This window comes from Humulus lupulus, chromosome 3 (assembly GCF_963169125.1).
Source record: "Humulus lupulus chromosome 3, drHumLupu1.1, whole genome shotgun sequence".
Lineage (NCBI taxonomy): Eukaryota > Viridiplantae > Streptophyta > Magnoliopsida > Rosales > Cannabaceae > Humulus > Humulus lupulus.
In genome coordinates this window covers 131,423,938-131,568,116 of record NC_084795.1, presented here as the reverse complement: position 1 = coordinate 131,568,116, position 144,179 = coordinate 131,423,938, and the positions used below count along the sequence as shown (strand labels likewise).

The 144,179-nt window shown below is 39.6% G+C and overlaps 1 protein-coding gene across 1 annotated transcript; it reads left to right on the top strand.

The window, feature by feature from the left end:
- The first annotated feature begins 131,906 nt into the window (after positions 1-131,906).
- On the top strand, positions 131,907-134,261 carry LOC133823154 (CLAVATA3/ESR (CLE)-related protein 25-like). Its single transcript, XM_062255758.1, has 2 exons — positions 131,907-132,619; positions 133,913-134,261. The coding sequence occupies exons 1-2, from the start codon at positions 132,294-132,296 to the stop codon at positions 133,950-133,952; spliced, it is 366 nt and encodes a 121-aa protein (XP_062111742.1). The 5' UTR covers positions 131,907-132,293; the 3' UTR covers positions 133,953-134,261.
- Positions 134,262-144,179: the final 9,918 nt, after the last annotated feature.

Sequence of the window (144,179 nt, the reverse complement as noted above, 5' to 3'; positions counted from 1 at the left end):
TTTTTGGATCTAATCTCTCTCAACCAAATTTTAATCCCTAAATCTAAGTTACCCAAACAATTTCTCTCAGCCTCCATTACCGCCTCTCTGCCTCTCTTTCTTGAATTCATTCTTACTCACACACATATCCTCTCTCACTCTCGTCTCAACTCATCTCTCTCTGCCTCACGAAGTCACACCGATTATCTCAAGCTTCCAGAGTTCTATCTCTGCCTCACAACTTCACGCCGACTATCACAAGCTTTTGGAGTTCTATCTCTGCCTCATGCCGACTATCTCAGGTGATATTCTCTCCTCTGCTTACATTTTTTTTAAGGTACGATATTATATGAAATATAACATTTCTGGGTGTCTCTGTCTTTACACTTTGGATGAAATCACAGTAGTTGAGATTTGGGTTATAAAAAAATATGGTGACTCGAATTCTTGGTTCAAGCATTTGTCGGTCAACTTGAGCAATCTTCTTTCAAGTGGGGTTGGTCAATGTTCTGACTATTTTGGAGTAGATTTTTTGAGCAATGGGATACTTGTAATTTGTTGGGCTGAAACTAATTATTGGTTTTGGTATGATACCAAGAGTAAGAGACTTGTAAATGCATGTCCAAGATCTGGTGGCCAGACTTCATTACATATATTGAGAGTACTTTTAATTTAAATGCCCAAGGGGTGAGAGTTTTGCATTGCCAGAGAAAAATCCATATGTATACTTAGTTCATGGATCGTGCATCTCTCCTTTGTGCGGTAGTATTGGCAGTATAAGAGTTGGGATGTCCATATGAATTTGTGATGTTGGCTCCTAAATTCTGCATTGAGCTACAAGTTTGTTTCTTTTGACTGGTTTTATAATTGATGACACTTGCTGGTCGCTAATGCTTATTTGGACATCTATTTCTGATCCTTTGGGTGTTTATGTTTTTGAATGGTTGATGAGTTTATGTTTTTTCAATAATATATCATGGTCTCACAGTTTATGTTTATGAGCATGTTGTTTTCTGAGTTTCCACCCCCATTTCCCTCTGAAGCTTCAATAATATATGGGAGAAAATACTTTAGTCTCAAATTTCAGTTGTTAATTGACATAATTTGCTGTGCTATTCGTGAGACTTATTTGGGTCAAGCCAGTTCATCTAGCGGACTAGTGAAATGGTGGAAGATGCTTTGGACACTAGACCTTCCTCGTAAAGTTATATTATTTGTTTGAAAAGCTGCTCATAATTGGCTTCCATGCATGGTTAATTTACAGCAGCAGGGGGTTCCGTCATCCAAGGATGTTTTATGGGGTTGTGATTTTTTTGATTGATTTTAGGTCCTAGTTGTTATTGGGGTTGGTATATTTTGCAATTCGACTTGATATATGCTTTGCTTGTTTGATCCTATAAGCTTTATTGTCTATGGTATGAGGTTTTAGTAGCACAAGAATGTTGATATTTTTTTAATCAATGATTATTTGAGCATGTAAATAATATCTATGTCTCTGTTCATGTAATTTTTATATTGATCTTATAAGCATGTTGTTCTTTCAATATGAGATAATTGTGACATGACTTTTTGATTTATTGGGTTCTCTACACAAGTTTCTAAATTTCTTTAACTCTTGCAGAAATTCAGAAAAGAAGACAAGCAACTATAGGGAACTGAGGCATTTATAAAGGGATCTCATATTTTCATCTCAGCTAGGTTTGGTTCATTTGGTTATTTTTTCACTTTCAAGGTATTCATTATTGTAGGGAATATGCTCAAGATAGAACAAACTTTCATGGATTTATCATTTCCCTTATTTGTATTGATAATAAATCTGATTTTTTTCATCCTTTTAAATTGGAATACAAACTGTTTTTGGTTTTTTGTTCTTTCTATGTGTGTTCTGTCTGCTTTTCTTTTTATTGTTGGTTTTATTTCAAACTGCTGCATTATTGATTACCTTTGCTATTAGTTTTTCTGCTACTTTTGCTGCCTCTTGTCGTTGTATTTAAGAGTTTTTTTGTTCTTTTTATTTTGTGAGCTCTAGTTTCCAAGGGCTCTATAGTGGGTTTGGATAGTTTCTTGGTTGTAAGAGTTTTAATTTTTTTTAATGATGACTTCTAATTAAAGGTCGAATGATGTTGATAGTTTATTAATTGGTATGTAATTTTTCTTTCATTTTAGTGGCATCATTGGATTTCAAATTGGAAGGAACTTTATTTGCAGCAGTTTGCAAGAGGTATGTTCTCTTTTATTTTTGTTAAAATATTTTGCAAATGTTAGAGGAGTTTGAATATCTTAGATATTCATCCATAGTGAATTAGGTCCTGAGATTATTATTATTGTGTGCTGCGGTGATAACGGAAGGTTGAGAACTTGTGTGTCTTAGTGAAGTAGGTTCTGAGAAATTTGTGTGGTGCGGCGAGATAAGGAAGAAAACTTGTGTCTTGTTTGAATATTTTGAATTGATAATGATAGATGGTTGGTAAATAAATATGGCTGGAAGTTTTATGATTTTCTGTTAGTTATTTATGAAATGTATAATGTCAATCAATGTTTGAAAAAGCGTTTTTGAGGCGCACCTCAATATGAGGCGTAGCAAAATTGCCTCATTCACAGTAATGGGCCTTTACTTAAATAACTAAAACAAGCCCAATAAAAATACATAATTGATTAAAAATAAAAAGCCCAATAAAAACACATAACTGATTAAAAATAAAAAGCCCAATAAACCCTAAAACAAATCATTTTAGAAAACCTAATCACACTTTCTGCACACTTAGCTATTGATGTCGTCACTCATTACTTTTCAATCATAGAAACAAAACAAACTAAAATAAAAAACGAAGATGTCTTGTTCCTTACATAAGAGGAGAATTAAGGTATATTAAGTTTAACTTATATTTTTTTTTCTATTATATATTTTTATTTCATAACTTTTGGTTATTTTTTTGTTAAGTGTAGATAGTAAATGATTAGAAACTAAAAAAAAGTTGTGATGGAGGAGGGTGATGGTGATGTTGATGATGAGTGGATTTTACAATATAACCATACTTCAAGCAATGATGAATTGGAAGTTGATTTCTCATCAAGTTTGCTCTAGGATAGTAGAATCTAAGATTCTAGTTCTAGATTTATCTTTATTTTAGAAATTTAGATAATTTGTGAGATATTTATAATTGAGTTTTGTGAAACATTTTATGTTATGTTTGAGTTTTAGAAGACATGTTATGCTTTATAACTTTGAATCATTCATCCTATATTTTAAAAATATATTTTTAATTAAATATTTGAGGCTTACGCCTCAATGCGCCTTGAGGCGAACGCCTCGCCTCACAAAGACAAAACGCCTCAAGGCTTAAATACGAAATTTTAAACATTGATCTCAATATGTTTCTCTCATGATTTTCTATTTCTATGGTTCAGTTGTTAGTGAAGGTCAATAATTTACCCCTTTTTTATTCTTGGTATTTGATTCTTTTGAACTTTAATTCTCTTGATATAATTGTGTTTATTTGAATATGATTGCATTCTCCCTTCTCTTCTTATCAAAATAAAGGTGTTGTTTTTGGTAGAATATTTGGTTTGCTTTCTTAGCCACTACATGAAAAATTATATTAATTTCTGAAAAGCTTGTACATTACAATCAATAATTAATTTTATAATTACTCTTTTGGATTCATAGTCACAATACTTCTTTAGCTTGATCTACTTGCTGACAATGTCTAAGAAAAATAGATTTCATTATAGAGACTTGAGATTCGTGTTTAGCTAGAAAATTGTGCATCTACCTAAAGTTAACCCCACCATATTTTAATTATATAAATATTATCCGTAATTATTATTGATATAATTAGATTTTTTTTCCCTTCAAACTATAGTTTGATAAACACCAGGTTTTTCCCCATATACATCAAATTGTGAGGGAATTCTTGTGTTTTCAATAATAATAAGAAAGACTTTTTGTATTTGATTTTACATATGTCGTATACTTGTGATTTTCAAGTGCCTATAAAATACTTGTTGTACGTGTAAAATTCTTGGTGTCGGGGTGTCTCAGGTCAATTTAGTGTTTTTGTGGCTGAAGTGTTGGCTCTTTGAGCTGGTTTTCATATCGCTTTGCACTTTGTCTTTCAAGTAAGTGTGGCCAATGTGATTCTACGATTGTTATTTCTTGATTATTCAAAGGGTGTTCTCTTCGTTCTTTTTTAGACCAATTGATTTGGTTTATTAGATGATTTTTTTTCACTTCATTGGGAATTTTCAAATTATTTATACTTCTTTAGTAAATCCAATAAAAGAATGTACTTGAAAGGCACCTTCCCTTTGTTTGTTATGTGTAGTTGATAGTTAGTAGCAATGGAACCAAATATCTGGCTTAAACTTGAAACCAAACAAATAGAAAATTAAAAAAAAAATTAAACTTAACAATTTGGAAGAACTATTCTACACAATCACTTCGTTTAATATAATATTTCCTTGAGATGAGGATTGCAAATGACAGAATTATCTCAAGTTTAGCAATAAGACTAAATAAACAGCTTAAATTCATTTCTGAACTCAAAATCACGTAATTTTAAAAATCAAATCATATAGTTTATTTTGGTTGATAGAATTTTGTATTTACCATTTCATAGTCTTATCAAAATTTTGTTTTTTGTTGGTTGGAACAGGACAACTTAGTTGGTGATCATGTTGGATAAAAATTAGCTACGCTTCAATAGGTGATAAGAATTAGGGATTTAATTAGTGATAGCTTAGTAAAATTAGTAACTTACTATATTTGTTACTAATATATTATAAATATGAACTTTTCTTTGAATTGTAGAGCCTCAGATGAGTATAGAGAAGGCGCTAAGAATTTTGTAGAAATGGCAGAAAAGCTGGCTAGTTATCCAAAAAAGTTATTGTGTCCATGCAAAGTTTGTCGAAACTTAAGTCACCAATGTATTAACATTTTGTATGAACACTTAGTCATTTATGGGATTGATCCAACATACAAAATATGGTTTCATCATGGGGAAGAATTATCAAGAGATGATGATGTAGAGACAATGGAAACCTTTGATTCTTACAACTTGTTTAGGGCTACAAATATTGATGGTTGTGATTTTGAAAGTCATCTAGAAGGTCATGATAACACTTTTATGGAAAAAATAGAAGAAGCAGACACTCCATTATATCCACAATGCACTAAATATACTAAGTTATCGTCAATTGTTGCATTGTATAAGCTTAAAACTACTAATGGATGGTCTGACAAAAGTTTTGATGAATTGTGAAGACTTTTGAATGATATGCTTCCTTTAGATAATATGATCCCCAAGTCTATGTACGAGGATCGAAAATTTCTTCGATTATTTGAATTAGTATATGAAAAGATTCATGCATGTGTTAATGATTGCTGTTTGTTTAGAAAAGATAAAGAAAACTTGCAAGAATGTCCAACATGTGGAACTTCACGTTGGATGTCAGATAAACTGACTAAAAAGGTTCGACATGGTGTCCCAGCAAAAGTTTAAAAGTACTTTCCTATAATCCCTAGGTTGAAACGGATGTTCATGTCTAAAATAATTTCAAAGGAATTAAGATGGCATCACAACAATAAAAGTTGCGATGGAAAAATGTGTCACCCAGTGGATTCAGCAGCATGGGAGCTAGTCAATGATAAATGGCCATCATTTTCAAATGAAGAGAGAAATATTAGACTTGGCCTTTCCACATATGGATTTAACCCATATAGTAATTTGAGTTCTAAGTATAGTGTTTGGCCTGTATTGTTGGTCATGTACAACTTACCCCCATGGTTGTGCATGAAACAGGAGAATATTTTATTATCAATGTTAATTCCAGGACCTAAACAACCTGGGAATGATATTGATATATACATAGAACCTCTCGTAGAGGACTTGAAATTATTATGGAATGAGGGATTTAATGCTCATGATGCATTGGACAATACAAATTTTTAAGTTGCGGGCTATTTTGATGTGGATAATCCAAGATTTTCCAGCATACGGGAACCTTGCTGGTTGTAAAGATAAGGGATGTTTCAGTTGTCCCTTATGTGGTTATTGTACTCATTTAGAGTGGCTAAAACATAGCGGAAAGTTTTCATATTTTGGTCATTGGAAATTTCTTCAAGAAGACCATCCATTTTGGAGTAAAAGAAGGTGGTTTGATGGAGAAGAAGAGCATGGAAATCCGCCAAGAATCATGAATGGGACTACAATTGCTGAACACCTTAAAGATTTTGTGAATGTTTGGGGAAAATCCACTTCAAAGAAAAGGAAACAAGATGATTCAAAAGAAGTGTGGAAAAAGCGATCCATATTTTTTCAGTTACCTTATTGGAAGGTTATCACATTCTTACTACTCCTATAAAATATATTTGTGTAAATTATTGTTTTTGGAGGAATTTCATTAGTTATTTATTTTGCAATTTTTTTAGGAATTGTATGTTCGTCACAATTTGGATGTGATGCACATAGAGAAAAATATTTGTGAAAGCATCTGTAATACATTGCTAGATGTTGCTGGAAAAAGTAAAGATGGACTAAAAGCTCGCTTGGATTTGCAACATATGGGTATTAGGAGTGCATTACACCGACAAGAGAAGGGGACTAGAACCTATCTTCCTGCAGCTTTACACACACTATCAAAGCTTGAGAAAGAATTATTTTGTAAAAGGTTGTTCTCATTGAAAGTACCTGATGGATATAGCTCAAATATTAGAAATTGTGTTTCAATGGAACAATGCAAGCTCATGGGCCTTAAGTCACACGATTGCCACATTTTGATGCAACAATTACTACCGGTGGCTATAAAAGGATTGATTCCATTGGGTCCAAGAGATGGTATAATAAGATTATGCACGTTCTTTAATCGAATATGTCAACGTGTTCTTGATAGAGAAGGCATAATGGCGTTAGAAAATGATGTTATTGAAACTTTATGATTACTAGAGAGATTCTTTCCACCATCATTTTTTGATGTCATGATTCACTTAGTGGTTCATATCGGACGAGAAGCACGACTATGTGGACCAGTCCAATTTCGATGGATGTATCCATTTGATAGGTGAATCACTAAAACTTAATTGTTTTGTTTATTCTTATTAGTTTATGTGGACATTCTATTAATGATGAGCAATTGTGTGATTAATAGACGCATGAAGATATTGAAAGATTATGTCAGAAATCGAGCAAGGCCTGAAGGCTGTATTGCAGAGTGTTATCTTGCAGATGAGTGTGTGAGCTTTTGTAATGAATTAACTGATCATTCAATTGAACTAAACACAAAAGAAGGTCGAAATGAAGAGTGGTCAAATGATGTGATACTTGAAGGTCGTCCAATTTCTAGGAGGAAAGAAATTATATTGACAGATGAGTTGTTAGAAATTGCACATCGATACATTCTGTTAAATACATCTGTTGTGGAGCCTTTTCTAGAGTAAGTGTGTGATATTAGAAATTATTATTTTTTATATTAAAAATGTAGTAATACTAACTCATTGGTCCTATAAATTAGGATTCAGCTAAAGGAGTTGAAAAAAACAAACAAAATATATGAGAGAAATAATGGATTACTTTGGAAGAAACATATACAACTTTTTCAACATGGATGAAGGAAAAGGTAAATTAATGCAAACTAACTGGTTCATATTAGTTGTTTTAAATATCATTCAGAAAATTAACAATGTCATACTATTATTTTTATAGGTTCCTATGCATTCCTCAACTTGTGATGAAACTGATTTGTTGAAATGGCTAGCATATGGACCCAGAAAACATGTTGCTTCTTATACTGGATATATTATCAATGGTCAAAGACTCCACATACATGACATTGAGAAGTCCACACAGAATAGTGGTGTGTCAATTGAAGCAACAACTATGTGTAGATCTAGTGTCAAAGATGTATCTCAAGTTCCTAATTTAGTTTCATACTATGGGGTTATAAGGGAGATAATCTTGTTAGATTACTATATAGTTCAGATTCCAATTTTCAAATGTGATTGGTAAATGTCCCTAACGGTGTTAGGGTGGAGGATAGTCTTACTTTAGTTAATCTACACCAAAGTCAATGGTCTGTTGGTAGAGACCCTTTTATTTTAGCCTCACAAGCTAAACATGTCTTCTACTCAAGAGAAAATGATTCTTCCAATTGGCATGTGGTGATTAGGGCACCCCCTAGAGCTTTTTATGACATGGAAAATTATGATGAGCAAGAATTCATGCCTATAAAGTCTGAAGTTACTAAATCTAGGTTATATAATGTAGTGGAAGATGAACAATATGTTAGAGATGATTGTGAGGGTATATTAGTTTGATTATTGTTGTGTTTTTTTGTAAATTGTAGAAGATGTTGCACTTGACATTTAAAGTTGTAATCAATGGAAATTTCAGTTTATACTTCAGCTCATTAATTGGTTGTTTCTTAGTTTTTTTTTTTTGTTGCCAAGAATGATAGTGTTTCTTTTTGTAATACACTTTGAATTTTTATTTCTTTGATGCCAAGAATGACTGTTTATTTCTTTCTTTCTGACTTTTATTATAAGTTTTTTTTTGTGATAATTGATAATATGTTATTATATATGATCTTTTGTGACTCATCAAAATTCATACTAATTATAGAAACGGTTGATCAGAAACTAGTCAAAGAGTATGCCAAGTACAAGATATGTCACCTCCATCTACAAAAGGAAAGAGACCAAAACACATACCTACAGGAAAATTAGTTAAACTCCTCAATGAAAAGAGGAAGAGCTTTAGACTAAATTTGGAAATGGATAAGGTTGTTGAAGAGAGATATACATAAGGATGTTTCTCCAAAGAAAAAGACACGTAGAATGATTGTAAGAAATGACTCTTCTGATGAAGAAGGAATACCCAATAGACTCTCCTGAAAAAATCTATTTGAGGTGGAACAACCAATAGACTCTCCTGAAAAAATAGTGAGACGACCTACTAATGACCTAATTTCTCCATTCCTAGCTTCAATGACAGCCACTAGGGGATCTCTTACAAGAGTGGTTGAAGTAGAAATTAGTCCTTCAAATGACCATGCCATCTCACCAACAGCCACAAGAAAATCACAGCGCCTACAAATCCCAAAAAACCCAAATGAAACAATTGTTGAAAACTTGCCAGACGAACAAGCATTACCTAAAGAAGTTGTTGCACCTATTACCCAAAAGAGAACTAGAGGCCCTAGTAAAATGAAGTCTATTGCAATAGACGGTGATGGTCGTTTGGAAGTTAAGTTTAACTCAAAGGGACAACCAATAGGTGCAACATCAATATCTTTGTCTTCATTTTTGGGTGCACTTTTAGAGAAATTGTACCAGTAACGATAAAAGATTGGAGGAAGATTCCTCTAGGAATGAAAGAGGTCTTATGGAAATCTATTCAGGTATATATATTCAGGTCTTATGCATTGAACATGAAATTTGTTGAAATTCATTTACATTAATACTAACCTATTATTATTTTTACTAGGCAAGATATAAGGTTGACAAAGATTGGCAAAAGAGCTATATATTCAAAAGTATGGAAGATCTTTGGAGAGCTTCAAAATCAAGGCTAGTTACTAAAATAACAAATGCACCAAATGAAGAAGCAAGATTGAAACTATAGCCTGATAATATTAAATCCATGAATGAGGGGAAAAGTTTTGTTAAGGAAAAAAATAGTGCTGAGTTTAAGGTATTTTATTCTTAACATCTTATAACCAAATATATTTATCATTGAAATTTATAGTTTAATGTCTCTATTAACTTTATATTCTTATGCTACAAGTGAGAAATACAGAAAAATACGGACAAAGCAACTACCCCACACTTGTAGTCGCAAAGGTTATGCAAGATTGATTGATGAATTGGTAAAGCCAAACATATTTATAGTTGTTTTATTATAGAATTTGGTTTAGATATTTTGTTAACTTATTTTCTTATTTTGATAGATGAACCATAGTGAAACTAAAACAGCACCTTCTAGAGTTGATGTTTGGACCAAAACACATAAGAAGAAAAATGGTGAACCAGTAAATTCAGAAGTGGCTGAAGTTTTTGTATACACCTTGCCCTTTCAAAATCATGTGACTTTAGTTTTAACTTACTCATTTGTTTGAATACATTTATTAATACTATTTATTTTTGAAGGATTTGGTTGAAGAATATAACAAAGATCCTGCTATGTCTTCAACTACAAGTGTTAATGAAGACATCCTCACAAAAGTCCTTGGTCCTGAAAAAAATACATACATGAAAGCTTTTGGAAGAGGAGTTACTCGGTCAAAGTTGCAAATTGTGTCAGAAAGAGATGACCATCTGATGATGATAGAAGGTCAATGCAAAGATTTGAAAGACAAAGTGCAACACATGGATAAACTCATTGTTTCTTTAATGAAAAATCAAGTAAGTATTTTGATGCTGAAACTATATTTTCATGTGGCTGAATTGCAATTATAACTAAGATTCATGTTTTATTTTTTGGTTAGTCTTTACTTTTGTATTTTTTTAATTTTGATGTTGAATTCATGTCTTTCTATCTTACTTGTAAATAGAATACATCTACTAAAAGTGAGGAGCAATCAAATGTCAATGTTCAATCAAATTCTCATGTTCATTTCACTCAGGTAATTATGATACTAATTATATGAAAATGATCAAATCTAAAACATATAATATTCAATATAAAATCATTTACTGCTGCTGAATTTGTTTTATTGATATATTGTTAGAGTGTCAAGAACCATACATTTGGCTCCAAATGAAAAATATTAGATTGGATTGGATCTGGAGAAATTATTGCATAAGGTTATTTTATCTCAAGTGACCCAAAGGATGAGGTTCACCATGTTCCTCTTGGGCCTAGTGCTATGAAAGTGGGGATAGATCTTGTGAAAAAGAATGATGCATTTCTGTGGAGGCCTTCAACAGTTATGTATACTATAGAAGATGCTATAGGTAGTATAATTGCATGGACAGCTGATAAAGTTATAATTAGGTAATTAACTTTTTTTATGTACTCTTTTAGTTTACTATAAATTTAAGTTGAAGCATTAATTATTTAAATTTTGTTGTAGCTAAGCAAATGGACTCACAACAAAGACAAGTGCACAAAGGATGATGAATTGAAGGATGGAGCAAGTTTCACGCATGGTTTACTTTTGTGTATCTTGTAATGTTTCTATTTTTCATTTTTGAAGTAAAAATTGTTCAAGATTATAAAACTTTATTATGTTATGCTTTCAAACTTAAGTTAGAACTAAGATCTCATGAAGTAGACACATTCATGGTTTGAATTAGTTATTATTTAATGTAATACTTATGGTTTATCAATCTATTGAGAATTACATTTTATGATTAATTTTGATTTTTTTTTATCAAAATACAATAATGAAAATCTTTTAATTAAAAAAAACCATATAAGTATACTAATCAAAATAAAATTTTAAATTTTATTACTATATGTTATGATTTAAAAACATATTATAAGCGTAACAAATCGTTATGATTTATATAATATAACAAACTAAAAATGTTATCAAAATAATCAAATGTAACAATTGAAAAGTGTTATGCAAAAAGTATAAGATTAAACTTCAAATTTATAACCAAATACTCTATCTAAATGTTATTATTTGAATATTATAGCAACTAAAAATGTGTTATTGAATAGTTTAAGATAACATCGAACATAACATTCGAATACTGTTATAGAAAAAAACAGGACTTTTAATAACAGGGGCTATGTTAGCATTTTCTGAAGCGTTATCAATACTCCCAGTTAGCAGTTTTTAAGTGTTATGAATACTGTTTTTTCTTGTAGTGAAAGTTAGGTCATTTATTAAATATCATTAATCCAATAATCATAATTTATTAATCTCATTATTATTCCATTAAAAATATGAGACTACACTCTGTAATTATAGACATTCATTTAATGAATACTTTATAGTAACCTTAAAGTGTCTATTAATATAATAATTACATTCAAATTAATCATCTATTAATGGTTCATAATTAAGCAGGAATAAAATTATAGTTTTGCCTTTTTAATTATGTCTTGTTCCTAGAGTACCATTGGCTTTACTAGTGAAGGTTAATTAATGATCTAATTATGAGTTTGAGCTCAATAACATTTTAGTTCCAAAAGACAACCCAATGGGGGACCATTATTCAATCTATAAGAATATATAGATTCCATTTCTGTATACTATGTCTCCAGCCATATATGTCATTGAATCCCCAAAATTATAGCTTTTAGCGTGATCACTTTGACAAACCCTAACTCATGAATCAAAGGATCAGATGACATATATTGGAGTTCATAGAGGATTAAGATCAAGTTGAATATGATCATCGATTGATGTGTTTAATTAACACTACGAAATGGTATTTAATCAAGTATCAATAAACACATCTGGTCTAATTCTATATATTCTCAATATATATAGTGCCTCCACTAAGGTGTCTTACTACACTAGTGACCCGAATCTAGGTGACAGATACTCATAATACTAGTGAACCGTACTAGCAACATTTAATCTAAAGATTCCATAACATTGTTTTACTGCGAACAGTTTTAAGTTCATTATCAAAATCTCGATCACCCCATACCAATATGAGATTGAGACCACATAGATGAACTTGGCATTTTTCTGAGATTTACTGAATATTATCAAGAATAATATAGGACATAAAATTCTATTCATTTATTTATTTCACTTAAACATTTATTTCACTACAATTGCTTTAAGGGAACTATTCCCAACAATCTCTCACTTTCCCTAAAACAAATGATGCATCATTCTCATTTCATGTTTCTTACATGATCCTGTAAAGCTTTGTCAGAAAAAACCTATGTTCTCAAATTTGTAAGATAACGCTTAAGAAGCTTTCTTCAAGTCAAATACATCTTCTATGTAAATGATGTCTCGAATTGAATGATAAATCTGTTTGATGTGATTTTCCCTTCAAGCAACTTCTAGGTTCCTTTGGACTAGCTACAACTCTAGTGTAGTCATGGTAAAGAACCAGTGGCTTATTCATGTTTCGTAGTGCTTCCACATCATTAAATAACATTACTAAGTCATATAGGCAACTTAGTTGTTTATGAAACTGCTACATATTTGACTTTTTGTCTTGGAGTTTGCAACTCTGGACTATACAATACTTCTCCAGAATATTGTGTTTCATCCATGTTAGATAACTGATCTAGATATCGACTTTAGATAATCTTTATTTGATTAAAAATCATAATCAGTAAATCTAATTTTGGGGTTCAGTTCCTGAATGCACAGACATATAATCTCTATTATATCTCAAGCTCTTGAGAATATAGTTTTTCAAATGATTCAACCTAGATTTGATTCACTAATAGCTGGCCTTTCCTTTTGTATGAAAGTTAATTCTAGTACATAACATTTCATACAATTAATCATCTACAACTGAGACGTAGGAATTATAGTCTCATGTCCTCCTCTGTGTAAGGTTTTTGTGGACATGAATATTTAGATAGGATGACTCCTGAGCGGCTAGGCATTGTGCCTATCTTGGAGTTATGCATACTAAAGTGTTCTATAATTTCCTTATAGAATCTGGCTATCATTTTTGCTTCGAAAGTCTCTTACTTTCTATTCGCACTTCTCCTTTTCCTGAATATTCAATTGTGACCAGTAGGTCCAACAATTCAGGTACATGTTCAAGAGATCGAATGGATTTAGAATATTGAAATCATATTTCCTAGATCCATGGATTTTAACCATCATCCTTTGTCAAAATCTTTCATTTCATCCAAGTATGAAAATGAATCAACTTTGTTTGCGTCAGACACAATCAACTAAACTTTATGTTCGTAGTGAATTGGCTACTTCCTAATTCTCCCACTACGATGAGGCTCTCTTATATTTTTACTAGAACTTGCGATATCCTTTGGTTGTATATCATCGTTGATTGATAACTTGCTTAAATGGCCTGAGATCATTTCCTCTAGTACAATTTACTTTCAGGTTGGTGGATTTTATAATAGTCATGCTAAAATAAAAGTAGTATTTTCAAATACAAACATTTTGTCATCTCTAGGACTATAAAACATTCGATCTTTTGTCTCTTTGGAATTTCTTACGAACATGCACAGTTAAGATCGTGATTCCAACTTCCAAGTATTTCCTTTAGAGCACGTGTGATTAAACATTATATTTGAAATACAATGTTTTTTGGATTGTCTTATATGGAACATCATTGAGTGTATGTAAAACATATGCATACTCTCGCAAAGATAACTATAACGATGAAACACTCATCATCAATTTAACCATATCTAGTAAGGTTCTTTTCTGCCCTTTTGAAGTGGTGTTCTAGATGTAGTGAGTTGGGATTTAATTCCATGCTCATGGTTATATTGCTTGAATTTTGAATTCAAGTATTCTCTACTTTGATTTGATTGAAGTATTTTTAGTGATTTGCCTAATAACTTCTAGGCTTGTGCTTGAGATTCTTGAAACTTTCAAGAAAACGTTCACTCCTCTTTCACATCGGCAATCATATCTTGAATAATGGTCAATCAAATTGACGAAGTATTTGTAACCTCTTCTCGTTTGAATATCAAAATTCTCATCCATCTATATGTATGAATAAAGTGGTTTTTGTGGTTTTTGAGCCTTTATTAGACAAAGGTCCTATTGGTTATATTTCCTTTTTTTACAAGGTCCATAAACAGCTTGTGAACCATTGAATAGTTCTTATAAAGGGTTGTCATTTGTTAGCCTGTTAATATTTTCTAGATAAATATAGCACAATCTCAAATTCCTTTGATATGTTTCACTATGTGAATTGTCTTTTTTATCTTATCAAGATATTAGAAATTTTAAATAATTCAAAAATTATAAACATGCTCCTTTTTTGGAATTTTGCATAACAAAATTAATAAATTCACATTTCAATAAATAACAATTAAATTACTATTATTAAAAGTAAAATATAAATTTTGTTCAATCAACATGAAAGGTCTAAAATATGTTTCTAACCATAATAATCATATTATCAATAAAAAATCTAATTTTCTCAAACATTATCTTTTCACTAAATAAATCTAAAATTTTTAAAATCAAATTGTTCAGACAACAATAAAATCTCTAAGACTAATCTTTTCTTGGATCAATAATCTTCATTCTTTCTCTTTGTTTTCTTCGACATTATTCTCTTCCTTTTAAGATTAATGCTTCTCTGAAATAAAACAACAAAAAATATATAGTCAGTGGCATTTGAATCAAATATTCAATTAAAAAGAGATGGTAAATCAGATTACCTTCATTTCTTTCCGATGATAAATGTGAGCTATAGCATCGTCTCTGATCATAGTCCAAATCTCATATGAAGTGTAAATGCTCTCATATCTCATTTTAATATCTTTAGGCATAGTTTGCAATATGCACTGACACTCAAGGTAGTTGGATTTCAACCATTCACCATATTTTTCATGTTCTTCAAAGTTTGAAGAAATAGATGAAACTTCTGGAGGTTTATCAAATATTATATCCCATAGTCCCATTTTACATATCACATTATTGATGCCGCTATACCATGTTCTTTTGTTGTGAAAACTAAATGGTATTGTGTCCAAGAATCCATCAGTAGGGTGTGTGTTGTTTGCCATGTTCTCAAGTACTTGATCAGGATTAGGAGTAATGAGATTTTGCATAATTAATGTAAACAAATAAATAAATAAAATAGATTGAATAAAACCATATAATAAATAATAGTAATATTCAGAATAGTAAACATGATGCATGAATGTAACACATAAAAAAATAAATACTAAGCCACGATAAATTAATTTGAAAATTAATGGACCAGTCTTAGTGTAGGTCGGACTTATTACAAATTAACTTCGATACAACATCTCAATTTCATAATTTAAAACTTAAAACTCTTTTTCTCTTTTGACTTTCAAACTACTATTAGTTTGACCAAGATGTACTAGTCGCACTCTAAAGCCTAGATACACCTTCGGAGTGTGACACATTATTTTTTATTAATGACTTAACTCAAGAGTGTGTCTTAGGGTCAATCGAACATGAAATACATCACCAATCTTATTTCCTTACGAGAAGTCAACCTTGACATAAAATAACATAGTTGGATGCCTTCCTTTGGGAGATGCAAGCAGAGGTGCCTCGAGGCCATTTCTATGCCTCTCGGTGTTCAACCAATAATGGAGACCACAAGACTTATTGTCATGACTTCCTCTCCCACTCACAATTTTGAAAGAAAAGGAATGTGTTTTTCTCAAAACATCTAGAATTTTTTTTCAATTAAGTTGTAAAAATAATTCAATTAATTTTACCAAATGATATTCTAATAATTTCTAATCAATTAAGCAAAATAATTTGTGCCCTTATCTTTGAAAAATTGATTTACTTTAATTAAAAGAAAATATAATTTTTATTTAATAAAACAATTTAAATAAATAAGAAATTAAACAATTTTAAAGTCATTATACCATCTTAAGTAATTAAGACTATGTTTATTAAATGAATTATCAAATAAAATCCATATAATAAAATAGGGCATTCTTAAAGCATATTTCTACACGAATGCAATGCATGCTTATAGTATATTGTGTGAGTAATATGTATGGCATGTCAATAATGATGCATGATAATGCATTAAACAATTTAATCACATTCAAGCATTTAAATAAATAAATGAATAAATGGGGGTTGGGTGTTTTGAGTTTTGTGTATTTCTAGAAAAATTAAAACACTTTCAAAATATTCACAAAAAATGTAATAACTAATAAAGACTAAAACTAAGAATCTCCATCTTGTCTCTTTGGCCTTTACTATAGTTTAAAACATCTTCATTTTTATCCACTTAATTTTTAATTAAAAAAATAACATTTAATTATTTTAAACACAATTTTTAAGAATAATTAAACTTAGGTTTTAATACCCAATTTGTTATTTTTAGTCCCAATTTATATAAGAACGCCCTAATCTATTTACTTTGTAAAAATATCACTCAGTTCATATTTATTTGAAAAATACCATTTTTGATAAATGTTTAGTGGGGCCTTGTCAAAACATGCAATTTGGGCCCAATAGTTTAAAATAAAAATAGTGTCTTTATGAAATATTGAAAATAAAATATAAAGTCCCACTACAGCGTAATAAAAACATAAACCATAACATAAAAGTTCATAAACATTCTTGGCATTTATCTGGATCGTTTTATTGCTTATGGACACCCTGCATCATACATGCCTAGACATTGGAACTCTCCACATCATAGTGTATGCCAAGAAGAAACCCTATTGCTTACCAGAAAGGGGGAAAGCAAGGGGGGTGAGCTAAAAGCCCAGTAAGGTAGTACAAATAAAATACAACAATTCACAAAGAAATACAAAGTAATCTACGTTCATATTGTAAGCTCATATCATATCATAACATAACCATAACATTAAACAAAACATAAGCATAATAATACATCATGTGATCATGTCACCCCTATTGTCCATGTCACACCATACAGATCTATGTGGTAACCTATATAGCATAAACTGGTAAATCCTCCTCTATGAGGTAAACAGGAACTCTTGTCCTCAAATAACCTTGGCGTATCCGCCCTATGAGTTACGTCATATCCTTAGTAACTTATTTGTTGTGTCGCGTTCAACATGCTACTGCTTTTCATACAAAATACAAGCATATATACAAACAACTCATTTCATAACATAATAGCCCTTACTTTTATTATCGTAATAGATTATAATAGCTCATACTTTTCATAACATAATAGCTCATACTTTTCATAACATATTAGTTCATTCAACATAATATCTCATACCTTTCATAACATGATTCATAGAAATTCTAGCTAACTTCCTTACCTCAAGCCCAAGAAAAATAAAGTGTGGTGTACTTCACAACGAGCCTAGAATCACAATCAAACACTCGTCTCAATATCAAGTAAGACTAAGAAAACTAAACAAGTCCCATGCACATGTGGCACAATTTGCACCACCATTTAAGCGTACAATACTCCCACATAAAATCATAAAGAATAACTTCAATTCTACTAGTGAATCCTTAATGTTTGCAAAACAAAAATCATGCATTCAATTAATAACACATATTTGAACATAATACTAATCTTGCATGTAACATTCATACGTGGGAGGGTTTTTTAAACTTGCTTTGAAGTTGGTAAACTTTACTTATTTATATTATCGCCACTTTCTTAAAAGTTCAGTAAACATAAAATATTTTATACGAACTTGGTTACTACTATTTTATTCCCTTAAATTATATGATTTACATTCATAAATTTCATTACAAAATTTAATTTACTAAATTAATTCTTTATCATTAATTGTATAAAATAAATATCCTATTTATTATTACTAACAATTAAAAATGTAACAAATTTATTTAGATACTTATAAAATAATTAATTTGGCATGATTAATTAATTTCACAAAAGTCATCTTTTATCATGGCCAATAAAATAAATAACAAAACGTGACATATTAATTTTTTTTTAAAATAACATTTCTAGATCACCAAATTTTACATCTAAGTCATAAATATAAAAAAGTTGGAGAAGTCCAACTATATTCTCATTTACTAAATAAATTCTTTGATGACCTTTTAGAAAATAATTCTTACTTAATTATTTTGTAAAAAAAATTGCATAAATATAAATGAGAAAAAACCTATTTAAAAGTATGGAAAAATCACATTTATCATATATAGAAATTAAGGCAAAAATTATTAAAACATATATTTGATATCTTTTAATTAGAAGAGATTTTTTTTATCATAGTAAAAATCAGCAAGAATGTCATCACATAATAAAAAATAATATACTCATAATTCTTTTAAAATTTTCCACAAGTTAACCTAACATGTTTCTATGCTTAAACCAAATTTAAAAATACATTTTTAAACATGTAAGACTAACACTTTTCACAACAAGCCTCACTTACAATGCATGATCATGATCAATCCTACACAACCTAACAATCATGGCATATCCCAAATAACAACATTCTCATAACTTAAAGTTCAAGAATAAAATAAAGAAACCAAAAACACAACTCACAACCTTTTAGAATACCCTAGGCTGACTATATGTGCATTTTTAACATCAAAATTTTGCATCTTAATTATCAAGGCATCAAGATTCATGGAAACAACAACAACCCAATATTAATCTATCAAAACAATACAAATCAAACCTCTTAGCCATTTTCATAAAACCCTTACATGCTCCTATTATAACAATATTTCCACAACTCTTTCATGCTCAAATTAAAATAAAGAAATCCTAAGCCTAAATCATGCCATAGCCAAATATACATAGAATAATATAGCAAGTTTTAACATTAAAAATCATCATGCTTTCAAATAAAAATATAACCATTCATTCAAACCATAGAAATGATTATCCAAATTAACCATAAATATTACAACCCTAAAGCATGTATTTAACATAGTCACTTTATAAAACAAAAACAAAATTCTAGAACTCCTACACATGCCTTGGCCGAATCCACCATCAACACAAGCCCATCAAGATCAACATATTACCATATATCAGAATCATGTCTTCACAACACAACATCAATACCCAAGATTACAAACAAATAATCTAACAAAACAAGACAATAATAGGGCTAGAGATTCCATTACCTCCTTTGATAGAAATCAAAGACAAAAAAAAAACTATAGACACCCTCTTGGACACACCTAGGGCTTTCAAAACCCACTACCAAGAAAAGAGTTAACAATTATTCTTAGCATCAATAAGATGAGGGAAAAGCTTAGAGGATTCAAATCACTTATGATCAAGAACACAAACCTAGATTTTGAAATCCCCCTTTCTCATCTTTTCCTTCTTCTTTCTCTCCTCTCCCACAAGCTCTTCTCCTTCTCTTTCTTTCTCTCTCTCCCACACCCTCTTTTTGTCTCTACTGTAGGTGGCCATCTCCAAAATGGGGCTCTCAAATTCCAGTCCATTCATTATAAAATCCTAGAGACCTATCTCAAAGCAAATGGGAAAGGAAAAGGTAACTTCTAGAATTTAATTTCCTAATCGTTTGCCTTGATAGCAAAACAGATAAGATTGACAACTGCGAGGATCACTTGCCAAACATTAATGGAAATCAATCCCTTGATCCTCTCTCCCTCCTTAGTTAGCCACTTCCCTTCACTCTCTCTCTCTCTCTCTACTCGGCCAAGTAAGGTCATTCACACTCATTTACCAAATTTTCCAACTTTCCAAAATGGGTACAAGTCTACAAATCACTACTACAATTATAGCCTTTCTCTGCGCTTTTTCTTCAACCTTAAAGAAAAAACACACAAAAAATGTTTGAATGAGTCAAGAATATCACATTTAATACCCGCGTACTATTTTATTGTGGTTTTAAAAAAAACACAGTCTAAAGTTTGAAGAATGGGGAAGCAGGGACTTTTCTCCATGGTTCTTTAGAAAAACTGCAGATAAAAGTACACTTTTCTTCGAGTTTTTTTTCTAAAGAACCACGGAGAAATGACCATTTTCCCTGCAAAACAGACTTGAAACCTATTTCCCTGCTCATTTTCCATTTGATATATGCAAAAGAGAATGGCTCCACCCTTCGTCCCCAGCCACGGTAAGGTCCATTTTCACCATTCTTCATTTTCTTGCATATTAATGCTTTAGATCATGTAAATATACCTAATATTGATTTATTTTGAAGTTTTAAGGTAAAAATGAAGAAATATTGAATGGGTTTCATTGTATGTTTATAGGGTAGTTCTTAAGCTTTTGTCTAAAGCATTTTAACATTTATAGAGGATTAGAAGGCATTTTCATTGTTCAAAATAGGTATTGATCACTAAAACTTGACTTTTTTTTAGTATATATTTTAGTTTTTGGGTATTGTTTATATTATTTAACTAATTTATTTGTATTTTTAATAATGTTAATAATAATTATGTTAAATCTTTTAAATGTATTGTATTTTACATAATTTTTATATTATAATATTATTTTTTACATAATTGTTTATATTATTTACATAATGAATTTTTTTAAAGTTTATTTTTGTTAATTATATTATTTTAGGATCAATTAAATTACCATATATTTACTAACCAATGTTCAAACTTTTATTGTAGGAAATATTTGTTTGAATATGAGGTGTGTTGAAATTGTTGAAGATTAATTCTGAAGGTGAGTAATAATAATTGCTTAATTTTTAATTTTATTTTTTATATTGAAAAACTATTGTTAGAGGAGTTTGAATATATTATATATTTATCCATAGTGAAATAGGTTTTGAGATAAAATTGTTTGTTGTGGAGATAACAGAAGGTTGAGAACATGTGTGTGTTAATGAAGTAGGTTTCGCGAATTCTGTGTGCTGCGTTGGCTTATGATTGAGAACTTGCATATTGTTTGTTGTATGTTTTGTTTGATTTGAATTTACAGGTATTCATAACTTGGAATGTGCTATAAAAACAGAGAAAACTCTGTCCAATTTTTTTTAAAGATTAATATATAAATTGAACATGTTTTATAGGTTAATATATGTAATAATTATGTTTGTTTATGTTGAAATTTTAAATATATATGAATTTTTTATATGTAATAGAAATAGAGGAAACTCTGCCCATTTCATTTTAGAATTTATGAATTGAACATATTTTTGTTCAATTGCAATATTAATTTTCTTTTCATTATTAGCATAGGAATTAGGTAGATATTATCATTATGGATAAATCATGGATTCTTGAGAATAGAGAAACACAACAATTTCACGAGGGATTCAACAAAATTTTAGCATTTTTCCAAACAAATTGTAGTTATCCGGAAAGAATTCATTGTCCATGTATAGATTGTGGTAATGAATCAAAAGGAAATATTAGCATGATAAAGAATCATGTATTTTTTTTGAGGATTTGATACAAGTTATCGAACATGGTATTGGCATAGGGAATCATTGAAAAATAATAATTGCTATCCATTCAAGAGGCAAGGGGTTGATGATTTGGGTTATAGTGATTTTGACAATCATCCTATAGAATTTCTCGATGAAGAACAAGAAGAGCTTGTTGATAATTCTTCAAAATTCGATAAATTTGTTAGAGATGCAAATAAACCATTATTCAATGGTTGTCTGAAACAAAGATTACCAACGATGGTGAAATTTTACAACATAAAAGTGGAAAATTTAGTTAGCGATAAATGTTTTAGTCAATTTTTAGCTGCTTTTATGGAGATTTTTTTCGTCAGAAAGTTGCTTCCCTGATTCTACGTATGAAGTGAAGAAAACTTTAAATTGCATAGGGTTGAAGTATGAGAAGACCCACGCATGTCTGAATGATTGTGTGTTATATCGTAATGAGTATGCAGACATGGACCATTGCCTAGAATGTGATTTACCTCGCTACAAATCTAACAAGAGTAAGGAGATTAGGAAACTTATTCCTCATAATGTTATGTGGCACTTGCCTTTGATTCCGCGGCTTAAGCAGTTATATCAAAGTGCAGAACACTCTGAAAACGTAATATGGAATGAGACTAGGCAAGTGAAAGATGGTAAACTCTGACATCCTACAGATTTGCAGCCCTAGAAAAAAAGTTAATAACTTAAATCCATAATTTAAAACTGAAGCAAGATATCTTCGTCTATGCCTAGCTGCCGATGGTGTAAATCCACATAAATCTCTATGTAGTAGGCATAGTTCGTTGCCTATCTTCCATGTTATGTATAATTTTCCTCCGTGGTTAGTGATGGGAAGAAAGTTTTTGATGCTCACCTTAATTATTTCAGGCCCAAAACAAGTGGGACACGATGTAGATGTTTATTTGGCACCATTAATTGATGATTTGAAATATTTGTATGAAAATGGTGTTGAGGCATATGACAGTTTTAAGAAAGAAGTCTTTAACTTAAACATTGTGTTGTTGTGGATTGTTAATGATTTCCTGACTTATGGTAATCTATCAGAGTTCAGCACAAAATGTTACAAGGGATTTTCAATATGTTGCACTAACACAAGGGCTCTTCGTCTATCAAATGGGCACAAAATGTGTTATATGGGTCATAGACGATAATTGCCCCTAAATCATCATTATAGGAAAAAATATATATTTTATGGTGATAAAGAAAAAGGTGTTGCTCCTTTATCACTTTTGGGGAAAAAAATTCTTAAAGAAGTAGAGAAAATTCTTAGAAAGGAAATCAATTATGTTTTTTTTCTATCTCCCTTACTGGAAATATTTACTTGTTCGATATTGTATTGATGTCATGCATATAGAATTTTTTTCGTGTAGAAGTATTATAGGTACATTACTTGATATTCCATGTAAAACTAAGGATGGTTTAACTATTCGTTTAGATCTTGTTGAAATGGGTACACAAACTGATTTAGCACCTAAAGAGAAAAATTTGTATGTAAATCATTTGTAGATATGAAAGTGTCTGGTGGCTATTCATCCAACATTCCAAACTTGGTATCCATGGGGAATTTGAAGTTGATCGGTATGAAATCACATGATTGCAATATGTTAATGCAACAATTACTTTCGATTGCCATCCGTTCAGTCTTGTCAAAAAAAATTCAAGATTGTTTGACAAATGTTTGCATCTTCTTCAATCATTTATGCGGAAAAGAATTAGAAATGAAAAAATTGGATGCATTGCATTGTAAGATAGTGGAAACTCTATGCAACCTTGAAAAGTTTTTTTCGCCATCCTTCTTTGTCACTATGATACATTGAATGGTTCATCTAGTAAGGGAAGCCAAGTTGTATGGACCAATTTTGGCGATATGGATGTATCCATTTGAAAGGAGTATGAAGGTGTTGAAAAGTTATGTGTGTAATCACTATCGTCCTGAAGCTAGTATGGTTGAATGTTATATATCAGAAGAGGCAGTAGAATTTTGATCAGAATACATGAGTGGGGTTGAGGCAATCAGAATCAGGAAATCACTCAATAACTCAAATGGGGTTGATAAATGACTACGAGGGAACAGAATAGTGATCACCGTATCTAGGACAGAATTTGATCAAGTTCAATTAGTTGTGATGCAAAATAACCACGAGATTCAATCATATATAATGCAAGTAGAGAATACATTTCAATCATATATATATATGAGAGTAGTGATTTTCTTTGTGTTGTTTAAACTTTTTTGTTCTCTTTTTTTCTTTTTTTGTGATCCATTAGAGGAATAGATGGGGTTGTACAAGTTCCAGTTGACCTGAAGTTTATAGGAGATCGCGAGGCTATCTTCATCACATCGGAAGATGTTTATCAAGCAGCCTCCATGGATAAGATTGGATCCTCAGCTATGTTGTTTGGTATGAGGTATGTATCTATTCAACATGAATTCAATCTGTTATGTGATAACAAACTGTTAGAGGGGTTTGAATATATTAGATATTCATCTGTAGTGAAGTAAGTTCTGAGATGAAATTGTGTACTGCAGAGATAATAGATGGTTGAGAACATGTGTGTCACAGTGAAGTAGGTTTTGTGAATTATGTGTGTTGCGGTGGTTTATGGACAGAATTATGCATGTTGTGTTGTTGTATGTTTTGTTTGAATTTAATTTATAGGTACTAATAATTTGGGATATGCTATAGAAACAGAGGAAACTCTGCCCAATTTTTTTTATTATATTAATTGAAAATGATATTAATTTATTAATTGAAAATATTTATTAATATGTAATATGTGTGATTGATTCTACAGATGCATTTGGAAAATCATGCACCCAAATTCACAACAGCTATACAAATTTTTTACACCGAACATCTTATAGCCAAATGGATGATGATTATGGATAGACGAAGCCAAATATAATGCATTCCTTGGATTGCTAAATAGGAACGGACTACTTAAATGTTATCACTACTATATTTGGCTTTTAATCTTATAATAATTATAACTTATTATTATTTTAGTTGACATTGGTTGTTGGTGCTCGTGATGATGCGAGGGATAACCATAATTTTGGACCCTTTGAAAAGTCATAAATCTCCACCAATAATGAAGGAGGTTATGGAAAAGTAAGTTTTTCAATTTTAATGTATGCATTGTTAATTTTTAAGAGTTGAGAGTATAATATGTAGTTAATTAATTTTAATTGTTGTAGAGCATACACACAATGTTCAAAAAATGAATATATTGACACATTTAAAAAATTGCTGAGAAGTTCTTGTCCAAAATAGCCTGAGAGTCATGAATGCGGTTTTTATGTACTAAGACACATTTATGAACTTGTAAATGCACCAAATGCGACAGAAGTTATAAAGAAGAAAGTATGTTATATATATATATATATTTGCTTAAGAAAAACTAGATAAAGTATTTAATCATATAGTCTATATTAACTTTTCAATTTTTTAGTGGTTTGATAAAAATGAATACAATGTCAAGGACGTTCTACTCACACTACAAAGCAATTGGTTAGCAAGATTAATGTCATTTATTTATGAAGTCTAATTTTTTTATATATGTAACTTGCTATCTTGACTTATATGTTAGATGATATTTGTATGTTCTTATGTATGTATATTCAAACTACCTATATATATATATGTAAAATGTTATCTTTTATTTAGAAATGATATATTTGAATGTATATAATAATATGTTATATGTTACATTTTAATTAGATAATAATTTATCAAATTAGGTATATTATATAATCAGAATTGAAAATATATAGAAACACCCTAAAAAATAATTATAAAAAAAATTGTTTTCTCCGCATTTTTTTTATACTTTTCTCTGCGGTCGAATACACTGCAGTTCTTAGTACTTCCAAAAATCGCAGTGTATTAAGGAAAAAAACTGTAGAGAAATTTTTTTGTAGTAGTAGTGAATAAACTTACCTCTTTATTTTTCTTGTTTTCTCTTTTAAATTTTTTAAAAAATAAATGATTAGCTAAAAATAAGAAAATACATGGTAGTCTATTGCATGCTCATCATGCATTCGATGCTCATGCACATACCCAAGTGCCCTTATCAATCACTACTAAGCATGCAACCCTTTGCACACAATAACATCTCACAAACAATTTCACAAAAAAATAAAACAATTAAATTTCAATTCACATAATTACTACCAAACAATTCAAATAATTAAAATAAAATTCTAACACTAAACAATTAATAATAAAATAATGCACAACAATTAATAAAATAAATAAATAATTGATGAGCTACAATATACCCTCCTTAAAGGAATTTCGTCCTGAAATTCCTTCTTACCAAATAACTCAAGTATCTTTCTCTCATGTCTTACTCCAGCTCCCATGTTACTTATCTTTCTGTACTATTATTCCATAGGACCTTAACTAATGGAATCCTTTTGGATCAGAGCTCCTTGATTCCCTCTTCGATGATACACTCTGGATGTTCATCGTAATTCAGGTCTTGCTTCAGCTATAACGACTTGTAACTTAAAACATGGGAGGGGTCTGACACGTACTTACCCAACATCGATATATGAAGGAAGTTATGTGTTTCAGCTAGTGTTGAGGCAGCGCTAAATGATATGCAACATGCCCAACTCTGTCCAAAATCTCAAATGGACCTATAAATCTCGGGGTCAATTTTGTTTTCTTCCCAAAACACATAACACCCTTCATTGGTGAGACTCTCGAAACACAAAATAGCCAATTGAAAACTCAATCTCCCTTCTCTTAAGGTCTGCGTAGCTCTTTTTCCTAATTTGAGCAGTAAGTATCCTTCGGTGAATTTTCTCAATCGCCTCACTCGCTTCCCTAACATCCTCTCTGTGCAAGGGAGATCTACATCTATGCCCATAACACATCTCATAGGGAGCCATCCCAATAGTGGACTCATAACTATTGTTATAGGATAACTCCATCAGGGGTAAGTATCGACTCCAAGACTCTGAAAATTCCAAATCACAACATCTCAACATATCTTCTAAAATCTGAATGGTCCTCTTAAACTTCCCATCGGTCTAGGGGTGAAAAGCGGGACTGAATTTCAACCTTATACCCACTGCCTTCTGCAATCCCTTCAAAATGTTTGATGTGAATACTGACCCTCTGTTAGAGATAATCGACTTTGGCACCGCATGAAGTCTCACTATCCCGCTAACATACAATTATGCGTATTGGTCTACTGAATAGGTGGTCTTAACTGGCAAGAAATGGGCGAATCTAGTGAGCTTGTCTACTATTACCCAAGCAGAATCATTATGTTTTGTGGTCCTAGGTAACCCTACCACAAAATCCATAGCTATGGCTTCCCACTTCCATTCTGGAACGTAAAGTGGTTGAAGTAGCCCTGCTGACCTTTGGTGTTGTGCTTTCACTTGCTGACATGTTAAACATCTGGAAACAAACTCACCAATGTCTTTTTTTCATTCCAGGCCACCAATACAATGCTTTATGGTCTTGGTACATCTTAGGCGACCCTGGATGTAACGAATATGGTGTTATATGCGCATCTTTCATAATACTTTCCTTAATCTCATCATTGTTAGGCACACAGATCCTATCCATATATCGCAACAATCCTCTGTTATAAATAGCGAAGTCGCCGCTACCACTCTCTTGTACCAAAGCATCTTACTTCATTAGGGCTTCATCTACCTTCTACCTTTCTCTAATCTGTTCCAATAGTGAGGATTGTAGAGTGAGGTTTGCTAGGCCTCTTGTTACTAGCTCAATACTAGTGTTAATAATTTCTTTCTGTAGAGGTGCCTCTATTGTACTCAGAGTTGAGACATTTCCATGTCCTCTCCTACTCAATGCATCGGCCACCATGTTGGCCTTGCCTAGGTGGTATAGAATTTCGTAATTGTAGTCCTTTACTAATTCTAACCACCTCCGTTGTCTCATATTCAACTCTTTCTGGGTGAGGAAGTACTTCAAACTTTTATGATCGGTGTATATCTCACACTTATATCCATAAAGGTGGTGCCTCCATATTTTCAGTGCGAACACTACTCTTGCTAATTGAAGATCATTGGTGGGATATCTCTGCTCAAAATCCTTGAGCTGTCTGGAGGAATAGGATACCACTTTCCCATTCTTCTTCAACACACACCCCCAATCTATTTTTAGATGCATCACAATACACCACAAACTTCCCTCCCTCTGTGGGAACACAAAGGATCCGTTCAGAGATCAACCTATCTATAACATCTCAATTTCCCTAATAAGGCTTAGTACCTTGATTAGGGGGCCAAGAGGGAAATAATTGATTTATTATGTGATTATATGCATGATTACATGAATTATGTGAGTTATATTATAATATGGCTCTATTTACATATTTAGGTGTATAAATCATGCATGTGGGCTCGTTTCTTATTAGAATGGCATTTTTGTAATTTTGGCTCGTTGAGGGAATATTTGAATATATATATATATATGTGCGTTATATGATTGAGAGCACATTATTATGTGGATATATTTGGGTTATTCGGCACGAGAAAATCCTAGGGAGCAAGTTAGTGGTTTATTCATAATGAGGTCAAAATACTCGGCTCGGGGTGAGCCTAGGGGTATTTTATTAATTTAGTACATTATTGGGATATATTGGGTAATGGGAAATTATTTAGTGATTATTTGAGGATATTGGAAGTAACGAGGAAATTATGAGGCGTTAATTGAGATTAGCAGGAAATGTGGCAAATGACAATATTGCCCTTGAGGGCATTAAAGAGTAAGCTAATGGGCAAAGGGTATTTTATTCATTTACTTGCCTAGAGGATTGATATACTCAGCCAACTCAAAACCTAGTCGAACCAAAGAGAAACAGAAACACTCACTATTTTCCTCTATCTCGTTCATCTCTCTCTCTCTCTCTCTCTCTCTCTCTCTCTCTCTCTCTATCTCTCTCTCTCTTGTTCTTATGCTTTGGCTCCATGTGGAGATTTGGAGTGGCTTGATGTTCTTCAGGCAAGGATAGGGCTAGCTACAGCTAGGTGGTGGAATTCCAGTTGAGGTAATGGTTTTCTTCCTCTAGCTCACTGAATTTTTCACTGGTTTTGGGTGTTCTTGATCTTTGAGGCTCAAGGTGATGATTTTGAGTTTTAAGAGGGATTTGGTTGACGTTGTAGTGTTATTGTGTTGTTTCATGTATGCTAAACTAGTTTGGGAGTCAATTTTTGGCCTTGGTTCACGTTTGGAATGGATGTTGTGAGTTTTGGTTCGGAGAAAATGGTGGAAAAACCCAAATTTTCTTGGTTCGCGCAGGGGCGCCGCGATGCTGTTTTTCTAAGTCATGGTCCTAGGGTGGTCCAGGGCAAGGTGGCTCTAGCTGGGTGCTGTAGTGCCTACTAGGTTGTGCCGCAGTGCTAGGCCTTTTCAAGGGCCTAGGTTTTGTAGCTAGGCCCTGGGACTCGAGGGACGGTTTCACCACCCCATGTGGTTGAATTAGAGGTCATGAGAGCGCGAGATTAGTCTCGAGTTTCATTTATCTAATTAAATGGTAATGATAACATTATTTATGGGTTGTGACTAGGTTACTGCTAGGGCTCAGAAGAGGATCGTTCTTGAGAGTCGTGCTTGCTTGCTTGCCTGCTTTCTTGCGATTGGATCAAACATAAGACAATTATAACCCATGCATGGTGTATGTGATTAGGGCTTGGCCCAGTTGTTAGATATAGCTATGATTAGGGCTCAGGCCCCTGTGAATGAGCATGATTATGATTATGATTATGATTATGTTTGTGATTGTTTGGTTAAGCATGCTTGAATGCTCTGTATCGGAATAATCGTTAAATGATGTATGCTTGTTTTTATTATCTGATTGAAAAGCATTGACTTATAAGTCACAGGCAGCAATAGCGCGCTGAGCTCTGGTCGAAAGCATTGATTTATAATTCAAGGGCAGCAATAGTGCATTGAGCGCTGGTCGATATGGTTAGGCCTAATCAAGAGCGTGATATACGCTTGACCGACACTATAGTCGTTGGAAAATTAGAGAGGGGTACACTGGGCCAGCACTAGGGCTTGTAATACAGAGGATAGGATAGTGGGCCCCAGGGTGACTCTATGGTCACGTATTTAGGGAAACGGGCCCCAGTGTGACATTGTAGTCACTTATCTAAATAGAATGCATGCATGAGTAGGGTTTTACCGCTAGGCATGCTTATTATGATTATCTAATATGTTATTAACTACTTATGAGCATGTTTAAGTTTTCTTGTTGAGTCTTGGATCACGATTTCTATGTGGTGTAGGTAAGGGGAAAGGGAAGTCGGACTAGCCATAAGTTGGAAAGCTTAGGTGGTGATGTGTACATATGTGGCTGCTCGACCACCACGGCTGGAGTTTCTCAGAGGAACTAGGGTCAAACCCTATTTTTCCCCTTAGGTCGGATGGTTGTAAATTTTGAATTGTATGAACATAAACATTTTAATTAAATGGTTATTCCTTTTGACCAAATTTTTTAACCTTAAACCATTAATAAGGTTTATTTAAACGTTTATGGCCAAGTGACTCGTTTAGAGAGTCTAACACTATTTAAAACACAATGTATAACGGTCTTGGCTATCCAAGGCATTACAACTTGGTATCAGAACGTGCCAAGGTTAAGGGTTCCTGAAGACAAGCTAGGCGTGTACACTCGCCACCAAATACAAGCTCGACTCAGGGTTTGGTAACTATTTATGTGGTTATGTGTTTAACTGCTTAAATATAAATTCCTTATCTACCTTCCTTATTAATGAGCATGAGATATTCTAATAGGGTTTGTCCCTTAACTGTTGAATGATTAATAAACACATGCTTATTAGCATTGATATTGCTTATGAATGTTGAAGAAATGCTTATTAGCGCTAATATATGTATATGTAGGCCATGAAATTCTTATTAGCATTGTTAATACTCGTAAGTGTTAAAGAAATGTTTATTAGCATCGCTATTTGTCTTTAAATGCCAGAAAATGCTTATTAGCATCATTATTTGGTTATGAATGTCAGGAAGTGCTTATTAGCACCATGTTTGAGTGTGAATATGAACTGAGATGCTTATCAACATGATTGTTGAATGTGAATGCTTGTTTGTTTGGTCTTGGACCGAATGGCAACAAGAGGTATTTTTATTACTACCTAATTGCCTGAATTGACTATTGCAACAAGGTATAAGCTTGGAAGTATGCTTCCATGGAAGTCAGATCTTCAAGTAAGCCAAGGAATTCAGGCCGAGAATGATAATCAAGGTCAGACCCCTCCGCCAGCTGCTGAGAACTAGCAGCAAGTGCTTGTTGATATGCAAGCCAGAGTATAGAGGTAGGAAGAAGAGATCCACCTCCTGAGACAGCAATAGGTTCCTGTAGGGAACGTTCACCCAAAGGTGCCACCTGTGTTGGTGCTTACAGTAGTACAACCGTCAAAGGTTAGGAACAGATGGGAACCTTTCTATGAATGGCTTTGAAAGAAGCACCCTCCATTTTTTGAGGGCAGTGCAGATTCGGCCAAGGTCGAACAGTGGATGAGCATGGTTACCCCTATGTTGGATTTCACGAGGGTAGTTGGCAATGAAAGGATGGCCTATGCCATATACATATTTCAGAAGGATGCCCGAATTTTGTGGGAAGTAATATCCTAGACGAGGAACGTGAATACCATGGATTGGTAGGAGTTCAGGATGGTATTCAATGAAAATTATTACAATGATGTAGTTAAGGCTGCAAAGGCAGAGGAATTCAGTAAGCTGCTGCAGGGAAATATGTTAGTGACTGAGTATGCACTGTGTTTTGACAGATTAGCCAAGTTTGTGCAAACATGGTACCCACTGATGGGACAAGGAAGGAAAGGTTCCTTCAGGGGCTACAGCCTATGATAGCCCAGGATATTCACATTACCAATGTGCTTGGAGTGACAACCTATGCACAGGTGGTAGAGAAAGCCCTTACTGCAGATGGCGCAGACAACAAAATCTAGTGTGAGAACGTAGCCAAGAGAGACACCAGGAGGATGGGACCTCTATTTATGGGTTCAGGTAGGGGTGGAGGCCCCAGTGACTAGAAAACGAATGGCCCAGATACCTTTTCAATTTCAGGGCCTGATAAGAGGTCGATGGGTATACAGATAGGCCGCCATAGTGGCAATGAAGGCTGGAGGACATACCCAGAGTGTTCCAAATGTAGGAGGCGACACATGGGAGAGTGTCAGGCAAAGGCTTGCTTCCTATGTGGGATAGTAGTTCATTTGAAGAAAGATTGCTCGAGAGTAAGAAAGGAAGAACCAAAGAAGGCAGACAACTTGACTCAATCTCTTGTGTTCGTATTGACATAGGCAGAGGGTGAGGGTAGTCCATTAGTAGTGACAGGTTAGCTTTCTAGTTCTCGAACCCCTTATACTGTTTTGATTGACTCTGGTGTTGCACACTCTTTTGTTTCTAGTAGGATAATTGATAGACTATGTAGACCATGTGATTATTATATTATGGGGTTTGGAACCTTATTTCCCACTAGGGAGTTAGTAGTCTCTAGGAGATGGGTCAGATCATTTCCAATGACAATGGATGGCAAAGAATTGTCAGTTGACTTGATAGAGTTGGTTATGAACGACCTTGACATGATTTTTGTCATGGATTGGTTAGTAAAATATGGGGCAACCATATACTGCAAGAAGAAGATGGTAACCTTCGAGCTTGAGGGTGAGGATCCCTTTTTATTTGTTGGCACTGTGCATGGACCACATGTACCTATGATATCAGCAATAAGGGCTAGATATCTACTGCAAGGTGGTTGCATAGGATTCCTAGCTAGTGTGGTAGATACCACTCAGGTCGTGCCACTGGGACTAGAAGAGACTAGATTAGTCTATGAGTTGTGTTTCTAAAGGATCTACCACGATTGTCGCCACATAGAGAGATAGAGTATGTTATTGAACTGGCACCAGGGACAAAACCAGTGTCTAGGGCACCATACTGAATGACCCCAGTAGAGTTGAAAGAATTGAATGTACAATTACAGGAGTTGTTAGACTTGGGTTTTATTAGACACAGTTTCTCTCCATGGGGTGCGCCAATCCTATTTGTAAAGAAGAAGGACGGTTCTCTAAGGATGTGTATTGATTACAAGGAATTGAACAAGTTAACCATTAAGAATAAGTATCCTCTACCAAGGATAGATGACCTGTTTGATCAGTTGTAGGGTATAACGATATTCTCAAAGATAGATCTTTGATCTAGTTATCACCAGCTGAGGATCAAGGAAGAGGATATATCGAAGACTCCTTTTCACACCATATATAGGCATTATGAGTTTCTAGTCATGTCATTTTGTTTGACTAATGCCCCATCAGCTTTTATGGATCTGATGAACAGGGTGTTCAAAGATTATTTTGATCAGTTTGTGATCGTCTTCATCGACAATATTTTGGTTTATTCTCAGTCAGAGGCAGAACATGAACAACATCTCAGGTTGGTACTATAGAGATTGAATGAGCACAGACTGTATGCGAAGTTTAAGAAGTGTGAGTTTTGGTTACCGCAGGTGACTTTTCTTGGTCACATTGTCAGTATAGACGGGATCAAGGTAGACCCAACTAAGATTAAGGCATTCAGAGATTGGCCAAGGCCAAAGAACGCCTCAAAGATCAGGAGTTTCCTTGGATTGGCAAGTTATTACATGCGTTTTGTGGAAGGTTTCTCAAGGATTGCTACCCCATTGACAGAAGTGGCATGCAAGAACTAGAAATTTGCGTGGTAAGATGTGTTAGAAAAACTTCCAAGAGTTGAAGCAGCGATTGATTACAGCTCCACAACTGAGTCTTCCAACAGATCAGGAGAAGTTTGTAGTGTACTGTGATGCCTCGAGACAGGGTTTGGGTTGTGTTCTTATGCATGCAGGGAAGGTGATTTCTTATGCATCACGTCAGTTGAAGGATTATCACACTCATGTTCTTATGCAAGCAGGGAAGGTTATTTCTTAATCAAGTTTAGTTAGACATTTATGGCGAAGAGACTTGTTTAGAGAGTCTAGCACTATTTAAAACACATAGTGTAATGGTCTTGGCTATACAGGGCATTACACTATCCTTCATAGTTTGAAAACTTTCCTCACACTTCTTTGTCCATGTGAACTTTTGATGTTTGTGAGTTAGGTTGGTCAAGGGTGTGGCAATCTTGGAGAAACCCTCGACAAATTTCTGATAGTGGCCTGCTAATCCTAAGAAGCTTTGAATCTCTGAGCCATTCTTGGGTTGGGGCCAGTCCCTAATGGCCTCGATCTTCGTTGGGTCCATTGCTATTCCATTCTTGGACACTATATGCTCTAGGTAGGTCACTTCCTCCAAAAAAAATTCACACTTAGAAAACTTAGCATAGAGTTAGTGCTCACGTAGTCTATTGAGTTTCAATATCAAGTGCTCCCCGTGTTCCTCGTGTTCCTCGTGTTCCTCCCTAGTCTTTGAGTATATAAGGATATCATCTATAAACACAACTAAAAATTTATCCATGTAGTCCTTAACCACTCTATTCATCATGTCCATGAATGTCGCTGGGGCATTAGTGAGTCCAAAATACATCACTAAGAACTCATAGTGCCCCATAACAGGTTCATAATGTTGTTTTAGGAATATCTCCCACCTTCACCTTTAGCTTATGGTACCCGGATCGCAGATCAATCATTGAGAACACAACTAACCCTTGCACTTGATCAAAGAGGTCATCTATCCTAGGAAAGGGATATTTTTTCTTAATCATGACCTTATTGAGTTCACAGTAATCGATGCACATTCTCATACTTCCATATTTCTTTTTTACAAACAGATCTGATGCCCCCTATGACGAATGACTAGATCATAAGAACCCCTTGTCCAACAATTCCTGCAGCTGGGTTTTGAGTTCTTTCAACTGTATAGGTGCCATTCAATAGGGTGATTTGGATATTGGTGTTGTTTTTGGTGTAAGTTCGATTACAAATTCGATTTTTCTATTCGAGGGTAGACGTGGTAAGTCCTCGAGAAACACCTCTAGGAACTCACAAACAATGTGAACATCTTCTGGTTTCAACTCAGTCTCTCTAGACTTATCCACAACATTTGCCAGAAATGTTGAACACCCATGTTGCATCATGTTCCAAGATTTTAGCGCAGACACGATGAGTGTGTGAAATCCCATTACTTCTCCCTTAAAAAAAAAGCTCCCCTTCCTCAAGTCTGAACTCTACTATCTTTCTCCGACAGTCTATCGTTGCCCCATATTTTTCTAACCTCTCCATGCCAAGTATAACATCATAATATGGTGTGTATAACTCTATGAGGTCTGTTCGGCACTCTCTGCCCTCAACTACTATTGAAGCAGACTCTAACCACCTAGTTGACGACATAATGTCTTTTTATGGTAACAAGGTACTAAAACTATGCTCAAATAGTTCACAAGGCAATCCTAGTTTATCAATTACATTTATAGCAACATAAGAGTGAGTTGGTCTAGAATAAATGAGGACTCTACATATCATACCACAAATAGGAAGCTGAACTATAACAATGGTATTAGTGGTTGTTGCTTCCTTTTGAGTCAAAGCAAAGACTCTGGCTGGCAATAGATTGCCACTGTGGGCAATCCTTCTTCAGATGGCCTGTCTGACCGCACTTGTAAAACTTGTTTATGCTTTCCTAACATTCCTCTATAGGTCGATGTGAGCATTTAGGACAGCTGGGGTATTCAACTTTGTAGTTCTAGTGGTTTCCTCTTGGTATGATTATTGTTGTGACTATTATGGCGGTTGTGGTGGTTGTGGTTGTTGCCATTTGGGGCCGGGGGTCTAGGCCTCTTGTCATTTCCAGTGCTCTGTCCCTCATGTGCCTTCCTTTTATTGCCCTCATGGAAGCCCTTGAGTATGTTGGCCTCCCATCTTGCAACACTATCCTTCCATATGCGGTCCTCTAAGTATTCCGCATCAAGAGCCTTATCAAAAATCTCAGTGTAACTAACCACCTCAGCACTGGTCATCTTTACATCTCTAGAAATCATGGGCTTTAGTCCTCTCATAAACCTTTGGACTCGCATGGCCTCAGTTGGTACTATCTCGGGTGCAAAGCTTGGAAACCTATCAAATTTCTAGGCATGTTCGGTGACAGTAAGGCTCCCCTGAACAAAGGTCACAAATTCATCAACCTTGGTTGCTAGTACAGCTGCACTGTAATACTTTTTGCTAAATTCTTGAAAAAAAATTTCCCAGGTCATAGTGTTTAGGCCACGGGTCTGCTTCACCACATCCCACCATATCCTTGTATACATTTTTAGTAGGGGAACCGCACATGAAACCCTCTGATGGTCATTCAGCTCCATAAGGACAAAGATAGGCTGCACTACCAATCTTCTGCCACCATGACCCCACCAAGATAGACTTTCCCTTCGAAGTTAGGTGGAGATTGCTTCCTATAGTGTTCATAGACCAGCTCAAAATTGTAGGCCATTAGTAATGGTGCAGGTGGTGGTAATGGCGCCCTGAAGATAATGGCGCCAGATTTTCAACGCAAAGACCACCGCTGCCAACTCCATATCATGCGTTGGATAGCATTTCTCGTACTCCTTCAGCTGTAATGAGGCGTAGGCTATCCCCTTGTCATTCTGCATCAGCACACAACCCAACCCTTGCTTAGATCCATCGCAGTAGACTACAAACTTATCATTGGGTGTCAGTACACAGAGTACTGGTGCTGAGCACAACTTGTCCTTAAGTAACTGGAAGCTTTCTTCACATCTATTATTCCAGTTGAATTTTTGCTGTTTCCGGGTCAGGTTGGTGAGTGGAGTGGCGATCTTAGAAAAGCCCTCTACGAACCTCCTATAATAACCTGCTAATCCCAGAAAGCTCCCTACTTCAGATGCGTTCTTTGGTCTTGGCCAATCCTTCACAGCCTCTACCTTTGATGGGTCTACCGCAACTCCGTCCTTGGATATAATGTGCCCCAGGAATGCCACTTGCGAAAGCCAAACCTCACATTGCATGAACTTGGCATAGAGTTGATGCTCCTTTAGTTGTGACAAAATTAACCTTAAATGTTCCTCGTGCTCAACTTTGTCCTTGGAGTATACTAAGATGTCGTCGATGAATACTATGACAAATTTATCTAAGTAGTCCTTGAAGACCCTATTCATCAAGTCCATAAACGCGAATGGTGCATTGGTAAGACTGATGACGGTAAGAACTCGTCAACGATTTAAGGTTAGGAAACTCAGATTTTTATACTAAGGATAGCTAGGAATCAGATGGAAAGAACTTGAATCAACAGAAAAATCAGAACTACAATGGAACAAAGATCATATATTTCTTAAACGTCTCCTCATACAATCAGTTTTCCAACCCCTTAGCCTTAGGGGTCGGACCCTATTTGTAGGTGGGCTCTATTGGCACCCAGATACAAGTAGGTCCCAGGGAGTCAGGTCGTACGTAGGTGCATGGTCAGGGTAATGGCTTGGGACATAGTGGTTTCTACCCTGACATTATCAGAGTAGTGGTGCAGGACATCGTACTGTCGGCACTGTCACATGGCCAGGGGCACCTAGGTAGTGTCTCCACTCTCTGTACAAATTTGTACTACCACTACTCGTCAGATGTGGATGGCAGGGCCACGCCCCTATCCTCGTCATGGTCGTACATCCCCTATCAGTACGCATACCTAGTACCCTATGATCACATGGCACTTCTACTTAGTATTTCCAAGTGTTCCTCGTACGCATATTGAGGAGGCTCCACACTTTACATGAAAAGAGAAGACAAGGCTTGGGGGTGCCTCACTGGTGGCACCTACTCCTAGAATGGACTAAGGCTGCTTCGACGAGGCATGGGGTGTTTGAGGTGAGACAAGGTGCATGTGGGAGGCCTAGTGTAGGCCTCGCATAATGAGATGCTAGGGATCCTTTGAGGGTCTAACATAGTGAGTCGACCCTTGGAGACCCTTGTTTGGATGCAATGGTCTAGGTATGTGGGACACGAAGGACATGGCGAGGCTGCTTAGGTGGAGTGACGGGGCGCGGCAAGGTCGCTCCCTCGCATAGTGAGGGTGCCCTGCATAGCGAGGCTACTTGTGTGACCATACGGGAGCGAGGCAAGGTTACATCCTCGCATAGCGAGGCTGCAGGCATGATCATAGGGGGGCGAACACGACGCACATGCGCATACGGGAAGCCATCTGAGGACCCTCGCATAGCGCGGGTGGTGTACGCATGGGCTACTTGCCAATGACCTCGCATAGCGAGGGTGGCGTGCGTACGGGCTGCTTGCCAACGACCCTCGCATAGCGAGGGTGATTTTCCTAGCCTAACGCCTCCGATGCCAAGTAAGGCCCATGCCTCTTTGTCCCACTAACATGTGTCTCATAATCTTTGAGGCGCCTCATAATGTAGAGGTTCACTTGAATGGAATTCACAAGGGAAGGATTTTTGTATTCACACTTGCCCCCGAGTCTATAAGTACCCTTTTAAGTGTGTTTGTAGACTTTTTCTTTTTCTCTTGTTTGATGTGTACGACGAACTTTGGTGGACTCAACCTTGGAGCGCTACCCAATGTTGCTTGAAGAAACACAAAGTGAGTTTTGAAGTTGTGTTTCTTTATAGTGTCCAAAGAAACACAAAAACCATCTAAATTTTGGGGGATCCATGATTATCCCTAAGATTCCATAGGGGCCAATCATTCTCAATCGCGGATCCCAAGGCTACCCATACTCTTGATCTCCACCACTCATGTGGACTTGAATCCAATGGCTAAGGGGCTTTGACTTTCCTTATAAATACCCCAAGGCTTGAAGTCATTTCTCCACACCAAAACTTGCCTACCCTCGTGGTATTCCCTCCAAACCACTTTCAAGAGTTCAAAGGCTCCATCCACCACAAAAGCATTCTTGAGGTAATTTTCCTTCCATTTCAATTATTCATCCTCCTTTTTATTATTATTATTATTATTTTGGCTAGCATTGCGGTGACCCTAGGCATTCTTTTACTCCTACAGTCTTGCCCTTGCTTATCGCACAACCGACCCTACGCCTCCACAAGTCTATCCTTGCACGCCTTCGGCTTCGTACATATACCTCCAGATATGCCTCCTTCCTCTTTTTTTCTTTTTTTTTTGTTTTATATTGATTACGCGAGGGTATAATCACTGGTTGCACGACACTCATTCTTTAGAGTTTGTCATTCTTTTCGTATGGCCTTTCAAGTACATATGCATAGGCCCTTTTCTTATACCCCTCACACTCATGTTGTAGATATAGGGTTACCCTTACGCATATACGCCCTCAAGTCTTACCTAGTCCATGGTGTCTAGGCAATGTCCCGAAGGTCCGTCAAATGTTGACTTTATTGAGTTGTCATCCTCCGACTCGGAGGCCGACGTTCGTAGACCCTCTAACCGTGGGGGTGTGCAAACGCTACACTGTGTGTTAATAAAGGTGTGAGACTTGCTAATCAAGTCGTTTAATCAAAACGTGTCATTAGCTAAAGTGTTCTAGGGCTAAAAGATATTTTGGCCGCAAAAGAAACATTTTATAGATTATAAACAATTTACAAAGGGATCCCCAAAAGTACAACGTTTAAAAGTTGGTTTACAAAATTCAATAGTTAAGAGTAACCATTAGCCATACTAAGGCAAAATACAAGGTTCTGGTCCTCTCGTCCCTGTAATCTCCTCAACCGTGGCGGCTGAGCGGCCTGACATGTATAGTCACCCTGCAGAGCTCTCCAATTAGGGTTGATCAATCTTGCCCTTGCCTGCACCACGCAGCACCCGTGAGCCAAGGCCCGGCAAGAAAACAACATACACAGCATATACAATATTATCAAACAAATATCTAGTAAGCATGTTCAAATATTCAATCCATAGCATATAAGCATACTTCAAGGTACAAATAACTTCATCTATAGATTATTCAACACTCTCATTAATCACATTCATAGCCAAATATAATAATCAATTAACATAAATACTAGGGCCGACACCTTAGGTCACACCCTCTGTTTAACCCACTAACTCCGGCCCGCTTAAACCGAGCTCAGTGCATAATAAGCTGTCCTCAGATACTAGTGTCCGAGTCGTGCCAATTACACAAGCTAACCGTGGCACACTTAGGCCATTGGTTTACAATTTACATGGCATAATACCATTCTTTCAATCATATATATCAGGGAGCCCTTAGTCCAATTCAAATATTCAACCGGGTGTAGTTTTCTTACCTTTGGCTTCTAGATGAATTAGTTATGGGCGATACTCCTTGAACGCGATCCGATCCCCGAGCCCTAGCTTAGCACCTACTCACAACCATGATGAAGGATACCATTAACAATCTCAAATGATTTTTTAAACCAAGTTCTAGTCCTCGGAACATTGAATTTCACCAAATATGGTAAAAGATTCAATCCCGAGCACCCTAGGTTAAATTCCCAAGCCTAAAATCTCAAAATCCCAAAATCCCTTAAGGGCCTCGGCATAGGCCATCCATGCCACGGCATAGCCCCAAACAGAGCCCTCTTAAGGCACAAAAACAGGTAAGGGTCGCGACCCTACATGGACCATGCCGCGGCCCGCCCTCCTTCCTCAGCACAACTCAACTTCCAAGGGCCGCGGCTCACCAAGAACTATGCCACGGCCCGAACCTTCGAACCTAGAAAAACCCACCATTTTCAACCTCTAAACCTCACTTTAGGCCATCCCAAAGCTCCCAACTCAAAACCAATTCATAACAACATCATTAGAATGATTTAAACAACACAATTCCACCAAAAATCCAGCCTAGCACTCACCAAAACCCCAATTCCAATTTCTAAGATTTCAAACCTAGAAACTCAAAACCAGGCATGGGAATACTAAAATTCAACCATCAAAATTTGAATTGAAACTTACCTCAGCTGCAGAATCACTTCTCCAAGAGTTCCCTGACCTAACTTCAAAGATTCCAACCTTAAATCCAACCTTGAATACCAAAACCACAACCATTAAAAACTCAGCAATTTTCTCAAAATTCCCAACCATAGAAACGAGAAATTCAAAGCTTACCTTGGCTCTATTTCAACCCTTGATCAGTTCCTGAGCTAATCCTCCAGATTATTCCCTTCAATTCCCAAATATTCAGCTTGATTCTCTTGAAAATTCAGAGTTGTTCTTCTTCCTTAAGAGAGAGAAGGCTGAGAGGGTCGGTTTACACTTTCTGTCTAGTATTTTCTAAGTCTTTCCAAGTATATCCTTAGGTTATTAGACTAATCCCAAAGCTCGGGGTACCGGAGACATCCTCGAGGGCAAAATAGTAAATTTCCCCAATATTCCTGCCTAAACTCTCTAACCTCAAATATATCTCCATATATTTATTTCCATCACCCGATAGTCTAAATCACTACCCGATACCTAAAATACCCCTGACTTGTCCAAAGTCAATTATAATGCCCTGTTGTGACTTTTCCCGCTATCTAGCCCTAGAATCGCCTCGAGTCGCCGGCTACAGAGTTATCCACATAATAATGTGGTTCCCACATATACAACATATTTATCACATATTATCACATAATATCATCAATTATCATAAAATATTATTTAAGCACTATTAATCACATAATATCACATTCAAATAAATACTATTCACTCTAATCCCATTTATGCCCTCCCGACACACTAATCAAGACCCTTAAGCCTTATTAGCGAATTTGGGGTCGTTACAACTATCCCATCCTAATGAGAATTTCATCCTCGAAATTTACCTAAATATCTCGGGATACTGATCCCGCATCGCTGTCTCTAACTCCCAGGTCGCTTCTTCGACCTTGCTATTCCTCCATAATACTTTCACTAACGGAATTGTCTTATTCCGTAAGACTTTGTCCTTCCGATCTAAAATCTTAACTGGTCGCTCCTCATAGGACAAGTCTGTCTGTAACTCTAAGTCTTCGTACTTCTGCACATGTGTCGTATCAGAAACATACTTCCGCAACATGGAGACATGGAACACATTATGAACTCCTGATAGCGACGGTGGCAAGGCCAGCCTATAAGCCACCTGTCCAATCCTCTCTAGGATCTCAAAAGGTCCAACAAACCGAGGGCTCAACTTGCCCTTGACTCCAAACCTCCTCACCCCTCTCAATGGTGAAACTCGCAGAAACACGTGGTCTCCAACCTAGAACTCCATGTTCCTACGCTTAGGATCAGCATAGCTTTTCTGTCTACTCTGTGAAGTAAGCATTCTAGCTCAAATCTTCTCAATAGCCTCATTAGTCCTCTGAACCATATCCGGTCCTAGGTACCTCCTCTCACCCATCTCATCCCAATGTATGGGTGATCTGCATTTTCTCCCATATAACATCTCATAAAGGGCCACTCTAATTATGGACTGATAGTTGTTGTTATATGAGAACTCAATCAATGGGAGGTACTTACTCCATGAACCCTCAAAGTCAATCCCACATGCCCTAAGCATGTCCTCCAATACCTGAATCGTCCTCTCAGACTGTCCATCAGTCTGAGGATGAAAAGCTGTGCTATACCTCAGCTGAGTCCCCATAGCTCTCTGTAGAGCTCCCCAAAACTTGGAGGTAAAGATAGGGTCTCGATCAGATACAACAGACTTTGGAACCCCATGGAGACGAACTATCTCCCTCACATACATCTCTGCATACTATTCCACTATATAGGTCGACCTCACTGGTAGAAAATGGGCTGACTTGGTGTATTTGTTCACAATCACCCACACTGAGTCATGAAGTTCAACTGTCCTGGGTAATCCTCCCATGAAATCCACTCCCTGCCTCACCCGAAACTGCGGGTCCATGCCCCGCCTCATCTGAACCTGTGGATCTGTGGCTATACGGCCACGATGAAGGTAACTATGACAAGGTAGCCGATAGGGACTATGTCTACCCTTCGGGCAATCATATGGATGTTGAGGAGACAGTGGTGTTTGAGAATTACTCATGCTTGCACTCTATTACTGGTAGGGCTAGGGGCGTGGCCGATGACGGTCATACTGGCGATGTTACCTCTCGGATGCCACCGTCGATGCTTGGCAGCGAGTTTTCCTTCGACACCTCTGTCCCCCGCCCCTCCGTGCCTAAAAGGAATTTCATTATTCCTTTTTTTGCTGGGGCTCCTCTACCCTCGGGGAGGTGTCCTAGGCAGGCACCTCTTTACCTAAGGAGATGACTCCGCGCTCTTCTACTCCCCGCACCACTGCGGATGGATTAGGACCTTCTCGGTCCCAATCCTTGACAAAGCGTGCCTCAGCAAGCACACGCATCTCCCCCGGTCAAGGTTATGTTTCTGCTTCGGAAGATCATCCTCTGGCGAGCCAGTATGGGGAAGCCATGAGCCATCATCTGGGAAACTTTCCCAAAGGCGAGTGGGGAACTTTGCACAATGTCCCTGACGCTGAGCTTGAAGACGCCTATATGTGAGCCTCCTTGCAGGTATTTGTCAAGATACTCGGTTTATTAATTTATGACAGATATATATTTTTTTGTTTTCATTTTTTTTATATTGCCTGACCCTTGACGCTTTATTCTATGTTCTCGCCCTTACTTAGGCTTCTATCTTAAGTCATCGGCTTATTGCCTCCAACTTCTCATCGACCCAACGGTTACAACGCGTGCTTGAGAAGGCATTGGGGAACCTATCGGTGGCCAAGGCGGCATAGGATGTCTTGTCAAGTCAACTGACTGAGGCGGTTTGCCAGAGGGACGCTGCTTTAGCCCAAGCTGCATCAACCTCTCACACCAACACTCATCTGGAGGCTACCATCCAAACTTTAAATGAGAGGATTATTGCGCTCGAGGCTGAGCTTGTGAATGCTGAGACTCGCATAGTCGAGCGCACGCTGCACGCTGTCTGGAGGACCAACCCCACCGTTGACCTGTCTCCCTTTGGATATTATGCCGTTGAGAAGATTTCTGAGTGGAAGGGTCAGGATGGAGATTTGTAGGTTCCTTTGTATTTGGCCTATGTATGTTGTTGCTATGTTATCCCTCAAATTATTTCCCCTTTCTCTCCTTTTTTCTTTTGTGTTCATCAAACTTAAGGGACTTTGGTAAGTCCCTCTTATTATTATTATTTGTGGATTACATATTTCTTCCTTGATCTGATGATGATAATCTTTCTGGTGCACCTTGATTATACTTGTAAGGACACGTTAACCCATTGGGCTCTTGGGGTCCTTTTAAATTCTTTGCGCGTGTTGTTACTTTTTCCGAGAAGCGTCCTTCTCGTCATTATATATAGTACTATTTCTACAAGGGTCTCTTTTAGGACCCTTTTTGGCTAGCCGACTTAATGGCCGTTCTAGACTTATTGGGAGATTCCCTCCTTACGGCCTCACCCCCTGGGGTGTCAGCCTTTGGTTGGAGGTCATCCTTTTAAACTATTCCCTTGATATTCATAAGGGTAGCTAATCCTCTTGAATATAAGAGATTTTTTTTTCTTATACTCGTGCCTCCTGTCCTACCCCCCAAGTGCTTGGTGAGATTTATTTCAGCAGGCACTTTGCTTGATGCTCACATAGAGAAGAAAAATAACATGCGAAGTTGTGAACAGTTTCATTCATAGTAGGCAGGTTACAACAATATATATAAAAAGTTTCCATCTACTTGGGAGGTTATCTAGGCAACCTCTTTGATTCTTGTCTAATAAGCTAACATAACATGCAACAAACTAAAAATTGATACTGCTTGCATCAAATGTGGAAGCCTTACTGGTAGTACTTCTTGAGGTTTGGCGTCTTACTGGGAGTCTTACTGGTAGCACTTCTTACATCGGATGTGGGAGTCTTACTGGTAGTCTTACCCGGTTGGTCCCTCCATGATTCTGGGGTCTCGTTCCAGTGGGTTTGCACCCCCATGCACCACTATCGCCATCGGTTCTCGCAGTTTCACAGACGTGTGAAGGGAGGTGTTATAACACTCCCTTGCCTCTCTTTGTTCTCCCTTCATACTCACTACTCCACCAGGAGTTGGGAACTTGACGACGAGGTGATATATTGAAGTGATCGCTTTCAATTCTCTTAGGGATGGTCTCCCCAATACTGCATTGAAAGTTGAAGCACAATCTACTGCGACGAAGTTTTCCATGAATGTGGTCTGTCTAGGTTGTTCTCCCATGGTGAGTGCCAATTCAATCACCCCTAAAGGTTGTATCGAGTCCCCCGTGAACCCGTATAAGGAGAATTGACAGGGTTTCAAGTGTCTGATGCCCAAACCCATCTTCTCCAAGGCGGGGCGATATAAGATATCTACGGAACTTCCATTGTCTACGAGGACCTGATGCACCCGCAGGTTGGCCAACTGAACTGTCAACACCAAAGGATCATTATAGGGAAAGTGCACCCCTCGTGCATCCTCCTCTGTGAAAGTGATTGAGTCATTTTCTCCCTTAAATCTTTTCAGGGGTCACTGCTTCAAACTCATGACACACGGTAGTGGACTCCGTCTGGCTTCTCTAGCGTATCTGTCTCGACCCTTCCTGAACTCTCCCCCAAACCCCGGACCTCTGAAGATTGTTCTCACCTCTCCTTGTATCTCTGGGGCTCCCCCTTGTGTCCGAGGTATCACCGGCACGTACTCTGATCTCTACTTCTCTCATCTGCATCTCGGCCCAAGTATCCCCTTCGGATGAGCTCTTCAATTTCTTCCTTCAAATGTGTACATTATGCCGTGTTATGGCCGAAATCCTTGTGGTATTGACAGTATTTGCTAGGGTCCCTCTTGGACCGGTCTTTTTTCATCAGTGGGGGCCTTTTGAAGGGAACCCGGTCCTCATTTGTGAGGTAGATATGCTCTCTGGTGTCTGTCAGGCTCGTATAGAAGATGTAAGTCGTTTGCGTATGGTCGCTTCCGTGCTTGGTCCTTCTATGTTGATCATCTCTCGACCCTTCATACGCCCTTTTCTTCTTTGCTCCATTCGACCCTTCATTAGCTGGGGGCTTTACATGGGACTCACTTTTTCCTGCCTTTAAGTTCGCATGGCCATCCTCCACACGAATGTAATTTTGCGCCCTCTCGTAGAAGTCATCTAGGTCAATGAATTCCCTTTTGAGCATATTATCCCACAATTTGCTCCCCAGACACACTCCAACTGTGATGGCCATTTTTAACTCCCTATGGGTCAAGCTCCCTACTTTGGCTGCCTCCATGTTAAACCTGTGGATGTAGCCCTTTAGACTCTCGTTTTCTCTCTGCTTCACGTTGGTGAGGGTGGTGCCCGGCATTGTGTAATCACGCACAGCGTGATGCTGTTGGAGAAATTCATCAGAAAACTGCTGCCAAGACCTGATGGACTCTGGTCGAAGTCTCTTGAACCATTTGTACGCAGGTCCATTCCATGTGACAGCAAAGCAATGGCACCTGGCTCCGCTACTAATCCCCCTTAACCTCATCAGGTCGTTAAACGTGTCCAGATGGTACTTAGGATCTGTGTTTCCTTCATTGAAGTTGGTTGGGAGCCGGATGGCTTGGATCTCTTTAACGAAGGACGATTCATGGTCAAATTCATCCTTGACGGCTTGTCCTCCAGATGCGGTGATGATCTTGCTCCGTAGGCTTCTCATCTCTGGTCTAGGTCTTGTCTCCTCTTTTTCAAGGAGTCTCTCAACATGGATGGGCTTGCATCTCCCTTTCCTTTGCCTTCCCGGGGCGCTATAGGAGGTGTAGTCCTTTTATGCGCCCTTTTCTTGTTGAGTTCCACTCGTAGATATGAGGGTGTCCTCCTTGAGGTGATCTCGACATCATTATGAGGGCCAGCGTTGTTCTTCTGCTCTGGCCTCGGAGGCTGCTTCGATGGTCTAGGACGTTCGTGCTGCCTCTGTGGTCCAGGACGTTTGTGCTACTTCACCTGGGGGGTATTACTGGTGGAGAGTCGAGTCCTCCCATCATCTATTGGGATGGTGGTCTCTGCCCCCTTTTGTCCTCTCTCTTTTTGCTTAGGGAGAGATATGTTTGATTTCAATTGCAACAGGCCATTCAACACCTCTTGCATGTTCTCTAAGGTGGTTTCAAGCCTTTGGTTCTTGCGGTGCAATTAACGTATCTCCTCTTCATAGAATCGAGACCTTGAACTCGAGCTCACGGAATGGACCTGGGGATGCTTGTCAAGAATTTCGTTATTCCTTCTTTTGCTGGTGCTCCTCTAACCTCGGGGAGGCATCCTAGGCGGGCGCCTTCAGACGCCTATTTTACTAAGGAGATGCCTCCGCGCTCTTTGGTTCCCTACACCACTGCGGATGGATCAGGAATTTCTCGGTCCCCATCCCTGACAAAGCGTACCTTGGCAAGCACACGCATCTCCCCCGATCAAGCTTATGTTTCTGCTTGCGAAGATCATCCTCTGGCGAACCAGTATGGGGAAGCCATGAGCCATCATCTGGGAAACTTTCCCAAAGGCGAGTGGGGAACTTTACACAATGTCCCCGACGCTGAGCTAGAAGACGCCTATATGCGAGCCTCCTTGCAGGTATTTGTCGAGATACTCTGTTTATTCATTTATGACAAATATATATATATTCATTTTGTTTTGATATTGCCTGACTATCGAGGCTTTATTCTATGTCCTCGCCCTTACTTAGGCTTCTATCTTGAGTCATCGGCTGATCACCTCCAACTCCTCATCGACCCAACGGTTACAACGCGAGCTTGAGGAGGCATTGGGGAACCTATTGGTGGTCGAGGCGGCAAAGGATGTCTTGTCAAGTCAACTGACCACTCAGCTGGAGGCTACCATCCAAACTTTAAACAAGAGGATTATTGCGCTCGAGGCTGAGCTTGTGAATGCTGAGAATCGCATAGTCGAGCGCACGTTGCACACTCTCTGGAGGACCAACCCCACTGTCAAAAAATAGATGAAAAGAATGAACTAAACCATCGAGAAAGATACTTACCAACAAGAAGCTCATGTTCAAACAACATAGATGCCTAACCAAGAATAAATAATACTGAGTTAGGATTTGAGTAGAGAAAACCTATAAAAACTAATGAAACAATACTAAAAGGAACTAAGAATAGGAATACCTTTGAATACTTCTCTGACCGAACTACACCTCGAAACTGAAATACACTATAAACCTTACTTCCCAAGTGTTTAGTAAGCTTATAATGATAAAGCTTATAACCCCAACCCAAGTGTTTAACACTCTAAAGTAAACCTAGCAGCTTGTAGACTCTGAACTCAGCTTGATGAATGAAGAAGTGGCTGGGTTCTAGGTCCTATTTATAGAGTTCAAGAATGAAAAGATCTTCATTTAGCTTGAATAAAATAATGGCTTTTTAATTGAAAAACATTTGAATAATTGTTCAGCAGAGGCTGAAGACTCGGTCAAAAAGATTCTAGACTTATCAAGAGGTTAAGGATTAAAATGAGCTCGGTTTCAAAATTATTCAAAAATCATGCACTGCAGCCGATATATCGCCCATGCTAGGCAATATTTCACCTGGACTGATATTCCCGAGGCTCGTCGAAGTTGTCGTGCGAGGTTACATGTTTTTCGTCTCCCCGTGTAGTGATATATTGCCCCTAGAGCTGCGATATATCGACATACGCTGAAATATTATACACGTAATTACACTTTTTCAGCCTAATTTGAATTGAGTAAACAGCCTTGACTAAGTCCTTTAACGATTTCAAAGCTAATGGCAGACTCTAGGATTTTCAAATATTGTTCTTAATAAACTATTCCTCAAAAATACTTAATTTCTCATTAAACATACACATGACAAGTGTTATTATCTTATTGGGTCTATCTAAACCTTGTAGTATAATAAATATCACCTCCATAATCAGTCATATTAATCAAACTTTAGGTTATAATTAATATTCTTAAACTATAGGTTAAACTTATAAAATCTACAAGTGTTGCTACGAGTGTCCAACAATGTCCTGACTTGAACCAAAATCCACAGTAATGAACATACTACAACTACTACTAGCTATTACTATTACTACTACTATCTAACTAGCTAAGTAAAGTTCTTGGACTTTACAATTCTCCCCTACTAAAAAGAATTTCGTCCTCGAAATTTACTCACCAAATATTTCCAGATACTGGCCTCACATATGTTCCTCCAACTCCCACGTTGCCTCCTGTTCAGAACTATTACTCCATAGGACTTTGACTATTGGAATACTCTTGGACCGTAACTGCTTCATCCCTCTATCTAGGATGCTAACTAGTCGTTCCTCGTAACTCAAGTCTTTCTGGAGTGCTATAGTATCGTACTTGAGGATGTGAGATGGGTCTGACACATACTTGCGTAGCATTGAGATGTGGAACACGTTGTGGCTATCTTCGAGTGCTGGCGATAGGGCTAGTCTATACGCAACTGCTCCCAGTTTGTCCAATATCTCAAAAGGACCTATAAATCAGGGACTAAGCTTGCCTTTCTTCCAAAACCGCTTTATGCCTTTCATAGGAGATATCTTCAGGAAGACTTGATCTCCGACTTTGAATTCCACATCGCGTCGCTTAGCATCCGCATAGATTTTTTGACGGCTTTGAGCAGTAAGCATACGCTGTCTAATTAGCGCTGCTGCTTCTTGAGCTTTTCTAACAGCTTCGGGACCGAGAAGCTGCCTTTCTCCTACTTCATCCCAATGCAACGGTGATCGGCACCTTCTTCCATAAAGCAACTCATAAGGTGCCATGCCGATCATTGACTGGTAGCTATTGTTGTAGGAGAACTCTATCAGGGGCAAGTACTTATTCCATGATCCTCCGAAATCAAGTACATAAGCGCGTAGCATATCCTCTAAAATTTGAATCGTACGCTCAGATTGACCATCTTTCTGAGGATGAAAAGCTGTACTAAGACTTAACTTAGTACCCATGGCTCGCTGTAAACTTCCCCAAAATCTCGATGTAAACACCGATTCTCTATCCGACACTATTGTCTTGGGTATTTCATGCAACCGTACTGTCTCTTGGACATAGATGTCTGCATATTGGTCTGCCGTGTATGAAGTATTAACAGGCAAGAAAAGCCGCCTTGGTTAGTCTATCTATTACTACCCAAGCGGAATCATGTTGCTTGTTCGTTCGTGGAAATCCTGTCACGAAATCCATGGCTATATCATCCCACTTCCATTCTGGTGCCCTAAGCGGTTGCAATAATCCTGCAGGCCGATGATGTTCTGCTTTCACTTGCTGGCATGCTAGACACTTAGACACAAATTCCGCTATGTCCTTCTTCATCCCTAGCCACCAATAGATTGCCTTGATGTCATGAGTCATCTTGGTCGATCTTGGGTGAACTTAGTACGGGGTACTATGCGCTTCTTCTAGAATCGTCATATTAATCCCTTGATTATCTAGCACACATACCCGATCCTTATATCTCAATAATCCTTGTCTTGATATTGAGAAATATGTGGCCTTGCCTTCTCTAACTGCATCTATATGTGTCGCTAGTGTGTCGTCATGCCCTCGCCCAATCCGGATATCTTCTAGCATATTTGACTGGATAGACAAATTAGCCAGCTTACCGACAACTACTTCTATTCCGGCATTGATCAGCTCCTGCTGTAACGGCTTTTCTATTCCAGCTAGTGTTGCTAAACTTCCATAAATCTTCCTACTTAGCGTGTTGGCAACTACGTTTGCCTTTCCCGGGTGGTATAAGATTTCGCAGTCGTAATCCTTCACTAGCTCTAACCACCTGCGCTGCCTCATGCTGAGCTCCTTCTGGGTAAAGAAGTACCTTAAAATTTTGTGGTCTGTATAAATCTCGCACCGTTCTCCGTAAAGATAATGGCACCAGATTTTCAACGCAAAGACCACTGCTGCCAACTCCATATCATGTGTTGGATAACGTTGCTCGTACTCCTTCAGTTGCCGTGAGGCGTAGGCTATCACCTTGTCATTATGCATCAGCACGCAACCCAACCCTTGCTTAGATGCATCGCAGTAGACTACGAACTTATCATTGGGTATCGATACACAGAGTACTGGTGCTGAGCACATCTTGTCCTTAAGAAACTGGAAGCATTCTTCACATCTATCATTCCAGTTGAATCTTTGCTGTTTCCGGGTCAAGTTAGTGAGTGGAGTGGCTATCTTCGAAAAGCTCTCTACGAACCTCCTATAATAACTTGCTAATCCCAGAAAACTCCTTACTTCGGATGTGTTCTTTAGTCTTGGCCAATCCTTCACGGCCTCTACCTTTGATGGGTCTACTGCAACTCCGTCTTTGGAATCAATGTGCCCGAGGAACGCCATTTGCGAAAGCCAAAACTCGCATTTCTTGAACTTGGCGTAGAGTTGATGGTCCTTTAGTCGTGAAAAAATCAACCTCAAATGTTCCTCGTGCTCGACTTCGTCCTTGGAGTGTACTAAGATGTCGTCAATGAATTCTACGACGAATTTATCTAAGTAGTCCTTGAAGACCCTATTCATCAAGTCCATAAATGCGGCTGGTGCGTTGGTAAGACCAAACGACATAACCAAGAACTCGTAATGCCCATAACGAGTACTAAAAGTTGTCTTAGGAATATCTTCTCCCCGCACCTTGAGCTGATGGTACCCAGACCGTAAATCAATCTTTGAAAATACGGTCGCACCTCGGAGTTGATCAAACAAGTCGTCAATCTGAGGCAGCGGGTACTTATTCTTAATCATTACCTTATTCAGCTCACGGTAGTCTATGCACATTCACATTCTTCCATCCTTTTTCTTTATGACTAGCACCGATGCTCGCCATGGAGAATGGCTCGGCCTAATAAAACCCAAATCTAGGAGTTCTTGTAGCTGTGTCTTTAACTCCTTGAGTTCTGTAGGTGCCATCCGGTATGGTGCCTTGGAGATAGGCTTGGTGCCCGGTACTAATTCTATTGTGAAGTCAATTTCCTGAGTCAGCAGCAACCCTGGCAACTCATCTAGAAATACCTCTGGGAATTCTCTTACAATACGGACGTCTCCAACCTTAAGTGGTGTTTCCTTTACCACATCTGTGATGCTGGCTAAGAATGCTTGACACCCTTTTTCTATCATTCTTTGGGCTTTAAGAGATGATATTAGCGGTGTACGTAGTCTGGAAACTTGCCCCATGAAGCATAATTTCTGGCTGTCAGGAGTCTCGAACATCACCTTCTTGCGTTTGTAGTCGATGGTCGCGCCATGCTTTGCTAGCCAGTCCATGCCTAGTATCATGTCGAAGTCCTTGATCTCCAGTTCTATCAGGTCTCCCTCTAGTTCTACGTCCACAATCTTGATCGGTACGCCTCATACTATCCGTGATGATAGAACTACTTTGCCCGAAGGCAACTCGGTTATAAACCTAGTTCTAAATCTTTCAAAAGGTTTGTCTAGTTTTTCTATCATTCCTAACGAGATATACCAATGAGTGGCTCCCGAATCAAATAATACAGAACATATATTATTGAGGATAGAAACCTGACTTGTGACCACCTTATTGCTAGCATCAGCCTCTCCTTGGGTTAGGGAAAAAACCCTGGCAGGAACCATCTTATCCTCCTTTTTCCCCTCTGACTTGAGCTGAGGACATTCTTTCTTTCGGTGTCCCTCTTTTCCACAGTTGTAACATCCTTTGGTGTTTGCCCGGCATTCCCCGGGATGTTTCCTTTGGCACTTAGCACATGGCGAGTATTCTACATAACCCGGCCTACTACCTCCATTATTTATCTGTGCCTATTTATCGCTATCGAACTGCTTATTGTCAGGATGCCTTCTTCTCTGACCATTGTTGTTGTTGCTGGACTGATTGTTGTTGTTGTGGTTGTTGTTTCGACTTATCTGAGATTGACCCTGTTGTCTCGGCTTAGGCTTACTGGCTTCTTTACTAACGTTAGCCTGCAGCCTTTCTACTTCTATTGTCGTCTCTAGAACGTCAGCATAAGTAGTATTTCCTAGGTTTTCTAACTTAACCCCCAACTTGATCTTCGGTTGAAGTCCTCTAACAAACTTAGACACCCTCAGATAGTTGGTTGGTACCATTTCCGGTGCGAACTTAGCCAAACGGTCGAACTGCCGAGCATACTCTGCCATTGATAAACTTCCTTGCTTCAAGCCAGTGAACTCCTCAACTCTTGAAGCGAGTACAGCCGAATTATAGTACTTTTTGTGGAACTATTCCACAAATCAGGTCCAAGTCATAGTGGCAACATCATGCGTTTGATGGACCAGGTCCCACCATATTCTGGCATCTTTCTTGAGCAAAGACGAAACGCAAGATATGCAGTCTGCGTTACTGAGGTTCATGTGCATCAGGATTGGCTCCACGTTTCTTAACCACTCTTCTGCCTCGAAGGGGTCTGTAGTCCCTTCAAAGTTCAGAGCGTGTTGCTTACAGAACTGCTCATAAACTGGCTCCAATTGTTGTACTGGATACGGTGCTTAATTCGCCACTGGCCATCCCCCATATGGACCAACTTGTTGGGGGTGCTGAGGCCATTTGTTGTGGCTGTGGCTGCGGCGGAGGCGGCAGTTGAGTCTAGGACTGAGCCTGTTGTCGCTGTTGCTGCAATAGTTCCTCGACTTGCTGTCACAGTCTGGCGATCTCCGTAGTGTTGTCAGCTGGCGGCTGTGGCGTGTTGTGGCTGGCAGTAGCACGCACTCCCCTTCTACGAACTGGAGGGGCTTCATTGTTCACCGGAGCAGCGCTAGAGGCATTTCTGTTGGTGTGAGCAGATCTTTGGAGCAACATTGCAGCAGAGTTCTGACAGTTGAGATAAACATGTCAGAACTTTACCCGAATAGGCTCTAACGCAAAAACTTAATCTAAACAAACATAACTCGAACCTATTGATTATGAGTTCTTATGAAAATTATATAAGTATTCTTTATTATTAGAGTGGGTCTCTATACTTAGAAAAATAAGCCATCTTTATTTTCTAAGTTTGTTTCTAATCATCCTATATGACTTAATTCTCAAGCTCGAAACTCATCTTTGTTCCAAAGTTAACCATAATGAGGGAGGGCTGCGATTAGTAAAATCGTTCCCACTACTATGGCCCCCTAACTCTCAATATAGAAACTTGGTTCGTTGATTTGTATCCACCCTCATCGAACTTAATCATTATTTATTTTATTTATTATTTATTATGATTGTGAAAAAATCAAACTCATCCATGTTAACAAAATAACATTGATATTAATTTGGAAAATAAAGTTTTCACTATTTACAACCATAAAAGAAAACAAATAATAAATTAAAACAAACAATGAAACTAATTATTCTAAAAATCGGGATCTTCTATATCTGATCCTTCATCTATCATATCATCATTTAACTCATCATAGTCCTCATTATCATGTGCCTCAAAATTCCCTTGAGGAAGGTTTGTAAAAATTCTATGCTTTTGCTCATTTGTAAACTGAAATTCCATTTTTTAAGTGAACCTAATTAAGAGAAAATAATATCTCATTGCTACCAGCAATTCATCTTCATTATCCATTATTTCCCATATTTCCTCTAAGGCTGTTGTTACAGTATGATAATCTCTAAATAATCTAATTACTAAAACATATTGCTCCATTTCTCTCATCATGATCTGCTTAGATTCTTCGAGGTGACCTATTTCTCCGTGGAACAAAAATAGCCTCCGAGTGATTCTTTCTAGCACTCCTACGGTGTTTCTCGGTTCTCTAATTCTTTTTAAAGCCTTAATGGCTCAGATATCCTCATAAGTTAATGTTCCGTTCATTCTTAACTGAAAACATAAAGACTAAAATCGTTAGCTATACATATAAACATAATAACTATAACTTAAACACTTACTTGGCAGTCAGATTCGGAGCTTTGAGAGTGTGTATCGAGGAGAACTTCATGCGATTGAACCATTGCTCTAATACCAACTATAACGACCCAACATATTCTAGACTTTGGACCATTAATAACTACTATACACAGACACTAATCTTAAGAAAACATACAAATGAAATAACCATAACTTTATTATAAACTGTAAAGCAAAGGTTAAATACATGAAAATTCATTTAGGATATGAAATCCCATTGTTTGAAAATAAAATAGAACATAACTTAAATCTTAAAATTCTTTACAAAACAAAGTGCGGAAAATACATGTAAAGAATAATTTTAAATGACTAGAAACAACTTCATCCTCGAATCGTTCACGTAGTCCACCGAATCCATTCTTCCTCAATACACATTCCCAAGCTGCCAAGAACCCTCCCGCCGCCATAACTATTTCCCTACACATATAAAACATACAGGAATGAGCCTAATGCCCAGCAAGGAAAATCTACTACAAGCATGAAACATAATCATACACATAAACTATGAACATATATCATATGCTATAACACATATCATAATTCTAACCCATCTACATGGTGACTATTGGGGTTTTCCAACTAAGCAACTATAAGCCTCAGACTACAATGAGGTTTGCTAGTTAAGCAACTATAAGCCCCAAAAACATAAAAGTCTTGGGGTTTGCTATATTGCAACTTTAAGCCCCAAAACGTAAAAGTGATAGGGTTTGCTATATAACAACTATAAGCCCCAAACATACATATATCATAACACATAAAGTCATACTATAGCATAATCATAACACTTTTATATAAACATAGAACATATCACATAAGAACTATTCTATTTTCCTTACCAAAATACCAGGATGATGAGAACTAAGGTCGGAATTTTGGAACACTCCTAAAAACCATTAATAGAGAGGTGAGTATTCCAAAATGAACTAAACCATCGAGAAAGATACTTACCAACAAGAACCTCAACTTCAAAGAAGTTAGATGCCTAACCAAGAATAAAGAATACTGAGTTAGAATTTGAGTAGAGAAAAACTATAAAAACTAATGAAACAATACTGAAAGGAACTAAGAATAGGAATACCTTTGAATACTTCTATGGCCGAACTACACCTCGAAATCGAAATACACTACAAACCTTACTTCCCAAGTGTTTAGTAAGCTTATAATGATAAGGCTTATAACCCTAACCCAAGTGTTTAACACTCTAAAGTAAACCTAGTAGCTTGTAGACTCTGAACTCAGCTTGACGAATGAAGAAGTGGTTGGGTACTAGGTCCTATTTATAGAGTTCAAGAATGAAAAGATCTTCATTTAGCTTGAATAAAATAATGGCTTTTTAATTGAAAAACATTTGAATAATCATTTAGTAGAGGCTAAGGACTCAGTCAAAAAGATTCTGGACTTATCAAGAGGTTAAGGATTAAAATGAGCTCGGTTTCAAAATTATTCAAAAATCATGCACTGCAGCCGATATATCTCCCATGCTAGGCGATATATCGCCTAGACTAATATTCCCGAGGCTCGTCAAAGTTGTCGTGCGAAGTTACGTGTTTTTCGTATCCCCGTGTGGCGATATATCGCCCCCTAGAGCTGCGATATATCGGCATACGCTGAAATATTATACACGTAATTACACTTTTTCAGCCTAATTTGAATTGAGTAAACAACCTTGACTAAGTCCTTTAACGATTTCAAAGCTGCTGGCGAACTCTAGGATTTTCAAATATCGTTCTTAATAAACTATTTCTCAAAAATACTTAATTTCTCATTAAACATACACATGACAAGTGTTATTATCTTATTGGGTCTATCTAAACCTTATAGTATAATAAATATCACCTCCATAATCAGTCATATTAATCAAACCTTAGGTTATAATTAATATTCTTAAACTATAGGTTAAACTTATAAAATCTACAAGTGTTGCTACGAGTGTCCAACTAAGTCCCGGCTTGAACCAAAATCCACAGTAATGAACATACTACAACTACTACTAGCTATTACTATTACTACTACTAACTAACTAGCTAAGTAAAGTTCTTGGACTCATCCCCTGAATTTCTGGAATTTTGAAAAGGACTCTAGTCCTCTACTGTTGACTCATCCCCTGAATTGTAGTAAAGATATCCTCCAAAATGTGGAACTACTCAGGAGCGGTTGCTAAAGTCTTTCTCCTATCATCCACCTCTGGGATTGCATGTAGTAGCTCAAGGAGCATCGTCTCACCTTCCTCGTCGTGAACAGTCTCCAACCTTTCCTCCAACTCCCCTTTGTCGTTCTGAACTAGGACCATCTCATACTTTTCATAACATAATAGCTCATTAATACCTTTCATAACAATATTCATAAAAATTCTAGCTAACTTCCTTATTTCAAGTCCAAGCAAAATTAAGTGCATGGTACTTCACAATGAGCATAGAATCATAATCAAATACTCGTCTCAATATCAAGTAAGACTAAACATACTAAACAAACATACCCCACGTGTACGTGGGCCATGCACACGTGCCACAAGTTGCACCATCATTTAAGCAAACAATACTCCCATATAAAATCATAAGGAATAATCTCAATTCTACTAGTGAATCCTCAATGTTCGCAAAACAAAAATCATGCATTCAATTTAATAACGTATATTTGAATGTAAAACTAATATTGCATGTAACATGCATACATGGGAGGGTTCTTTAAACTCGCTTTGAAGTTGGTAAACTCTACTTGTTTATTTTATCGCCACTTTCTTAAAAATTCAGCAACCATAAAATATTTTTACCAATTTTGTTACTACTATTTTATTCCCTTAAATTATATGATTGTCATTCATGAATTTCATTACAAAATTTAATTTACTAAAATAATTATTTAGCTTTAATTGTATAAAATAATAATCCCATTTATTACTAACAATTAAAAATGTGACAAAATTTTGTAGTTACTTGTAAAATAATTAATTTGGCATGACTAATTAATTCTTAAATGTCCTCTTTTTCTTGGCAAATAAAATAAATAACAAAAAGTGAAATACTAATTTCTTAAAAAAAAATAACATTTCTAGATCATAAAATTTTACATCTAAGTCATAAAAATATAAAAGTTGGAGCAGTCCAAATATATTCTCAACTATTAATAAATATTTTGATCACTTTTTAGAAAATAATTTTTACTGAATTATTTTGTAAAAAATCTCTGCCTAAATATAAATGAGAAAATACCTATTTAATGTATGGAAAAATCAAATTTGTCATATAGAAAAATTAAGTCATAAATTATTAAAACATATATTTGATATTATTATACTCATTTTTGGAGTTTCACTACCCGTCGGCCAAGATCATGCCTAAGGCCTAGTCGCTTGTTACTTTGTCTCATTAATGGGTCAACCCCAATAACTTACCCTAACTCCTGAATATAAATAAGAGGAGTAGGGACCAAAAGAAAAGGGGTGACACTTTTTCCACAGAGAGAGCTCTCTCCATCTTCAATGGAGCCAAATAGCTAAAAGCTAAATACAAATGTAATCTATGGCTTCCAAGATCAATAACAGTGACTAAGTGGATGTAGGCCATCGTTTTGGGTCTGAACCACTATAAAACTCTCTTTTCATTATTTCTGGGCACTAGACACATTTCTTATACTTTATTTAGCTCTCAAAAATCTTCTCAATATTATTCTTTGGGTGTTGGACAAGTTAACGAAAAAACGAGTCAACATTTTGGTGCTTTGATTGAGAGTTGAACTCAAGGAAAAAAAACATTGGTGTCATTGAAATTCACCCTAGCAATAGGCTTCCCCAAACCATTTTTATTCAGCAATATTTCAAACATATATGTACAGTAGCTAGCAGATCCACATGTCTGGGGTCGCTTGGGAATGCCTGAAGGGAGATATTACTTTGGAGCATTCCTCCTACTGGGTTCCTAAAAGTCCTCAGGCCTAGAGGACCTCGGCCCTGGAGGACCTATGGCTTGGAGGACCTCGGGCGTGGTGAACCTCGCCTGGAGGACCTTTCGCCCGGAGGACCTCGGCCCTAAAGGACCCCGCCTAGAGGACCTCTCGCCCAAAGGACCTCAGGCCTAGAAGAGCTCTCTTTTGGAGGATCTCTCACCTGGAGGACCTCGGCCCTGGAAGCATAGAGGACTTCTCGCTCGGAGGACCTCTCGTTCGGAGGACCTCAGCCCTAAAGGCCTGGAGGACCCTTAGCCCAGAGGATGTCTCACCCGGAGGACCTCGGCCTCGGGCCTGTAGGACCTCACCTGGAGGACTTCTCGCCTGTAGGACCTCGAGCATGGAGGATCTCCCTTGTATGACCTCTCGCCTGGAGGATTTTGGCCCTGGAAGCCTGGTGGACCTCTCGCTCAGAGGACCTCAGCCCCAGAGCCCTGGAGGACCCCTCGCCCGGAGGACCTCGACCTCGGGCCTGGAGGACCTCACCTGAAGGACTTCTTGCCTGGAGGACCTCAGGCATGGAAGACCTCGCCTGGAGGACCTCGGCCCTTGAGGCCTAAAGGACCCCGAGCCCAGAGGATGTCTCGCCCGGAGGACCTCGGCCTCGGGCCTAAAGGACCTCACCTAGAGGACTTCTAGCCTAATGGACCTCAAGCATGGAGGATCTACCTTGGAGGACCTCTCTCTAGGAGGACCTCGGCTCCAGAAGCCTGGTGGACCTCTCGCTGGAAGGACCTTGGCCCCAAAGGCCTGGAGGACCCTTCGCCCGGAGGACCTAGACTCGGGCCTAGAGGACCTCAGCTAGAGGACTTCTCGCCTGGAGGACCTTGAGCATGGAGGATCTCCCCTGGAGGACCTCTCGCCCAGAGGACCTCGGCCCCAAAAACCTGGTGGACCTCTTGCCCGAAGGACCTCGACCCCAGAGGCTTGGAGGACCCCTCACCTGGAGGACCTCGACCTCGGGCCTGGAGGACCTCACTTGGAGGACTTTTCGCCTGGAGGACCTCATCCATGGAAGCCTGGAGGACCTCTCGGTCGAAGGACCTCGGCCACAGAAGCCTAGAGGACCTCTCGCCCGGAGGACCTCGACCCCAGAAGCTTGGAGGACCTCTCGCTCAGAAGTTCTCACCTCGAGGACTTCTCACCGAGAGGTTCTCGGGCATGGAGGACCTCTCGCCCAGAGGAACTCGACCCTGTAAGCTTGGAGGACTTCTCGCCCGGAGGACCTCAGGCCTTTAAGCATTAAGGAACTCTCGCCAGGAGGACCTCTCGCCCGAAGGAACTTAGCTCTGAAGGACCTCATGCCGGGAGGACCTCAGGCCTATAGAATCTCACCTGGAGACCTTCCAGGATGTTCTCTACACCTCAAGATGTGTGTGGGCACATAGAGAATAAGGTTTAAATTTTGGGCACATGAGATCTCATATTGTGGCTATAGAAAATGTTAGTATTTTCTATATATTTTGTTAGAGGTCTTTTGAGGGAATAAGGAGAAGAAGAATATCACGTATATTTTCTAATATCAAAGAAGAATGAACAACACCGACCTTAACCTAAAAGCTATCATATAGTATTTATAGGTTTAATATTATTATTCTAATAATAATAATAATGATAATAAAGATCATAGGAATTCAAATAGGAAATTGTTCCTTTTAAAAAATGATTTATTAATTAATTGATTAAAATTGAAAAAACTAATATCTGGTATATCGTTAATGTGTCGCACGCACAAGCACGGTTCTAGGACTGTCTTGGGCGTGTGGCATATTCCCTATAATTGGAATATTCCATTTTTTTTTTAATTTTCAAATATTTAATTAAATAATAAACATTAATTCCAATAATTAAGATATCATATTTTTAAGGAAAAACATGACAACCATAATTCAAAATTTCAAAAATTCAATTTTCATGATTGTCCTTTTATTATCATATATTTAATAATTAAGACAATGTTGATACCAACTTGAATATAGGAAATATCCATATTTAAACCTTTTACACGCACAAGCCACTGTTCCTACTGTTCCTGTGATTGTGCTTGGCGTGTGGTATATTCCCACAATTGGGAATATTCCATTTTTCTAATTTTTTAATTATTAATAAATATAATTTAAATAATCAATGAACATGATTGCATCTTTATGAGGAAAAGATAACTAACAAAATTTATAATTTAAATCTAATATTTAAATTCACATTATCACCTTATTATTAAATAATTAAATATAATAATTCAAACTAATTTTGACTTACTATATTTATTTCTCCCACTCAAAATAATAATTAATTTAAAAATTCAATTCCTTATATTTTGTTTTTTTAGAAAATTAATATTAATTAATTATAATTGTAATTTCAAAAATCACTTCTAATTAATTTATTTCAAAAAATTAATAACTAATTATTTGACCGCAATGATCATATAATTGTATGCTTGATCTAAAGAACAAATTTCTTCTAAAATAAGTCATTCAGAGTTTTTACCCTTGTATTAAACTCTTCCCCTGAATAGTGTTGATAGAGCCGCCTTCGGGACCTATGGACCTATAATTCCAAGATCTAATAAATGTATATCATTGATTAAATCTCTTTAATCCAATAACCATAATTTATTAATCTCATGATTATTCCACTAAAAATATAAGACTGCTCTCTTGTAATTAAAGACATACATTTGCTGAGTACTTTATAGTAACCTTAAAGTGTCCATTGATACAAATTAAAATTACATACAAATTAATCCTCTATTAATGGTTCATAATTAAGCAGGAATAAAATTATTGTTTTACCCTTTAAATTGTGTCTTGTTCCTAGAGTACCATTGGCTTTACTAGTGAAGGTTAATTCATAATCTAATTATGAATTTGAGCTCAATAATCTTTTAGTTCCAAGAGTCAACCCAGTAGGGAACCATTATTCAATCTATAAGAAGGTATAGATTCCATATCTGTATACTATGTCCCCAACCATATATGTCATTGAATCCCCAAAACAATAGTTTTTAGCCTGATCATTTTGACAAAATCCTAACACATGAATCAAAAGATCAAATGACATACATAAGAGTTCATAGTATCATCATGATTAAGATCAACTTGTCTATGATCATCGATTGATGTGTTTAATTGACACTACGAAATGGTATTTAAGCAAGTATCAATAAACACATCTGATCTACTTCTATATATTCTCAATTTATAAAGCACATCCACTAAAGTGTCTTACTACACTAGTGACCCAGATCTAGGTCACAAGTATTCATAATACTAGTGAACCGTACTAGCAGTATTTAATCTAAAGATTCCATAAATTTATTTTACTGCGAACTGTTTTAAGTTCATTATCTCAATCTCGATCCTCCCATACCAATACGAAATTGAGACCACATAGATGAACTTAAGAATTTTATGATATTTACTTAATATTATCAAGAATAATATAGGACATAAAATATATACAACATAATTCTATTTATTTATTTATTTCACTAAAACATTTTTCCACTACAATTTCTTTAAGGGCTCGATTTACAACACTTGCCATTTTCTTTGTTAGAATTGTCAATTGCATCCTTATATGTCAATGGATCGTCTTTGCTTATGTCAGACACAAGCATCTAAACTTCATGTTCATGACGAGTTGGATGTCTAGCAACCCTCCCACTATGATGAAGCTCTCTATTGTTCTGACTAAAACTTGTGGTTTCCTCTTGTCGTTGTTCAATGAGAACATTTGGTGATCTTATTACTTGATCTGAGACCATCTCCTCCAGTACAACCTTATTGTGAGGTTTCTGATTTTTAATATAGTCATTTTCAAGAAAAGTCGCATTTGTTGATATAAATGTTTTGTTTTCTTTAGGACTATAAAATATACCACCTCTAGTCTCTTTGGAATATCGCACAAACATGGACAATTCAGTGCGATATTCCAACTTTCTAGTCTTTTCAGCATGTGAGCTGGACAGCCCCAAGTACAAAAATGGTGTAAACCAGGTTTAGTACCTTTCCATAATTCCAACGATGTCTTTTTGATAGACTTGGATGGAACAACCTTCAATATGTACATTTCACATTGAATGACATAGCCCCAGAATGACACTACAATTATGAGTAACTCATCATTGATGTAACCATGTTTAATAATGTCTTGTTCCTTCTTTCTAAACACCATTTTGTTGTGGCGTTTCAGGTGTAGTGAGTTGGGATTGAATTCCATGCTCACGCAAGTGGTCCTTGAATTCATAATCCAGGTACTCTCCACCTCGATCAGATCGAAGAACTTTTAGTGATTTATCAAATTTCTTTATAGCTTCAGCTTGGAATTATTTAAACTTTCCAAAAGTTTCGGATATATTTTGCATTAAATATAGGTAACCATATGTTGAATAATCGTCAATGAAGGTGGAAAAATATTCAAACCCTGATCTCGCTTGTACATTAAGTGGTCCACACACATAAGTGTTTATGAGTTAGAGTGGTTATATCACCCTTGAACCTTTTGCAGAGAAAGGTCTTTTGGTCTTCTTGCCTTCCAGACAGGATTCACGGACTAGAAGAGAACCAACAATTAATTCTCTTAAAGTTCCCTCATTTGTTAGTCTCTTAATTCTACCAAAACCAATATACCCCAATCTAAAATGCCATAGATATGTTATACTGTCGAAATTTTTCTTCTGGGTTTGCAACTTTAAACATTTCAGAGTTGTATACAGATCGCTCTTTTGCCGTAAGTTTATACAGTCCATCATCGGATTCTGCATGACATATTTCAATACCAAATTTTAAGATAACAATCAAATTATTATTGAATGAAATATCAAAACATTGTTCACGCAACATAGAAGTAATAAAGTTCCCAATTAATAATCACATTACTAATCATATACTAAAAAATTTCTAAAACGTTAGTTTTCTTGTTCTAGATAGAAATCTAAAATCTCTAAAATAAGAACAGACAAAAAAATTTAAATTGTTCATAACAAAATTAAAATTCCAAATAAAACTAAAATCAAGCTCCATCTCTATCCAGCATCTGGCGCATAGTTAACCTCTTTGTGGAAAGATTCTTAACCTGTGATGAAGAACAAAAATATAGTCAGTGGCATGTGTGAGTACAATAATCACCAGAAAAATATATGTAAATCATATTTACCTTCGTTTCTTTGAAATAATTAGACTTAGAAACTTCTTCTGCATTGTCTATTATCGAGTGCCATATTTCATAGGCTTTCTCGATATGTATATATTTTCCTATCATTTTGTCAGGCAAGCTATAAAGCAAACAATTACGAGCCAAATGATTGGACTTACTCCAATCACTATATTTTTCATGTTCTTCATAACCATGTGAAAATGATGGAACTGATGGGGGCTCTTCAATAACCACATTCATCAACTTTTTAGTTTTGAGAATAATCATCATTCCCAAAAATCAGGAATGCATATCATTTAGATCAAATGTGTGAGTTTCGAGGAAGACATCATGGGTATGTTTAGGAGATGACATGATTGCTGAAATAAATAAATAATATCACAAAATGAATTTAGCACATATTATGAATATGAGTAAGTTTTTTGAATAGTAAATATGATGCATGAATGCAACAAATTTAAACAACACATAAAAACAATTATTACTAATTTCGCGATAAATTAATTTGAAAATTAATGGACAAGCCTTAGGGTAGGTCAGACTAATCTCAAATTAATTTTGAGACAATTCTCAAATCTATAAGTGAAAACTTAAAATCAACTATTTTCTCTTTTGACTTACGAACAACCGCTAGTTTGTTCAAGATTAACTAGTTCGCTCGAAAGCCTAGTTAACATTTGTTAGTGTAACCTATTATTTTAGATTAATGATTCAACTCAAGAGTGTGTCTTAGGGTCAATCAAACTTTAAATACATCATTCAATCCTATTCTTATCAAGAAGTTAACCTTGAATAATAACACAATCAGAAACCTTCCTTTGGGGGGCGCAAGCAAAGGCGCCTCAAGGCCCATTCCATGAAACATCAGTGTTAACTAATAATAGAGACCATAGGAGTTATTGTTATTTCCATTTCTCACACTCACTATTTTAGAATATCTCAAAATATCCTATGCTTTTTAATTAATTAAATTAATCCAATTAATTTAGCAAATGATATTCTAATAATTATTAATCTCATTAAGCATTTAATCATTAAACAAGATTTGATCATATCACTAAATAGACCCTTAAAATAACTAGTCAATAAATGCTCTAATTATGAAGAATATAATTTTCTATCTAATCAAATTAATTATTAAATAGGTCTTTTAAATTAACACTTAAAATCAATTTACTATTTTGTTCTGCATTAATTATATGATTCATTAAATGCATATAATCAAAGAGGATGTTCCAATTTCAAATATGTTTCTACTTGATATGAGATGCATGCTTGAATTAGATATATTGTGTGGGTAATATGAATGACATGTTATAATGCATGACAATGTTATTAAACACTTTTAATACATTCAAACATTTAAATAAAGAAATAAAAGCAATATATAAATAAATGAAAGCCTAGTGTTTTGGTTATTTCTGAAAAAATTACAGCACTTGCAAAATTCACAATAAAAATGTAAATACTATCTAAACCTAAATAAGATCTACCTTCTTCATTATTTGGACATTCAAAGTAATCTTGGTCCACTTGCACCTTTATCCATTATAATTTGATTAAAATAACTTTTAATTATCTTAAACTAATTTTAAAAATAATTAAATTGAGTTTTAAAACCCAACAAGTTATTAGGACCAACTTGAATTTGGACTTTAAATAATGAATTCAAAATAAAAAAAAATTTACGGGCTTTGTGAGAAACCCTAATTATGGAGAAAGCCTAATTATATGGAAACTAGGGTTCGACAAGCCTAAAGGTGGTTTGCGCATGGAGGCTCGATTGGGCCTGGGTTGGTGCACAGAAGGTGTGGTCTGTGATTGGGATGTGTGCATTGATTTCTTGGGGAGCGCTGACAGGCACACATGCTAGGTTGAAGGACACTAGGCAGGTGCGCGCGAGGGGCTCGGAACACCCAGTGGGCAGACGCAGGGCGTGGGACACCAGGCAAGCACAAGTGTCGTGGGGCAGCATGTGCGAAAGGGCACTAGGGGCTTGGGGCTTTGGATTACAAACTTTTTGCATTTAATTTTAAATGCAAAATATAAAATTACCAAAAATCCTATGCCCCATGTGGCTTACATTTTTTAGATCTAGAAAAATAAGAACAATTCTTAAACCCGAAGCACCCTATAATTAACGACTCTTAAGAACAAAGATTCATCAAAATAAACCTTCATCCATTCATAATATATTACAATAATATAAGAATGCATATTATACCCACATAGCAATTAATGCATGCAAAGATTAATTTCCGCTCTAATACTAATTGTTGGTAACTAGTTTACCATATGCACAACAGAAAGCACAGGGTGTTGAGCTCAGAGATTTCAAAAAATATTATTTAAACAATCTTTAAATAATCGGATCCATTAATGTGAAAAAAAATTAATCATAGAGAAATAAAAAGAATGAGAATTTACCAGTTGATGAACAATAAAAAATATTTGCTATCTTTTTGTGTCTCCTACGAACATCCAATCTAAAGCAGTTCTTTAAATATTAAGACCAAGATCTTCTGAGATGTATCTCTACACTTCAAGACGTGTGTGGGCACGTAGAGTAATGGTATGAAATTTCTAATTCACAAGATATTCTCAACACATGAGATCTTGGAATATTCTGTAAGAGACAAAGTTCTGAGACAGATTTCAGGGATAGGAAAATTTTACGATATATTTTCTCTCTCTAGAATATTGTGAATATTACGTAAATTATGAAAAACTACATTCATGATAGATTTATACAAAGAATTATTTAAAATCAAAATTTAAAATTGAAACTATAAATCTATTATTATTAAATATATAAAATAAAAAATTGTAGTTAGCGTGTAACATCTTAATATTTAGGGATGTGTTACAACCAAATTTTTTAATTATATTTAATAATTTATTTATTGAAAAATGTCTAAACTTGATAACTTATCTTATTAGATTAATTAAAGAATAAATATTAATTCAAATTCACAACTAATTTAAATTATCAAAAATATCTTTTTCACTTTTATTTAAACAAATAAAATCAATTAATTCAAAATTAATAATTCTAATTATTTAAATACCAATTTCAAAATTCTCATTTTATTTAAAAAATTAAAAATTACTTTAATTAAAATGTCAATTTTGAAAATTTCCACATCAATTGAATAATTTGTCTCCGTTACATATTTGACCGTGAAGAACAAATTTTTTTCAACTATGTCATTTTCTTGATTTTTTCTCAATTTCCACTTTTACCTTGAATAGTGATGATAGAGCCATCTCGAGGACCTATGGACCTATAACTTCAAGCTCCAATAAATTTATATTAGTAATTAAAACTGTTATCCCCAAAAATTGGAGATCGATGACGTGGCAATAGAGGTGAAAAGAGGCAGTAAAAGACACATTAATAGTCAATAAATACATTGACTCCTCAGAGTTATGATAAAGTGACCCGGTAAACTGATGAAGAGTTTTGACTGCTTGAGAGGTGTCATGTCCAAGCAAGTGCACAAGTGCACCCGAGGAGAGTACTTGGGCTAGGGTGTGCCCGGTCGGATTTTGGTCCGAAGAAAGCCCAAGGTGTGATCGGACCTTGGTCCGAGGAGAGCCAAGAGGTGTGGTCGGACCTTGGTCCGAGGAGACCCCAAGAATTTGGTTCGAGGAGACCCCAAGGGTGTGGTCCGAGGAGACCCCAAGAATTTGGTCCGAGGAGACCCCAAGGGTGTGGTCCGAGGAGACCCCAAGGGTGTGGTCCGAGGAGAGCCCAAGAATTTGGTCCGAGGAGAGTCCAAAAGGTCTGGTCCTTATGCATATGTCCAGCAAGTGCATCTTTGTCCAAAGAGAGAAATGTCATGCTAGAGGAGAGTTCCATGTTAGACGAGAGACATGGCATGCTAGAGGAGAGTGCCATGTTAGAGGAGAGACATGGCATGCTAGAGGAGAGTGCCATGTTAGACGAGAGGAGTGCATGTCCTACCACCATGCACATATCTGACCAGCAAATGCATGTCCTACCAGCAAGTGCATGTCCTACCAGCACTTGCATATGTCCAGCATGTATGTGTCCAACCAGCACTTGCATGAATGGTCAGTAGGAGATATGGGTCGACCAGATAAAGGAGGACTAAGTCAAGATTCCAATAAACGGCTTCAACAAGAACCGATCTTGGCACACGCGGGAATCTCTCATTCTTCCCACAAATTGGGGGTTTTGTTACATTTTGAATGTTTTTTGTAATTTAAATATAATAAATATAATGAAATATCTCGATTCTAGGGGATATCAGATGTATGATCCTAAGCCTATAAATATATGGCTTATGGGATCAGAAAGGGGGCTTATGCTTCTTTGGAGACTTTTGGGAAATTTTGGGTCTGAGTTTTCTAGAGAGAGAAAGTGCTGGTATCATAAAGAATTCTTGTATTTTTGCAATCTGTACTGAAGAAACTCAGTTGGCTCAGTCCATCTGATCTTGAGTACAGATCTATAATCACAACTCTAAGTGGATTAGACTATTACCAACATATTGGGGCTGAACCACTCTAAAAATCTTGTGTGTTCTTTATTTTCTTTATTAAACCGTCTCTGTTATTTAAATTCTCTTGAAGGTTTGTCGTTTTTTACGTTCTCACGTCGTTGCCCAAAAACACGGTCAACAAAAACTCTTTAATATAATAACTTTAATTTATTAATCTCAGTATTATTCCACTAAAATATGAGACTGGACTCTTGTAATTGTAGACATATATTTATTGAGTACTTTTAAACATAAAAGTGTCCATCAATTTTATCACTACATACAATTTAATCATCTATTAATAGTTCATAATTAAAGTATGAATTAATTACCATTTAACCTCTTTAGTTATATCTTGTTTCATTTAGCACCATTAACTTTACTAGTGAAAGTTAATTCATAAACTAATTTATGAATTTGAGCTCAATAACCTTTCAATTCCAAAAGTCAACCCTTAAGAGAACAATTATTCAATTCCTCTCAGAAAGGTATAGATTCCATATATGTATATTAGGACCCCAACCATCTACATCAATGAGTTCCCAAAATAAAAGTTTCCAACCTGATCATTCTGACAAACCATAATGAGTGAATCAAACTCATATGACATAAACAGGAGTTCATAATAACTTTATAATTAAGATCAATTTTTTTGTGATTGTCTTATTGATATGCCAAATTAATACTTATAATGTAAACTGTATTATTAAGTATTAATAACATATCGGGTCTCGTTCATATATAACCACTTTATACAAAGTACCTCTATTAGGATGTCCTACTACATCAATAATCCAGATCTAGATTACATGTATTCATAATACTAGTAAACTGTACTTAAATTAATTAATCCAAAGAATCTGTATAACTTTGTTTTACTGTGAACTGTTTAAATTTGTTCCCTATAATCTTAATCCTCTCATACAAATACAAGATTGTAGTCACAAAATAAAAGACTACTAGTAACCACGAATCCGATCTGGAAGAATGCTTTGGCGTTCTAAGGAAATATGACATGAAGTTAAACCCTCATAATTGCACCTTTGGGGTTTTGTCGTGAAATTGTTTGGGCTTCATAGTCAACACAAGGGGGATAGAGGTGAACTGAGAGAAGATCAGATCGTTATTAGAAATGCCCTCGCTCAGGTCATGCAAAGAAGTACAAAGCCTAACTGGGAAAGTAGCGGCCCTAAACTACTTCGTTTCAAAATCAAATGACAAGTGTCTCCCGTTCTAAAACTTTCTCAGTGGAAAAAAAAAGTTTGAGTGGACCAAAGAATACGAGCAAGCATTTCAGGATCTAAAATCTCACCTGGCTGAATCCCCCATACTATCAAAACCGGCAGCTGGAGAATAATTGCTCTTATACCTAGTTGTTACAGAAAATAAGATCAGTGTCGTATTAGTTCGAGAGGAAAATCAAGCGCAGAAATCGGTGTACTACGTGAGTAAAAGGCTTCTAGGAGCTGAGTCCAGATATCCTTTAATAGAAAAACTCACATTCTGCTTAAGCTTGGCCTCGAAAAAACTTGGTTGTATTTTCAGTCCCACACCATCCACGTCTTAATTGATAAACCTTTAAGGCAAGTCTTGTAAAAGCCTGAAACATCGAAACATTTGCTTAAATGGGCCATTGAACTAAGCCAGCTCGAGATATTGTATATGCCACGCACAACAATCAAGAGTCAAGCGCTCGCTGATTTTGTGGCAGAATGCACAGGTTTTCAGGACGAGCCAATGAGAGAACTAGTGCAAGAGTTGTGGAAACTTTTTGTTGACGGGTCATCTAACGAAACAGCTCCAGAGCTGGGATAATTTTGATCTCACCCGAGGGACATTGATTCCATACCGCCTTAAGGTTCAGGTTCGAAGCATCCAACAATGAAGAAGAATACAAAGCTCTATTGGTAGGATTACGGGTAGCAAAGGAACTGAAAGCAAAGATGAACTAATGTTATAGTGATTCTCAGCTCATGATTCATATTGGGGGAATTTCAAGCTCAAACTATCAAAATGGTGGCTTATCTAGCTAAGGTTAAAGATGAGTTGTCTGAGTTTGAGTTCTGTTCCATTGAGCAGGTACCTTGCGAGCAGAACTCCAATGATAATGCCTTAGCCCAACTCACCGTCACCAAAGATGTGGGTGCATTGAACATGGTCCTAGTAGATTTCTAAGAACAACCAAGCATAATGGAAGAACCGATATAGGTCAGAGTGATTGACACAAAATCGACCAGGATAACCCCCATAGTGGAATACCTCACAACCGGTAAACTACCAAATGACCAAAAGGACACAAGAGTATTGTTATATCAAGTCCCATGGTATATTATGGTTGAGGGAATTCTATACCGACGAGGGCATTCGCTATCCCTCCTGTGATGTGTTCTGCCCGAAGAAGCACAGACCATCCTACAAGAGAAACGTGAAGGATTCTGCAGAGACCACGCTGGGGGGAAAGCCTAGCTCTAAAGATATTGAGGTAGGGCTATTTTTGGCCTACACTAAAAAAGGATTCGACCTCTTACGTAAAGAAATGCGACAAAAATGAACATTTTTCCATGATTGCTAGGGCAGCGCCCATGGAGTTAACCATTACTTCATCCCCCTAGCCATTTGCAGTGTGGGGGATTGACCTCATTGGTTAATTATGAACAGGAAAAGAAGGAGTTCACTATGTAGTTATCGCCATTGACTACTTTACGAAGTGGGTCGAGGCCGAGCCTCTGGCGACCATAACCTTGAAGAGAATCCTGGATTTCATCGTGATTGTGGGCTCCCGTAGAAGATCGTGTCTGATAACAGAACTCAGTTTGATAGTGATCTTTTCACAAACTTTTGTGAGAAGTATGGCATAACCAAGAGTTTCTCTTTAGTGGCATATCCGCAAGCTAATGAGCAGGTCAAGGCTGTAAATATAACTCTAAAGGCGAGTTTAAAGAAGGGGATAGATAAAGCCAAGGGATTATGGCCGGAGTAGCTCCCGCGAGTACTTTGGGTCTATAGGACCTCACATCATGTAATGACCCAACTAATTCTAAGACCTTGGACCATTAAAAACTACTAGACTTAGCTACTATTTTTTAGAAAACATACATAAGAAATATTCACAACTTTATTAGAAACTTCAAAGTAAATATTGAAATACATAAATGCAGGGTATGGGATCCAATTGTTTTAATATAAAACATAACTTTAAACTAAAGGAAATTATTTACAAAACTAAATGCGGAAAAATACATAAAAACATAATTTAAAGAGACAAAATAATGTCGTCCTTGAATCGTTGACGTAGTCCATTGAATCCCTTCATCCTTAATACACAAGCCAAGCTACTATGAATCCTTCTGCTCATATCTATTTTCCTACATATATTAAAAATAAAGGAATGAGCCAAATGCCCAGCAAGGAAAATCTACTAGCACATACAACATTAGACATAAAGATAAGACTACAAAACATATACTATAAAACAACATATACTATAAACATATATCACAACTCTGACCCATGTACATGGTAAACATTAGGGTTTGCTAGCTAAGCAACTATAAGCCTCAAAATACATTGAGGTTTGCTAGCTAAGCAACTATGAGCCCTAAATAACATAAAAACATTGGGGTTTACTAGCTAAGCAACTATGAGCCTCAAAATACATTGAGGTTTGCTAACTAAGCAACTATGAATCCCAAGCAACATAAAAGCATATTCATATATATATATATATATCATAATATATCATAGCATATAAGCATACAGAAACTATCCTATTTTCCTTACCAACACCAGGATATTTGAGAACAAGGACGGGATTTGGAACACTTCTAAAACCAACAACAAGAATAGTGAGTATTACTAAAGAAAACTACAGAACCATATAGAAATGAAGTTAAGAATAAGAATACCTTTGGATGTACTAGAATTGAACTATACCTCGATATTGAAAACACACTCTATATCTCACTTCCCAAGTGTTTATAAAGCTTAAGATGGTAAAGCTTTTATCCCAACACAAGTGTTTATCACTCTATAATAACCCTAGCAGCTTGAAGGCTCTGAACACAGCTTGAAGAATGAGAGAAATGGCTGGGTACTAGGTCCTATTTATAGAGTTCAAGGAGTGAACTATCTCCTTTTATCTTGAATAAAAATAATTAGTATTAATTGGAAAATATTTGAATATTCGTTCAACAAGTGCTGATGACTCGGTCAAAATGTTCAGAGGCTAGTCAAGAGATTAGGGAATGAATCAAACTCGGTTTCAAAAATGTTTGAAAATATGGCCCTAGGGCCGATATATCGCCCATCATAGGCGATATATTGCCTGGCCCTATGTCCTGAGTGCTCGTCGTTTCGTTTGTGCGAAGTTAACGTGTTTTTCATATTCCCCGTGTGGCGATACATCGGCTCCTATGCTGCGATATATCGGCATACGTGAATATATTAAACACGTAATTACACTTTTTCAGCATAATTTGAATTGATTAATTAGGTTTGAGTGAGTAATACGAGATTCCAGCAAGTTCTTGAAGAGTCTATAGCTTCTAGAAACTTCTATTTTTGAATTATCTACTTAAAATGCTTAAATCCTCAAATAAACAAAATTGTGACAAATGTCATGCTCTTAATGGTCTTGGAAGATTCTAGAGCTTTCTTGAACTTTATTTTATTTAAACTATAATTAAATCCTTAAATAAACATGCAACGACAAGTTTCATGTTCTTATTAATTTTATCTAAACCTTATAGTATAATATATGGCATCTTTATATTCAGATATATTAATCAAACCTTATGTTATAATTAATATTCTTAAACTATAAGTTAAACTTATAAAATCTATAAGTGTTCCTACGAGTGTTCAACTAAGTCCCGACTTGAACCAAAATCCACGGTAACTATCATACTATAGCTACTACTAGCTACTACTACTACTACTATCTAACTAGCTAAGTAAAGTTCTGGGACTCTACACATCGCACCTCCACGAGACACACTCCCTTCTCTTCAACCTTTGGAAGTGAGGCTATGCTCCCAATTGAAGCGCTAGTGATGACACATAGAAAGAAAACCTTCGTTCAAGATTGAAACCATGAATTTCTCAATGCATCCCTGGATCTAATCGAAGAAAAGCGGGAAGAGTTACAATTACAGGTCACCCATTATCAGCAGATATTTACACGTTACTGTAACTCGAAGGTAAAAGGAGCAGACTCGAACTGGGTGATTTGGTGCTTGGAAGGGTGTTTTTGGCGAGTAAGGATCCAAAAGATGGTGTATTGGGACCGAACTAGGAAGGACCATACTAGATCGTGGAAATTTTGCGTGAAGGAACATTCATACTAACTCAGTTAAGTGGAGAGTTGGTACCATGAACCTGGAATGCTCTACATCTTAAAAATATTATCAGTAATAGGACAGGTTTGTTAATTTTTTATGTTTTCAGTATTTTTCCATGTAAGGCTTATTTATAAAAGCCATTCTATTTAAATAAAAGTCATTCTATCACGTACTCATTTTTTAAAAGCGACCTAGAATATCCTTAAATTTTGATCGCTTAGGGGGCATATAACCCTCGATGAACCTTTAAAAATATTTAGTGTGATTGGATAAAATTTGAAACTTGGAATTTGGAAAATTTATTATTCAACGACTTTTTATAGCTAGCTTGAATTTTCAAAGAAATTCCAAATACGTAAAATGTTAGGAAAATTCAAAGAAACAAAACCTAGAATTCAACTAGAAACTCCTAGATATAGCCAAGTCCAGGGCCTGATTCCAAACAAGTATAATGCTATTAGGAGGACAAACTCCTGGATATAACCAAGTCTAAGCCCTAATTCCTAACATGTATAACGCTATTAGGCGGACAAACTTCTGGATATAACCAGGTCCGAGACCTGATTCCTAACATGTATGAAGCTATTAGGTGGGAAAATTCCTGGGTATAACCAGGATATCGTCCAGAGTTAATTGGTCAAGCTATCATAAATCTATCTCGGTCTAAAGATAACCCCTACGATTGTGAGTGTGCAAGGACTTAAAATTTATAAGCATAGCATGATAATAGATTAAGGGGAAAAAAATTAAATCATAATGTAATGAACATGTACTAAACAAGTATATGAATACCATGAGGAGAAATAACCTTGAACTAAGCCCAAAGATGATTGTTTTAGTTTGTGAAAGCATAATTAAAAGGGATATAAAAAATCTTAAATAAAAAAAAAAGATGAAGGAACCCTAAACATCACTAAGCTCAGGTAACTTGCCCTTGTGATGTCACCTCATCATCACCCCTCTCAGCAGCTCCAGAAGCCTCCACGGTCTCGGAGGGCTTTTGCGAGAGCCGGCTCTAGAACTTAGCAAGATAACTTCCCCAAAGCTCCACAACCGAAAAGGAAAAATCCCTTTCTTGATTGTACGCCCATTGCTCATTGCTTTAGCAATATCCAGCTTCGCCTACTCGGCATCCTTCTTTGCCTTCTCGGCACCCTCCTTGGCTTTGACTTCGACCTCGGACAACTTATTTTTTAGCACATCGATTTCCTCAAGTTCCTTGTTGAGGTTGTTGACCTCAATCTCCAGCAGGTCTCGTCGTTGGCTCACCTCAATAACCTGGTCCTTGGATATTCGCTCCTTGTCTTGGGATGCAGCCATGGAAGCCTTGAGCTCATCTCTTTGAGCTCGGAACCAAGCGATGCCAAGGATTTGAGCTATACAAGAATGCAAAAGAAAAATACATGATAGGATTGGCTCGCTAAAGTAAAAACAAAAAGGGAAATAATATAGGAGGAAGAATGATATATCACAGTTAGGTTCATCCCCAAGGCTGACTCCAAGACGTCCCCTGGGGAGCGCTCCTCTATGACTCTTAGGTCCTTTAGATTCGCTTGGTTGGCATGACGCACCATGTGGTTTGCCATGTCATGGAGGGGTCCTCGAAGCGCTTTTGGGAAGCTTTCAACCTCGAGTGGCTTGATTGGGAGTTGCACAGATGGGGCTTCACCCTGAACAACTTGAGGAACTAGAGCAGGTTCACGGGGATGAGGATGAGGAGCCTTGTGAATGGTACCTACAGTTACCTAAGTTGGCGGTTATGTTTTCTTCTGCGGTTTTTTGAGTGGAGATGACACCTTTATCCTTTGTAGGAGATCCGATGGCAGCTCCGGCTCTGGAGGTGTTTTTTTTATTATATTCTCGCCTTCTTGACGACAGGTCCAGTTCTAGCCCCACCAGATTTCAAGGCGCCCTTCAGGTCCATATCTTCGCCTTAAAAAGGATAAACAAAAAATTCAGATCCAAGAAATAATTAGTCAAGGTAATACAAGAGAGAGAAGAGAGCAAGAACCCTACATTCTGAGCTAGAGGAGGAAACTATTATGATCGGTTCCGAATTATGAACCAGGTTGGGTAAAACCTCTAACTCCTGGACTATCGAAAGAGGGGGGACTCTAATATTATTACATTTTGGGACCTACGGGGTTCAAGTCCTCATCTGAAGTAGACTTATGTGCGACCTACATAATACCCAGGAAAAAACACCCTAACAGCGGAAAGGCCACGACAAAAGGTTTGTATAGTATTCCTCAAACATGGTGGATCTATGATGAAGGGTGTTATCTACCACTACGTTACACCTTGGGTATCTATGGTCGTAGCATACAACCAAGTGATCCACACACTAAAGGAGGGTCACAGTCAGGTCCAGATCAATCAGATATCGACTCACGTGCAGTCGTGGGTTGAATTGAACAAACCTAAAACTGGCAGCAGGGTTTTATCTTCTCTTTTTCAACATCTTCAATGGCATGGATGAGTTCTTGAGGAGGAGGGAGTTTGGGGGGAGGACCCCGAGCTCTGATGGCCAGTGTCTAGTCTTTCCAGATCAGTTTGCAGGCCATCATGGTAGCATCATTAACTACCAACCGAAACTCCTTCTCCTTAGCAGGAATATGAGTCAACGACTCATATTGACCTCCAAGGGTCTCTGACCGGCCCGTTCTCTTATATATGGCTTCACAAAGTAACAACTAAATCATAATATATTTAAACTTGATTGAAAAAGAATTCAAGTACAAAGTTAAAGGAGATGAGAAACTTACAAGGACAATTGAAATACCGATGGGTGCATTTTTTGAACTCGTTTGACATAAAGAATTGATCTTTGTAGTCATTCGAGTTTCTAGGGAGGTCGATGATTAAGGTTGTGATGGGGAATCTGGTGAGGTAGTTTAAGTCGACACCTCATCCCTTTGACTATGGATTGGCCTTGAGACAAAAGAAGTACATAATATCGGCTGGGGTGGGAACCTCCCACTTGTGCTTCAAGAATAGATATTTCAGCCCCGCCAAAATCCGATACGAATTGGGGGGAAGCTGGAATGGTGCCAGTTCGACGTACTTCAAAAACTCTACAAAGTACTGGTTCAAAGGGAGAAAGTCACCTGCCTTCAGATGCTCATCACTCCAGGCCCTGAAGTCATCCTGAAGTGGAGTGCAAATCCACTCTCCTTCCAGCAGAGGATGAGCAACAAGACCCTCGGGCCCTAATTCGATCCCGTGACTCAGCAAAATTTTATTCACCTCGCCCTAAGTCTTTATCCATGATTCGATGCGCTCAACCTCAAAAAAGGTGTTGGGGTCAACTACGATCTCCCTATCCACTACTGGACCGAAGTGGGGAATTAGGCTCATATGCAATTTTCTTACCCTTACTCGTACTTTGGGAAGAAGAGCTCGCGACTGACTTCTTCTAGTGGGTCATGATTTAGCTTGCCTGGCGACAAAGTGGCATGTTAAAGGTGATCTAAGATAAAACCTGGCTACAACGATAAAGGTATGGCGACCCGAGGGTTCAAATTCGATAAAAGGTATCCCCTAGCAACAACGCGTGTGTCCACGCGCATTCAGTAACCACGTGTTTTAAACTCAAAAAATCCCTTGATACTTCGGGTTCTGCGTGCCAGACCCAAAACCTTTTTGGAAAGCGGTTTAATGCCAAAACGCTCAAGAAATCGTAACCCTTAAGCTACCCAGAATGGAACCTAAAATCCCTCAAATTCTTACACTCATACTCAGACGATCCTCTTTCAAAACCAGAAAATTACCCATTTCATTATGCACATTATTTCTAATCAGACCTAGTTCTATTGTTTTTGGCCTAACAAAACCCATTAAACTAAGAATTTTCTTCGATAGAATTTGTTTTCTTAAGCATGAGTCTCAAATTTCTCTCTATCCATGGTGAGGAGACGCAAATCTGTGCAGAAGCTAGCCAAGAAAGATGTTGTGCCGGAGCTCCCTTCATCCAATGTCGATGCTGTTGTTCCGTCTCCGACTAATGAGGAAGTGCTTGCTGAAGAGGTGGTTGTTGTTGCTGAGGAGCAGGGGTTTGATCCTAGGGATTTTGGACCCTCTACGAAGGAGGTAAACGCTCAAGATAGTAACCACGTTTCGATGTCGTGGGCTGCAGAGGTTGATGCTAGGTCTTTCCAAGATTCGACAAAAGAAACTTGGCCTCGTTTTAAGGAATCTCTTCCTTCCTATGGTTGTACACAAATGCAATACACGGAGCCAATTCAGAAAGATGGTAAGCTAGTTGCTAAATTGGATATTGATGAGATTGAAGTGGAAGCATCATATTGGAAATCTGCTCTGATCTTTGTGGTGATTGGTGCTAATCCTCCATTAGCCATTTTTGAAGGGTTCATTAAACGGATTTGGGGCAAGCTCGGTATTGAACGAGTGGCTCGAATGAATGCAGGGTTCACAATGGTGAAATTTAGAGATGAAGCTACATGTGATTTGGTGCTGGAATCAGGGGTGGTTCATTTTGACAAGAAGCCTTTTGTTCTTCGGCCCTGGACAACAGATATTGATTCCTTGAGGTTAATAAAATCAGTTTCTGTATGGATCAGATTACCTGATCTTGGCTTACAATATTGGTGAGTGAAGTGTTTGAGTGCTCTTTTCAGTACAATTGGTAAACCTATAATGGTAAATAAGATCACCAAGGATAGGTCTATGATTAAGTTTGCCCGAGTCTTAGTTGATATGGAAATTTCAGAAAATCTTCCTCAATACATCAACTATCTAAATGAGAGGGGACAAGTTATGGAACAATCTATTGAGTATGAATGGTTACCTACCAAATGCTCTAACTGTAAGAAGTTGGGACATACAGTAGCCTCTTGTAACTTTGTTACTGAAGTAGCCTGGAGGACGAAAGAATCTAAGAGTAATCTAGATACTGATCCAACTAAGGTAGCAGATGCAGATAGTTTAAAGCTAAGCAGCTCTGTCTTGACTCAGCAGACTCAACAAGGAGTTTCCCAATCAAATGCAGGTCCCACTGAGTTAAGCTGGTCATTTTTTAGAAAACCTGGTGTAGTGAAACCTGCTGAATTGGTTCCAGTTGAACACTCTAGGAATTCTTACAGTGTGCTCCAAAAGCAGCAGAAGACTTTGACTAATCCGTTTCTGACTATTGATCTGAATGGAGTTTTGCAACATTCTGAGCTAGAATGTTAGAGGTTTGAATAGGAAGAATAAACACATGTCAGTTTTGGATGTTTGTAGATTGAATAAACTATAGTCAAGGGAGAGAAAATTAAGGAAGTAATGTGTTCTACTTTTGCAGGTTGGAATTATTATAGTAGTTTATGCTTGGAGGGTAGAATATTATTGATTTGGAATGCTCATCTGGTTAATATTGATGTTATTCAGGAGAGTGACCAGATTTTACATTGCAGAGTTTGAATATGCAGTAGAAACCAAGATTTTTGTCTTACCATTGTGTATGGCTCTAACAGTTTGGAGGCTAGGTGGAATTTATGGTATGAATTGTCTAACATGTATTTTCCTATTAAACCTTGGATCATCTTGTGGGACTTCAATGTTGTCTTTGACATTGCTGATAGACAGGGCGAGAGACCTATTTCAGTGAAGGAGATGAAGGATGCTCGGCAGTTGCTCGCTCTTTGTTTGGTCGATGAAATAAAGATCATGGGGCCTTATTATACTTGGTCTAATAATCAAGAAGGGGGGACTCGCATTTTCTCTAAGTTGGACAGTGTGTTCTCTAAAGAGGCTTGGATGGATTCCTTCCTGTTGTCTTCTGCCTTTTCTCAATGGGAGGTGATTTCAGATCATAGTTTTATTCTTATCAAACAAGTAGAAGTCAGGAGGATGGGGTGAAGCCGTTTCATTTCTATAACATGTGGTCTTCTCATGCTAAATTCAGGGAGACGGTTTTAGCTAGCTGGTCTAAGCCTTTATTATTTGAGGGCCGAGGCGTGGAGAAGATTGTCTAGAAGCTCACTCGTCTTAAACATTTTCTGAAGAATTTTAATTGGCGGGCTATAGGAGATGTTGTCCGTAACTATGAGAGAAGAAAATCCCTCTTTCAGCAGGCCCAATCCAGCCTTCATGCTGATCCTAGTAATAATTGTTTACTTTCTGCGGAAAGAGAAGCTTACTTGGAATTTAGGAGACAGGAGAAAATCTATGAAAGTTTTCTTCACCAACAGAGTAAAATTACTTGGCTTCGTTTTGGGGATGAAAACTCCTCCTTTTTTCATGCTAGTCTGAAGAAAAGGAAAGTTGCTAATCGGATTGTTTCTTGCATTTTTGCTGATGGTAAGCTTATGGATGATTATGAGAAGGTTATTCATCATTTTCTCCAGCATTTTAAGAGTTTCTTGGGCTATGCTAGTCAAGCTTCTGGTTGTATTGACCATCAAAGTATTGATTATGGTTTGGTTTTGGGTCTTGATGCCCAATTGGATTTAATCAAACCTTTCTCCCCTCAAGATGTTAAAGCATCTTTATTTAGTATTCACTCGATAAAGAGCCCAGGTCCTGATGGTTATGGGGCTGGTTTTTTCAAAGCTTTGTTGAAGGATATAGGCAAAGAAGTGTCTATGGCTGTCCTTGACTTCTTTGAATCAGGTAGCGTCCCTCACTCTCTAAATGATACCATTATTTTGCTTATTCCTAAGGTGGATCAACCGGCCAATGCAGCTGATTTCAGACCTATAGCGTGTTGCACCACTACATATAAATGCATCTCTAAAATGATTTGTGGCCGGCTTGCTACAATTCTTCCTTCATTGATTAATCAAAATCATGGTTCTTTTATAAAACATAGATCGCTTGCTTACAATGTCCTCATCTTTCAAGATTTGATTAAGGGGTACAATAGGAAAAATAGTTCTCCTTGGTGTGCAATGAAGATTGATCTTAGTAAAGCATATGATTCTATTGATTGGGATTTCTTGGAGAATTTACTAAATGCTCTTTGTTTTCCTAGTAGATTCATAAGATGGATCATGGTGTGCTTGAGGGGTACATCCTATTCTCTGGTGATGAATGGCAGAATTCAAGGGCATTTTAAGGGAGGCAAAGGGCTTAGACAAGGAGATCCAATCTCTCCTATGCTCTTTGTTATTGTGATGGATTATCTCACCCGGATGTTGATTAAAGCTTCTAAGGAGAAAGATTTCAGATTTCACCCTTTGTGTAAATCTCTTAATCTTCTTAGTCTTCGTTTTGCTGATGATCTTCTTATTTTTCACAAAGCTAACATTAATTCTGTGCAAATCCTGCAAAAGGCGTTTGCTGAGTTTAGTTCATCTTTTGGGCTTGTCTATCAACAAAAATAAATCTCACATCTATTTTGGAGGGTTGTCCGAGGTTGATAAAGATCCTATTTTGGAGTGTTCTAATCTGGTTGAAGGTTTCTTTCCACTGAAGTATCTTGGGGTTCCTCTGAGATCTACCAAATGGAGAGCTACTGACTGTGATATTATTCTCAAGAAGATTAGGTTGCGTCTGAATGTCTGGGCTAGTCATCACCTTTCTTATGCTGGTTGGGTTCAGCTGGTTCACTCAGTTTTGTTGGGGATTCGTAACTATTTGATGAGTATATTTCTGTTGCCTCAGAGTGTAGTTAGAAACATTGATCGTCGTTGTAGAAGTTTCCTTTAGGGTGAGAGGGTTCCCGTAGTAAATTTCATCTTACTTCTTGGGAGCAAGTTTGTCGTCCGAAGTCTTATGGTGGGCTGGGTTTTAGAGAGGGGCCAGTATGTAATAAGATTTTGCTTGCTAAATTCATTTGGGCTATCTCTTCGAAGCAAGATCAACATTGGGTGAATTGGGTGAACTGTATTTACTTAAAAGGGACTTACCTTTGGGAGTATGTGTTAAAGTAAGATTCAAGTTAGTATTGGCGGAAACTCATTAAGCTTTATAGGTCTTTGTCTAGCACTGTTTTGGAATCTGCTGTGGTGCATGGGAAGCTTCAGTTGAGCAAAATTTATTCTCAGATTCTTCCAGGTGAGCAGGTAGCTTATGATCGAATTGTTTGGTGCAAACTTTCAGCTCCAAAACATAGGTTCATCTTGTGGCAAGCCGTTAATAATCACTTTCTAACTAGAGACTTACTTCATTACTGTCACTTGAATGTTCCCTCTTTATTATGTCCGATTTGTGCTCAGGTTGATGAAAGTCACTCCCACTTATTTTTTTATTGTATATTCTCTAAAAGGGTCATGCAGAAAGTTTATGGGTGGCTGGTTGAGGTGATTTGGCCTGAGAAGTTTGAGGATTGGCTAGTGTGGTTGGCTGGTCGCAGTAGAGGTTGGGTGTACCATGTGGTGGCTGCGGCTCTTGCTGCTACTACCTATTTTCTTTGGTTAAATAGGAACCTTTGTTGCTTTGATAATAGTTGTTTTACTGTCTCTAAAATTGATAGCTTGATTAGGTTCTCTGTAAATGCTAGAGTGCTTAACATTAATTCTAGGAATTTTTCTTCTAGAGAGAGGCAAATGTTAGAGTTTGTTTATTGTTTGTAATCTGTTAGGGGAGTTTCTGCTCTTGCCTTTTGTCGTTCCTTGGTTGTTTGATCAATAAATTTTTCTTCTTGATAAAAAAAACCCATTAAACTCGAACATAATCGAAGTAAGAAATTATAATGGAAAATTTCATAAAACTTATTGAAAAATGAGAAGATGAAATTTAAACCGGATATAGAGATACTTATAGATTTGATGTTCGGTCGAGGGAAGTGATGACAATCCCAAAGATAGTTTCCTGAAAGCTTCTGGAGAATGAGGGAATGCCAATAGTTTTGAAGGTTTTTTGAGAAGGGAAAGGAATTTTTTTGAATGCAAAGGTAGTGAGGTTCAGGTCTGTTTCTCCTATTTATACGTAAACTTCGAGTACCAATCTAGGCCACCCGATTAGGTCAGTTTGGGATCCGAGGGCCTAGGTTAAACAACCCATGCGGCGAAAAAAGTTGACATGACAGTTGTCACATTACTCGAAACCTGAACAAGCACCTATTACAGACTGACACGTGTTTCGCACTCGAGTAGTGGATGGGCACGATTTCATATAACAAAAGCCTTAAAGCCCCTACTGTTTGTGTCATAGGTGACGTCATGCACGAGTAGGAGCTTGGAAGCAAATGTTGTACCCCAAAAAAAATACGAACTGAATCACTCAGCATAGGGTATAGCTGGCAGATATGCACATGGAGAAAGCGTACAAATAGAATATCTAGTTAACTCTGGAGTGAGCAGCTCAAGTTCAACTTGACAGCTTACAACAACCTGATAATCTTTAGATTGCCTCTTGTGCCGACAACCTAGTTCGAGATGCATGATGGCCAAATCCCCTTCTTTGGAACTTTGAACTTAGCCTGTTTCAAGAAAGGTTAATTCTGAGGCATTCAGCTGGAAGAAAGTGACCAGCTCGCGGAAGCCTGGTCATGATGCACATTGAAGGATCCCAAAAGACTCAGAGATTTCTTAAGCATCCATTAATGCCCATATTTTATTACACATTTATTACCCGAGATAACCGAAGTAAATTCCATAGGCAATCATATCCCTATCTAAATGGGAGGTTATCCGAATTTAGTATTTACCATATTTATGTACGCGGTTACCCAAAGCTGTCCAGGAAAACCATTTATAAATACCAGGGGAATGGATAGAAAAAGTGACCGATTCTTGATGTACAAAAACTCTGCTAAAATTGTCAAGAATAATTTCACCCCGAGCCCTAAAGAGATTAATAAGATTGTCTCGTGGACTAGGTGGATTTTAAGTAGTGAACCACGTAAAAGTGTGAGTGTTGGTGATATCTTCCATTTGTTCAATCACGCTTTAGTAAAAAAACCTAATATCTCTATTGTTGAAATTCTTAATCTACTGTTGCCGAAAAATTGTGTACATAATAATAATAATAAGGGAAAAAAACAGTTTGGTCCATGTGTTTTGTCCGTGTTTTGCAAGATAGAACAAAATGATATCCTGGACCAGATTTTGGTCAAAAAACTTTTAGTATGACCAAAATACCCCTGATTTTATGAATTAGTTAATTAAATAATATAAAAATATAAAAAATAAAAAATGAAATATTTAATTTATTATTGAATTTAAAATCATATAAAATTAGTTTTAAATATTAAAAAAAATAATAATAAATTTAACAAATATAGTATTTAATTTAAAATCAAAAATCAAAAGTAAATTAAATATTTTAAACTTAATATTTATCTCAAAATTAATTAATTAAATAATTAAAATCTTTATCTTAAACTTAATAAACTAATTTAAAAAAGTAGAATTGTAAAAAATTATAAACTAAAGCCTAAACTAAAATCTATTTTTCTCCATCAGTTATTCGACTCTTCTTCTTCTTCTACATGTCTACCTACTTGGGTCGAGTGTGGGTCTCCTCTTCCACTGACGATGGGAAAAATGGATATGGGTGCAAAACTTCGGCAACTTAAGCATCAGTGGATCCGAGAACTTCGGCGTGGCTGTAAATCTCAGAGCTTCGACGACTTCAGCGTGGGTGTTGATCTCAGAGCTTCGATGTTGATTTCTCATAGGTGCAGAACTTCAGTGCCTTGGGACTTTGGCTAATCTGAGATGGGTTCTTGCGAGAGGCTTGGGATTTCGGCAAATCTGAAAAGTGGGCTTAGGTTCGTACGAAGTGGGGGGGCTGCATCGGGGGGCCGGGAGTGGGTGGGGTGTACGTGGTTGGCGAGATCAAAGTTGCTTGCCTTGAACATGGTTAGAGGGGGTTTGTGGTTGGCGAGATCATATTGAGAAGTTTTTGTTGATTTCAGATATGTATTCTTTTTTCTACCTAATTTTGGATTATGTTTGCCCAATCATGGGTGAGATATGTTTTAATGGTCTGCAGGTTTGAATTTTTTTTATAGAAAATGTTTTATCGATGCTTAAATATGGGTTTGAAGGATGAACTCAAATACAAGTTTTGATTAATTTTTAGGTTTTTAATCGGGTTGAGGATGTCTTGATTTGATCTGGTTTTAAACCTGGATTTCACTGATGAACACAAAATATATTCTACTTACATTATTTTGAGAGATTTTAATTAATTTGGTTAATGTAATAAGTTAAACGATTAAATTTAGGTTGAGGTTTAGTTTTGATTTTTTGTTTATTATAGTTATTTAACGATTTCATATATTTATTTTGATCTAATTAGGTTATGAGTATACTTTAATTTTTTGTTTAAAATTAATTAACTTTTTAAATGAATTTTTATTTTTAATTATGTTTCATATTTAAATTTAATTTAACATAATTTTAAATTTAATAAAAGTAAGGGCATTTTGATCATTTTTAAAATTGTTTGACCAATATTAGGTCCAAGGTTCTATTTTGATCAGTTTTGCAAAATAGAATGTCTAAATTGTCATTTAACAAAACAAAGGGGTCAATCGAGTCTTCGAGAAAAACACAGGGGCCAAACTGGTATTTTCCCTAATAATAAACAAACAATATATGTAAAAATTCATTTCAATTATTTATTTCATAAAACCTTGTTCAAGACATATGCTTTAAAGGGCATTAATCCCAACAGATAATTGATTGGTATTGATCCTTGATTTGGCCAACGACACGGAGTCAAATGTACAACAAAAGTTAAAACGACAATTAAGAATTTAATCCAATGGAAAAGAAGAAAACACAAAGGATTTATAGTGGTTCGGCTCCAAAGAATGGTAATGACCTACGTCCACTTAGTGCTATTATTAATATTGAACCTAAAAGTTGTGATCAAAGAACTAGGGTTCTTGAGTTTCACAAACCTTAGAAGAAATACAATGAAACGATGGATAATTGCACTATAACTCTCTTTCTCTCTCTATCTTCGCAAAGAAATTCATGGATCAAAATTCCCTTCCTTGAGCTATTTCATGTATATTTATAGGCTCAAGGAGGGTTACATGGGCCAATGGGCCATATCTTTCCTTAATAACCGCGTATTAAGGTAATAATGAGGAAATATTCAATGTAATTATTATAAGATTACAATCTTAGAAGGAAACAAATCAAATTATACGACCAGCCTGGTCGTATCTAAAAGTTAATCCCTGACGAAGCGATGTGCCTCTGGTCGATAGTCGAACAACACTTCTACCACGTGTCAACCACGTATGAGAAATCCCTGCCACGTCATCAGCAACCATTTTTTGGGTAAACATTTGCCCCCAAGTTTATTTATTGCGACCAGCAATAAGTAAACTTAGGAAATTGACCCTTCGAATACCCCACAAAATCTGTCAGAGCCACCCGTGCTTTCTTGAAAAAAGTGATCAATCATGTTCAATCAAGTCTTTTCGGTTTCCCAATAACTTTTCTGACGGCCATTACACTTCCCCATGCTTTGAAAAAGGTAACTCGTGATTACTTTTTCTACCGTGTTGCAGTCACTATAAGTAATACCCCAAATCCACATTTTTACTTTTTACTTTTCACTTGCCTTCTCCTCTCGAAGAACTTCGAAGAACTTCCGTCTTCAGAGCCTAGAAATTCCCAGGAACTCACTTCCGGACGCTCGAAAGTTTTCGTGTTCAGCTTCGTGTTCAGACTTTATTTTTCATCTAAGTTTCACGAACTTCTTAGACGTTTGAGTTGCCATGCAAAACTGTTTCATACTTATTTTTATCTCTGAACCTTTGCATGCTCTTGGCTGAAACTGTTATGGGGATTGTGTGCATATCAATAGATGCTTGATAGGGTAGTGAAGTAACGTTTCGTAGGAGTTAGGAGCCAGTTTGGTAGTCGAGATTGTAGATTTAGGGCGTAAAATCTATAGTTTCGTAGGAATTTTTACTTCGATTTTTAGGCTAGTTGAAAAACTGGGTTTTTCCCGCCCCTTCGGAGTCGAAAAAGCTTTTTTCCCGAAAAACTTTTGACTTCCACTTTTCAATATGTTTTTCAAATTGCTCGTATAGAACTTAGTGTTTTTGCTAGAATGTTGCTAGCTATATAAAAGCTTAACTTTTATACGCGAGCAACATTATTCTAACTCTCAACATAGATTTTTAGGTTTTACGTTCTCACCTCCCCCTTTCTCTGTTCACAGCTTTTCATGCAAGATTAGTGGGGAGGTGAAAGGCCTATCGACGATGACTTGCTTGAAGATGAGGAGCAACCGTCACTGTTGATACCAGAAATTCCTCTTTCTCGAACCCCACCCAATAGACCTCTGTCAAACCTTCCTGCCATGGGTAGAGTAAAATTCACTGCCCAGAAAAAGAAACCTTCGAACCCTTCAAATTAGCCTGCTCCTCAGGCTGGAGTTCCCTCGACCAGTGGTCGAGAAAGAAATGTCCCTGACCCCAACATCCAAAATCGTGCTCAGCTTCGAAACGCCGTTCAACTAAATGTTGAATGGAACGTCGCCCATTCTAGTCGAGTTACAATTAGGATGATCGCTAATTACATTAAAAAATACGGACTTCCTAAGGTGACCTTAGTCCAACCCACCAAAGACCAACGGGCGAACTTTCCTGGAGGCGCTTTCAGTGCCTGGTCGAGGTACCACATCGAGGCAGGAGCAATCCTGCCTCTTCATCCTTTTTTCCAGGGGTGGCCAATTACTTAGGGGTCGCCCCTTTTCAAATCACTGCCAACGGATATAGAACGCTTGTTGCACTCTATATCCTCTATAGCCATAAGAAATGGCCCGTCCCCATGCCACATGAGGTCAACTACATGTTCAACCTAAAATCTAACCCCAACTAGGAAAACATGGGGTTTTCCCACTTTTGTCACCAGGAAACAGGTCACACTTTCCTAACTGACACCACTTATATCTCGAACGTGGGGAAGTACCATCTGGAGTACTTTCTGACCATTGACATGATCACGAACAACTTGACCTTCACACAAGGAGGCAAAGTCTTTGTACCACTGGTCATTTATCTTTCTTCAATTTTTTGTTGCATTTCCCTTAGAAATTTAATGCGTTTCAGGCCCATGGTTGCGACCAGAGCCTACTCCGGACATGGAGATCCGATTAGCCCTCCTGGCCAACATGATCAACATAGATAAAAGTGTCAAACAGCTGGTCACAGAGGCCAATATGAGACTGGTCGGCCTTTTGGCTCCTCACCAGGATGTGAGGGAGTCAACAGCAAGAAGTGCCACTGGTGGAGAGGTTCCCGAGCAGTACCCAGACGTATCACAACCCCCTTCGAGGAGGGCAACTAGAGTGACAATTAGGGAACCCTCCAGCACCCCGCGGGCTGCTGCTCCCCCCGCCCCAACGGGAAAGGGAAAAAAGAAAGCCACCGAACCTCTCGAGCCCCTTGACGAATATTCAAATGAGAACGGTACTAATCTCTCGCTCTTAGATAGTTTGCCAATTCCCTGTCACTTATTTGACAGGGATGGCAATATTAAGTACGCTCCAAATTTAGATTCAGACTTTTTCATGCCAGAGAGTGAGTGTAACACTAGTAGAGTATATAATGTAGCGACCAGTAATGATAGCTCGGGTTTTTCACTTACAATTTTCTTTGTTTCTTTTCCTAACATAACATACTCAATCGTTTATACTATCTCACTGTTCGTGTATTTTCTTTTCTTATAGATATGGACTCCGAGAATGTGTTCGACATATATAGTGCCCCCGAGGCTCCTGAAGCTCCCTTGAGCAAGAAGAAGACGAGCAAGCGGCATTCCGGGGAAAGCACTAAAGCGCCTTCGGCCAAGAAAACCCATACTGCAGACCCTCCGGTAGACGGACCTTCAACAAATGTAACACCACCTCCTTCTCCTCTTGAGCAGCAAACTCCTCTTGCTCCTGTCGGGTCGACACCTTCTCCACCGGCCCCAACCGACCAGACTCAGTAGGCTGCTCCTGCTTCCACAGGGGGCGACATATCGAGTCGTGCCTTAAGATCGGTCAAAGACAGGGTGGCCAAAATTTTGAAGCACGAACGTTGCCGAGAAGCAATGGCTGGGACGGAGACGATGGACGTCGACCAGATCTTAACCCGCGCATTAAATGAGTTTTCCAGTGTAAGTTATCTTTTTATGTGGAGACAGCCCTTTTATACTCTACAGTCAGTTTAACTTTCGCTCTGATCGCAGGCAATGTTGACCCTTACTGCCGGCCGGCTCCGCTCGGGTGCCATCACCGAGCAGTCCAAGGCTTTGGAGCAACGGCACGCTGAAGAACTCAAGGTTGCCGAAGCGAAATACTATGAACATCTTGAGGCAGTGCTTGAGGAGAAGAACAAACTGACTGAGGAGTTAAAGGAGAAGTAGACTGCTCTAGATAAGGCCGTCGAGCAAAGAGACAATTTCAAAAGGTCTAATCACTTCAACTACAGTGAGGCTAAAAAGCTCGAGGAGGACTTGACCACGAGACAGGAGACTGCAACATTGGAGGGCCGGATCGTGAAGCCTGAAAAGCTAAGGCCAGCAATTTGGAAAGGTACAAGAACGCCACGGTTAAGTGTTTCTATGACTTTTGGAAACACAACCAAGAGGCTGATTTCAACTATCTTCCCGAGCACGCAAGGCATTCTGAGATAGTCCGCTGTGTTGCTCGATTGGCGGAAGAAGAGAGAGCAAGGGTAACTGCTTCGCCCAAAATCTCCTTGGCCACTGGCATGGATGGGGCGGACAATGAAGCTACAACTATCGTCGACCAGAGCATCCTTCAAGATCCTCTAGCCTTGTAGTCTGCTATTTTTCTTTCTCTTTAATTTTTTAAGTACACGGCCTACGGGTCGTGATGTAAAGACACTTTTATTTTCTAGTTGAATTTTTATTGCTGCACGGGCAGCTTTTACTTTTAATTGAACAATTACATCCGAGCAGCGAATGCTCGCGGTGTAAAAGGATCAATTTTGATATTATAACGTATTTGCATCTTATTATAATATCTGTTCGTATGACCGAACTTAGCATAGTACTTTGGTTTTATTTAACAAAATACAAAATTTTGAAAAATACTCTAAGTACCCTAGCATGCTTTCACTTATTTTTCTCATGTGTTTATATACCTTTCGATATGCTTTTCTTACTAGATACCTTATGTTCCCCCCAAGTGATCAAGGAGCTTTAGGTCCTTGGTCACTTTCCTTGACCAAAACATATTCGAACAATACTACTCGAAGCAAAATAATTAAAATTGTAATAGAACAAAACAACACACATAATGAGAAAATACTTGTATAAAATACAATAATTGACAAGAATGACTGGTTGCGCACAATCCCTTATATTTCTCGTAATAAATGGACAAAACGTGTATGTACGAGTGATCAAAAAGATCTTACACTTATAAGCGATTAGTCACATAAAATGACCAACCCTTTTTCATAACTTGTAAAAAGTAAAATTAATACAAGCCAATCCTTTTAGAAGGATTGTTCATTGATAGTACTTGCGTAGGTGTTCTCCATTCCAATAGCGAGGAATGAGATCTCCATTTAGGTGAGCAAGTTTGTAGGTGCCTGGATGGAGGACTTCTACAATCTGGTAAGGCCCTTCCCAATTAGGTCTGAGTACTCCAGCAGCTTGGTCGCGGGTGTTTAGGAAAACTCTTTGAAGTACTAGATCTTCGACATTAAATTTCCTTTCTCGCACTTTAGAATTGCAATACCGGTCGAGTTTTTGCAGGTACATAGCTACTCGGAGTTGGGCTTGTTCACGTTTCTCATCGATCGAGTCCAGGGATTCCATCAATAGCTGGCTGTTCGAACCTTGATCGTACGTTATTCTGTGATGCAAAGGTAGATCTAACTCAACCGGCAGCATAACTTCATACCCATAAGCCAGGGAAAACGAGGTATGACTTGTCACTGTTTGGTGGGAAGTTCTGTACGACCAAAGGACCTTAGGCAATTGCTCTGCCCATGCCCCCTTAGCTTCTTTCAGCCTTTTCTTCAGAGTATCCTTTAGCATTTTATTGACTGCTTCGACTTGTCCATTTGTTTGGGGATGAGCGACTAGAGAAAAGCTCTTGATAATACCATGTCGTTTGCAAAAGTCCGTGAATAAATTACTATCAAACTAGGTGTCGTTATCCGAGACGACTTTCCTTGGCAATCCATAGCAACAAATGATGTTTTTGATCACGAAATCTAGCACCTTCTTGGTCATTATGGTTGCGAGCGACTTGGATTTTGTCAATTTAGTGAAGTATTCGATGGCAACCACAGCATACTTGACGCCGCCCTTTCCTGTGGGCAATGATCCGATTAAATCTATGCCCCAAACTGCAAACGGCCACGGACTTTGCATCTGTTTAAGCTCATTAGGGGCTGCTCATGGGATTTTGGAGAACCTCTGGCACTTGTCGCACCGCCGTACAAACTCCATTGAGTCTTCATTCATCGTGGGCCAAAAGTATCCTTGCCTCAGGATCTTTTTTGACAAGCTTTGCCCCCCAGCGTGGTCTCCACAAAAGCCTTCGTGTACCTCTTTCATCAATTATTTGGCCTTCTCTTTTGAAATACATCTGAGGAGTGACATTGAGTATCCCCTTCGGTACAAGATTCCATCGACCAAGATATGCCTAGCAGCTTTCCGCTGAAGGGTCCTAGCTTTGTTTCTGTCCGTTGGTAAGCCGCCTTGCGTCAGATTCTCTATATATGGTGCCATCCATGTGTCTGCCATCTGGATCACCATAGTGGTCTCCTCTGCTCGAATGCTTGGCATAGACAGCCACTCAACCGGTACTATATTCAGAGTATCAGCATCCTTCGTACTTGCTTACTTGGCCAAAGCATCAGCATTGGAATTCTGGTCGCGAGGTACTTGGTGGAGGGTGTATTTGTCGAACTGAGCCAATAGATCTTTTGTTTTGTTTAAATAGGCAACTATCTTTAAACCCCATGCCTGGTATTCTCCCATGAATTGATTCACCACCAGTTGAGAATCACTATAGATGTAAAGCACCTTTATATTCATGTCCCTGGGTAAGCGCAACCCAGCGAGTAATGCTTCATCTCAGCTTTGTTGTTAGAAGCAGTGAAGTCAAACCTGATTGCGTAGTGAAATCGATGCCCTTCTGGCATTATCAATATCACTCTTGCTCTGGCATGGCACTCGTTAAAAGAACCATCTGTAAATAATTTCCACGAGGGAGCTTGGTGTTGAGGCTCAAGCTCATTAGGCTCTTCAGTCTGCTCGCTATTTGTAAGTTTAGTGAACTTTGCAATGAAGTCAGCCAGGGCTTGCCCTTTTATCGCTGCTCGCGGCAAGGAAGATATATCAAACTGTCCAAGTTCGACTGCCCATTTTAACAATCTACCCGCAGCCTCTGGTTTTTGCAGGACTTGCCGTAGAGGCTGGTTGGTCAAAACCGTGATTGGGTGAGCCTGAAAGTAAGGTCGCAGCTTCCTTGAGGCCAAAATTAAGCAATAGGCTAACCTTTCAATAGGTGGGTATCGATGTTTTGCTCCAATTAGCCTTTTGCTTACATAGTAAACAACCTTCTTCCTCCCTTACTAAAACGACACTAGCAGCATATTCCGTGATCACCAGGTAGATGAACAAAGTTTCCTTATTGACCGGTTTCGATAGGATCGGTGGTTGTGCCATATGAATTTTCAATGCTTGAAAAGCCTGCTCATACTCCTCCGTCCATTCAAACTTTTTGTTGCCTCTAAGTTGATTAAAAAATGGGACGCACTTGTGCGTTGACTTCAAAATGAATATACTGAGAGCGGCAATTCTTCCGGTTAAACTTTGAACATCCTTAATCTTCGTTGGCGATTTCATATCGATTAGGGCTTTAATTTTCTCGGGATTGGCTTCAATTCCTCTCGAGTTAACTATAAATCCCAAGAACTTCCCTGATCCTACTCTGAAGGAGCATTTAAGGGGATTCAACTTCATCTAATATTTGTTCAAGATGTCGAAGCACTCCTACAAATCCTTTATATGCCCTTCTGCCTTCTTTGACTTGACCAGCATGTCGTCGACGTAGACCTCCATGTTTGTGCTGATCAGTTCTTTAAACATGTGGTTGACTAGTCGCTGGTAAGTCGCACCAGCGTTTTTCAAATCGAAAGGCATTATCTCGACCAGCTGGTTGGCCTCTGTGGCGTGTACGCGACCCGTGTAGAACTGTCCATAAAATTCCTTCATGAACATTTCCCAAGATACTATACTAGCAGGAGGGAACTTGAAGAACCACTCTTGGGTGGTGTCAGACAGTGTCTCTGGAAAGATCCGGCAGCAGTCATCTTTCGACACTTTCTGTATATCCATTTGTATCTCAAACTTATTGACATGAGATATTGGGTCTCCGTACCCATCAAAGTTCGGAAATGTTGGCATCTTGAACTTACTGGGGGTTTCAGCCGCAGTAATCCTTTGTACAAAGGGAGTGCCCCTCCTCCTATCGTACTCGATATGGGACGTTCGTCCCCTGACCAATTGCTGTACCGCCTGGTTCAGAGCATCAATCTGAGCCTGAACAACTTCTGGGACTGCTGGGGCCGCCGGTGCCGGGGGAGGGTACTCATCGTGCCTCTCATGGCAGTCATTAAGTATGTCCCTTAAATCATCGTCTCTACGTCTCTACTCGCTAGCTCCTAGCCGACTAAAGACGTTATGTTGCCTGGGTTGCCCCCCAACGTTGTGGCTAGCTGGCCTATTTTCTCTAGGTGGGGGCTTCTGTCTCCACCTCTTTCCTCATTTCTCCGACCAGCATTTCTTCTGCCAGAATCAACTTCATTATAGTCATGGCCTTCTCTGAATTGTGGCTGACTACGGCGTGACCGACTGTTCACGCTATTTCCTCCTCGGGCTGGCATTTCCCGAGCGTCAGGGGGAGGCTTGTGCTGGTTGTTGGGTCCCCGTGCATTGTTATGTCGTGGGGGGCCCCTGACCGCAGAGCTAGACTCGGTGTTCCTCCTGTTGGCAGAAGAAAGCTGCCCCCTGCTCGGTAGATTCAGCTCTTCATCTCCTCGGCGTCTAGGGCTACGGGGCGGCTGCCCTGCCCTATTCTGCCTCGGGTGCTGGGGATTGCGTTGACCAGCCTAAGATGGAGGCTGCTGCTCAAGATCCCTAGGTTGGACATCATCCTGAGCCACAGGCGGCTGCTCCGGCCTTTGAGGGCTTCCTGGCTATAGCGGAGGGCTTTGATTGGGACCTCTTTGAGGTGGTGCATTCGGTGGCTGATCTGGCTGGGAGGTTGGCACAGCCTGACTCCTAGCCAGTTGGATGGCTGCTTCAAGGGCGGCCATGGCATCCCTCTACTGGCGATCCATTTCCACCTTTCGCTCACTCAGCTCCTGGCGATGGCATTCTATTTCTCTTTGCTGTAGCGCCATCATCTCCGCAGCACTCTCCTGATTGGACCTCAGATTAGCCAACTCATCTTGCAGCACTCCTAGCGTTGCCCTCAGTGTTTCGAAATCTAACTCCTCCTCATCAAACTCCAAATGTGGTTCATTCTCGACCACATTTGGGGGAGGAGGTTGGGATGGTGCAACGCCAGTAGCCTGTCCAGTCTTCTTGGATGTTTTTGCCATTAGAATGTCTCATAGCTTTTTTTCAAACTCTCAATGAAAGCACCAGAATGTTGACCCTTGATTTGGCCAACGACACGGAGTCAAATGTGCGACAAAAGATAAAACGACAATTAAGAATTTAATCCAATGGAAAAGATGAAAACACCAAGGATTTATAGTGGTTTGGCCCCAAAGAATGGTAATGACCTACGCCCACTTAGTGCTATTATTAATATTGAATCTCAAAGCTGTGATCAAAGAACTAGGGTTCTTGAGTTTCACAAACCTTGGAAGAAATACAATGAAACAATGGATAATTTCACTATAGCTCTCTTTCTCTCTCTATCTTCCCAAAGAAATTCAGGGATCAAAAGTCCCTTCCTTGAGCTATTTCATGTATATTTATAGGCTTAAGGAGGGTTACATGGGCCAATGGGCCATATCTTTCCTTAATAACCACGTATTAAGGTAATAATGAGGAAATATTCAATGCAATTATTATAAGATTACAATCTTAGAAGGAAACAAATCAAATTATACGACCAGCCTGGTCGTATCTAAAAGTTAAGCCCTGACAAAGTGATGTGCCTCTGGTCGATAGTCGAACAACACTTCTGCCACGTGTCAACCACATATGAGAAATCCCTGCCATGTCATCAGCAACTATTTTTTGGGTAAACACTTGGTTTTGTTCGTGTTCATATGTCTGAGGAGTTATACCACCTCCATAAGCAAGGTTTTCACTAATTCGATCGTGAGATTACAGACATGGCCTGAGAAGTGGGATAGATCTTGGAGGAGAGAAGGCTGCCAACCTTGGAGCAGAGCCAGGCACTAGTGGTTAGAGAGGGACCTCCGGCAGGAGGAAGTAAACATGGGTCCCATAAATGGTGATACACCTTATGTGGTAGGAGAATTCGAGGTGGAGCATCTCCTCAACAAGCTAAGGCATCGAGAGGTGCTTACCAAAACTCTTACTCACTACGGGTCAAAAGGGACATCCTTGCGCGCTTGCCCCGGGAGTCAGAAAGAGCGCATCAGAGTGTGATTTGCCTCAGGACCTGGAGCGCTTTGCACCTCCAAGCAAATGTGACCTTGCCTCTACACCAGTACTATGATGAATTCCTCAAATATGTTAGCATAGCTTCCGTCCATCTGTCCCCGAATGGGTACCAGGTCCTCACTGGACTGTACGTGTTGTGCAAAAGGCAATACTAGCCTGTGCCTTCTCTGACCGAAATACAATATGTCTACAGTTTTCAGGCCTATCCTCAGAAGACAAGGTTCGATGGGTACTATACGCTAATGAATTATATCTATCAGGGGCTGGTGTACAAGGCTCCTTGCCACAATGAGAGCCACGCGCAAGACTACAAAGACCACTTCTTCTTCACAAATAGTTTTCCCACATGAACTAACCCTACCCTTCTCCTATACTTTGCCAGGTTTCGTAAGTGTCTCAAACCCCATCTCTAATTTAGATGTCCTACGCTAGTCATTCCATACTTAGAAATATTTTCTTGAAAGGCCCTTTCTACCGCACTTTGTTCGTCGAGGCATACGACGGCCGACTCCAAAAGATGAAGCATCTTTCGGACGAGGAGATGCATCTCAGCTTCCTCATCATGGAAGCTCACCTTCGCCAATTTGGCCTCCTCCAGGAGGGTCAACACTTAGGCTTCGTGGACCTCTCTCCTTTCTGGAACTCGAAGATGTCCCTAGAAGAAGCTACCCTCCACACGGAGTATGTGGATGGTCAGGCGCTCCTCCTTTAAAGCCAAAGGATGCGAGAAGAATGTGTCAAGGACGTTCTCGCCATCCAAGTCGTTACAGAAGCTTAGGAGGATGCGGAGCTCAAAGAGGAGCTCCAGGAAGGGGTGGAGTCCTTTTTGCGTGACCAAGGTAAATCCCCTATAATTATGTATCATGCTAGGCAAGTAGGAGAAGGGGTAAGCCTTGAGCATCTGTGGGCCTCTCCTTCACTCCTTCGAAACGAACAGATCTCGAGCTTTCATTGGACTGCGGAGGAGTTCCAAGACTACCAATATTTAATTGATGCATTCCTTCACCACCCAAAGAGAAAGCTACACCCCCAAGGTTTCGTACCTTTCGACGAGGTAACGTCTATGCACGCGAGGTGGTTCTGCCAATACGAGAAGAACACCACTCATTACATGGGAAAACTCATGAGGAATTTACCCATTTCATCCTACACACCGAGGAGTCGTCTAGTGGTGGGCCTCCCAAGGACCTCACATTCTTTGGACTAGAGATTTCCTTTTCAAGAATTTTACTATATTTTATTATGTTTTTGGTGAAGACTAACACCCTTGTTATTTTTCTTTTTTAGGTCACATGTGTTTGGCCAACTCCATTTATACCAAATGCCAGAGAGTTACGAGACTCCATTTACACCAAACACCAGAGGGTTACGAGCTCAGAAGCCCGACGGGGTCTTTTCCTCAGGGAGGGCTCTTCATCCACCTTCCATTTGCCACGATCTTGTGTCACAGGTGGGGCTCTAGCTCTAGCTGGGTGCACGGGTGGTATGCCAGTTGGAAAATCTTATGCCATATCAGTGGAGTGCTCGAGAAGCATGCCCAATGGCTGAGCAAGCAGAACTCCAACTTGATGCACATGTGGCATGCCATTTGGCTACATAGCCAGTACTTTGCCATGGGGATCCACTTATAGCCCTTGAGCTGCCAAAGTGGCCCTCATGGTGTTAACCATCTCATGTACGGTGGCTATATTCCCCTCCTAGGCATCTTTTTCTGCTGCTGGGTGGCGATTTGGCCCTTGAGGGCCACTAATTGTAACAACCCAAATTCGCAAATGAGGCTTAAGGGCCTTGATTAGTGTGCCAGGAGGGCATTACTGGATTAAATGTGATTTAAATGTGTAATTATATGATTAATAATGTCTGTATGATAATTGATGATAATATGATATATATATATGTGATAAATGTGAGAACCACATTATTATGTGGGTAGGTTTGCAGAGCACGACTCGAGGCGATCCTAGGGCTAGTTAGCGGGGAAGAGTCACAACAGGGCTTAACAGCTGACTTTGGATAAGTCAGGGGTATTTTAGGTATTGGGTAGTGATTTGGACTATAGGGTTATGAAAATAAATATATGGAGATATATTTGAGGATAGGGAGTCTAGGCGGGAATATTGGGGGATTTTACCATTTTGCCCTCGGGGACGGTTCTGGCACTCCGAGCCTTAGGGATTAACTTAACGGATAAGACAAGTTTGAGGAAACCTGTAGAAAGACTAAACCAACTTATTTCCTTCCTCAGTTAGACTTCTCTCTCAAGAAACACTCAAGAAACATTCAAGAGGAAAAACAGAGGAAAATTCTTGAGAAATTGGAGCTATAGATTGCTGGGAATTCAAAGGAATTCAGGGGGAATTTAGAGGCTTAGCTCAGAATCAAGACTAAGGTAAGGGTTAATCCATGTGTTTTCCTGAAGTTTAATTTTGTGTACCAACTGGTTATTGAGGTGATGTCCAATTATTGATTAGGGTGGAATTGAGCTGGGAAACTTGGGAATCAGCTGGACTTTGGATAGAGGAAAGGTTTTGTTAATAAGGTAAGCTTTACTCCATGAATTAGAGGTATTAATTTGAGTTCTTGACTGGTTAGTTTTGGGTGTTTATGTTCTTGGGTTTCAGAAATTAAAAAGAGAATTCTAGTGTGTGTTGGGCTGGGTTTTCTGTGGAATAGTGTTGTTTAAGTCATGCTAAAAATGTTGGGATTGTTGGGTGTTGAAGTAGGGAGCTTAAGGGTGGTTTTGGCTAAGGTTTCAAGCCTAGAAATGGTGGGAATTCTGGGTTCGAAGGGAAGGGCCGCAGCTCTGTTCTAGAGCGCTGCGGCCCTAGGATGAAGAAAAGCCAAGGAGGCTCGGCCAAGGGTGGGCGCCGCGGCGCCCAAAGCAAGGGCCGCGTCATGTGTCTTTGCCCAGGGTGGCCTTGGTTCTGTTTTGAGGCTAGGGCCATGTCTAAGCTTCAAGGGCCACAGCCCTTAGTTATGCACATGAACTTTTGAGGATTTAGGCATGGGAATGTGGTCTAGTATGCTCGGGATTGGTTTCACCACCGTGCTTGGTGGAATTCGGATTCCCGGGAGTTAGTTTTGTAACTGGAAACCTATATTTGAATATTAATGGAACCCTATACTTTTGTTGTGACTAGGTGATAAAGGCTTAGGCTCGGGAACAGATCGTGCTTGAGGGGCGTTGCTCGTAATTCAGTAACTGTAAAGATTAAAGGTAAGAAAACTGCACCTGGTTGAATATATGTGATGGGACTAAGGGTTCCCTATTGTAAATGCTTGAAAAGATGGTGTTATGCCATGCAAGCCATTTAGTGAACCAACGGCCTAAGAGTGCCAAGGGTTTCACTAGGGCATAGGGCGCGGCTCGGCCACTGGTAGCCGAGGACAGCTTATTATGCACTGAGCTCAGTTTAAGCGGGCCAGAGTCAGTGGGATAAACAGAGGGTGCGGCCTAAGTCATCGGCCCTAAATATTATGTGATATGAGTGATATAAGTGATTGATTAAATCTTGAATATGAGTATATGTGATGAATGTCTATTGTGAATTATTTGATGAGAGATCATGCTTGATGATTTAACTGTTCGATATCATTGATTGTGTTGTATATGATGTTTTCTTGCCGGGCCTTGGCTCACGGGTGCTACGTGGTGCAGGTAAAAGCAAGGGCAAGTTGGATCAGCCTTGATTGGAGAGCTCAGCGAGTGGAATGTACATGGCCAATTGCTCAGCCGCCACGGTTGAGGTTTAGGCAGGGACGCGAGACCCAAAGACTATCTATTTTGCCTTAGTATGGCTAATGATTACTCATGTACTTTTGGGAGTCTGTAAACTTACTTTTAACTCTGTTTCTTCTGGGATCCAGTGTATGTGATAGTTTAATTATATAAAATGAGTCTTTTAAGACCAAAACCTTTTAACCCTAACTCTTACATGTTTAATAACACATTTTTAAAATGATGACTTGATTAACAAGTCTTGCACCTTTATAAGTACACAATGTAGCGGTCTTGGCTATCCAGGGCGTTACACTAATTATGGTGGCTCCTCCATGTAAAAGGACAAAGAGTAGTCACTCTCATAGTATTCTCCATCCTTTTTTTCGTATGTGGTGTTCTCATCGTAATTTTCCTTGGCCACCTCCAGGTTTGCTGGTGGAGGTGGTCGGCTAGGCTCTCCTCCCTCAACGGCAGTGGGGGGAAGAGCATCTTCAGGTGCATTTCTTCTGGTGGTCACCATTGTTTAATCTTCAAAGCTTTTTTCAAGCTCTCAATGATAGCACCAAAATGTTGAGAGCTTATTTCACTATCAACTTATTAAAAGAACTTAAAGAAAATGCAGTAAGACGACACATATTTTACATGGTTCAGGTTATTAATTAACCCTAGTCAACGAGTCTATTGTATTAGGATTTGGGGAAGCTTTAAGGTTTCAAGCTTCTATGGGGTTCAGGCAGCTCTTGGTAGTGCCCAGAATACAAAAATTAAGGGTCCTTTACAATGGGTGCCCTAGCCTTATTTATAGTTGTTGAGGATAATTAATTTCCTTAACGAGGATTTATTACAAATATTCTCAATTAATTGGGGTCTAAATGCTAATTAATACATATTATTGTAATAAAGGTGGTGGTGGGCCCGTGCGTATCACACGGGGCTCATTTATGAGGTTGCAGCCCACACACTTCTGAGCAGACATGCCCCTGACAGTGTCAGGGATCACTGTACATTTTCCCATGCTAGGTGGTGCATTGGGACATGATACTTGTTGCTTGTACGGACTCGACACCATGACTTGAAAGAACTGTAGCTTTGTCAAACAGCTGCTTGTGGTCCACGGTCGATGCGCCTAACATCTGGCGCTTCCTTCCAGACCCCTGGACAATTCGTCTAAGCTTGGAGGACTAGATGAACATGAAATCAGGAGGACTAGGACAAAATCATCTCTAGGCTAGCTCTGGCCTTTATTAACTCCCGTGGAGATTAACTACTTCTCTAATGACTACCACATGTCAATTAGTGAAAACACGGACAACAGCCTAGAACAAAATAAATATAATGAGGTGGGGAATGCCCAAGGATGTTCAAGCAAGGCATCAATATGCTTGGTATGTGTTGGTTTAAGTTATAAAAGATTTTCTTTTAGGAATTTTAAGCCTAAATTCGGGTCAAAAAGGTCTATTTAAGAGGTTTCCTTTAGAAAATCTAAGGTTGTAACGACCCAAAAATTCTAATACGGTTTAATACTGAGATTAGCGTGCCAGGAGGGCATAATTGGATATGTATGTGATTATGTGATTTAAATGCGTGACTATGTGGCATGCATGCTTTATATGATTATGTGAATATATTATATGCATGTTTATGCGTATTATATATGCATGTGGGCCTGTTATTGTTTATAAGGGCATATATGTAATTTTGGCCTGTTAGGGCATAAATGCGATTATGTGTGATAAATGGTTGAGACTACATTATGATGTGGATATATTTGTAGTATATGGTTCATGAAAATCCTAGTGAGCGGATTAGCGAAATAGTCACAGCGGGGTTTAATACCCGACTTAGGGGAGCTTAGGGATATTTTGGGAAGTTTAATGTATACATGGGATTTATGGAGTAATGAGTATGTATTTGGTAATTAGTTGGGCATGAAGGGATTAATTGGGAATTTATAGGATGACTCGTGGAATTAGCGGGAAATGGGGGCCAAAATGACCACTTTTCCCTTAAGAGCAAATAAGAGGCTAAGTCAACACCAAGGGCAGTGTGGACTTTTTGGTCAAAGGATAAGCTTAATATGAATTAGGAAAAACAAGCAGAACTTTCCTGATAACTACTGAAGTCTCTCTCCCTCTAACCAAAAATGTTCTCTCTTTCCCTCTCTAGAACTCAAGGGGAAATTCTGAAATTTTGAAGGAGAAAAGCCAGTTATTCAAGCTGGGAATTGAACTAAAGATAGTTGGGAAATCAAGGCTAGGGAAACCAAGAGTTTGTTGAGGATTTAAGCTGCAAGCTGAGGTAAGGTTTTAAGTTGTAAATCTCTTAATTCTATTGAAATTATGTTGAATTTAGAGCTTGCATGGATTCTGGTTTCTTAAGCTGATTTTGGGTGTTAGAGGAGAGTAGGAAATTGTTTATAAATTAGTTATGATGGTTGGGATATAAAGAAGAGTTTTCTGGGTTCAATTATGAGATTTGATGAGGATTTGGGTTGAATTTAGGGGTTTAGGCTTGAGGAAAATGTTGAACAAGTGTGATTTTTCTGGGTTTGGGGGCTCGAGTCGCGGCCTTATTCTTCAGGTGTCGCGGCCCGCGTGCTTAAGGAGGCTGGGAGCCTCTGTTTCGCCAGGCACGCCGCGACCCGGAGGGGTGCAATTCGCGGCCTGTGCCCTTCATCAGGGAAGGCTGGGTCACTGTCTAAGGAGCGGATCGCTTCCCTTAAGGGCAAGTTGCGACCCTAAATAGAAAGTTAAGGAGAACCAAGGTTTTAGGCTCGGGAAGGCTTGGGGATTCAAACCTAAGGACTCAGGATGAATTCTACCACCCAGTTTAGTAGAATTCGAGGTCTCGAAGGGTAGTACTTATTTCCTAAACATTTATTTTTATTAGCGATTAATAGTTACCCATTGTTGTTGTGACAAGGATTATTGTTAAGGCTCTAGACTGAGGATTGTGCTCGGGACCGCTTCTTATTTATTGCTCGGGATTCAAGGTAAAAAAACTGCACCCATGTGGTTGTGAATGGGAATGAGTTTCCTTGTAATTGAACGTATGTATTCTGTGATTATATATTTGTTATGCGTTATTTTAAAGTACGACCTAAGGGTGTTGGGGCTAATGATAAGCGTACTAAGCGCAGCTCGGCCTAAGCGAGTCGGGATCAGCTTGATAAACAGAGGGCTCGGCCTAAGGACGCCGGCACCTGAATAGTTGTATTACTGATTGAGATGTATGCTTGAAAATACGTGTTTACCATTGTTTAGCTTAATTCTTGTACTCTGCCGAATAATTGAATTAATTGGATTAATGTTGATTGAATGCTACTGTTGTTATATGTGTTTTTTATTTATGGTTTTCTTGCGGGGCCTTGGTTCACGGGTGCTATGTGGTGCAGGTGAAGGAAAAGGGAAACTGGACCAACCATGAGTTGGAGAGCTCTGCAGGTGGAGTGTACATCGTCAGCTGCTCGACCGCCACGGTCGAGGGAAAGTTACAAGAATAGAGCTCTAAATTGTATTTTGCCATTAGACTGGCTTCTGTTGTATCAGCTTTGGGAGTTGTATTTACCACTTATACCTTGTTTTTGGGAACACATGCATCAAACATTTGTTTTAATGAAAATTAACGGTTCATGACAAAAAAAAATTCACCCTAACTTGTTAATTGACTTTAGTTTTACATTTACGTTCAAACAACTTGATTAGCAAGTCTTGCACTATTTTAAAATACATAGTGTAATGGTCTTGGTTATCCAGGGCGTTACAACTTGGTATCAGAGCGATCTAGGTTTAAGGGTTCCTAAAGACTGGCTGGGCATGTACACTCACCACTAAAGATAAGCTCGACTCAGGGTTTGGTAACTAAATATATATGTGTGATTGTATGCTAAAATGCTTAAATGAAATGTAAATGTTTTATTGGCACGCTTATTAGGGAGCATGAGATATTGATAGGGTTTGGCCCTTGTTTGCATCCTGATTTCATACTGTTGGTGGAGTTTCGATATTGGACCATGGAAAGAATGTTAACCTGTCATCATCGCCTGACTGTCCAATTGTTCATTACAGATAAACTTAGATAGTTATGCGTCCAAGGCGATCAATATGACTAGACATCACAGGGATCGAGGCTAGAGATGATGAGCAAGGCTAGAACCTTCCGCCAGTCCCTGAGAACAGGCAGCAGATACTTGCTGATTTGCAAGCCAAGCTACAGAGTCAGGAAGAGTAGATTCACCTTTGAGATAGCAGGCTCTATCAGGGAGTGCTACACCTATTATGCCACCTACTGTGGCACCAGTTGTACAACCACCTGAGGTTGGGAACAGGTGGGAGCCACTTTATGAACCATTTAGGAGACAACATCTTTCAACCTTCGATGGAGGATCAAATCCACTGAAGGGCGAATAGTGGATGAGCATGATCACCTCCATCCTAGACTTTATGAGGGTGGAAGGTAATGACAGGGTGGCCCATGCCACCTATATGCTTAGAGAGGATGCCCGTATTTTGTGGGAGGTGGCATCACAGACTCGGGATGTTTCTACTTTGAGTTGGGATGGGTTCAGAGATCTGTTCATCCACAAGCATTACAACGTTGCCATCAGGGCAACAAAGGTGAATGACTTTATGGGGTTGGTACATGGTAGTATGAAAGTTACTGAGTATGCCTTGAAGTTTGATAGGCTAGCGAAGTTTGCACCAGACTTGGTGCCTATAGATGCGGCCAGATAGGACAGGTTGGTTCGAGGACTTCATGTTATGATAGCCTGAGATGTGAGGATCACATCAGTACCTGGGCAAACGACTTATGCCTAGGCTATTGAGAAGTCTCTTACTGCTGAGAAGGTAGAGAATAAGATTTGGAGGGAGAACACTGTGAGACGGGATGTTCGCAGGGCAATGCCTCCATATACAGGGTCAGGTAGGGGTGGAGGCCCCAATGATTTGAAGAGGAAGACCCCTGACACTTTGTCCACTGCTGGTCCTGATAGGAGGGGTCGGGGTGCTCAGGGTGGCCGCCAGGGAGGTAGTGAGACATGGAGTAGTTATCCGGACGGCACGAGATGCAGGAAGTGCCATCTGGGTGAATGTCGAGCAAAGGCTTGTTGTCTATGCGAGATGGTGGGACACTTCAAGAAGGATTTCCCAATAGTGAAGAAAGAGGAACCAGGGAAGGTGGACAGCTCGATCCAGCTTGAGTGTTCACCTTAACGCAGGTAGAGGCCGAGGCTAGTCCCTCGATAATGATAGGTCAGCTTTCTAGTGCTGGCTCTTCATATACTGTATTGATTGACTATGGTGCTACACATTCGTTTGTTTCTAGTAAGGTAATTGATAGATTGTGTAGACTAAGTGAGTATTATGCTGTGGGGTTTGGGACTATATTTCCTACAGGGGAACTAGTGGTTTCTAGGATATTGATTAGAGCACTGCCACTGATGGTAGATAGTAGGGAACTATTAGTAGAATTGATTGAGTTGAGTATGAATGATTTTGATATGATTCTGGGGATAGATTGGCTAGTCATATATGGGGCCACTATAGATTGTAGGAAGAAGATGGTGACTTTTGAGCCTGAAGGTGAGGAACCCTTCATTTTTGTGGGTGCTATGCATGGACCCCCGCATAACCATGATATCAGCATTGAGGGCTAGGGACCTATTACAAGGGGGATGTATAGGTTTTCTAGCTAATGTGGTGGATACCTCCAGAGTTACGCCAGTGGGGCTGGGAGACACCAGATTGGTACGCGAGTTCTTGGATGTGTTTCTTAAGGATTTACCAGGACTGCCACCGCACAGGGAGATTCAGTTCTTCATCGAGTTAGCACCGGGTACAGAGCCAATGTCGAGGGCACCGTATAGAATGGCTCCGGCAGAGCTGAAGGAGTTGAAGATACAGTTGCAAGAGCTTCTCGATTTGGGGTTTATCAGACCTAGTTTCTCACCATGTGGTGCTCCGGTTTTATTTGTGAAAAGGAAGGATGGGACTCTGAGAATGTGTATAGACTACAGGGAGTTGAACAAGTTGACCATCAAGAACAAGTACCCCTTACCAAGGATCGATGACCTGTTCCATCAGCTGCAGGGACAGATGGTATTTTCGAAGATTGATCTTCGATCTGGTTATCACTAGCTGAGGATCAAGGATGGGGATATTCCGAAGACGGCCTTCCGAACGATGTATGGGCATTATGAGTTCTTGGTCATGTCATTTGGTTTGACCAATGCCCCAGCAGCATTTATTGATCTGATGAACAGGGTGTCAAGGACTTATTGGATCAGTTTGTGATTGTCTTCATCAACAACATCTTAGTTTACTCTAGTTTAGAGGCAAAGCATGAACAACATCTCCGTCAGGTATTATAGAGATTGAAAGAGCATCAGTTGTATGCCATGTTTAAGAAGTGCAAGTTCTGGCTACCAGAAGTGACATTCCTTAGGCATATTATTGGTGAAGGACTATGACTGTGACATCCTTTACCACCCAAGGAAAGCCAATGTAGTGGCAGATGCATTGAGTCGAAGAAGCCCAGGACAGCTATTTAGTTGAAGCAGGTATTGAAGGAATTGGCAAAAGAGATATCCATAGCGAGGATAGAGCTGATTGTGGGCCAGCTAGCTAATATTACTTTACAATCTACCCTCCTAGAGAAGAAAAGAGAGGGTTAGTTGGATGATGCGCAGTTGCAGAAGATTAGAGGGAATGTCCTAGCTAGAGTGGCTAAGGATTATTCCATTTCAGAGACTGGTTTATTACGGTACAAGGATCAGATCTGTGTTCTGATGGATATGGGTATTAGACGAGATATACTTGACGACTCCCATACTACACCATACTCACCCCATCCAAGCACCAAGAAGATGTATCAAGATCTACAGACTTTATATTGGTGGCCTGGGATGAAGAAGGACGTAGTTGAGTACGTAGCCAAGTGTTTAACTTGTCAGCAGGTGAAGGTCGAGCATCAATGACCAGTGGGGTTGCTAGTGGACAGATACACCAAGTCAGCTCACTTTATACCAGTGAGGATGACTTATACTGTAGATCAGTAGGAAAAGTTATTTGTCAGGGAGATTGTGCGTCTTCATAGGATTCCTAAATCTATAGTATCAAACCACAATCCCATATTTACCTCTAAGTTTTGGGGTAGTTTGCAGAAGGCTATGGGGACTTAGTTGAAGTTCAGTACGACCTTCCATCCTTAGACAAATAGGCAGTCTGAGAGAACAATTCAAGTATTAGAAGACATGCGTAGAGCGTGTGTATTGGACTTCGAGGGGTCTTGGGGTAAGTACATCTCATTGATTGAGTTTTCATACAACAACAGTTATCAATCAACGATTGGAGTAGCTCCATACAAGATGTTGTATGGAAGGAGATGTAGATCGCCCATACATTGGGATGAGATGGGTGAGAGAAAGTATTTGGGACTATAGATGGTTTAGAAGAGTAACTAAGCTATTGAGAAGATCCAAGCTCGAATACCCGCTGTGGATGCCAAAAATCCACCAAAGAAAAAAATATCTCTAGTCCCTGGTTGGAACACAGGGATAAAGGTCACTTAGTCACGCCTAATGGGCCCGAGCCTGTAGGCCTTTTTGAATACAGGAGATTGTCTCAAGAGAACCAACACGTTATGAGCCATGAGGTTTAGCCCTGCTAAGCTAAGAGGGCAGAATAAATATTGCAAGAGGAAAGGTGCATAAGGCCCTCACATAGTAAGGTCCGACGTGCCTGCGCAAGCTTGACATGCTCATGGGTCAAGATACACTCATATGCGTAAACGTTGCCAAAGACACTCTAGGCATACACCTATCTACATGCAAAGGGCACCAAGTACCCAGGCACCTCGCGAGACCCCCCGTCTCATGAGCCTATCACCCACTTCTCGCGAAGAGGCTCCTAGGGTACTGTGGGTATCTCGCGCCAATGACCCACGAGCCCACCTTGCATCTCATGAGGGATAGTCTCGCATCCGGAGCCACGCCGCGCACCAAGGGTGTCGCACACCTTGCCTTGCCTACAGGCATCTCGCAAGACATGGCCTCACTTAGGTACCTCGTGCACCTGGGTCCATGCCGCGGGAAGGGTCACGCACAACGAGGTGCACTTCGACTCGCGCCTTGTGAGGGTGGCATGCACCTCGGACGCCTTGCGTGCCCAGGAATCTCGCGAGGCCGAACCACCCCAGAGGCCCACGGGTGCCTTGCGCGCGCACATGAACGCCTCGCGTGGCCAAGCATCTCGCGACGCCCCTCCGTCTCGCACGCACCTGCTGGCACGCACATGCCTCGCGTGCCCAGGCGTCTCGCGAGGCCCCTTTGTCTCGCACGCCCCTACTGGCACGCACACGCCTCGCGTGCCCAGGTGTGACGCCCCACGTCACTATGGCTGCTTTCTGGAATGACGACTGGCCCTACAAACCAACACGACTCTTTTCAACGTGCTTTGTCCTCACTCACATGCTTCCTAGGAAAACTTCCCAAGAGATCACCCATCCCTAGATTACCCCAGGTCAAGCACACTTAACTTTGGAGTTCTCAAGTGATGGGCTACCGAAAAGAAGATGCATCTTGTTGATATAGGTAGTACCCATCAATCCATTTAAGCCCTCTTCAATTGTGTAGTCCCATACCTACACAGTCTTAGAATCATCACACTTGACCTTCCCCAGGCGGTGTGGGATTGCACAGCTTACTCGGTCTTTCCTCTTACAGATCACGGGATTCTGACTATCACACCAGGAGTCTCGTGAGGCCCCTCCGTCTCGCACGCACCTGCTGGCATGCACACACCTCGCGTGCCCAGGCATCTCGCTAGGCCACTCCGTCTCACACGCACCTGCTAGCACCCACATGTCTGGCCTGCCCAGGCGTCTCGTGAGGCCCCTCCGTCTTGCACGCCCCTACTGGCACTCACTCGCCTCGCATGCCTAGGCGCCTCGTGAGGCCCCCTGTCTCGCACGCCCCTGCTGGCATGCACACGCCTCGCATGCCTAGGCGTCTCGCGAGGCCGCACATGAGCGCGCACACATGAGTGCCTCGCGTGCCCTAGGCGCCTCGCGTCTGTGTTGCCTCACCGGCCTTATTTCATGATATGCCCACCTCGTTGAAAGGGCCCTACGTCACTCGGTGGGGTTGGGACCACCAACGAGATACCCCCTCTTCAGTTAGCCGGTTGGGACCACTTACATGAAGGACAATCAGAGATGTTGTTCAACGTGGCCCACAAGAGACAAGAAATACGAACAAGGTACCTTTAAACGGGTACATACCTGTCTGCATAGATGAAGGCACAGACTTGACACCTGTACCCGACAAGTAGTGGTGGTAAGGGGTAGTACGAAGAGTGGCGGCACCACTTCCACACCCTTGACCATGTACTGGAGCCAACACCACTACCCCTGAGACCACTCTCCTGAAAGCGTACTTGTGTACTACCTGGTCCCCTGGGACCACAATGTATGAGGGGCCATTAGAGCTCCAGTATAAATAGATCATCCCCCTCTAGAAAAGGGTTGGAAAATTCATTGTATGCAGAGACTATTAAGCAATATACATTTTTTACTCCATTGTTGATCTGTGTTTAACCTTCCATAAGTTCATTCTAAGTTCTTATAAAAACATCGCCACAGTTATCTTTGAGTTTTCCGATCTAATTTTGTTGACGAAATTTCACCGTCAACAGTTTGCCGTCATCTATGGGAAGAACAAGCATCAAGCCATTGTTCTTCCATCACTTCCAAAAAAGAAAGATGCTAAGACGTTCCAAACGCCTACAACAAATACAAGATGATGAGGTTCGCCGGGACGAAGTAGAGCGGAGGGCTTCCAAGAAAGAGGCCCCTCCGCCCAAGCATGGAGGTAGACCGAAAGAGCCTCTTCCCCCAAGGGAGGAGAAGGAAGCATCATCCCCGGCAATCCGGACCTAGGGAGGTCATTTAGAGTCGCCAGTGCATCCACTTCACCGGCCCCCGGTGGCACCACACTCATGCCACCAAGACCCAGGTCCATCGACGCACGGGCCAAGCAAGGGTCCTGGGGTACGCTCGGTAAGTTCCAGATCAAGGACTCGCTTCTACAGGGATGAGATTCAAGAGTTACATAAAAAGACTCGAATGCTAGAAACCACGATAGAGAACATGCAGGAGGTCTTAAACGACCTACTGCAAGGAAAGTCAAGCATACCCCTTCCTAGGAGTAAAGAGAAAGACACTGTCCCCATAGACGATGGGGGAACCCGACTTTCCACCAGTAAAACTCCCCCGACAAGGTCCCATGGGGAACCTAGGCCGACGAAATGCCCCCAAGAGCAAAGGTGGAAGGAAGACGATGGTCGTAAGAACGAAGCATAACTCACCTCAAAAGAAGCGCCCCTAGCGGTTCCCTCGAGGAACACCAACAAAGCAAGGGTTCAATATGAGGACCTGTGAAACTCCTCAAGCAAAAAGAGGAGGGGACTAGACACTAAAATGCGAAGCCCTCGAGACAAAATTACCACTGCATCTGGGGGGCACAAAGATAACGAAGAATTTGACCGTGATTCGCCCTTCACAAGGGAGATCCAGGCTGAGCAAATGCCCACTGGCTTCAGAGAGCCTCGTATTACTCCGTACGAGGGTACTACAGACCCAAAATATCACTTAGACTCCTTCAATAACCTGATGAGATTAAGAGGGGTCAACAACAAGGCAAAGTACCATTGCTTTGTTGTTACGCTTAAAGGAGTGGCGTACAAGTGGTTCAAGAGGTTAAGGCCAGGAACAATCAAGTCATGGCATCAATTCTCTGATCAATTTCTTCAGCAACACCATGCAGCCGGTGATTACGTCATGCCAATTACCAGCCTTGCTAACATAAAACAAGGAGAGAATGAAAGTCTGAAGAACTATATCCATAGGTTCAATATAAAAGCAACAAAGGTGGGAAGTTTAACCAAAGCGGAGCTCAAGATGGCTATTACAGCCGGAGTTCGTCCAGGAAGCATGTTATGGAGTAACATGCTTAAAAGAGAAGTTTCAAGTTTAGACGATTTATTCGAGAGAGCACAGAAGTACATACGTGTGGAAGAGGGCCATTAGAACTCACAGGTTGAAGAAAGTGAACCTTCCTTCAGTCACCCCACTACCAATACATCTGAAGATTCCATATAGAAGGGGACGTCGTGCTAGAGGGGTCGCAGACCAAGTTTGAGATTGAACGAAGACCATCTAGCCAAGAAAGTCCCGACCCGAGGGGAGATCACCTCAAAAATTGCAAAAAGGGTCTCAAAAGTAGACGCCTACAAAAAGGGGTCTCAAAAGTAGATGCCTGCAAAAAGGGTCTCAAAAGTAGATGCCTACAAAAAGGGGTCTCAAAAGTAGACGCCTGCAGAAAGGGTCTCAAAAGTAGACGCTTCCAAAAAGGGTCTCAAAAGTAGACGCATACAAAAAGGTGTCTCAAAAGTAGATTCTTGCAAAAAGGGTCTCAAAAGTAGACGCCTGCAAAAAGGGTCTCAAAAGTAGACGCTTATGAAAATGGGTCTCAAAAGTAGACACGTGCAAAAAGGGTCTCAAAAGTAGACGCTTGCAAAAAGGTTCTCAAAAGTAGATGATTGCAAAAAGGGTCTCAAAGTAGAGGCTTCCAAAAAGGGTCTCAAAGAAGACGCTTGCAAAAAGGGTCTCAAAGAAAACGCTTGCAAAAATAGTACTATGCCTAATGACGAGAAGGACGCTTCTCGCAAAAAAAAAAAAATAAGCGCGCACAAATGTATGTAAAAGGATAACTAGAACCCAAGGGGTCAACATATCCTTATAGATATAGTCAAGGTGCACCAAAGAGAGACCTACTGAACCCCCTTTCGCGGGGTTCCAAAGGACCTTGAGCATGATAAATACAAAAAAAAATTAAATAAAAAAAAGAATAATAAAAAGGAAGAGAAGAGTCTACAAGAACGCCTAAAGGCCTCCTTATAGACTGGGGGGCAAGTGTGGATGCCAAAAATCCACCAAAGAAAAAAAAATCTCTAGTCCCTGGTTGGAACATAGGGATAAAGGTCACTTAGTCACGCTAATGGGCCTGAGTCTGTAGGCCTTTTTAAATACAGGAGATTGTCTCAAGAGAAACAACATGTTATGAGCCATGAGGTTTTTCCCTGCTAAGCTAAGAGGACAGAATAAATATTGCAAGAGGAAAGGTGCACAAGGCCCTCACATAGTGAGGTTCGACGTGCCTGCGCGAGCTTGACATGCTCATGGGTCAAGATGCACTCACATGCGTAAACGTTGCCAAAGACACTCGAGGCATACACCTATCTACATGCAAAGGGCACCAAGTACCCAGGAACCTCGCGAGACCCCTCGTCTTGCGAGCCAATCATCCACATCTCACGAAGAGGCTCCTGGGGTACTGTGGGTGTCTCGCGCCAATGACCCATGAGCCCACCTTGCATCTCATGAGGGATAGTCTCGCATCCGAAGGCACGCCGCGCGCCAAGGGTGTCGCACACCTTGCCTCGCCTACGGGCGTCTCGCAAGACATGGCCTCGCTTAGGTGACTCGTGCACCCGGGTCCATGCCGCAGGAAGGGTCACGCACATCGAGGTGCACTTCGACTCGCGCCTCGTGAGGGTGGCCTGCACCTCGGATGCCTCGCTCGCCCAGGAATCTCGCGAGGCCGCACCACCCCAGAGGCCCACGGGTGCCTTGCGCGCGCACATGAACGCCTCACGTGCCCAGGCGTCTCGCGTGCCCAGGCATCTCGTGAGGCCCCTCCGTCTCGCACGCCCCTACTGGCACGCACACGCCTCGTGTGCCTAGGCGTCTCGCGAGGCCGCACATGAGGGCGCACACATGAGCACCTCGCGAGGAATCTACGCCTTGCGTCTGTGTTGCCTCACCAGCATTATTGCATGACATGCCCACCTCGTTGAAAGGGCCCTACATCACTTGGTGGGGTTGGGACCACCAATGAGATACCCCTCTTCAGTTAGCCGGTTGGGACCACTTACATGAAGGCCAACCAGAGATGTTGTTCAAGGTGGCCCACAAGAGACAAGAAATACGAACAAGGTACCTTTAAACGGGTACATACCTGTCTGCATAGATGAAGGCACAGACTTGACACCTGTACCCGACAAGTAGTGATGGTAAGGGGTAGTACGAAGAGTGGCGGCACCACTTCCACACCCCTGACCATGTACTGGAGCCAACACCACTACCCCTGAGACTACTCTCCTGAGAGCGTACTTGTGTTCTACCTGGTCCCCTGGGACCACAATGTATGAGGGGCCATTAGAGCTCCAGTATAAATAGATCATCCCCCTCCAGAAAAGGGTTGGAAAATTCATTGTATGCAGAGACTATTATGCAATATACATTTTTTACTCCATTGTTGATCTGTGTTTAACCTTCCATAAGTTCATTCTAAGTTCTTATAAAAACATCGCCACAGTTATCTTTGAGTTTTCCGATCTAATTTCGTTGACGAGATTTCACCATCAACACCCGCTTTGCAGAGCAAACAGAAAAGCTACGTTGATCCTAAGCGTAGGGACGTGGAGTTCTAGATAGGGGACCACGTGTTTCTGCGAGTTTCACCATTACGAGGGGTGAGGAGGTTTGGAAAAAAAGGCAAGCTGAGCCCTAGATTCAGAGGACCTTTTGAGATCTTGGAGAGGATCAGGTAGGTAGCCTAAAGATTAGCTCTGCCACCGTCGTTATCAGGAGTTCACGATGTATTCCATATCTCTATGCTCTGGAAGTACGTCTCCGATGCAACTCATGTGTTGAGATATGAGGATCTAGAGTTACAGACATATTTATCATATGAGGAGCTACCACTACAGATCCTAGATAGGAAAGACAAGGTTCTATGGAACAAGACGATTCCTCCTGTCAAAGTTTTACAGAGGAACAACAAGGTCAAGGAAGCGACCTGGGAGCTTGAGTCAGCTGTACAGGATCAATATCCCGACTTATTCAGGTAACTTTTGAGGACGAAATTCTCAGTAGGAGGGGATATTTGTAATAACCCAAAAATGATAATAGGGTTTAATACCTGGATTAGTGTGCCAGGAGGGCATAATTTGATATGTATGTGATTTAAATGCATGGCTATGTGGCATGCATGATTTATATGATTATGTGAATTTATTATATGCATGTTTATGAGTATTGGATATGCATGTGGGCCCGTTATTATTTATAAGGGCACATCTGTATTTTTGGCCTGTTAGCGCATAAATGCGATTATACGTGATATATATGATTACCATACTATATATATTGATCATAAAAAAAATATTTATAAGTGAGTTGTTATTTTACCATTGTGATAGTATTAGATGGTTTAATGCCTTATTATCGTAAGTATGATTATATTCATATGTATGTGTTCTTATTATCTCACATATTTAATATTGATTTCTCTATAGTATTTATTTTATAGTTATTTACAAATGATTAAATTTGTAAAGTTCCATGTTTATGGCATATTGGAAAAAAAATTATAGATCCTTGAGATAAGGTCTTCCATATATCCTGAAGATTATACAAAAGTGATATTATTCATTAAGATAAATAAAAGAAACATAATTGCTAAAGAATTGTGATATTTTAGCAAAGTTCTGTGAAGTGGATATTTCACATATTTGTCAATTATATGAAATTTGTGAACATAATTAAAAAAAACATTGAAATGTATTATGATTGATGCAGTTGGTGACTGATTTTTCAAGTCCCTTAATGTTATAAAGTATTGATAATTTGAACATTAAATGAAAATTGTGCTCCTGAAGAGACTCCTTAAAGAATTTAGAAATAACAAAGTTGATAATAATTAAAGCCCTTGAAGTGGTTATATAGGTACCTATAAATAATATACATATTTGACAAGTATGTTAAAAATAATGAGATCTCTTTAATTTATGTCAATATGGGAGGAAATTATCATATTATGAATTATTTGTCGACAATACAAAAATGTTTGCATATGCAATAAACTAATATGAGATAGCAAGGATATTGTTATTAAATGGTCGAGAATTATCGATGCATATATAATTTTGGCAAAAATCATATGATACAATCAATGCAATATAAATTTACTCACATAAAGTGAAGTAAAACCTGTAGGGGTACAAATATTATTTATTTGTACAAGAAAAGGTAATTCTAATGAGAATTTTGTATATTGGTACACAAATGAATTATTGTACAAAATTTGCATAGACAAGAGAATGATTAAATAAAGGAATATACATATTGTTATGAGAAAATATAATCAAGATTTGATTATAGCAGGAGTATATATGTTTTATGAGAATTGATATGTGTCATATAAACGTTGCAACACAAATGATTTATTTGGAGCTCCTAGTATTATGAGAATTTAAAATATGTCTTACTGGAGAAATTTCAGAAGAATTTAACATGTCTTATGAGATATAAATTCAAAGTCGCGCGCATTATACAATAAAGATCTTTGTCTGGATTAAATACATGTAGGTGAATAATTATTTGAAACTACAAGTATGATTGTCTATGCAATGTGAATTCGTAAATAATACGTTGTAAAAAGCTCTTGAAGAGCTCCTGATTATTTTATAAACTATTGAAGAAGGATTTCTTATGTCATCTTGTAGATTGAGAATTATTAAATATATTGTTTGTTTATAGATTAAATTATGAGTAGAGAAGTCCCAAAGAACTTCGTATGCATAAAGAATCATAGTGTATATGATCACTTGACGAATATATGGTCTCAAAGTACCATCTTTATTGCAAATAAAAATTGATATTATCGAAAATATTCATTCATGTGATCATATTTAACTTTCAAATTTTTTATTGAACATAGTCATAGATAATGAATATCCATAAATATGATGCATATTATAACATTGTTGATATGATATGATAACTGTTATCCAGATTTCCGGATAGCGTTTAGATTGATGACCTCGGGGAAGCAGAATTATCGATGTCTTTCACGGAGGGTGACCAGAGCTCGCGGATGGACAGAAAGGCTTCGCCTCTCCTGTTTAGTATCCGGATTACTCTTCCAAGCAAGCACAACACGGAAACTCGTCGACTCTCCCGGACTCCCGAAGGATACCCCTCGGGGAGGCCCCTTCCAGGAGAGGCTCTTCGAGTGGTCTCCGCGGAAACAGTTCCGTGCCTCGCACAGAACAAAACCGAACGGTCGAGTCCGGGAGAAGGCATATTTGGAATGATATCCGTCTGACACAGGATCCCGCCTGACACGCCCGTCAGGTCAAAGCCGCACACATCCCAGCACGCCTAAGGGTACCTTTTCGCCTACTGTTCCGCTGACAACTTGGAAAAGACGGCTGACTTTGTGTGTTCCCCATACTTTCACGTAAATATACCCACATAGAGTCTGGTAGCCATGCTACTACAGTAGTTGTATCCCCTATTTATGGCTGGTGTAATTAAGACTCATGTACGTAGAGAAAAACCCTAATCCGAAACCCTAGCTATAAAGACCCCTTCATTTTACAAGAAGAGGGACGACCAACAAATCACATAGCAAAAACTCTACCAAAATCTCTCTAGCTTCATCTTCTTCAAGAGAACCCGAGAGAAACACGGTGAGTGTGTGAAGTTCTTGTGCACCAGCCATCTTACTGTAACCTTTTCCAAGTATAATAACATCGACTCGTGGACTAGGGCTTGTTAACGCCTGAACCACGTAAAAACACTGTTTGTTTAGTTACATTTCAGCATTTCTATAGTTCTTATCTTTTTATTATTCTGTTAGTTATTCGTTTCCGAAAAACTCGGTAAACATTTTGGTGCTTTCATTGAGAGCTGTAGGAAGTTGTTAGTCAGCTCTTTTTCTGTGTACGTTTTTTGTATTCACTTCGTACTAAAGAGATGGTGACTACGAGAAAATCCGCTGTTGACAAAAATGCTACGGTCAACCCCGATACCGTGATGGAAGATGTGGTGCAAAGCGAACCCTTAGACTACCAAGGTGAAGACCCGACATCCCGCCAGGATCAGGTCAGTACCGAAGATACAACATACTTAGAAGACGAAGAAGAGTATGTCCAAGACGGTTATTACAAGGACGGCTGCTACTATGAGAAGGACCCAGAACTGGTCCAAGTAGCCGAAGAACTGGTGGCCACTAAGGCCAAGCTTGCTGAGTAGGAGCGCGTCTCCGAAAGAATGCAACGCATGATGGAACGCCTCCAAAGTAAGTTCGGAGATCTGGGCGACTCGGACGAGGATGCCTCTGTTCGAGGTGGGGCTGATGCCCCCATGCCGGATCCACCCGCTGCTGGACCATCCAAAGCCGCCCCTAACAAGGGCAAATAAAAAGTTGGAGAGCCTGTGCGCGCTGACGCCCCTGCACCTCCTAAAGGCGTGAATCACCAGGCCGACTGCCCCCCCCGCGCGCAGAAGGTCTCTGGCGCTCCTAAGCCCAGACGTCCTACAGCCCCAAGGGGGCACTCTGTGCCTAAAGGGCCCGGTGCTAAGGCACCCAGGCCTAGGGGAAGGAACAACCGCCCCAGTGATTCCGTCAATCAGGACGGTCGGGCTGCGAACTCGCACTCCGAAGATAGCTGGTCCACGGTGGACCTAAGAAGAAGGTTGGAGGCCAAGTATGAAAAGGCCAAAGGGGAAAAGGCCCGGCCTCGCGAAGATGACCTCCGAAATCATATTAATGACAAGCTCCGGGGACGTGACCTCCCGGAAAGTGATACGAAGAGGCTCGAGGAACAGATTGCTGCCTTGACCAAGCTGGTCCGGAAGCAAAGTGGGGCCCTGTCAGATTCTGAGGATGAAGACCCGGAACCATGTATTAGGAGGATCGCGGAAACGTCCCTCCCGGATAACTTCAAAATGCCTCACATAGAATTATATGATGGGAGGACAGACCCGCGTACCCACCTAGCTAAATACAATAAAATGATGCAAGTGGCGCGTGTTAGTGAGGACGCCAAATGCATGTGCTTCTCACTCACCCTTACCAAGTCCGCGGAGGACTGGTGGAAAAGATTAGCTCCCGGATCAATCCACAGTTGGAAGGAGCTACAGTCCGCGTTTAGGAGGCAGTTTATTGCTGCCCGCGACCACGACATGGAGGTTGGTTCCTTAACCAACATCAAGCAGCAACCCACTGAGAACCTCAAAGCTTTCATTCAGAGAATGATGGAAGCTGCTGCAAAAACCAAGGTCAGCGATGACATGAAGCTGATCGCCCTTCAATCGGGCCTTACTGTCGGCTCCCTGCTATGGGGGGAAATGCAAAGGAGACGGGCAGAAACACTGTCCGAATTCATGTCAAAAGCTCAGGGAATCATCAACCTTGAGGATGCCTACCAGCAGGCCTTTGGAGTTCCCCCGGCTCCAACCCCTTCCGTGACTGCGCCGAGCTTTGCTTCGCAAGCTCCTGCACCAGCCCTCACGCTTCCAGGAGCCCGATTCACTCCAAGTGTGTATGGGCCTTCCGCGTCTGCTCAGACGCCGAGTCAAACCCATTTCTCTGGGTACGGAGCAGTACAAACCGGATGTAGTATCGCTCCTGGAATGCCGCAGCCGCAAGCGGAAGCCCCAGAACGAAATTTGAGCCAATCGCGGAGCAAACGAAGCGGAAGAAACTCCAACCGCGGAGACCATTCAAAGAAACCCCGAAAGGACTATGAGCCCAAGTTCACGGAATATACCAGTTTGATAGACTCGCGAGAGAATGTCTATCGGGCGACCTGTAATATGGTCAACTACAGGAAGCCCCCGAAAGTGTCTCACGGAGGAAGGCGTCCGCGAGACTCCCATAAGAGGTGTGAGTTTCACGGAGACGTGGGGCACACCACAAATGAGTGCCTTCAGCTGAAGGATGAGATCGAGTCCCTGGCAAGAGCGGGACACCTCGGTCAGTGGGTGAGGATACCCATTATCTATCCCGGACAGGGGGTAGTTCACGGAGCTGCATATTCCCCGGGACAGAGGGGGGCCGCTAGCGCTCCTGGAGCCGGTCACCCCCAAGCTCCCGGGTCTCAGTTCCCAGCACTTCCTGCTCCACCTGCTCTGGCGCCCATTGCCTTGTTGGCTCCAGGACCAGGCAACCCATATCCGCCCGGCCTTGCTCCGCCACCCGTTGACGGACACGTCGCCACCATTTCCGGAGGACCACACCTTGCCGGAAGTACCCGCAACTCCCAGAAGAGGTACTTGAAGGAGTTAGAGCACGCCGAGGAGATGTGCGCTTTGGTCCAATCACCTGCTCAACGTCCCCGAATGATGGATCTTCCCATCACCTTCACGGAGGACGATGCTCGACATGTGCACTTCCCCCACAACGATCCCCTCGTAGTGGAAGCCCAGATTGCCAATAAGAAGGTCTCACGGATCTTGATCGATAACGGAAGCTCCGTGAACATCCTCTTCAAAGCGGCCTTCCACGCGATCGGATTGATCGAGACGGACCTGGCCCCATGCCCCATCCAGCTTCAAGGGTTCAATGGGGACGCACTCATGCCATTAGGCAAAATTCAACTGCCAGTCACCCTCAGAGGAGAGAGCGACGCTTGTGCCTTCAAGCATAGCACATTCGTGGTGGTCGACTGCCCCACGGCGTATAATGCCATCTTAGGCCGACCGGTCCTGATCGATTGTGGGGCCATAACCTCGATACGCCACTTATGCTTGAAGTTTCCATGCGACGATGGGCGTATTGGCACCCTCCGAGGAGACCAAAGAAGTGCACGGAGCTGTTATAATGTCTCCGTCCGAGCCGTCTGCACGGTCCGAGAGACGTTTGCTGCCATTCCTTTGGTGGAAGTATCGCTAGAAACTGGGGGTGCTCAGGAGGCATACTTTGACGAACTCGACCCAAGAGTGGGAATCGAGAAAGCGATAGAGCCGATGGAGGAAGTCGAAGAGGTGATCCTCAACCCGGGAGAACCCACCAAGGTCATTCAGGTGGGGAAAAACCTGCCGTCGGCCGTTCGAGATAAGATCGTGGCCACTGTGAAGGATAATCAGGATATCCTGGCATGGTGCCACGCTGATATGACGGGGATTAATCCCAATGTTGCGTGCCACGCACTCAACATAGACCCATCTGCAACTCCAATTCGCCAAAAGAGGAGGCCGCTGGACCCAGTGAGAGCCGAAGCCGTCAAAGCTGAGGTGGACAAATTGATGTCCATAGGCTTTCTCCAGGAGTCGCACTATCCCGTGTGGTTGGCCAACCCAGTTCTGGTCCTGAAACCCGATGGGTCCTGGAGAATGTGCATTGACTTCACGGACCTAAACAAGGCCTGCCCGAAAGATTGTTTCCCTCTCCCGCGAATCGATCAGATGGTAGACGCTACTTCCGGGTACGAACTCTTATCCTTCATGGATGCGTACTCCGGATACAACCAGATCAAGATGCATGTCGCGGACCAGGAACACACCAGCTTCCTCACGGATAAGGGTGTCTACTGTTACGTGGTCATGCCTTTCGGTTTGAAGAATGCTGGGGCGACATACCAGCGTCTGGTAAACAGAATGTTCAAGGACCAACTGGGGAGGAACATGGAGGTGTACGTGGACGACATGTTGGTAAAGTCCAAGACCTCCGGGGACCACAGTAACGACCTTGAGGAAGCTTTCGCCGTGATCCGAAAGTACGGGATGAAACTAAATCCAAAGAAATGTACTTTCGGGGTCTCGTCTGGGAAGTTCCTCGGTTTTATTGTCAGCTCCCGCGGAGTGGAAGCCAACCCTGAGAAAATAAAGGCGTTCATAGATATGCCTTCCCCCGGAAGCATAAGGATGTCCAGAGCGTTACCGGAAGGATAGCTGCTCTCAGCCGCTTCGTATCCAAGGCCACTGACAAGTGTATCCCCTTCTTCAATGTTCTGCGAGGGGACAAGAAGTTCGAGTGGACCCCCGAATGCGAAGCAGCCTTCCAACATCTCAAAGAACATTTAACCCGAGCTCCCATTCTGTCCAAACCTGTCGAAGGAGAGGCGTTGTTCTTATACTTAGCTGTGACTGAGCACGCAGTAAGTGCCGCTCTCGTCCGGGAAGATGGCCGTGTCCAGCTCCCTGTGTATTACGTAAGCAAGAGGTTATTGGGCGCCGAGTCCAGATATTCGATGATCGAGAAACTCTCCCTCTGCTTGCTGATCGCTTCACGGAAGCTGAGGCCATATTTCCAGGCGCACACCATCAAAGTACTCACCAACCACCCTCTCCGACAAGTCCTGCAGAAGCCCGAGTCTTCTGGCAGATTGCTTAAGTGGGCCATGGAACTGAGCCAGTTCGACGTCCACTACCAACCGCGTGTTTCCATAAAAGGTCAAGCTCTCGCGAACTTTATTGTGGAATGCTCGGGAATGAATGACCTCCCAGAAGATCCTGTCCCGGAACTTCCCACCTGGAAGGTCTATGTAGACGGAGCCTCAAATGAAAAAGGAGCTGGAGCGGGGGTCATCCTAATATCTCCCCAAGGGCATCAGCTCCAGAGCGCCATCCGTTTCGCGTTCCCAGCATCCAACAATGAGGCAGAACACGAAGCCATGTTAGCTGGGTTACGACTGGCCAGAGAAGTCGGAGCCCAAAAAATCGAAGTATACAGCGACTCCCTACTTGTGGTAAACCAAATATCCGGGGAATACCAGACGAAAGGCGAAAGGATGGCTGCCTACGTGTCTCTCTCCCGCGACCTACTGCAGCATTTCAAAGGCTACCAAATCCGCCAGGTCCCCCGGGACCAGAACTCACTCGCGGACACGCTGGCCAAGCTTGCAACGGACCCAGAGATTGAACAGTATGGCTTAGTCCCCATCGGGCACTTAGAAGCCCCCAGTACTGAGACGCGAAGGATAAACGCCATCATCGACCATTCCCACTCCTGGATAGGACCCATCCTCAGATTTCTCACCACCGGAGAGCTCCCCACTGATAAAGCTGACGCAAGGAAGCTCCAATATCAAGCTCCCCGATACGTGGTTATGGATGGAAAGCTTTACCGCAGGGGGTTGTCCATACCCTTCCTTAGGTGTGTTGCCGGAACCGAAGTCAGCACCATCATCCATGAGATTCACGGAGGCTTCTGTGGCGATCATACCTCCGGGCTGAGCCTCTCCAAAAAGATCCTTCGACAAGGATATTTCTGGCCCACCATGAAGAAGGATTGTGTGGATTATGTCAGGAAGTGTGAGCAGTGCCAGAGGTACGCCAAGGTTCCGCGAGCGCCGCCTACGAAAATTACCCTAATGACCAGCCCCTGGCCGTTCGCCGTTTGGGGCATTGACCTAGTAGGTTCCCTCCCCACTGGAAAGGGTGGAGTGAAGTACGCCATAGTCGCGGTAGACTACTTCACCAAATGGGCTGAAGCTGAACCTATGAACACGGTCACATCTAAAAAAGCACTGGATTTTGTCATCAGGAATATAGTGTGTCGTTTTGGGCTTCCACGGAAAATTGTGTCCGACAACGGAAAGCAGTTTGACAGTGAACACTTCACGAACTTCTGTGCTTCGCATGGAATTATCAAAAGCTTTTCCGCAGTCGCCAGACCCCAGGCTAATGGACAAGTGGAAGCTGTAAATAAAATATTAAAGACCACGTTGAAGAAAAAACTCCAAGCCTGCAAGGCTCACTGGCCGGAAGAACTTCCGCGAGTACTTTGGGCCTATCGCACAACAGAGAGAACTTCGACGGGGCACACGCCTTATTCCATGACCTTCGGTTGCGAGGCCGTCATCCCAGTAGAAGCTATGATCCCCTCTCACAGGCAAGACACCTACGATCCTACCCGGAACCATGCCCTCCTCCAGGAGTCCTTGGACATGATCGAAGAGCTCCGGGAGCAGTCGCAGGTCCAACTAAAAATGTACCAAGGCAAGATAGCCCGACACTTTAACATGAGAGTCCAGAGCCGTGCATTCGAAGTTGGGGACCTTGTCCTACGGAGAGTATTTCCTGCTACGCAGGATCCGGGAGTAGGAGTCCTCGGACCCAACTGGGAAGGCCCCTACGAAGTCCAAGAAAAAGTGGGCCATGGGACGTATCACTTAAAGAGACTCGACGGATCTAAAGTCCCGCGCGCCTGGAACGCGGAGCACCTCCGCCGTTACTACCAGTAGGCCCCGGACCATCCAGTCGGAAGTCCTTGGTGAAAATGGCAAAAGTAAAAAATGTGGAAATAATCCTCCCTGTTGTAAAACTAATGCCTAGCAGGCTAATTTAATGAAACACGGAGAGATTCACTCCGCTTTTACTGCACTTTTTATCCCTATGTTCAAAGCTGCGTTTTAACAAGTGACCACGCGGTCCGGAGACGTCCGGACCCCACGCTCACTTGGGGGGTATACATGGCTAAGGCATAGCCATACGCCCCTTGAACAAAACATACACAGAACACCACTTATGTGCTAGCATTGTGTTTGAAAATTTTAATTTGTTTGAAATGTTTAAGTTGTTAGGCTTAGGTTTATTTTGTTGCCATGAACATGCTTGCATTACATGTCATATGTGTATTATGTGCTTATGTGAAAATTTCCATGGAAATGCCTGCCATTATGAGAATTATCTCCTGTGTAGCCCAGCGATGGACGGGACTGGGGGTTGAGGCACGTTCTTAGAGCTACACCAAAACACCCCCAACTCCCTGACAAGTCCTTTGCAGAATTCTCCGCGATCGCTGTAGATCTTTGCTTCGCAAACTCCAGCTCCGGGTCTCGGAAGGCAAAAGATGGCTAGACCCGCGAGCGCTGTAGAGCTTAGCTTCGCAAGCTCCAGCCCCGGGTCCCGCAAGACGAAAGATGGCTAGACCCGTGATCGCTGTAAAGCTCTGCATCGCAAGCTCCAGCTCCGGGTCCAGCGAGGCAAAGGATGGCAAGATCCGCGACCGTTGTAAGCCTTGCTTCGCAGGCTCCAACTCCGGATCTCACAAAATAATGCACGGCAAGCTCCATTGCCATTGCAAGTTTCAGCTCCAGAAGCAAACATGCTCGATCCCCCCACTCACAGCCGGCTTTGCCTCGCAAAGCCCCTGCTCCAGGATCACACCTGGTGGGCGTGGCGATTTCCCCGACAATAATGAGCCTTGCCTCGCAGGGCTCCGTGCCAGGTCCCTGAAGTCAGCCACCATGAGGTTCGCAACGACAGTTAGTTTTGCTTCGCAAAGATCTAACCTTAAGTCTAGCGACGCTCACCAAAAGAACTCCCGTTCCAAACAATGGAACGACTCACCTTAGCAATCCCAGCGAACAGTATAAATACAAGTCCCGGGATTGGCTATTCGCCTCAGGAAAGCTAAAGTACGGTGAAAGGAGCCTGGTCGTTGGAACCAGGAAACCTTCGTAACCTAGAAACTATATGGGAAAAAGACATCATCCATTAAAGCTTCAAGTGGGAAGTGCATAGGTTTTGGCCGTTGGAACCAAAACCCCATACGCCCCTATAACAGTTTCTACCGTATACATGTCTACCCTAAGCGCAAAGATAAATAAAGAACTCGGCAGAAAAGAAAGGAGAATGCTATGATTATGGCAAAAATGTCCGCAATGAAAAACTCAAAATGAAAAACAATTAAAGATAAAACCCCTTCAAGCATTGGGGGTAACTACAGCGTCCACGACCGCAGCTTCGGGGGCATCGGTTTCAGCTGAGGCTGGCGGAGTCGGCTCATTGGAAGGAGGAATTTGATCATGAGAAGGTTCAGAGGTCCCCGCCTCTCCGGGATCTCCCGCCTCAGGAGCTTCAGCACATTCGTCAATGTTGTAAGTTTGGACGTACGCCTCTGGGCCCTGATCCCACACGAGTAGCTTCTCCCTCATGGCTTCGGCATCATCTCCCAGATAGCCTAACACCTCCGGGTTCACTTTCCAGAGTTGATGCATGAGGACCACATGCGATATATTAATAGTCCTGTTCAGTATCACCTCAGCATCCTCCTTCTCCTTCAACCGCTCCGCCTCGGAGGTTGCCAGCTGTGCTTCCGCGACAGTTAGTTGGGCCCTCAATTTTTCCATTTCAGCCTTGGAGGCATCCCGCTCCCCCTTAAGAGAATCAATCGCCTTGCGCTGCTCCCTATTTTGGTTCAGCACGGATTGCTTCTCGGTCACGTGCCCCCTGGCAGTGAATTGCAAAGCCCCGATCTCTTTATCCTTCTCGGCGAGCCCTAACTGAAGCATAGACACGAGATCCCTGCTCCTCTTATGGAGTTGCTCCTCCTCGTGCAGCTTACTCTGAAGAGTGGAATATTCCTCTTGCCGCTTAAGGAGGAGATCGTTCTTTGATTGCAAGCGGGCTTCCAGGGTATCTTTCTCCACCTTGGCTTGGGACAGCTCTTCCCGGAGCTTGGAGTTTTCGGTCTTAATCCCATCCGACCGCTGTCTAAACTCATTCTCTGCCTTGGCCCGGTACTCTTGATATTTGGCAAGATATTTCTTCTCCGCCTCTTCTTCAGCCGTGCGCCGGGCCTGATAAATCTTCTCCGAAGCCCCCAAGGCCTGTTGGGTCAGTTTCTGTTTCTCCGCCTCCAAGGCCTGGCGAGCCAGTTGGCTCTCCTCCAGCTGAACCAGAGCTGCACCAACCTCCCGGAACGAGCGTTCCGCGATCATAGAGGCCTGCAAGGAAAGACAACAGAATGAGCTAAAGCAGGACCAAAAGACAGGTGATCCCAAAAAATAACAACTGACGGCTTACCCCGGACAGTTGCTGCTTCACAGCGTGTGTCAGCAACAGCGGATCCTTGCTGCTGCTGATGGCCCATTTCTCAGAATTGAGCTCGCATAAGCTCAGGGCCATGTCCTCCATCATCTCAGCTCCGAACGGCGCCAATGCACATCCGAGCCTAGGCACCAGCCTCTTCTCCAAGGCTGGACCATCCAGAACCGCTCCGGCCGGGTGAAGAGATCTCACCCCCTCGGCCAGCTCAGCTCTCTTCACGGCAGACAAGTTATCTGCCCTTCCCTGAGTAACGGCCTTCTCCGCCTCTAACCGCCTCTTCAAAAAACTATCGGCCCGTCTTACACCCTCCAGGAGAGCAGCGGGAAAACTGGTTGGCTTCCGCGGAAAGTGGAACTTCAGGCCAGGCAGGGGAAGATTGGTTGTCTGAGAAGACGGAGACCCCGGAAGGGTGGACCCCCTTTGGGCTGGAGGAGGAGGCAGCCGGGGTATTAAGGCCCCGGTCTGTTGCTTTTGCTGCTGCGGCAGCAGAAGTAATTGCCCTTGTTGCTGCTGCTGGTTTGGATGTTGTTGTTGCTGCTGCTGCGGCGTTGGTGATTGTCTCTCTTGTTCCTGTTGCTGCTGTTGTTGTAGTTGTGATTGCTGTCGTTGCTGTTGTTGTTGCCTTCGACCGGGAGAAGAGTGTCTAAGGCGTTTGTTCTTAGCGCCCTCAGCATCTTCTCCGGGACGCTTGCTCACCCCAGTTGTCCTCACGGGGAACACAAGCCCTTCCCCGTCGCTACTGCTACTCGAGACCATCATAGTCTCGGAAGGCCCGTCAGCAGGGGACTTCTCTACCCTCGGAGACGCTTGCGCCTCGCCACTTGTCTTCTTGGGGGAGGCAGCCTTACCTCCCCTACCAGCCTTGGTCTTCCGTCCTTTCCCCGTGGACGGGTCTTGGCTGGTGGCAGCCTTCTTAATAAGCAAAGTAACCCTCCCCAACATCTTGGCTTCAGGATACTCTGCAAGAAACGTACAAAGCAAGGTTAACGAACCAACAAGCAATGAGAAAGAAGATAAGCGGAAGACAAGACAATCAACAACATAAAAGCACAAGCAAGCCCGCCAGCAGGGAACAAGAAACAAGAAAAAGAAAAGTTTGAAAGGGACGACCATGCACGAGAAACGTGGATGGCCTTCCCCGAGCAAAACAAAACATCGCTTCCTGCTCCAGGAAGCTCCCGTACTCCTTGAAGTCCGGGAATGACATGCTGAGAGAAGAAGGGTCAACCATGATGACACCTTCTGGCAGACTACCATCACTCAGACACCAGAGGAGCTCATCTACCCTATCGCAGTACCTGTCGAAAGGTATCCTACGCGGATCTAGCCTAAGGAAACGGGGATCAAACCCCATCTGAGAGGTCCGAGAAACCTCAGACAGGCTGGGGGTGTGGATCAATCGAAAACTAGTCTTACCTCTCCCGGAGGTACTAGCCCCCGGAGCCCCTTCGTTAGGGTAAGCCGCGGCGTGGCGAGCCTCGATCTCCTCTTCCTCCGGCTGCGGGTCGGGGAACCTCTCCACCCAACTAGGAGATAGAGTATTTTCGTCCCGAGCTGCTTGGGTGATCACCTTAGACAGCTCCAGGGCAATCTGCTCCCGGATGTCAGTCGACACCTGAGTCTGCCCCCTACCACTTACTGGCTCGATATTTTGGAAGGAGGCGAGTAACCCATACTCCCTCAACGATTCGGAGGTCACAAGTCCCTCCACTTTCAACTCTTCCTCAGAAAGCCCTTCGTAGAACTTGGACCTCCTTATCATCTCCGCGCAGCGAGGTGTCCGCGGAATGACTTCTGCAAAAATCAAATACAAGCGTTAGATATCCTCCCAAAAAGCAAATCAAGTGCAAAGAAACAAAGTAGAAAAAGAGAGGAAGGAGCGCTTACCAGGGATTTTGAAGTCCAAAGATAGGGCAGGCACCCTCTTCAGCGGGAAGCCAGTCGTCAGGAACCAGTATTCCCGGAGGTCCGGGACCCTCGCGGTATGACAAGTGGGACACATCACGTCCGGGTGCCTTTCTAGCCTGTAAAACCCCACCTTGTCTGAATGACCCCTCATAGGCTGAGACTTCAACCCGTAAAAGTACAGCACCTCCTCCGGGGTAGGAGCTTCCAGTCTCCGGGACTTGCAAAAGATGAACCACCCTGCTAAGAGCTTGTAGCTGGGAGGAATTAACTGGAAGGGGGCAATCCCCGCCTTCACACAGAAATTGGCGAAGTAACTCCTTAGGGGCAAGTGCGCCCCACACACTATGTGTGCCCAACTCCAGGCACCAAAGCCCTCGTGACTCTGGCTAGCTGACTCGCCCAGCACCGACAGACGGTGCCACATCAGGCCTGGGATGTTCTTCAGGCCTGCCTCAGAGGAATACAGCTCCAGCATGCCATAATTCCTGAAAAGGTTCGGCTTTTGGTCCATCTCCCAGATGGAGCTATTGGAGATTGGTGGGCTAGCCGCGACCACTTTCGTCTTTCCTTTCCCCTTTCCACCAGCAACAGGAGAGCCCTTCTCTTGGGCAGAATCAGCCTCCCCCGCAGCAAGAAGTTGTTCCTTCGAGATGTTCGTCACTGGACAAAAGAAAAGAAAGAAGAAAACACTCTAAGCAGTCAGCACCCTTGTCATACCCTAGTGGTATCAAAGGCGTCGGGGAGACCCTCCCCGAAAACTGCTTGGAGAGGCTCCCACCGAGCTTACCGAGGGATTGGCACCATGCCACCCGAAGGACAGCAAGGAACCAGACTCAGACCCCGAGCCTAAGCCCACCAAAAGAAGTGTTTTTCCAGAGAAAGACACCTTCAAGGCGTTCATGCTTATGCCCTAAAACAGCAAAACAAGGGACGACTTTCCAAACGCAAATCACCGAAGCATGCAGAAAAGGCTACTTATCGACTCACAATCGATCACATGCCTACCAAAGCCCTATTCACGCATGCACATAAGCAATAATGGCAGAAACCTCTACTCTAACAACTACCAACAACCTAAGGTCTGAAAGGAAAGAGCAAAGTAGAAATACTTACTGATATTCGGGTAGTTGGAGGTTGAAGGAGTAACTGGATCACTGCACAGCACGATCGCGAGAAGTAAAAGCTGCAAAGACGAACGGGGATTCAAACCAGGAACTTCGGGGAATAAACCCACTGCCAAATCAAAAAGAAAAGTTTCCAGATACTTACCAAAAGAAATGGCAAGTTCGGGGGAACGTAAGCTGGGAAGCCTGAGAGTTCGAAGGTTTGGAAATCTGAAAATCCTAAAGATGGAGAATCTGAAAGCGTAAAGAGGAAGAAAGGTCCTTTCCCTCGTTTTTATAGCAGGGAAGAAGCCGTTTCGAATTCCTCAAGTGGACGGTCCCGATCTTCCCATTCCGTGTGCGTCAGATCCAACGGCTGGAGAGGAAGCGACGATCCTATTTATGACTCCTCGGATGGGAATAAAGTATTTATTTCCCATCATTACACCACCTCGGGCCCTGAGTACCATTAAAAACCGTCAAATCATTAGTCAGATGACTGACGCACGCATCCTCAACCAGTCGCCTCACGCACACGTCTTGGTCGCAGAACCATTCCCAGAATGACACGTGATCCTTGCCGCACTTGAGTACTTGATCTCAAACAGAAGAAATTCCTTTTCTCTTTCATACTAATACTCAGGCGGGAAAAAGGAACCCTTCCGGGAACACAGAAGGTTCCCCCTCGCCTAGTCTAAGAAACCGATTGTACAAGCTCCCGGATCTCTCAAAGCTCCGCGACCTTGGGGGGTAAATGTTATCCAGATTTCCGGATAGCGTTTAGATTGATGACCTCGGGGAAGCAGAATTATCGATGTCTTTCACGGAGGGTGACCAGAGCTCGCGGATGGACAGAAAGGCTTCGCCTCTCTTGTTTAGTATCCGGATTACTCTTCCAAGCAAGCACAACACGGAAACTCGTCGACTCTCCCGGACTCCCGAAGGATACCCCTCGGGGAGGCCCCTTCCAGGAGAGGCTCTTCGAGTGGTCTCCGCGGAAACAGTTCCGTGCCTCGCACAGAACAAAACCGAACGGTCGAGTCCGGGAGAAGGCATATTAGGAATGATATCTGTCTGACACAGGATCCCGCCTGACACGCCCGTCAGGTCAAAGCCGCACACATCCCAGCACGCCTAAGGGTACCTTTTCGCCTACTGTTCCGCTGACAACTTGGAAAAGACGGCTGACTTTGTGTGTTCCCCATACTTTCACGTAAATATACCCACATAGAGTCTGGTAGCCATGCTACTACAGTAATTGTATCCCCTATTTATGGCTGGTGTAATTAAGACTCATGTACGTAGAGAAAAACCCTAATCCGAAACCCTAGCTATAAAGACCCCTTCATTTTACAAGAAGAGGGACGACCAACAAATCACATAGCAAAAACTCTACCAAAATCTCTCTAGCTTCATCTTCTTCAAGAGAACCCGAGAGAAACACGGTGAGTGTGTGAAGTTCTTGTGCACCAGCCATCTTACTGTAACCTTTTCCAAGTATAATAACATCGACTCGTGGACTAGGGCTTGTTAACGCCTGAACCACGTAAAAACACTGTTTGTTTAGTTACATTTCAGCATTTCTACAGTTCTTATCTTTTTATTATTCTGTTAGTTATTCGTTTCCGAAAAACTCGGTAAACAATAACGAACAAGGTTATATACTTGATTGATTTAATATGCTGGATAAATATTCATATTCCATTGTACATATATGCTCCAGAAGAGTTATAGTAAATATGTGATCATAGATAATTTATGGTGATTTATAATTACAATGAAAATCATAAGAGATATTTGATCACTAAAGTTACCATGGATATATGCATGAGGGAGATATATATATGTGTTGCACTCTTTTTCCCTTAGTTCAGGTTTTGTCCTACTGGGTTTTCTTGACAATGCTTTTAACGAGGCAACTTTAAATCATGTTGAGATACTTTCAATTCATGAGGCAATGGGAAAATGTGTGATTGAGATCAACGAAACAACATATTTGAGGAACATGTTGATTATCACCCGATAAAGAAATACAAACAATTCTCTATAAAGATAATGATGCATGTACTGGTCAACTAAAATGATAATACCTTAAATGAGATATATTTAAATACATTTCACCGCGGTTCTTCTTCACACATGATCTTCAAAAGAGTGGTGATTTGATGTTCATCAAATTCGATCAAGCGACAATCTTGCAGACTTATTTACAAGGTCATTACCAACATCAACGTTCGAGAAGATGATACATGAGATCATAATGTGTCAATTAAAGGATCTTCAAGAGCATCGAAATGATGGGGAGTAAAAATACACTGCACTCTTTTCCCCTTGCCCGAGTTTTTGTCCTACTGGGTTTTTCTAGAAAAGTTTTTAATGAAACAGTTTTCATGGACATCTAAGGGGGAGTGTTATAAATATTATATATACGAATGTCCATAATAATGAAGAATCACTAGGTTACCAAAAGTAAAATATCAACATTAATTCTTGATTGTATTCAAAGTAGTTACCCGATTTCCTTAGGGATTATTTATTTGTATAAATAGAGGTCATTTCCCGTTGAAATAACACATAAGAGTTTTACTCTCTTTTTATATCTATCTCTATTACTCTGCATATTTCTTTATACTTTATATTTGAGTATTTTTAATAGTTTTATAACATCTCAATCATTATTCTTAATTATAAAAGGGGGAGGTGCCATTTTATGTATTTTTCTTCCTTTTACTTATATTACTTTTTATATGTAATTTTTCTTTTGAAGCATTTTGATATGTAAAATTTTATTTCGTGTAAATATAATGCGTTATTCTATAATTAGATAAAATATATTTGTACTTCTTATAAAAAAAACTTCCATAAGTAAAATATTAGGTAGATTACAATTGTTTAATCAAAATGAACTATTCTTTGTACAAACTCGATCATTTGCACGCTTATTATCTAGAAAGAGATACCAAAACCCACCACAATAACAAAGTACAAACAATTCAACAAGTTTGATTTAGTTTCCCTAGAGTGAAAAAAAGATACAAATTATATGTCTAGTGTAAGAAATATTTATGATAATATCTTTTCCCAAAATGGAAACTTTCAAATATATAATCTGTTTGCTTGTTTGAGAATGTGCTATACAAATTATGTGTTGTATTTATATTTTGCATTATTGTAATGTTCAAGGCCCATACAGTTCATTATTCCCATTTCTTTTTTCTTATATTGTTTTCTTTGAAAAGATTTTCCTCTCAACTAGTCTGGTTCATTCCCATTAATATTGTAGGTTTTGTTCGGCCAGCTTTATTAATGTGCTACTTTGTAAAAGTGGGCTCTCATGCAGCTCACTTTTTACTTCATTGGAAATTGGTGCCTGAAATGTACTCGTTGCATTGCAATCAGCCAATATTATTTCTCCAATCTAACAGTACCACTGCCAACGACCATGGCTAGCTAGCTAGTACGTACATCTTCAGTCTTTAGTCGAATTATTATTTATATTAATCAGCTATGGCCTTATACGTACGTATTAATTAATGCTAAACCACAACTTGATCCGGAGTTAGTTATCAATATCAATGGACACTATACATATGTTACTGTCTATGAAATTATAAGGCATGACAATGAGTGATCCCCTTTCCTACAATATATATATATGTATATAAATATAACAAGTAACAACAATAATAGCCCACCCACACTAAATTACAGAGTAACGTATGATTGAATCAACTGGCCATGACAATGAGTTTATACGCCTACAAAGCGCGCAAAGCACCAACACACACGCGATACATAGTACTACGTACAAGCATAGACATTATTATCGCCCAAATAACTTTATGTCTCTCATACATTAATTCATGTATAAATTTACCAAAATCAGTGACGTACGTAAGCATGCTTACCTAAATTAACATACACAACTATATAAATATATATATATATATACCTGCCTCTGTATAAGCCTTATACTTAAGGAATCAATCCTTGGTTACATGTAGAAGTACGTCTTTTATATATTTTTTACATAACGAAGTAAACATCAGACGAAGGATTTGATGTCACTGCGGCAATCCAATCATTCTTTATTTTGTCTTTAATTACATTGTGTGTACGTAAAGTATGGTCTTTTGGTATATATGGGAATTAATAATATTAAAAAGTATACATAAATGTATATAAGGGTGCATGAAAATACACAAATCAAAGCAAGAAAAGAAGAGTGTCGTATCGAAAACTTCTCAGTATAAAGCAAAGTGGTTCCCTCCATGTCACGTTCGAAACCAACTAAGCACTTCTCTCTCTCTCTCTCTCTCTCTCTACGTTCGAGAAAAGTAAAACAGAATCCTTCTACCAATCTATAAAGAAAACCAACTCACTCCCTAACCCCATGAAGTAAAAAGAAAAGTTGGCTCCCCAAACAATCAAAAAAATCTTTCCCTTAACCCAAACCCTTCCTACTAGAGTCTCTCTCTTGCCACAATTTTTTTTTTTTTATGTTTTTTTCTTTCCCTTGCCTTATTATTAACTAACTCTTTTCACCAACAATAATACATATCATCCGATCTTCAACCTTCTCTTATATTATATATAAACATATATATATATATTTATACATATATGTTATGATCCATATCCTACAAGTACAAGGGCATCTCTCCTCCAGCTAGTATAAGAATAACTAAAGGAAAAGAAAAAATGGGGAGTAGTAGCAGTAGCAGTAGTAGTACTACTGATACTAGTAGTAGTAGTAGTAGTATTTTTCACCTTTTAAAGTTGTTGGTTCGAGGGCTTGCAGTGGTGGGGCTTATGTGGATTTTGTTGGCTGGCACGCCGGAGGGGACAGCAGGGACCACACCAAACACTAAATCAAACTTAGCACCAACGGAGTCCGCCGGAAAAATCACAGGAAAAGATCAAGTGGTCGTTGAAGGAGAGGAGAAGCTTGTTCATCCTAAGTTAGATCTTATTAATTACATGAGCAAACGAAGAGTTCCTAATGGACCAGATCCTATTCATAACAGGTACTCCTACTTCTACTACCACTACTGCCGTCTGTTATATTTATATGTACTTGTCAAAATTAAAAAGCTTGTTTGGAAATATTATAAATATATATGTGATAAAAAGAAAAAAAAAAGAATTGAATGGTGGAGACATTCTGAAGATGTTGGCTAGCTCACATAATTTTCAATTTTCAGTGACTGATTTTAAGAAAGGGAATATAAATTATCACGCCTAGCAAGTCTACGGTTTGCAAGTTTGTTCTTGCTGCAGTTGGATATTGGAATTGAGCTGATAATATTTTCATGTTTGCTCTAGTTATCTATGTATACAAATAGAGTAATCTTGAGATATATTCGTATATATCCCAATCGTTTTTTTTTTCTTATATTTGGATATAGAGATTATTTTTCAGGAATACCATTTCTTCTTCTTATTTTTTTTATACTTACTTTGGTACATATATCAAAAGCTGCCGTAGTATTCTTTTTTTATTTTGGAATCATGCAAAGTACAGTACTATAGGATTTAGTATGATGTAGCAACAAGCCTTTTTTCAATATATATATATGTATATGAGTATCATTTTATTGATTTATTATTATTTTTTTTTCTTTACGAATGTGTATATATATATATTTATACCCCGACGAAAAAAGAAAAATTTAGCTTTCAATCTTTATTGACTGTTACATTGAAGTTTTACTTGGTCTCCAGGTGCATTATATTGTTATTTTTAAATATAACATAAGTTTATTTTTGCTTTATTCCTTTCCACATGAACATAATTATTCCAAGTTAATTAACGTTCCATCGTGTTGAGCACATTATAGTTATGATGACAATGTCCTTTAATAATTATTATAGCTTTGCATAATCTTTATCTCCTTTTGTTCTGTCCTTTTACCAAATTATGATCGATTAGCAGCAAAATATCACCTTGCCAAGTAGTATATTATAGCTATTGTTGGTATTTTACTTATTACAAAAAGCAATAATAACAACAAAAAGTATTCTCATAAGCTTTCAAACTGGTAAACACTAGCCAATTACATAACCCACTCATGAGATGATGCGAAAGTACTTACTTTATGGTCTCTAAAGCAAAATTAAGTGCTTTGAGAGTTTTTCTTTTTAAAAAACGTACAGGAGGAAGAGAGAGAGAGAGAGAGAGATTTCCTTAAGCATAGCTAGCGCAAAGATAACAGTTTTATTAGACTTTATTTGGTATTATAAAAACAATTATATTACTTAATATTACTAATGTATATATGTGTGCACATTTAATTTTATTAATTATTTTATAATTTCAGGAGAGCTGGGAAGTCCGGAAGACCTCCTGGTCAAGCTTAGTGCCCTTAAAATAAGTTAGCTTCAGCAAAAGAGAGCAGAGAAAATGACACAAATCATCATGTCTTCAATCATGTTTGTATGTTTTAGAAATGGGGATATAAAATTATTAATTCCTGCTGCTTATATCTGAAAAAGTTTCCCCCTCCTGACCTGAGTAGTGCTTCAAAGTCTTACTATTTTCTCTATGGAGAGGTTTTGGAAAATACTATGTGGGCCAGAAAAACGAGCTAATCTTGCACAAAATGTTTAACACTTGATACATATATCACACTCAAAAGAATTCAGTGAGAGATAAAACTGTTTCCAAAACCTCGATCTGCATTTTATACTAGCATTCAACACTTGATATATATTATCCTGTCTATAGATTTATTCTTCTAGCCATTCAATATTGACAAATAGTGAGTGTATGTGAAATTTAGTTATAAGCTAAAGCACTTTATGTAGTTTTTCTTTTCCTATTATAAATATTATTGTTGTAAAGTAGCGTAATACTGATAGAAATAATAAAAAACAAAAACAAAAAACAACCCAAAAAGATATATGTGTGAAAGCAGGCAGCAGCCATTCATTCATGCATATCATATGTATGCAAGGAGAGGAAATGATGCATTCAACAATCTCAAATAATTAAAGACTCCTCACCATCGGCTTTTTCACTGTTCGAAGATTCTTTTATTCTTTTAAAATTAAAAATCTACCAACTCATTTTAAAAATATGGCATTTAGTTCCAACAAAAGTAAATCTCACCTATTAAAGTTGTTTCTGTTTCTTGGAGACGCTTATATAGATGTATCTTGTTGTGTTGGTTCTTTTTCATGGATTCCTTTGGTTTAGGTGCTCTCATGTCTCAAGTACTGTTTTGGTCTTTGTTCCGGTCAAGCTAGCCTATTATTCTCTCTCTCTCTCTCTCTCTTTTTTTTGGGTATGAGATTCTTATGGAATTTTTAGTCTCGTGGGCAACAACTAAAAAAAACTTAAAAGGCAAGAGAAGAGAGATACGGTCTATTTCAGTCTCTAGCTCCAAAGAGAAAAATCAAAGGAGGCTCCTTGCTTAAGCTTTTCATGCTCTCTTTTTTTGGGAGGGGAGATGAGTAGCAAAGGCTGACTGTGAAGTGGGGTTCAAATCAGGGGTAATTACTAAAAAGGAAAAGACGAAAGAAACAACTTAAATAAAAATGCTACTTTTCCAGCTACCCCATGTGATCAGAAATCTAATTACCACAATAACTTCTAACCCTTTGTTGCACAAATCCTTAGTAAGCCGAGTTTAGCCCAATTGGATGATCCAGAACTATTTTCAGCCCTAGCAAGATACTAGTACTTCCAAGGCCTCATGTAGTGACCCAATCCAATACCTTAATTTTGGGAATATTTCCTTTATAATCTATCACCCAAATTTAAAATTAAAAAACAAACAAACAAAAAAGTCACGTGTTAATTAATAAGTGAAAATTACATTTTATATGGCTTTTTTAATAAAGTTTTAAAAAATATGACTTTTTTTTACAAGTATTATTTTATGGCATTTTAAAACTTGCATTCCTTTCTATGAGATCTTTTTTCCATATTTTTGTAAAAAAATCATTATTATGCCATATTTTTGTAAAAAATCATTATTATGCCATACTTTTTTTCCCATAATCTGATTTTTTAAATTAAATTTGTCCATACAAACTAAGAAAAATTTAATTATCATATTTTTACATATTAATGGCTAAAAAGCCATATTTATGAAAAATCTCCCATTAATAATTATTGGTTTAATTGCGGCAAAAATCCTTGTGACATGCATTGAAATAAGTTTACAATTTGTTAACATTAATCCATATTCCTATTATGTTGTAATAATACATAGTGCCTAGTTGGTATAGTCGTGTTGTAGGGAAAAACAATTGTAGTTGTATTGTGTGGAAAAATTGTTGAGTGTTTGATAAATTACAAATTTTAAAGTGATGTGAGTTGGAAAACACATATCAATGTCATATTTATTTTATTTTATTAAAACAAATTCACATGTTTAAATTAAATATATTTTTGATAAGAGACTAATAAAGTGATCATAAACAAAAATATTATATTATATAATATATATTGTTGTGTATATATATATTATAATTAGTCAATGTAGCTAGGATTTGAATTATAATGATAATAGAATTATATATTGTTTATGATATAATCACAAATATGTAAAACTTAAGTTATCTCAAAACTCACACTTTTTATGTCCTTAATTAATTTAAACTAACTAAAATAAAATAATAAATAATAAATATAAATTATAAAAATATTTTTTGAACTAAAAAAAGGTATTTAAGAATTAAATATTATTTATTTTATTATAATATTAATTTATTTTAAATATTTTTCTTTTCAGTAATATATAATAAATGAGTTTTGCCAGCTTTGCCTTCTAGTTGTAACTTCTCGATAAATTCTTCAATAAGTTATTTTCTGACAGTTTACCAAACACCATTATTGCACAAGTTTTTCATAAAGAAGTTTTTAGTTTTTTTTTAATCTATCTCAAACGGGGCCATAATGTTACTAAAATAGTGCATGTGGCCTTAGGTTTGTAAAAAAATATATAAAATTAAACATTAATAAGAGAAAAAATAATTTAAAATATATACTATTTAAATTGAATAAAAAGATTATTTGTCTCACAAATTTACAATTTTCTTTGAAATTTGTTCTTGATTGGTGTTGTACATGAAAAACATGAGCTGGCGTGTTTTGTCCGTGGTACAGGTTTCAAGCATTTAATGAAATTATTCATAGCTCGGAGAATGCAATACAAGTTCCCTGAACCTATAGTTCGAGTTAAGACCTATCCGACCAGATAATAAGGAGATCGCCCAACCAGATCCTTAGGTCGCATAATATGTAGTACGAGCATCTTAATGTCCGAGTCAGTGAAAGTCTAGAAGCCTCTAAATAGCGTAGCACACATTCAGCTCGATGTCGACATGTGGAATGCGCATAATTGAATTCTTGAAGACTTAGAGACTTTAAACACTTAATTACTGTCTTGTAACCCTTGCTTGATGAACATATAATGCCAGGTAGTTTATGTCTTTAAGTGAATTTAATTATACATTTGGGAAGTTAGTCAAACCTGTAAGTTACAAATGTATCAAACGACTCTCAAATCTATCCAATGACACCCTATAAATAGAGGGGGAATGGACAGATCAAGGGATCAAATTTTGTATGCCAAAACTCTGCAAAAATTGTCATAAATAACTTTCTAAGAGATAAACAAGCTATAACATAGACTCGTGCACTAAGTGGATTTTAACCACTGAACCACGCAAATTTGCATTATTATATAGTTTAGATAAAGCCTAATTTCCATTCTCGAATTTCTTAATTCACTATTGCCGAAATATCGCGTCAACAAATTAGCGCTTTCATTGAGAGGTCAAATTAGGCTTACAACTTTACAATCCTGAAATCGTTTCTGCAATCATGGTAGTAACCCGAAGATCAGAACGTGATGGAGAGTCAGAAAGGCCTAGAGACCAAAGGGAATTTCGAGCGGTCAACCCTGCTGGAGAAGGCACTTCAGTGCCTAGGCGTCCTTGAAAGCAAAACTAGGTTCACACTGGAAACAACCAGGAAATAGGTTGTTCATCGTCACAGCTCCATCAGGATAATCCATTCTATATAGGAATGGTCAAGCAAGAGAATGTCGACCTCTAGATCCAGCTCGCCCATGCCAACAGACGTATTGATGAGATCATGTCCCAATTTCCAACTCCTATAACCGATCAGAATGTCAGGAGGAGGGCAAGTGGATCTCAAGGGAATAGATCGCGAAGGCATGGTCACCCCAACACAAGTCGTTCAGTTCGAACTGCCACTCCGGGAACTGTGCCATTGGGGCAGATTCCTAGAAATGATCGATCTGTACACATTCAGAGAAATGAGCAAGCTGCTCACACGTCTAGGAGACCACCTAATCAACCCAGACAAGCTGGTATAAATTCAAGGTGAGGTGGGATTTCGTCAAATTGGCTTAAGTCACTTCTAATAAACAGGGTCAGGAAGAGGGCCTACCCCATGTAAGGGAGATCGGGGTGGATTATGGGCGACCTAGAGTTGTCCGCCCAGATGGACGACATGTGGCTTCCCCGATAAGGTATCCACCATCACTAATATGCCATCCGTCACCCCAATGAGCTCCATTGCTCCAGCAACCTCGAGGGAGTGTATCCCTTCAAAGGAATGACCGAAGAAACACTGTTCACATAGAGGTTACTCACATCACTCGATCTCTAGACACTGGGATTCGAGTCTGTGTTAACAATCAAACTCACCAACCTCATCAGCGAATGGTGAGTTTTGATGAAGATAGTTACTGGACGGAGAGCCGTCATGAAGACAAGCTAGAGAGTGTTCATAACACTTAGTCTCAAAGGCAAGAGCATGACTTGAGTGAACATCTCAACTATGCTCATAGTTTCTGCGAAACCGTCAGCCTGACTTACGTGAGTGCTTAAACTCACAGTGGAGACAACCAAATTGAAACAAAGAGTTGAGTTATAATCAACCAAGGGAAAACCCTCCTGTGAGTCATGATAATGGGAACGCCCCAATGAGCCGAGCTTCAGCTTGGAGGGACGATAACCCAGATAACACACAGCACAGATTAGTTGCTAATAATTAGCTCCCAAATAATTCGATAGTGAAGGATCCAACCCTTGAATGACTTTCTATGATGGAGGAACGGATGAGGCTCCTTCTGTCAGAATGAAACAAGGATGACTGTGATTCCGATTAGGATCTTGAGCCCTTTGCTCTTCACATTTTCGTAGCCCCGTATTAGTCTGGCTTTAAGATGCAACATATGGCAACCTATGATAGAACTATCGATCTGTCTAACCACATCGGGTCCTTCAACACCTTAATTAGGGCCCATATTGTAGGTTTCGACCTGTAGCGTGTTTTATTCCCAACCACTTTGAGTGGAGCTGCCAAATTATAGTTTGAAAGGTTCAAGAGGCACACAATCAATTCCTGTAATCAGTTTCATCAGATTTCAAGAAGTCGTTTCGAGCTGCCATGGAGATACGGGTGGAGGCCAATTCAATGTCCAACATAAAGCAACAACCGGGTGAGTCTCTCTTACATAAATTGGTTCACCAATATTACAGCTCGAGCACTAGATGCCGATGACAGTGCCAAGCTCATGGAAATGCAGTTTCGAATCATCGTAGGAGGTGAATTATGGAATGAACTCAAAAGGAAATGAGTTAAAAACACAGATGAATTTTTAGCTATGACTCAAGAGTGGATTAATCTCGAGGAAGCAGAATCCACCGTAGCTGGAGCTACTAGTGTTCCCGCTCAACCCACTGGAGTGGTGACGAATGTTGTGGTGTTAGCTCGGCCAGTTACCCATAACAACCAGGCAGGTAATAATAATAAGAGGAAAGGGAATAATGAAGACGATCATGCAGGGTCTAAGAAAAATTAAGTTGGGGATAAGTACACCTCAATTTTCACTGTGTATATTGATCTAACGGATACACAAGAAAGTATATACCTAACTAACTCTACTTGCCTTTGTTGGAAGAAGCTCGAGCCCTTAAGAAATCAGCGCACTAAGAGAGTTCCAAAAAAGTTTTCTTGTTACCATAACGACATCGGTCATGCTATAGACGATTGTCGCCAACTTAAAAATGAAATTGAGACGCTGATTCAGGCTGGACCATTCACACAATATGCTTGAAATCAAGTGTAGCCCTTATCCTGCAGGTCGCATTGAATCCGTGACCAGCTCTGGGTAATAAGCCAAATCCACATGCAGCTCTTTTAGCTCCTGAAAACCCTCTCATCCCACCTCTAGTTGAAAGGAGGGACATAGCCACCATCGCAGGTGAGCCACATTTAGTCGTAACAAGTAATGGGGCCCATAAGAGATACATACAGAAGCTGAAGACCAATGGCAATGTGGTCTATACTCCAAGAAGCGCTTACCAAAGCAGCAGAGAATGGATAAACAACCCATCATTTTTATGGAAGAGGACACTAGCCATGTCACATTTATGCACAATCATCCGCTTGTGATAACCGTTAAGCTCGCCAATAAGAGAGTCCAAAGAATTTTGATCAACTACGAGAGCTTAGTAAATGTGCTATTCAGGTTCACATTGGAAAAGATGGGACTTTCGGTCACAGACCTAAAAGCCTCCTCAACAACACTATATGGGTTCTAAGGTAAAGGTTGGAAACAATAGGGACGATTAAGCTTATTGTAACAATCAGTGATGAAACTTGAGCCACTGCAAAGATGTTTGAGTTTATTGTTATAGATTGTATGTCTGCTTATAATAGCATCCTAGGGCAACATGCCTTAATAATCATTGAAGCCATAACCTATGTTCACCATCTAGCCATGAAATTCCCCTCACCAAAGGGAATATGTAAGATTAAAGGAGATGAACTCGTTGCCAGAAAGTGTTATAGCATCTCGATGAAGGGAATAATGCAACTCGGGCAACAAATAGTGGTAATTATTGAGGAAGCAGAGGAGCTTCAATTAATGGAGATTGATGTTTCTAAATTAGAAGAAATTGAACCTCGAGTCAGTGAGGATAAGTTAGAACTCTAGGCTCTTGCGGAACTAGACAAGGTAATCCTCGATCAGGAAGCAACTTCCAAAGCTATGAAGATAGGAAGAAATCTCGGTGCTGTGCAGAAGAAGAACCTGGTCAAGTTTCAGAGATATATCCTCGACATCTTCGCATGGTCACATGGTTGGCATCAATCCTAACGTGGTCATGCACACATTGAATCTGGATAGAAACATGTAGCCAAGCAACAGAAAAGAAGGCAGTTGGGAAAAGAAAGAGGAAAAGCTCTAGAGGAAGAAATAGCTAGCCTCTTAAAATTCAGATTCATTAAGGAGGAAAAATATCCAACAAGGACAGTTAACCCCGTTCTGATCCCGAAGCAAAACAAAAAAATGGAGAACCTACATTGACTTCTACGATCTCAACAAGGCTTGCCCAAAAGATTATTTTCCTTTACAAGGAATTGATCAGCTCGTAGATGCCACGATCGGTCACGAACCCTGCCGACCAAGAGCATACAAGCTTCATTACCAAGCATAACGTATACTGCTACAACGTCATGCATTTTGGGTTGAAAAATACATGAGCTACATTTAAAATCTGAGAAATTAATTCCATATGCTAAAATATGTAGGAGTGTGACCACATAAATTAAATGGGAAGACACATTTAATTAATTACCCTAAGATAAGAATTTCATTTAGCGAGGTAAGAAATTTTTGGAAAAAATTACCACTTAGGTAATTATTTGGGGTATATAATTAGTATTGTAATTAAGTGAAAATTGGGAAAATTAGTGAGTAATTAAGCATTGAGGGGCCGACCACTTAGAAGGGTAGTATGATCTTTTACTTTTTTTTTATAGCCTAAGTTTTAAGGAAAAAATTCAAGCAAATCCTCTCATTTTTACTCTTCTTTTTCTCTCTCAAAAATTCAAAGCTCTCACTTCTCTCTAAACCTCTCCCTGGTCGAAACCTCTCTCTCTCTCTCTCTCTCTCAATTTTCTTCAAACATTTCTCAGCCCACTAAAGCCTACATATCTCTAATATTTCCTCAAGAAACTCTGTTAGAGCTCCTAGAACTTAAGTATACAAGCACCAAGGAAAAACAAGGCAAAATAGGTAATATTTCATGCTTTTGTTCTTGTTTTTCCTTCCCATTTTTTTTAGATATTTTTGTGAGCTAACCATGGGGTGTTTTGGGAGTGTGTGTGAAGGTTTGAAAGCTAGAGCAAGTGTGGTTTAAAGAGCTAGAGCCAAACCACAAAACTAGAACATCAAGAGGTATAAAAGTGGTCACTTTTGTTAGTATTTTGTGTAGCTGAGTTGCATGTATAATTTTTATGGTTTAAATTCATTCTTGGCACTGTAATAATGCTTATCTAGTGGCTGACCATGCATGCATGCACATTTTTTTTGAATTTCTAGTAGAGGAACCCAACATTCTTCTAGGATTTTATGATTTTATACTGCCAATGTTTTAATCTTGATTCGAGCAAAGTCCATATATATTTATTTCTAGATTTTCTTGTCACCATTTTATTATTTAGGAAGATTAAATGCTCATAGTGTATAAGAACATCGAAAAAGTTGTAGGATTGATCATGTTATGGATTTTACTAAAATGTTGTGCAATATGTAAAATTGGTTCTTACAAACTATGCATGTAACCAACTTTGGACATTGTGTTCTATAAGAAAAATAAAGTAGTTTTGGTTGATTTTCAAACTAAGAACTCTTGATATATTGGCAATAAAACGGGTTTGGTTTCATAGAAAAATAATTAATATTTTAGGAGTTTATTTTTCCAAAGTTTAGAAAAATTAAGGTTTTTAAAATAATGCTCTCTGCAGAGTCACATTCAGGAACATTTTTCACCAAATAAAAATTATCTTTCTTACCTATTTTTTCTTGTGACATTCTTAGCATATCCTAGTTTTGACCTAAGAAAAACATATCAAAATATTTAGCCAATTGGATTTTATGCTTTACCAAAATTTAAGAAAAACCATGGTCCCAAAATGGACAGTTTCAATCAACACTTTTTGAAAATGGTTTTCACGAAGTAAAACGTGTATTTTTTCCTAAAAATTTACAAGGGACTTCTAGGAATAGCCAAGTTTGGTTTTGAAAAAGATAACTTTTTTTGGTTATAAGGTTTCTATATTATAACCTTCCAAAGTTAGAAATTTATCCCAAAACAAAACAATTTTGACACTTAGTAAAATTTTGGGATTTTCTAGCAAAACTTAGGTTTTGATTTATTCTTTATCTTAATAATTATGAACATAGATTTTTTATACTAAATAATTATAGGGTTAATCTACAGAATATTTATTAGGAATATTTTTACAAATAAATGAATTTAATCTATAGAAAATAAAAAGGGTCCAAAGCACTAACTTTTAAGAAATTAAGGAATTTACTATTTAAACAAATTAAACTTTCTCTTAGACTTGTAAAAAACAAATTGACTTATATAATCACATTTTTAATCAAGTAAAATGAACTTATTTCTAAAGGTTACAACTTAATTCTACAAATTAATAAATTTCTTAGTAAATTATCAAAAAAGACAATTTTGTAAAATTAATTTATTTCCAAAATACACGTGATGACCAATTTAACAAGACCTAGGGTTATAATTTCCCAGAAGCTTAGAATATTGTCTACTGGTCTAAATAGAGTAAGGACTCTTATACACTTGCCAAGTAAGTTATAATGATATTTGTAACGAACCAGATATATTTATTTTATTTTATTTCATGGTTTGTTAAATGTTTATTTTATGATTTTTTAAATGTTTTTTTTATTTTTAATTGTTAAGTGGATAATTAATTGAATTAAATTTATTTTATTAATTTTGTGCATGTGTGTTGTGTGTTTGTGTTTGCGTGTGTAAGTGCATGGTAAATATGTTGAACATGCAAGAAGAGTAGACTTGAACCTAGACTAAATTATGGAAATGAGGGCGTGTTTCCTTGTTTAAAGAATTCTATCAATTAAGGAGAAGGTTCTAGAAAGACTTGCACTCACATTTGGGAGAGAAGAGAACACAAAAGGAGAAGAGAGAGAGAGAGAGAGAGAGAGAGAGAGAGAGTAGGCATGTGGGAGTGAAGATCAAGGAAATGAATTGTTTCCTTATTTAGCTAGGTTGACATATCCGTTTCTTTTATTATTTTTAATTTAAAAGCAAAATAAAGGGAAAATAAAATTTGGTAAAATTTCCTTTTTCCTTTAGCTAAGGCCATTAAAAGGAAAAGAGTGAGCTTGAGAGCTCAGTTGGTGGCTGCCAAAACTCATAGAGAGAGAGAGAGAGAGAGAGAGAGAGAGCTAGTGTGAATGAAAGGAAGAAGAAAGGAAATGGAAGAGAGAAGGAAGGAGAGTTCGAACCCTAGGGTAATCTTGTATTTTGAATTCTTTTAATATCTTCTTTTGTTATTGATTCTAAGCCATGGTATTTTTGAGTTTGGATGAGCCTAGGTTATTGTGGTGCTAACTACAGTATCAAAGGGCTTAACCTATTTCTAAGTTTTGTTCAACACTATCAAGAGGTAACAAAATTTTGTTTTTTTTATTTCTTTTCTTGATTGGTTAATCTTTTTTTTATAGAAAAGCATGTTAGAATTGTGGTTTGTTCGTT

Bases quoted from the DNA above. Each gene is read 5' to 3' on its own strand.
- LOC133823154 (XM_062255758.1), top strand. From the start codon at position 132,294: ATGGGGAGTAGTAGCAGTAGCAGTAGTAGTACTACTGATACTAGTAGT. The intron at 132,620-133,912 runs GTACTCCTACTT...TTATAATTTCAG, and splicing joins CCAGATCCTATTCATAACAG to GAGAGCTGGGAAGTCCGGAA.